Below are 102,828 nucleotides of genomic sequence, written 5' to 3' on the forward strand. Positions count from 1 at the left end.
CACTGCTGCAAATCTATCCTCTATGTCTTGCACATTGCTGAGAGTCACAGCCCTGGATAACAGGAGATGATTAATGGCCCTGCACACTTGCATGACAGTTTCCTGCAGTGGATTTTCCAATTCCAAAACGATTTCCCACTGACTGGTAGCAATCTGGTGTTGCAAGTTTCCCCAGTGTGATTGCCACTTACTTTTCCACTGTCAGTGAAGTTCTCATTTTTGTGTCCCTGTGCTGGAAGGCTTGGGTGAGCTTGGTGCACAGATCCAGGAATGTGGCCTTGTACATCTGAAAGTTCTGTAGCCACTGCTCATCATCCCAAACCTGTATTATGATTTGATCCCACCAATCGGTGCTCATTTCTCAAGCCCAGACGCAGTGCTCCACCATATGCAGCTGCTCTGCGAACACCACCAGAAACCTTGAATTAGTTCTCACTGTCCCACATCAGTCTGTCCTCCAAGAAGCTGTTATGTTCCCCACTGATGCAGTTCTTCTTATGGCTTGGCACATACCAGATGATCATGTGTCCTGTGCTTGCAATGTTTAGGACAATAGTGCAGAGCTGTGCAGGCTCCATGCTTCTGTCAGAAATAGTGGACTGAGAGGACTGCATGGGTATGTGGGCTTTTTAACAAAAGTGTGACAATTATGGGGTATAGATGACATTATGGAATGGAGACAGTTGCACTCTGGGAACCCGATCCCTTGCTCCCAGTCACCCCTGCACAACTTGCTTCTACCCCACCATGCCTTGCCAAAACTTCTCAAAACACACTGTGCTGGACGGTGGCAGGTTGCACACTGGGATTGGACACTCAATTTCAGACTTAAAAGTGGCCATTCTTCAACAAAAAAAACCTTCAAAAACAGACTTCAACAAGAAACTGCAGAACTGGAATTCATTTGCAAACTTGACACCATCAAATTAGGCCTGAATAAAGACTGGGATTGGCTGGGTCACTACAAGAAGTAATCTCCCATCAACTGTTGAGTATCAGCCATCCACGTTGATGGAATTGGCATCGTTAGCACTACAAAAAGTAATTTTTACTCTGACATTCACACCTTCTTGTCAACTATTGGGAATGAGACACATCCACCCTGATTGAATCATTGACCCCCCCCCCCACTTGGTAAGGCAACTCCCATCTTTTCTTGTGCTGTATATTTATGCCTGCCTACTGTAATTCTCACTCCATACATCTGAAGAAGTGGGTCACAGCCCACGAAAGCTTAAAGACTAACAAATTTATTAGAGCATAAGGTGCCAGAAGACTCCTCGTTGTTTTTACTGATGGGAATAAACACAGATCCAGTGATGGCCAAAGCCTTTACACAGCAAAGGGAAAAGGAGCCACTCCACAACCAGAGCCCTTTAATGAACAGAGGAACTGCACAGTGCATTCAAACTACCCTCACTGGGGCAGAAGAGGTTCAGCCCATGGAAACTGAAGACAGTGTTTGCTGTCCCATTTGCAATGCAGTGCTGACCCATTCACTACTGTAGGTGCCAAAGGAGGTGCTGAAGCAGAGCCTGCAGGGAAGAGGACAAGAGGGAAATCCCAGGGAGCAACTACTGTCATGCCCTTGAATTATTATATAAGGGTAAACACAGGCAAAACACAGACCATACGGAGAAGCATCCTGCCTTGGCCTCTAGTGGGGAATGGGATGGAGCTTGGCTTGTTCTACTTGTAAAGAGTAATCTTGAAAACAAAAGAACTTTGTAAACCCCTTAGTAACTGGTTCAGCATCTTTTCAGCTGTGCCTGGTGCTATGATCACCCTCAGCGGACAAAAGGGGAAGAAATAATTGAAATACTGCAGTGCAACTGTGGAACAAAACGAAAGCAAGGAGAGGAGGGGTGGTCAAAAGTGATTCACTAGCTGCTTGTTTGTGCTCACCCTTGCCTTCACCACAGAGCAATGGTGCTCATTTAACCCTTAAGCAGTCTGGGGACAGGACAGCAGTGGCACTGTCTTTTGCATTAGTTATTTCCTCTGTAATGAGTTTCTCACTCCATCAGCCAGTGTTTTCCTTTCACCAGGCCCAGCACACACTACCTATAGATTTCCAACAGATTGGGGCAGCTTCCAGAGACCCGGGTTAATGATATTTAGGGCTTGTCTATACTTAAAACACTGCAGTGGTGCAGCTGTGCTGCTGTAGCTCTTCAGTGAAGACACTAACTATGCTGATGGGAGGGGTTCTCCCATTAATGTAGGTAACCCACCTCCCTGAGAGACGGTAGCTAAGTCAAGAGGAGAATTCTCCCATCAACTTAGCGCTGACCATGCCGTATTTTTCACATCCCTGAGCGACGTAGTTACACCAACCTAATTTCCTAGTGTAGACCAGGCCTTATGTCATGCCCTCCTGACCTCTCCATGAACAGACGTGAAGCACTGCTGGCCACTCATCCTGCATGGTAGGGCCTGATCTCCCAGCAACACAGACAACACACACAAGTTAGAAAATAGATTTTATATTCTGTACAGCTGTAGAGAAGTCAAACAGGGATTGGAAAGAGGCTGGGTGTCAGGTCCCCGTCTCTACCTCCACCACCTCGGCTACAGCACCGAAACCCACACCCTCCTGGATGATGACCATGTCACTGGCGGAGCCTTCGTCCTGCATGATGATACATTTGTGCTCGTGCTCAGAGATCGTGATCTCAATAATGTCATTGTTCGTTTCCAGGTGCCCAGCAGGGGCTGCGCTGCCCAGCACCCTGCGCACCCCAGACTCAGGGGGGCTGCCTGGGGGCTGGTAAGTGGCAATGTAATGCCCATTGGCAGTTATCATAAGCTCTGCCTCATTTATTGGTGCTGGCATCTCCACTGACTGCACCATGAGCACTGTAGGCTCCTCAGTACCCGCCTCCTGAGGGACCTTCCTTTTGAGCCTCTTCCTTGCAGCCTTTGGCACGTCCATGCCCAGCAAGACCGCAGCCTCCACCAGCTTAATGGAGTCTCTGGCCCCCTTGTGGGTGACCTTGTGGCGCTTGAGGCTCTGCAGAAGGGTATAGCCCATGCCACAGACATCACACTTGTAAGGCATGTCCTCCAGGTGGGATTTCTGGTGCCGGCGCAGCTTGGTGGCCAGCGTGTATGCCTTGCCACACTGCTCACACTTGAAAGGGCGCTCGCCGGTATGGAGGCGCTCATGGGCCCGCAGCGTGTGGGGGTCCTTCAGCGCCTTGCCACATACCGTGCACAGGTGGGCCTCCCCAGTGTGGGAGATGAGGTGCCGCCGCAGCTCCGGCAGCTGGGGAAAGGCATCCCCACAGAAGCGACATTTGTAGGGCTTCTCGCCGGTGTGGAGCCGCAGGTGGCCACGCAGGTTGCCCTGCTGCCGGAAGTCCTTGCCACAGTAGGGGCAGATGTAGGGCTTCTCCCCAGTGTGCAGGCGCATGTGGTTGCGCAGGGAGCCAGGGTTGGCCAGGTAACGCTCACAGATGGCACACTTGCATACCTTGGGATTGGCTAGGTTGAGCTCCTTCATTAGGTGGATCTTCCTGTGGATGCGGAGGGAAGGCCGGCGGGCGAATGTCTTGCCGCACTCCTCGCAGGCAAAGGGCCGCTCACCCGTGTGCAGCACCTCATGCTCCCTCAGGTCCCGCTTAGTGCCATAGGCCTTGTCACACTGCTTGCACTGGAAGGGGCGCACACCCCGATGGAAGAGCACGTGGGCCTTGAAGCTCTCCTCAGAGCTGTAGCTCTTGCCACATTCAGTGCACAGGAAAGGCTTGTAGCCAGTGTGGGTGAACCTGTGTTTCTTGAGGTGGCAGAGCTGGAGGAAGGCCTTGCCGCACTCCCCACAGCGATACCTGCGCTCACCAGCCTCATCCCCATGTGGCAGGGACTTCTGCTGAGATACACCCAGGCTCCCAGAAGGCCCCTCCTCCAGTGCAATACTGACCTCCACTTCTGGGTACTTGTCCAGCTCATCAGGACCATCAGACAGGCCCTTCTTCCTTTGCTCCAGGGGCTCTAGTTTGGAATGGCCTTTGGAAACCTGCCCTACTTTCTTGCGTGTCTCTGCACCACCTCCCTCAGAAGTGCTTGGCCTCTTGGCCTCCTGCCCAGACACCCTAGCATTGCACTCCTGCAGGCACTGGCTGGTCAGTGCATGCACCTTGCGCGGCTTCCCAGCCAAGCGAGCGCTGAGTCGAACCCCATTTGGGGGAGACAACGGCAGATGGAACTTCCCACGACATGCCTCTTTTGGCTCCCCATCTGCTCTCTCGGCCTTGGGTTGGGGGTCCATCTCCTTGACTGAGTCTTCTTTGCATCTGCTGTTAGCCTTAGCTGCTGAGGTGCTCTCATGGTGCTGGTTCTCTTTCCTCTGCACCTTGGCATCCCCAGGCTCATGTCCAGGGGTCATGCTTTCCTCCTCCTTCCTGCTGTTGTCTTGCAGCCTGTGGGAACGTTTGGCTGGCTGCCTGCTGCCTTCGGCTCTAGTTTCATTCTCCATCAGCTTGGAGTTATCAGGATCCCCTGCACAGACACACAACAGGGGGAAAATCAACACTGGCTATTGGAAGACAACAGGCTTGTGCAGTCAGGAACAGAGAAAATGGAGGAAGTCAGAGACAGACACTCCACCCTACCCAGGAACATCAAGCATCTGGCTCCTAGATGCCTCTCTCCAAACAGGGGAGGAATTTTAACCCCAGCACATCCAGGCAGGACTTTGGGGAGCTGTATCATGGCTGGTAAAGCTAGGAACTGCAACATTCTCCATTGCCACTTCCTGAAGTGATGTAGGGTCAGGGCCCGAGTGTTGGCCATTGAGTCCCAGCTGCTAGTATGTTTTCTGGACTCCTCAAAAATGGATAGTTCTACACAGACACTAACCGCAAGGGGACATTCAGAGCAAGAGGAGGAGAATGCAGCTGGGATTAGAGCCATGAAGAGTCAGTTCTGTGTGGTATGTAGTTACAGCCACTTCAGAGACAGCAGCCCACCTCCCACCTGGGTATCTGACCAGCAACAAAACAGGCAAGACCCCATTACACCTCCAAAATGCTCACTATGGAGATAGGCTAAATATGCCACAACCAAGGCAGATTCTTCCTCTTCCCTGGTACACTAGACAGTATCCTCCTCCCCATATTACACGCTCCCCTTTTGAGAGAGTGGGGAAGGCAGGGCAGCATTACTTCCCCATTCCCAAGGGGAGGGGCCTACAACAATCCCTACAACAACGGTGTGGGAGGAATCTCTTATTGAATGTATAGGCCTCTCCAAATTCACGCCCCCAGGGGTTCACAATCCCTAAAGCCTGCCTTATTCTGGGACTGCACCAATGCTCCAAGCTCTGAAGACACTCTGGTTATGGGGTCCCCAAAATCATGTAGTGATCTTTGCCTAACAGCACTGTAGTCACAGCCTTTCCATAAGAGGAGAACAAAGTCTGCATGTCCTGTGAAAGGAACGTACCTGCAAAGGGCTCTGATGCATTCCCACATGGAGAGGCTCCTTCCCTTTGCACCACAGCCTCTGGAGTTGCTGTCTCTGTCACAGCTGCCACTGCCAGCTGCCCCTTTGGCTGCTTCTCATCAGGAACAGCTATCCCCTCTGATGCGCTCTGCAGCAGTCTCCCCTCCACTTGGGCAGGACCAGGTTGGGCCTCTGTAGGCCAGTACAGCAACTCAGTGCCTGCAGCAATAGGATGCCGCACTCGGATGTGGAGCCTTCCACTGATCCACACCAAAGCCACGTTTGCCTCATCCTCCCCCCGGCCTCGCTTCACCAAGCTGCAAGACACCAAGCTCAATGTCAGCACCCACTTGGGGCACATGGAGATCCTATTGCCTTCAATGGGAGCACCAAGCTCTGAACGGTCAAACTTTAGTCAACTGAGAAGAGTCCTCCTAGGAAATAAGCCCTTTAACTGCCTACAAGAGGCCCCCGATGTCTTAATAAGAATATGTTCTGAATTCTTGGGCTGCATGTAGCTACAAACTAGCTCCAGAATAAAGCTCTCTCTGACTCCTTAAAACACTCTTCACTATCCCAGGTCTCTGTGTCACTTTAGCTTTCCAGATGGGTCACTGGGAGGCCCTGTTACAAAAACGCTCTCTCCACACAGACAGCCAAGAATCCATCGTTCCCCTTACATACATAAGGAAAGAGTGAGATCACATTTACACAGCATCTTTTCATCCCAAAGAAGCCCTTATACAGCCAGGGAGCATTTCACCCACCCCTGAAATGCAGCCAACCGTGGGGTAGAACATGGAAAGCGGCACCTTCCAGCAATGAAACATTCAACTAGGGCACAGAACTGACAACTGAAAAATACCCAATGATGAGTTACCAACATCATATTCTGAAGCACCTGGGCTATTTTTTTGGAAGTTTGCCATCCATGTATTGGCCAAGCCTGACATTGCCTAGTGAGACCACCCCACAGTGTTACAGTGGCTACAGATCCTCCCTTTACACTTACAGTATGTCCCAAGGGGAACCCCCATGTTGTTCCATATACAGCTACTAACCTCCTCCAGCTAGGGCTCCTGTCACAAATGGATTCATCACTGCAGCAGCAGCCAGACTGACTTGTCTGAAAAGCAAAATGAATTCAGAATAGGCCTACAAGCCCAGCAGCTGCCCCTTAATAGGAGCTGGCTGATGCTCCTGGCACTTCCTGTAACCAATCTCTGTAGAGACTCAGGCACCCAGATCTCATAGTGATGGGCAGACAATAAGGACCTGAATAAAAGTGAGGCGTGACACCTAGTGTTGGGTGCTTGCAGACTCCCCCAGCCATACTGGAAATGCCGAGGCAAATGCTGCACATGGGAGCCAGGCACTGGGCAGCAGAGAACAAAGAGCTTCAGCCGACGGTTCACAGCTGGACATGTGGGTTCTTTAGCAGGGCAGCGCCGGGCTGGGCACCTGGGCTGAGACCTTAGTCTTTTCCCCTCCCCCTTGGACAAGGAGTCCTGCCCGCCCCCCTCAGCTGGTGCTACTGGCGCTGCTCCGGGGTTTGCCTGTCAGGCCCCCCAGCCCCACCGTACCTCCGAGGGCGCTGTCTCTGCGGCACAGTCCGGCTCCCGCTCCGCCCGGGGCCCGAGGAGCGCTCCCGGCGGCAGGGCTCTCCCCACGCACCAGACGCCCATGCCCGGTTCCTGGGCGAGGGAGGGCCCCAGGGCCAGTCCGGGAGGGAGGCTCCGCAGGGCTCCGCAGGACGCGCCAGGCTGCGCGGGCGGGTCTCGGATCCGCCCCGGGTGGCCGCGGACGGGGCGCTGCTCACGCCCTGCGGGGAGACAAGGGAGCGGCGGCGTTAGACGGGAGGCGCAGGGCCCAGGGCAGGGTCCCGCCGGGCGCTCACTCGCTCACTCGCAGCCCCCGCCCTCCCGGCCAGCGCCGGCCGCGCCACTCACCCAGGTGGCTCCGCTCCATGCCGGCCCGGGGCCGGAGCCTGCCGCTGCGTCCCCGCTCCCGGCTGCCCCCTTTGGGGCGGAACCATCCGCGGAGCCGGCGGCCGCGTCCGGACAACTTTCGCTCGGGACCCAGAAGGCGGCGGGGACCGGAAGTGGAGAATGGGGGCGGGCCGCCGTTTCCATGGAGAGAGGATTCCTCTTCCGGTTCGGAGGCGGATGTTTATGAGCAGGTTTGACAGGCGGGAACCTCCGGGAGCGGCCGACTGGTGAGGGGGGCGGAAGCGGCGGTCGCGGTGTCGGATGGGGGTCGGTGTCGCGGGAGCAGCTGAGGCGGGGGTCGGTATTGCGGGGGCGGGGCGGCGCCGGCCTGTGGGGAGTGCGGCCGTGGCCGCCCGGACTCCTGGGTTCTCCCCGTGGCTTGGCCCGGGAGCGCGCGGTCAGCGGGCAGTGCCGCGGGGTCGGGCCGGGGGGTTCTCGCTCCCCGCGCGGGGAGACGGGGGTCGGGGAGCTGACGCCGCAAAGCAGCCGGCGCGGGGCTGTCGATTGGCGGGTGCTTGTGTCTTGGAAGGGGCTTGGCTAAGGAGTCCGGGTTGGTTTTATTCCTTTCTGCTCGGGGAGAACCGGGCCGTGTGGGGGGCTTGGCAGGGCGGGTGTCCAACTGCGGAGCTGTCTGCTGTGCGCTGGGGTTGCACCCGGGTGGGTCCACCATTCTGGGCGGGAGCGAGGCCTTAGGCCTCTCAGTTTTCTTTTTAAAAATAAGGAAATTCCCAGACAAAAAGTTGTTCACGCTGCAAATAGAGATCTCCTAGTTTCCATTTCTAGTCTCAGGGTGTCGTTGTTATATTTAAAAAAAAAAAGTTAGGCAGGTTTGGCGGCAAGTGATCAACCCCAAGCAGAAACCACTCTTTGTAAACTTTGGATGGGGTGTACTCAAAATACTCACTGGCCACCACTTTTTTAGAGGGAGGAGACCAGAAAATGCTTTTTCTATCATCCCTTTAGCTACTCAGACATTGTGCCTTTCCCTGGCTTCCTTTGCACTTTCAAAGTTTAAGTGTCTAGGTGGCCTTACTAGAACACCCCCCCCCCACACACTTGAGGAAAGCTGCAAATAGGGTAGGGAAGAGCAGGGTTAGAGGCTAGCCCTATGGGTTTGTATTGGAAGAGGGTGGAGGGTGTATTGGAATGGGAGCAGAACTTGTTCAGATAACACAATCAGCACTTACAATGTTCAGGGCCCCAAGGCTGGCTAATGCCCAGGTTTACAGTGCTAAAGGGAATTGAAGGCCTTTTAATGGATCGTTTATGAACTCTTGGATTCAGGAGAGTTTCCTGAGGCTTAGGCAGTGATAGGCCAAAATCCACTATTTAACAGAGCCAGGATGCTCTGCTGAGGTGGTGGTGGTGATGATGATGATGGCGGGGCTGTCAATAGGTAGATTGGGGGGTGGGGAGTGCAGCCTGTGTCTTGGAAGGGGCACTTGGTTTAGGAGCCTGGGTTGGTTTTATTCCTTTGTGCTTGGGGAGAACTGAGCCGTGTATGGGGCTTGGCAGGCTGGTGAGTGCAGACCAGTGAGTCTAGAGGGCAGAAGAAGTTCTAAAACCTCAGTTTGATGGAGCAGGAGTCAGACGGCTGGGTAAGGGAGTTCAGGATTAAGGATGTGCTGGAGCTCTGTAAGGAGGAGACTGTTTCTGTGTGGGACAGAAGCAAAGATCAGGAACTGTAACGTGCTTCAGTTTTCCCCAAAGTATTTGTCAAAGATCCACATTCACAATTAACATTTGGGATACAAGATAGACTAGGGCACTAGGGAGACAACAGGAGATTAAGGGACCCTGTAAGGGAAATATCTCTTCTGGATCAGGCTCCCAGGAGGTCACTTTATATTGTTGTTCATACATATATGGGATTTGAAATCGGTGAAGATACACTGCCTTCTGCCTGCTGAATTTGGAACATAGACATTGTCATACTGAAGCAGACCCAAGGTCCATCTAGTCCAGTATTCTGTCTCCAATAGTGGCTAGTACCAAGTGCTTCAGATGCAAGTGTAAGAACTCTGCAGTAGGCAGATGTGGTACAATAGCCACCTGCCCCCCGCCTCATTAGGTCTCATCGTGAACTCTAATGGTTAGGTTTTTCTTACGTTGTTAAGCATGAGGTTTAATATCCTTTCCAACTTTTTGTTAGCATTTACAGTTAGAATTCCTGATATTCTTGTTTTTCATATAATGTCCATTCCCTTTTTGAATCTTGCTGTCTGAATCTTTAGTTTGGCTCAAGGTATCCAGGTGTGCAGAGGAGGCTGAGCTACAAGGGGATAGGCCAGAAGGAACTGGGTTTGTGGCTGGCAAGAAAGATATATTGCCTTTTCAATGTCACATGACTCCAGTTCCTCAGAAATTCAGCAAAACTTGTGTGGTGGGTGAGTCTGGAGGAAACAGATAAGCAGCTTGTGCTGGGACTCTGAGGGATAAACCTGAGCTCAGCTTTTCTGCTTCCTTCCTGGGTCTCTGCTAGGTTAGAGGGTCTCTGCTTGGTTGGTGTCTGTCAGAGTGATACCTCTGCAGGTGCAGTCAGCTGAGATGTTTGAGCTAACCGCTCCCAAACTTCGAGTTGGGGGTTGGGCTGGATATTATCACTGTGGGTTGGGCATCACGGACTCTGGAACTCATTCTTGCAGTGCCTGAGTTGGTTGGTTTCAAGGCATATCTGTTTTTCCAGACTCTTTCTGAGAGACTGAGCTAGTGCAGTGGTGAGTTATAAGTCCTGGTGTATTGAATGGGCTGTGAGGGTGATGTTGACACTGAACTGGGTTAAAAAAAATAAAATAAAAAAAACTGTGTATATTTGTATAAAAATTGCTAACATCTTTTCCCGCAGTAATGGGTTAGGGACCTTCTCTGACTTGTAAGGCAAAATAATTATGTGTGCAGCAGAGATTAAACTGGCAGGAGTTGCAGAGCAAGGACGGAGAAATAACTCAAAGGGCCCTAGAATTTTTATCCATATTGGGGCTGGCTGTTGCTGACTAATATGAGATGTGGTTGAGGAAGGGGAATTGCTTCTTTACTTGATGATGTATTTTTTCTTTAATATATTTAAATATATGTCAAAAGCAGTTGGTGTTGTAGATGAGCGTTCTTTGGTGTAGAGTATTGTATCGAAATAAATAATGCAGCTGGGAGAAAAATGACCAAGCCCCAGACTCAGTTGGAGGGGGAAGCCTGGGGTGCAAAAATATCTGAGAACCTGGTGGAGGAGGCGGCAAATGAGACACATTCATGATGCGATAGTGCTGCAAAAAAGCCAGTGTCAGTAAGAGGCTACGTATGCAGAGACTTCAGAGGAACAGAGAGAGGTTATTCCTTGGGGAGACCCCATGGGGATCTTGCATTAAGTTCTGGGCTCCTCAATCCCAGAGCCCTCCCATTCCAAAGCAAGGAGAGGGGTGGGGTGGGGCACACTGCTTTGGGAAGACCTCCCTTGGGGTACTGCACTCAGCGCTGGGTATCTCAGTATTGGAAGGGATCCTGAAAAGCATCTTAGAAATTCTCAGGGGCAAGAGGGACTAAATCACAAAGAGATGATGCAAGCTCAGTCTGCTATCCCTTGAATCTCCATGGCATGAGTTTCTCTGTCACGTGGAGCCTGAACCCACTCTCTGGACTTGGGGAGCTGTCTGCACGTGTAAGGGCTGGGAGGTTCCACCTCTGGACCAAAGGCTGGGGAGGGCTCTTCTTGGGTGGAAACATCAGCCGTCACGCAGGGCACTGAGGCCCTCTTTTACTGCAGAACTATAAGGAACCTAGAGACTGCTGCACTCTATGCCATGTGGTGCCAGCATTGGAGACCCCACCAGTGAGAGGAGCCTGCTAATGTGGAATCCATGTGATGTTGGCATTTAAACCAATAACTTGAGCCTGTGGCTCAGTGCTGCAAGCTGTTCCTGAAGCCAGGCTGTGGCACTTCCTATGGTGAGGACTAAGGGAACCCAGCTCCATGCTGCCCCTGGGCCAGCACCACCTCTGCCTGGTAGAATTCAGACTTAGTCCCTAAGATGTAGAGGACTCCTGTCAAAGGCTTCCCACTGATCTAGGGAGTGGCAACAGTTAAGACTGAACCCGAATTCCCTCCATTCCTATTGAAGTTGCTGTGAGTTAAGACAGCAGCTTGCAGAGATCTAGGGTCTGAGATGGGACCAGCTGAGGACAGTTTCCATGCAACCTCCAGGGTTATCAAACTTCACACCTGAGTGTCTGCTGGGTTATTGGGGAAATTATACGGTGCTAGGGATTCTATAATCAGACTAAATCACTGCAAATGCTGGCTGCAGTTGCTATAGAAACTGAATCTGTTGTTGCTAGGTGTGGAGAGCTGGTTGTCACTTGGCTACAGCTGCTGCATAGTTCCAGCATTAGGTCATGGTCCAGAGGAGCATAGTGTCCTGCTCCATGTCCCTACTGAGATCCAAGGGAAGGTCAGGCAGCTCTTCCAGCTCTCAGGAGGGGGCAGGGAACAGTTTTGCTTGGCTCTCTAGCTGACTGCAGATCTGTCAGGCCCTGCATAGTTTCTGATTTGCCTCGAAGATCCTCTGCCCATATATGTCTGTCTCTCTCTGGTTACAGGAATCTGACTTGACTTACAATAGCTCCCAGACATCAGGGAGCCAAGAACGAGTTAAAGACTGTTTCTGAGTTGCTGGGGAAGAGATAAAGAAGGGTCCATGCTCCCAACACCCCCTGCCAAAGGGAGGGGACAAACTCTCCAGGTTCTAACTAATGCCCTGGCAACATCCCCACCCCAAACCTGGCAATGGGTGTAGCCCCAAGTATGTGAGCAAGACTCTTTAGAGTTTGGAATGTCACCCTGGTCACACTAACTGTTCGTAGGCTTCTTGCACCCTTGTATCTCACAAGCAGCTGTAGGATCTCGGAATTCAAAGCATCAAGCTACTCCACCTTCCTGCACTCTAGGAAAAAGCCACCTTGAGTCTATAACCACAGCTTCCTTTGTTAGTTTTCAAGCAAAGTCATGTGTTCTGCTGCTGTTTAGTTCCCAGCCACTGCATTCTGGGCATTCACACACAAACAAGACTCTTTCCCATCCCAGAACCCGTCCTTCTACAGCCTGCACATGCCTGAGTTCCCCTCTGAACCACCCCCAGGATGTGTGCATACCTGTGAATGGCAGGTGCCTCACTGGCTGCAGCACTACAAAGCCGCCTCAGCCCCCACCCATGGTCTTAACAGTGGTGTCATTATTGGCCTTGTTTTGTTATAGCTCCCTTTGGGATGCAGCCTGCTGGCCGCAGAGTTCTCATCTTCATGGTGCTGCTAATATTAGTTCCTGAGAGCAGGATCTATACCTCGGTCCCATCCATCAGCTTCCTGCATATCACCAGGGCATCAGCATTAAACTCAATCAGCTGTTTCTTAGAGGGCTCCCTTAAGAAATGGGAACTTCCTGAAGATCTGCTGCTTTAGTTCAATTTTGGGGTCGCACACACGTTTTACCCCAGGTGAGATTGAGGAAAAACTCTCAGTAGCCGCGATTGAGTCTCATGCCCTGGAATCCAAACTCCCTAGCCTCCTCAGAATCGTGGCACAGCGTATGCAGTACTGCCTGCATCTGGTTATTGTGCTGTGGAAATAACATGAGGTGTATCCTAGCCTCTTGCCCTATGTGTTAGGATGGGAGAGAAGGGTTTTGCTGTGTGAGATGCTAAATGGAGAATGGTTGTGTGGGGGGAGAGGGGTTGGCGTTCTCCTTGCATTTTAGTCCAGTCAGTGAAATTTTGCTAGAGATGCCTCAAGCATCAGGATTTTGTTTCTAGTGCACTGAAGCACCCATATGTGCCAGTGCAGAGAGCTGTTAAGAGCCCCCTGACCCTCCCTGAGAGCTGGGGGACATGAAATCTGGGAAAGCTTCCAGAGCAGGGCCCTGCTGTGCAAGCAGCTCTACTGGGGCAGGGAGGGGCATTGTTGTGTGGAAATAATGGCTGATACAGTCAGTGTGTCAGGCAGGGACTGATATAGCCTGTCACCTTCCCTTGTATCTCAGTGTCTCTCCCAAATTGAGTACTCTGGGCGGGGAGAACAGTCAGGCCACAGCTGGACTCAGGGCAGAGACTCACTGGAAGGGTTAGCTAGGGCTCTTTCCCCCTCCCAACAGGAGGTAGAAGGGAAGGGTCTGCTGCTCAGGGTGCCCATGGCTGCAAGTAGAAGAGCTCTGTGGGTGGGATTTGGGGGAGAGAAAGTTTCTGGGTAGGGTAAAGTGTGAGCAGTCATTGGGGAAGTCAGGAGAAGGGATAGGAAGTCAGTGGATGCACCGAGTCTGGAGGGAAGGAAGGGAAGAGCCTCTGGATAGGCTGTGGGAGTGGAGTTCTGTGATCTGTATGTGTCTGACTTAAGAATCTCTGTAGTTTTCCTTTTAGGCTCTTCAGGCAAGCATCTGAGTTTGGGGGCCATTGCCATGGACCCGCTCTCGGAGTTGCAAGATGACCTGAACCTGGAGGACACCAACCAGTCCCTGAGCCAGCTCAAATTGGCTTCCTTAGATGATAAGAACTGGCCAGCAGATGAAGTGCCTGTTTTTCCCAAGTCAGGTGGGCATCCCTGCTGGGGCCAGCAGACTTTTGGGTGCAGGGCTGGTTTTGAGGCCAAGAAGTATTCCAGGACACCTTGTGCCTTGGCCTGTTGCAGGGAACTGTGACCCTCTCACACTCTAACTCAGTCCCATCTGGGATGCGAGGATTGGGAAATGGAGATGTGTGAATCATTTTGTGCCCGAAGCCCACAGTGCAGTACCTGGCTGGGCCCTTGCGGGCTCTGATGCCTAGAGAGAACAGGTGAGTTGGCCAGAGCATGCAGGGTAGGCAGCAGGGTATGTGCAGAAGCACCTGCGCTGTGAGCAGCCCTGACAGTGCCCTTGGCTCCTTTCCTCTCATACACGGGTGAATTTTCATGCTCAGGAGAGTCCTGAGCAGAAGTTGACTGACTAGACACTTTTCTGAGCTGTGGGGTTTGGGACACGCACAGCTGCCTTCCAAGGACAAGGCTGAGACTTGACAACACTTGCTTGTCCTGTGACCAAATCAGGATTTCAAAACAGGTGTTCAGGAAGGCCAGGCTAGTGCATTAACTTCTCCCCATGTCACTGAGCCTCTGGTTCTCATCCCTGTGTTTCCAGGCCCCTCCCTGAGCTGCTCAAGGTCCGTTTCTGCTTTCCTGCTAATTGCTGGTTTTCTGATTTTTTTTTGTATGCAGAGGACACTAACAGCTCCCCTGAGCCCATCACTCACCTGCGCTGGGATGATCCATACTACGATATTGCTAGGCACCAGATTGTGGAAGTAGCAGGTAATGACCCACTCTCCCCATTCCTTCCAGTGTTGCCTCTGCAGTGGGATCAGATGTGGGCTTGTGGAAAGGGGCTTGCCCTGTCCAACCACCAGTGGCAGACAACAGGGACAGGTGACATCTTGGGAGATGGGAGCCTCAAACCTTTGGGATATCTGTGGCAGTTCTTATTTTCCATTGTTCTCGGTTTGACTCATTCATTCCCAGATCTCACTGTCTCTGAAGTTATTAGAGTGAGGACTGGTCCCTTCTGCTGAGGTGCATTCATTGGAGCCTCACCATGACCCAAGGCATGCTGCAGCGCCTTCTAGCGGATCACACCAGAATTGCCACTTCCCCCTGGTTCTTCAGGGCAGTAACTAACATCTAAGTTGTCTGAGCAATCGGCACATTAACTGGTGGGGGACCATACAGTTTGCATAGTCAACGCTTGTGGCCTTGTTCCTATGCAACACCCTTTACTGTAGCTGGACTGTGCGGGCAGCCTTTGCTGGATGTGTCTGCTACCGGGAGCAGATGGGAAAGGGTTAACATTGTTGATACTTCAGTGATAATTAGGCTGCAGCACTAACATTCCTGATTCCCTCCCTGTTTCACAAACATCCTTTTAAATATATTAACTCTTGGAGCACTGCAAACAACCTTTGCCAGTTACAGCTGAGATCTCTGCGACTGGAGTTTTTGGAAGATGCAGGTCAAGATTTTGCTCTGGAACCATTTCCAGCTTGCCCAGCTCTCCTGCTGCCAGAAATCCTCCCCAGTCCCCCACAACTTGATTCTTCCACTTCTTCAGCTTGCATTATCCATGCACCCCTCCACTAGCTCTGCACCCTGGTTTGTGTTCTTACATGTGAAGAGAAATCGGGGGGGCGGGAGGGGTAAGAGGAGGGGAGGAAAGAAAAGAATCCCAGGCCTGAAGAATATCAGATCCCTTGGTGAAATGAAAGTTGCACTGGTATTATCCCCTTCTCTGGGTTGTTTGGGACATTTGGCTGGAGTCTGGCTGCTTTCTCCTCTTCAGTGATGCCACTCCAGCTTTTTGGAGATTCTCACTATTGTTGTGTGTCCCTAAAACAATGGCTTTTTTGAGGCTACGTTGTGTCTAGAGAGCCTTGGCTGCTCAGGATGAGTGGAAAAATTCAGTCCCTGGCCAAAGTGTCTCTGAGGGTATGTCTACACCAGAGGTTCTCAAACTGGGGGTCGGGACCCCTGAGGGGGTTGTGAGGTATTACATGGGGGGGTTGCAAGCTGTCAGCCTCCACCCCAAACCCCGCTTTGCATCCAGCATTTATAATGGTGTTAAATATAGTAAAAAGTGTTTTTAATTTATAAGGGGGGCGGTCACACTCAGAGGCTTGCTATGTGAAAGGGGTGACCAGTACAAAAGTTTGAGAACCACTGGTCTACACTGTGATAAAAGATCCACAGCACAGCCCCATTTGGCCTGGGTCAGTGACGTGGGCTCAGGCTGCGGGGTTATAAAATTTCAGTATAGATGTTCCGGCACAGGCTGGAGCCTATTCTCTGAGACCTTGCTAGGGAGGAGGGTCCCAGAGCCCAGACTACACCCCAATCTGCACTACAGTTCTATAGCCCCATAGCCTGAGCTCCACAAGCCCAAGTCAGCTGACGTGGGCCAGATGCGGCTATTTTATTGTAGTGTAGACATACCCTTAAATTCTTGACCATAGTGTACTGGTTTGCCAAATTCCTGATCCTGTTTCCAGGGTCTAAAATCCCCAGCATTACAGCAGTCCCTGATCACCACCCTGTTCTCAATAACGTTGTGGTTGGGTTGGAGGAGTGCAGGTTTGTGCCATTTAATGCTTCAGTGACAGAAGCGCAGATATTTGCTAAGGCGGAGCAGGCAGGTGTTTCTGAACACCAGGAATTGAAGATTTAAATGACACTCATTCACCTCAGACAAAGGCCACAGTGCTTAACGGAGTGTTAGATCAGAACCAACAAGAACCACGGAGTGATGGGCCCAAACCAAGGATATCCTCTGCTGTGTGTTGTGTGCTGCTATAATCTTCAGTGTTTCTGTAGAGCTTTTATCCCAAGGGATCCCAGTGTATTTTATAAACTGCATGAATAGGCATCACTGAAATCCAGCCAGCTCAGAGGCTGGGCACAGCAACTCTACATAACAGTGTAGGGTACAAAGTGAAAAATTCCATATCTTACTGAAATGGTAGGTGGGATTTCAGGAGGTTCTCATCTGGCAGGATGGCTGACTGGAATGTGTGCCTGGGCTGTGGAAGGAATCTCCTCCCGCACCATTGAGGTAATTATCTATCCATTGTAATTTCTAACTGCCCGGCCCTGTGATCTTTGTGTGGTTTGAAAGCCTTCCTCTGAAGCTTGTGCCAGTGACTGCTGTTGTAGTTGGGTTGCTGATGGCCTGCTACATTTGTCTAGTTCCTGTGTTCTGTGAACATCTCAAGTCCAACTTGGAGAGCATTGACCTGCCTTATTCTAGGCTGGTGATTTCCTCCCCCTGCAAATAGTCCTCTGCTTGCCACTCTTCCACCCAGCAACCATGTGCCCTAGGCATGCTCAGTGCCTGCCACTCAGCTTTGAATTCCATCAGCTGACATCTTGGAACTATATTGAGTAGATTCAGAGCTGATGTCTGAAGACCCATGAAATCCAGTGTGACACTGTTTGGATTCTCTGTGTCTGTAGGTTCCAGGAGGGAGACCACGGCAGTTGCAGAACCAGTCTATGAATGGAGGGAAGGCTAGTACTCAGTTCAAAGGGAGATGGCCTCAGTCCAGACAAACATCACTACACCCACCTGCATAGTTGGCACGAATTAGCTTGCTGTTGGCAATTTCAGTGGAGAGGCCCAAGACTGAATGTAGCATGGAAATGGGATTCCGTTTTGACCCCTAAAAGGGGGACAGGTCTCCTTAGGGCTGGGCTGAAGCACTATGGCAGCTGCTGGTGGGGGAAAGCTCACCCTGCTGTTGCCCAGGCTAAACTTGTTCTGAGAATGGAGGCTCTAGACCAGGCGTGGGCAAACTTTTTGGCCTGAGGGCCACATCTGGGTATGGAAATTGTATGACGGGACATGAATGCTCTCAGAATTGGCGATTGGAGTGCGAGTGGGGGTGAGGGCTCCGGCTGGGGGTGCGGACTCTGGAGTGGGGCCAGAAATGAGGAGTTTAGGGTGCGCAAGGGGGCTCCGGGCTAGGACAAGGGGTTGGGATGTGGGAGGGGTTGAGGGCTCCGGCTGGAGGTGCGGTCTCTGGGGTGGAGCCAGGGATGAGGGGTTTGGGGTGCAAGAGGGGGCTGGGGGTGGAGCAGAGGGGTTTGGAGTACAGGGGGGGGCTCTGGGCTGAGGCAAGGGGTTGGGGTGTGAGAGGGGGTATGGGTTCTGTGCTGGGGGTGCGGGTTCCAGGATGGGGCCAGAAATGAGGGGTTCAGGGTGTGGGAGGGGGCTCTGGATTGGGGCAGGAGGTTGGAGTGCGTGGGAGGGGGTTCTGGGCTGGGGCTGAGAGGTTTAGGGTGCAGGAGGGTGCTCCAGGTTGGGACTGAGGGGTTTGGAGGGCAGGAGGAGGAGCAGGGCTGGGGCAGAGGGTTGGGGGGTGGGAGGAGGTCAGGGAGCAGGCTCCAGGTGGCACTTACCTGAAGCAGCTCCTGGAAGCAGCGTCATGTCCCCCTTCCGTCTCCTATGTGGAGGTGCAGCGCCAGCCATGTGGCTCTGTGCACTGCCCCGTCTGCAGGTGCCGCCCCGCAGCTCCCATTGGCCGCAGTTCCTGGCCAAGAGGAGCTGTAGAGCTGGCACTTGGGCAGGGGCAGTGTGTGGAGCCCCCGGCTGCCCCTACATGTAGGAGCTGGAGGTGGGACATGCTGCTGCTTCCAGGAGCTGTGTGGAGCCATGGCATGCACGGAGTGGGACAAGCCTCCGATCCCACTCCCTAGCAGGAGCTTGAGGGCCAGATTAAAAGGTCTGATGGGCCAGATGCAGCCCGCAGGCCATAGTTTGCCCACCCTTGCTATAGATCACCAGAGATGTTAGTCTGGGACCCTTCACCAGCAACCAGTTTTTAAGAACTGATGACAACCCACCCCGGCAGTGGGGAGTTGGCAGGGCAGCTCCAATTAGCAAGTTAATGGAGATGTAGTCCAGAGGCTCCCTGACGTGTTCAGCTCCTGGCAGCAGGCCCTGCTGCTCAAAGGGGCTGCTTGAGTCACACTCTGGGCTCCGTGACAAGGCTGTTTGTTCAGCCTCTTAGTCAATTATTAATAAAGTAACTGAAACAATATTCAAAATGTCAAACCACAGCCTAGACCTTGGAATCACAGGGTCACATTCCCAGGACTGCAGTGGGACATGGTTAATCCAGCAGGGTCTGAACTGGTGCTGTGGGAGCAGGGCCCCTATTAATGGTGAAGAGCGCACGATGTCATTGCTGGAAAGAAGCACTAAGGGAGTTTCTTACAGACTAGGAAGAAACTGATTAGAAAATAGCCTTTGGCCACCCAAACCTGGAGAACTAACGCTGAGCTGCTTTTGGCTCACCAGACAAGCTGCTGATCTGCACTTAAGCCTTCTCCATGCAGTGACAGCTCACCATGGCCAGCCCCTGCTTCATTTCTCTTGTAATCATTACCAAATGGCTGAAGAGATAGAGGTTTTGCCCATCCTGCTGCTTCAATAGATTCTTCCTGTGGCTTTGCTCAGCCACCCATACCCTGTCCTGCACTTCAGGGCAGAGGGCATGTGGCTAATTCTGTCCACCTCTTCCTGAAGTGCATTCTGGGCCACTGTTCTGAGACATTTCAAGGAAATAGAAGCAGGAGGCTAGTTCTCATCCTCAGGCTGAGTTTATTGCATCCAGGGCTGTCAGGTGAGATTAGCGCAGCTTCTTGATGGAAGGATGCACAATGTTTGTACAACACAGCTTAATATTACAAAAACAATTGTGGCTACTCAAGTATTGGGACAATCATTATCTTGCTGGTACTAATTTGTGATCCCGGTTGTCCTCTGGACTCGCAAGGTGTCTGGGCCTTAAGAGGAAGGATTTGAACTCTTAAGAAGTGTGGAGTAGAACTGGTTGGAAAATAGTCTTTTGATAGTTGTTCTCCGCTGCTCCCCCTGGAAATTTTGGCTTTTCAGTGAAATCAAAAAACAAAATATTTTGATCCACAGTGGTTCCAAGTTGCTCCATGAGAGTTGTACTTGAGGGACAGTATGCTCCCATTCTCCTCTGTGAGTCAGGCTCTCTGTAAGGAATACGTCTTCTCTTATGATGCACCACTTCACCCTCCTTGATAAAGCAAGGGGGTGTGTTTGAGGAGTCCCTGGCTGTGGTGCATCATGGGAGGTGTAGCTCTGCTGGAGAGCCTAGTGCATAGAGAAGAATAAAGGCATAAGGCATCTGACTATGACTCCCATGAGGCACCGTGGCACCCTTTTGAATCAGAATATTTTAGATTTTGGCTAAATTATTTTGTTTTCTGGGTGTTTAATTTTTTTGATGAAACATTGATATTTTCCATGGAAAACAGACATATTTTGTGAAAAAAAAGTCTTCAAATTTTCTTTGTCAAACTTGTTGACAAAATATTCGACTAGGCCAAGGGTAGAGATCTCTGGTGCATCCTGTGTGCATTTCTTGTTTGTGGGTTCCTCTGCTTCTTGGCAGTGGAATTCCTGCTCTGTAGCAGTTAAACTCCTTAACCACTTTTGCAGAAACTCATGCAAAGGCTGTTCAGCACTTCAGCAACCACTTCTGCATTGTGAGATCTGGGAGAAACCACAACATGCAACATTTGGAGAAAAGCCTGCTAGCCCATGCTCTGAGGGCCTTGTTGGAACCACTCCAGACTCAGGCTCACCCCCTGGGCCTCCTCTCCAGAGATCTGTATTTTGTTAGTAACGTCTAAAAGATTTAATAGCCATTTCTGACACTTTGGGGGCAAAGCCAAACTGTGGCACAGTAATCCTGACCCCAAATCACAGACGAGAATGAATCACAGCAAACGTGGCTAATGGTTAGGGGCCATCAAGGAGGTGAGAGTAGGATCCAGAGAATGCACATCCCACTGGAATTTGGGGAAAGCAGAGAATCTTAGAGCTGCTATAAGGCAGTGAATTCCCACTTCCTCCTGGCTGGTGGGACTGCATTCCAGAGCCCAGGTAATGGTAAAGGAGACAAAGGAGCTGCCTTTACTCCTTTAGTGCCTGTCTCTCAAACCTGCAGCTGCGAGATGCATTGTAATCTCTGCTTTTCCCCCAAATAATTGGCTTCCCCCCACCTGGCACAGGGAAATTAGAACCCTGTATGTGATCTCCTGTGAATAATCTGTAGCCCCTGCCCAATCCCTGAAATTTGAGGCTTGTTTCTGTTTTTATGCATGAGAAGCAGTAGATTTCAAACACTGGTAGCTTATTGGGCTGCCCTGGCAAAACAGGCCTAGTGTTTGTGTATAGCACAGCCTGTTGCAGCAGTGGAGAGCTTCTGCAAAGGGAGAGGAATTCCAGTCCTCCTGCAGGCATGGCAAAAGGCAGAGCACCGAGTGTTGCTGCATCTTACTGTGTTATACTTTGATAACAGATCCAGGAGCGACATTGACTCTATCTGACTTTTGAACACATCTCTGAGTTCTTGTAACTGCCATTTCAAGGAGATACTAGAGCAAAGGCAGTGACTGTCTGCAGAGCTTGCACTGGAGCTGTGTGTCGCAATGGGTTGTGCCGGTGACAGGCGTGCTCAGCAGGGCCCCTGCGCTGCCTTCCCTCAGTGATAACACTGGTCCTTTCCCCTTTAGTGCAGTGTGTTATTTGGACAGGAATCCCTTCCTCTCTGCACTCAGTTGTATTTATCTGCTGGCTTTGACATTCCTTTGGAACACTGACATGGTGCAAAGTGATGAGCTGCCTCTGCAGCAGGGGCGGCTCCAGGCACCAGCGAAGGAAGCAGGTGCTTGGGGTGGCAAATGGAAAGGGGAGGCATGTCCAGGTGTTTAGCGGCAACTCGGCGGCAGGTCCCTCGGTCCCTCTCTTCCTCTTTGAGCTGCCGCAGAAGTGCCACCGAAGAGGAAGAGAAGGAGCGAAGGACTTGCCGTCGAATTGCCGCAGAAGAATGAAGTGGCACGATTGAGCTGCCGCCGAAGTGCTGCCGATTGGCTTTATCTTTTTTTTTTTTTTTTTGCTTTTTTTGCTTTTTTTGCTTTGCCACTCGGGGCGGCAAAAAAGCTGGAACCGGCCCTGCTCTGCAGAATTGATATTTGTGATGTGCCCAGGAAGGCCCGGTTCCTGTGGCATATGAGGCTGAGAGGATGGGGTGGCTTCTAAGGGTAGCTGTGTTCTTGCCAGCCCCCTAAAGCTGGCTTAGTATCCATGTTGGAGCCTGCCCTCTGAACAAGAGAGCTGGAAATGGGTGGGAGTGGCATGGGATCTTTCAGATGTACAGATCCCCATCTATTGGTAGGCAATAATATTAAGGGTTCCCCAAATATCATGGAAGCACCTGGAATATAATAGTCTCCATCCGCTGCTTTGTAAGTGAGATCTGGCTTATTGCAAAGTAAGCTCACTCTACTAATTATATCGATCCATATTGTAAGGCACATCCTCCATCCATCTCTAAGCCCCTCTCAGTCAGAGGTTTCTGACACTTTGAACAAGATGCACTTCACCCTAGTGTGTAGGGGAGTGTTGTTATCTCAGTTTTATGTATGGGGAAAGCGAAGTACATAGCAGGGAAGTGACTTGACTAAGGTTACACGCTGAGTCAGTGAAAGAACCAGGGAAAGGCGCAGGAGTAAGACCCAGGAGTTCTGACTCCCAGTCCTCTCCTTGAACCACTAGATGACATTGCTTTTCATAAGAACATAGGGGAAGGGAAAGAGAGAGACCCCTGATCTCTGCAGCAGAGCTGGTGAGTGTGAGTGAGAGAGATTGCCTGTACAGACTCTGGAATTCAGTTCTTAAGATTGTTCCTGTAAAGGGGCTTCAGACATGGCTTGTTGTAACTTTGTTTCTGTTCCTCCAGGGCAGGGTGCACTTGATGAGGCCCAGTCAGGTAGGTAGTGACTGGTTCTCATGTAATTGGCATTCGATGCTCTGGATCATGGTATTCCTTTAGCATGATTGTGGCCTGTAGCTGGGTTATCTCAGGGGAGCCCAAACTTTGCCTAGCCTAGGGCTGTGTTGGCGACTTACCAGAAGCGTGAAGGCTGCATGTAATGTGCACTAAACCAGGTAAATTGTAGCCACCCTCCTCCTCTTTAATGTGGAGGTGCATCCAGCTGGTACTGTCATCTCTGTGCACTGCACCTCCATGTTAGACATGGCAGAACTCCCTGAGCTGAGTTTAGCCTGCAGACTTCATGCTGGGCACCCTTGGGTTCTCAGGTGTTGGTGTGAGTTCTGTTCCTCCTCTTGGGTGGTGATGGTGTCTTTGGGCCAGGTTAGCTTGGATCCAGCTTCATTCTATTGTGGCATATGCTTCAGGCATCCACGCTGAGACTGCTTCCCTCCCTCTCATCCACTGTTGTAATCAGGAAATAGACTTGCTGTGCAGCTGGCACTCCGATTGGCCACTCTTTCATGAAATCCTTGAGGGGCAACTTTTCTTCCGCCAGCTGCTGGTGGGACATCATGTTACGGTGGTGTGTCCTCCACGCTAGCCTGATGCTGTGCTAGGTGGCTCAATGTGCTTGCTGAGGAAGGTGATTACATTTGTTAACATTCTCTGGAGTCCATCCCAAAATGTCAGGAGCTTGACTGTTCTAATGCCATTGGATTTATCAATGCAGTTGAGCTCTGTTCTGGTGCTAGGAATTCTTTCCATTATCTTTGAACTTTCCGCTGGCTAAGCCCTTCGCTCAGGCCCTGGAATTGCTGATAAATGCCACTGTTTTTCACAGAGACAAGATGGATGAGGTAATATCTTTTATTGGACCACCCTCTGTTGGTGAGAGAGATAAGCTTTTGAGCTTACAAAGAGCTTTTCGGTTAGTTCTTTCTGTGTGGGTGTTCCCCACTGCCTTATCTCTCTTCCTGTTCACCAGTCTGCCATGCCCTCGGCATATTCCTTCCATTTTACATTTTTTACCCTCTCCCTCTGCAATAGTTTAATAGTTTAAGTACAAAGAAAGCATTGCATGGATATGATCTATTTGTCCTTCATACTGGAGTCAGCTGGTTCCTAATGTAACCTTGAAAAACTGCATCTTGCCAACTTCAACTCCATCTCCCTAGCTTCCACAGATACCCTCTCTCAGTTCTCCCCAAAACCCATTAAGGATACAGGCTCTGGGCTCTTCATATGGCTTTCTAATTCTGGAAGTGCTCAGGTACCATGGTGATGGGTCTGGAAGAAATACCTAGATAAAGAGAGACTGTGTGCTAGGACACCTAGTAACTATGCCTGAAAATTGTAGGATTTGCTTCTTGTCTGCATGAAATGCTCAGTCTACTTCGGCATGAAGTGAAACTAAAATATGTCAGTGATATCTGACCCCTGCCCAGCTGTGTCACCAACTTGCCCTGAGCCTGAAATTACATTAAATAGAGTAGTTTGTTGCTGGCTTCTGCTCCAATAAAGGTACCAGCATGCAGTGCTCCAGGCTGATCAGGCAGTCTTGCGTTCTGGAGCTGTAGTCTCTGTAAACCTCAAGTGTGGCTGAGGGCCAGATCTTTGAGCTCTGTTACTTCGTATACTTGTTCCTGAATGTTGTATCTTTGGAGTATTTTGTAACATTGGCTCTTTGGTGGCAGACCCTGTCTAACTGCATTCTGATGATATTTAAGTACTAGGATATTTCCCACTTGAGATTTGCATAGAAATTGGATACCCAGCTGATTATTCTTAATCTCTGTATGAACAATCAGGGTTCCTGAACTGGTTCCTGTTAACTGTCCTAATCATGCAACAGATTCAAATCAGGGCATAGATCTCAAGTAGTCTGGGCAGTATTTCCCCAGGTGAAACACGCCTGGAAATGTTTAGGGAGTTTTGCAGACAGTTAAGCAAATAGTTCCCTTAATAGATTTATGGTTCCATTTAATGCAGAGTGGTCTTATTAGGATTATATTACAGCTCTGATACACCTTGTGCTTCTGACATAGCCAGCACATCTCAGGCTGTGATCTCAAACATTTGAATGGCAGCTCTCTAGAAAAAGCAAGGTATTGTGTTGACAGTTTAGAAGGTGTCATAATTCTTGTTTCCCCAGTGCCCCAGTTTGGTATTTGGAAGTGTATTGTGCTGCTGGAGGTGCTGCCCTATGGATGAGGGAGAAAACTGAGGTGCTGATCACTTGGTCCTTAAAAACACCATGTACTTTTCAGGGTGTTGACCTTGGGTCCTGCTCTAATTCTAGTTCGAGTAGTTATGTTGGGTCTCCCTAAATTCACACTAGTTTCAATCCTCAAGTGTGTTGAAAAATTAGAGAGGGCTCAGAGAAGAGCCACGAGAATGATTAAAGGATTAGAAAACCCACCGTACAGTGATAGACTCAAGAAATTAAATCTACTTAGCTTCAAAAAGAAAACATTAAGGGGTGATTTGATTAGTCTGTAAGTACCTACCTGGGGAACAAATATTTAATAGTGGTTTTTTCAATCTAGCAGAGAAGGTATAACACGATACAGTGGCTGGAAGCTGAAGCCAGACAAATTCAGACTGGAAATAATGTATAAAATTTTAACAGTGAGGGTAATTAACCAGTGGAACAGGTTACCAAGGGTCGTGGTGCTTCTTCATCACTGGCAATTTTGAAATCAAGATTAGATGTCTTTCTAAAAGCTCTGCTCTGGAAATTATTTTGGGGAAATTCTATGGTTTGAGTTATACAGGAGGTCACAATGATCACAGTGGTCCCTTCTGGCCTTGGAATCTATGAAATGAATATAGTACTATTCTTTGCATACCATTGTGCGTTGTTGCTATGTTCCACTCCAAAGGTAGCTGCACTTCAGTGTTGGATGAAGTGATTCCTTGTGTGTCTGGACATCTACGTGTGATGTTTGTTGTGTGCTTTGGACTCTGGGTGCCGTATAATCACTTATTGCTGGTTGTTTGCTAATTGAGTTATTGCTGAACATACCCCATTTGGGAGAGGAGGGGAACAAACGAACAGTGGCATCATTAGTTCAAGGTCCGTGGTTGTGCCTAGTGGGAGCAATAGCTGTTTGCACCGCAATTAAGTGGCTAAAATGTAGAGACTTAGAAATAAAATTAACCTTGCATTTTCAAAACCAAACAGTACAAGGAATGGAACATCTGTCTGAGATCTGTTGAAGAAACTTAGTTTTTGCTTTTTGTTTGGGTGCAGCAAAATTAAATACTTTATTATTTTTTTAGTAATTACAATGGAGGGAGAGAGTGCCATAGGACACAGGGTTTTGGACAGGTTTTTTAACTGGTAAACAATTACAGCAAGCCTTTATACCTTTTACAGACAATTTTTAACAATAATACAGACAGTAAAAAGCAACAACTACATTTTGTTTATACATAGCAAAAAGGCTTATTTTATTTGTTTTAATTTTAACAAAGCAAGCCTGCATTTTGGTTAGTGATTGCAAGGTTGTAATAACTTTGTACACAGTTTTTGTCCTGTTGCCTTGCACTATTTTTGCTTTTACAAGTCTTACGTTATTAAGGTTACAGTATGGCCTGACTTTTGCTAACTAACATGATCTGCTCTCTCCAAGGCAGAGAGGCCACCTGGAGGCAGTTTCCTCAGCTAGCCAAAAGCTTGTAGAATTGGCTGCAGTTGCTCATTTATAAATTGTAACCATTGATGATTCAAAGCCCCCTGAATGCTTGGGAGCTGGCTTTGCCTTGGCTGGAAAGACCAGTCTGTTCTGAGATGGAAATGGGATTTGAAGCAGTTTGTTTCAGGTGATTTATAAGTTAGCTGACTGAGCTCAGTACAGGGAAGCTAAGGAGAAGCCTTGGCACTGGTGGTATGTTTGGTCTCAGTATAGTTCTCCAACTGCCTTCCCTAATGCCCTTACACAATGTACTATCCTGATTTGGAAGGCAAATCTAGCCATGTTTCTGGAGCTCTCTGAGGGATTAGATGCTCCTTTCTATTTACTTTCTTCTGGCAAGTATCCAAGAGAATTTGCCTTCCTCTCGAAGGCTGGTCCAAGGACTGTACCTTGGTCCTGGATCCGTAGATTCTAAGGCCGGAAGGGACCATTGTGATCATCTCGTGTGACCTCCTGTATAACACAAGCTGCAGAACTGACAGCACCAGGCATTTTCACCAGGACTCTGTACCGATTGCAGTTACAGGCACTGCCTTCTGGGCCCTAAGCGTTGTCTTTCATGTTGCTCCAGTGGCAGGTGTTTTGGTACTGTAGTTTGATTTGCCCTTAAGGGCTATGTGCTTCAGCTGGTCCATGTCTAGTGGTTTGCCAGGCTCAGAAATCAGTTTCTCGAGGATCTCAGCGCAGAACTCTGCTGTGAATATTGCATCAGTGCAGAGCACTCACAACAAAGGCATGGACTTGGCCATGCTTGGGCTCCACTCCTGACTCCTGTTGCACAAACTAGCCTTGCCTGAAAGGCAGTTAAATGTGGACCATGCGGCTATTAATCTGGAAGGGTGGCCTGGAGAGAATGCAGTTCCCAACATATGGCGCCTTTCCACACTGCGTACTGGGACGTGGAATCTCTCTGTATTCTTATCTGGGCCCCCATCATCACAATGCCTGAGAGCATCACAAACAGAAACAGATTTATACTGCCAACACCCTGTGAAGTCAGAAAGTATCCCCATTGTACAGATGAGGAACTGAGGCACATAGAGGCTGAATGACCAGTCCACACTGGGAAGCTGTAATAGTGCCTTATCCACAAGCCCATGACTTTGCAGGCTACACTTCCATTTTCAGTATAAAGGCAGCTGCAATGTACCCGTTTATACGCAGTGGGTGTATGGCAAGCTGTCAAGAAGCTTCTTGGTTAGACAGAGTTTGGGCACCCATGGGATAATCTGTTTGATGTTGGTCTTGTGGCCTGGCTGTGGCTGTGTACAGTTGTTCCCAATGGTCTCTGCATCACCCTCTCCAGGTCTTGTGTATCTGCTGGGTACCATGTCCTCTCTCAGTGCCTTCTACCCCAGCATGTCACTGTTGTGTTCATGTGATGGTTGATCACCCCCACCTGGCCTGTACCCAGAGCTGTCCCCTAGTGCCTTAGTCTCCCTACCTTTTGTACAGGGACTGGTTTGTTTATGTGGGTGAACTCCACATTCTCTTGTATTGTCTGGTGAGTTACAATAAAATATCAGTGGACAGGGAAAATTAGAGTGAGAGACTGCAGAGGAAATCCGATCTCCCTGCCAGGACTGCGTGGATGGGGTTGAGGACTGCTGGCCCCTAAGAGGTAATGCTTTCTTGGGTGTTGTGGTCACAGCTCACACACATGCAGACCTGCGGCTGCTCTTGGCATCAACAAGCACTTGCCTCAAATGCAGACAGGCATTATTTCTGCAAACTTTGGAATTGCCCCTTGTTTGTTAGACATGATAACCTGCTTTGCTCTGTTTTGACTAAAGATCTCAGTTGCTGGGCGTTGATTGTAATAAAGGGGCAGTTGGGGTCCAAGATCCCAGTGCAGGGTTGTGAAGAGAAGTGGCTGCATGCCCGGTGGGAGGTGAGTTTAAATGCGGAACTGGAGAAATGAGGGGACACAGTGGTTGTGAATGATTCTGGGCAACTCTACAGTTTGAAATAGGGAAAAGTTTCTGCTTCTTCTCTATGCGGCAGCCTTTGTGGCATTGTTGGTTCTACTTAGAACAGTCTGTATTCCCCCTTCTCTCATTGGGCAGGGACACCCTGCATTGGCTTACCAGGAAACTGAGGCTCTCAGGACAAGGTTTGGTCTTCATTGTCCTTTAGGGAAGCTGTTCCCACCCCTTCTTGGGATTTGAAAATAAGCCACCCTGATGAAAATGGATGAGGGCTCCTTCATGCAGGTGATATATCTGTGCATGCTGCACTGAGGCTCTGTGTACCCACGTGCTTAGTGAATCAGTACAAAGGAGAAAAGCTCCAGATCAGATAGAGTGCAGTTCCCTCTGTCCCTTCACTCAAACTCTCTCCTCATCTCCCTACTAGAGCTTCATTCATGGGGCCACATTCTCTGTTGCAGAAGTCCACCGAAGTCATAAGAATTATGTCAGGTGAGAATTTGGCCCATGGTCTGTGAAACCACAGGAGAGGATCAGGGAGCATTTCCCTAGGGTGGAGTTCTTCTGGTGTGATGAGAGCTGTTCTTTGCTGGGCTTTGAGTTGGGTAGGGTTGTCCCCTTGCTAAGTTTGGTGGGATCACACTGGATGTGCCAGGTGATCTCTCCAGAACAGTTTTAGGGTATGTCTACTCAGCAACTAGACACCCATAGCTGGCGCATGCCAGCCGACTCGGGCTGGGACTGTTTCGTTTCCATTTAGACATCTGGGCTTGGGCTGGAGCCCAGGCTCTAGGGCTCTGCAAGATGAGAGGGTTATGGGTCAGCCATGGGTTTTTCTTTGTTGTGTAGACATACCCTTAGGCTGCATCAGGTGATGAAGCCAGTAAACAAGATTGTTCTGCAAAACACTTTCAGAGGCTCATGGTATGAATTCCTACTTCTCTAGGATAGGCTCTGGGGAGGAGTGGGGTGAGACCACCTGGTGCAGCCTGCCCCTCATCCCCTGGCTCTGCTCTGCTCCATCATGCCCAGAGCCAGCCTGCCCTTCATGCAGCTTTACCCTCTGCCTTAGGGTGTGGTCTGATTTCAGTGTGCATGCAGGAGAAAACTTCAATTGAAGCAAGAGCAAATATGCCAGGAGAGAAGCACATAGCCTGAGCCCGTGCTCTGAAGCCTCTGTGTTTGCGAGGGGAAGGTCTCCCCTCCACCAGGGGTACTCACATCTCTGTAGCAATGCATACAGCCATAGTGCCACAGGTGCCCAACTCTGGGCAGTCTCTGTTTCAGTGTCTCTATCTGAGGCCCCTGTGTGGGGAAGAGTTCCTGCATGCCTCAGGAGATCCGAGTGCCACATCCTGCCCTTCCCTGCTGGCTGTGTGGCATATACGCCACACTGGCTCCAGACGCCTTTCACATTACTTGCCCTTAGGGCCCTGGGTGCTCTCAGATCAGTGCCTTCCCCCACCTATGGACTAGGTGGGCTCTGCTAAGGCAAGCTGTGTTGGTTGCTGTGAAATCCCAGGCTTCTGCCCTGTGGTGGAGGGACACGGACTCCTGCTCCATTGCACATATGCTGCTGGGAGCCCAGTATTGTCCCTGAATCTCCCTGTGATCTCTGGCATTTCATTCCCAGGTGATGACAAGTATGGACGGAAAGTCATTTTGTTCAGTGCCTGCCGGATGCCTCCCAGCCATCAACTTGACCATGTGAAACTGCTGCAGTGAGTACTGCCTTGGGGGCCCACTGCTCCTGTGACAGCCTGGATCTGAGACAGTCCCTGAGCTTTGAGTCCTAGGGGGCAGATCTACAGGCAGCAGCTGCTTTGGCTGGATATGTGCACTCTGTTACAATCTCCAACTAGGTGGGGACTGCACCCCACACATCCAGCCAATCCCCAGCCAGAAATTGCCCTCCTATGTGCTCCTCTCCCAGGGCACAAGTGCCTCCGTTTCTGCAGTGCGGCAGAATTTTCCTTATGCCAACTGTGGCCAGTAGAGAGCAAGCTTATATACATGCCAATGCATGCTGCGAGCTCAGAAGTTCCTGTGTCTTCCCAGGTATCTTAAGTTCACGCTGGACCAGTATGTGGAGAGTGACTACACATTGGTGTATCTGCACCATGGCCTCACCAGTGAGAACAAGCCGTCCCTGAGCTGGCTGCGGGATGCCTACCGGGAATTTGACCGCAAGTGAGTAGGTGTGGCCAATGGGACAGGACTCCTGAGTTCTCTACTACAGTCTGACTCCCTGTGTGATCCTCTTTGGAGCTAAACATGTCCTAGGCAAGTCCTTTCCCCATCTGTAACTTGGGAATCATGATCCCTCCCACATCTCTACCTGCTGGGAGGTGGTGGGGATTAACTGATGTTTGTCAAATGCTATGAAGATAGAAAGTTCTGTAGACAGACAGAGTGAGGGGTACAAACCCCTCTTGCGGGAAGTTCTCCGGGTTAGCAGGGGGCTAGTAAAGATAAGAGTCAGTGCAAGTGTCCAGGCCACGTGGCAGCTTGTCCCCTCATGGGGCAGTGCCTCATCAGTGGAGTCGTGGGGTGGCAAAGAGCAGGGGTTGAGGTTGCTGGGTGGCTGAGGGCTAGGAAATGAGGGGAATGGGGTTAACATGGGGGGCCCCAAAAAGAGGCACATCGTGCTGAGGGTGTGGAGGGAGGGACTTAGAGCACCAGGGAGCCATTTGCGGGCTTCAGCTCATGGAGCTGCCCAGCTCCCCAGCCCAGGCAGAGCTCTCCCTCACTCGGCTTCCTTTGGCAGGTACAAGAAGAACATCAAAGCGCTGTACATCGTGCACCCAACAATGTTCATCAAGACTCTGCTGATTCTCTTCAAGCCTCTGATCAGGTAGGGGGCAGCAGAGGCTGGCTCAAGCTCCCTGGGTGCAGGGGGATGTGCAGCATTCCTCAGCAGGCCAGGAGGGGAGCACAGGCTCCTAGCTCCTCCTGTGCCTGCGCTGGTGACTCCTGCATTAACCTCTCGGGGGATATGCCTCCCATTATTCCTGAAAGATCCAGACAAAACAAGAGCCCCTCTGCTGGGGCCTGGGGAACTCAGCCCCTGCAAAGGCCACATGTCCCAGGCATTAGCGCCAGGACAGAAAGGAAGGAGGAGAATGAAACCCAGAGGGGCACTATGTTCAGTATGTCACCAGTGAAACCTCAGCTCCATGGGCCACAGTTGAGAAGAGGAGCGGTCTCCGGCCTGCTGCAGAGCCCAGGGAGGGGCAGTGCTGTGCTGTACAGAGCCCATCTTTGCCAGGCTTTGAGCCAGGCTGTGGAGGAGCCTTAGCATTGCCTCACTGAATATGTGGGTTGAGAGAGAGCTGTGTTGTGTGGTACCCCTACTGCTGAACCTGTCCTGCCTCCAGCACTGCCAAGGCTCCTCAATTCTGCTCCGCAGGCTCCATGATGTTCCAGCGCTTGGTCCCCCAGACAGCTCTGCTAAGGCCCGCTCACTCGTGCTCTCCTGCCCTAGGCTCCCCCCACCTCTGCTGATGTTAGTCACTCCAGGTCCCTCATGGAGCTGCTTGTCCTCTGTTTTGCAGTTTCAAGTTTGGACGGAAGATTTTTTATGCAAACTTCCTGAGTGAGCTGGAGGAGCATGTGAAGCTGGAGCAGCTGGGGATCCCAAGCCAGGTGCTAAAGTGAGAGCATGCGGCCTGCCTACCCCTTACCCACAGCTCCGTGAGAGGAGGGAAGATGCGGGGTGGGGAGACAGTGGCAAGGGAGAAGGAAGCAATGGGGAGGGGCCTTGTTTTGCTCCCAAGTGATGGTTCATCCGAGGTAGCAGTGCCAGGGTGCCTCAGAGAGGGGGCTCTTCCTAGCTCACCTTCCTGCCTGTCTCCAGCATCAGTGCCTGGCTCAGGCCCACTTGGCCCCTGTGCTGCCTCTGTCTCTTCTGCCTCTTGGTCTCCTGTCCGGCAAGTGACTTTGCCCCTGGGCATCTCTCTGCTGTCCCTGTCTGCTGCTGCCTGTGCAGCCACTTTGCTCAATAGCTCAGTGGGGCCTTCTCGCTTCAGCTCTCTGCTGTGGCCTCCCAAAGGTGCTTCAACAGCACCTCCAGCCTGTTTGGATCCCTGTGGCTTTACCACACACACACACTCACACTCACACTCACCCCTCGTCTTCCAACAAACTTGCCCTGACATCCTAGCTGCACGGTCCTTCGCCCTGTCTTTTCTCTGTCCATCCCAGCAAGCTCCTCTCTTTGTACAGATTTCCTCACTCCCCCACCCCGCGCTCCCTCTGCTCTGCTGGAGGCTGAGCCCTTTGGTCTTGCTGCCCCAGCACTCCTGAGCTGCCTGTCCTTGGAGTCAGCAAGTACTAGGCTAGAGCTGTCTGTGGGGCAGTTCCCAGTGGGTCAGCAGGGGATGGGTTGGTTGCATCCACAAGGCAGTGGAGTGGGTGGTGGCTGTGAGATGGCAGGCACTGGTTGGTGCTCCCTGTGTGAGGTGGGCTGGTTCCCTACCAATCTGTCTCTCTCACTGCAGATATGACGAGTACCTGAAATCACTGCAGAAACCCTCTCAAGTGCCCCAGAAGCCGACCCCACCACGCCCACCCCTGCCAAACCAGCAGTTTGGGGTCTCTCTGCAGCAGTGAGTATCTCGGAGTTGCGTTGCTTTGGCTGCTTTGGCTATTGTGTACAATACAATAGTGCAGCTGCAGAAATGGCCTCGAAATTGCCCATTTCTTGAAATTGCTGCAGAATCTGAGTTGTCATTTAGAAAAACTCCGTTCTCTAGCCCAGATCCTGAGCTACCCTCTGCCCACCTCAAATCCTGGCCTGCCTGATTTCTGGGCTGGTTCTTGGTGTAAACTAGGGGCGCTTCAGGGCTTCTCTACATGCTGACAGCTAACCCCCAAGGGGTTGTTTCAGTAACTGAGATTCACTAGGGTGCCAGAACACCCCAGCTACACGCCTGTGTGCGTGGGGCTAGGAGTGGGAAGGGCTGGAGTACAAGCCAGGATGGCACTTCTGTGTCATATGAGGATTCCTGGAGTTGGAAAATTCCTCAAGGGGCCAGCTGAAATGGCATTAGGCCTGTGTTGTTTTGCTGGAGTAGGGCAGAGGATCTGACCTTCAACTTTTTCCATAGCTTCGATGCTGTTTTAATAGAGGGATTCTCAGGGACATATCCCCTCCCATTCACCCTTGCCTCTGCTTCCCCACCCTTTCCTGGTCACATCACATCCCTGAGGTAGCTTCAGAATTACTGACATGGGAAAGTGACATGAGGAAAGTATTTTTTAATGTATTTTTAGCTTTTAATGCAATTTGGCCACTGGAAATGAGGGGGAACCAGCTCCATGTGCTCTGGCAGTTCTCCCTGAGGCAGTTTGGGAAGTGATTTTCTAGCCCTTCTGGCTGTAGTGAAAGCCTTCCAAACGTGAGCTCAGTGTAACCAGCGCAGTGACTGCTGGCTGAGCTTGCAGGCATCGTGAACCGATCTCTCAGAGAGGTGACTTGGCCCATTCTTTGCAATGGGGGGTTGACTCTGAAGCTAAACGATGGTGATGTACATATCAATATTAAGATGATCAGTAATGTGATATCTAACTGAACCAGCCGGCATTTGTCATTGTGGGATGTAATGGCAGGTGTTGGAGAGTAATTCACAGCAGCTAGCTGCTGTCTAGGTGGATTCCTGTACTTCCCTCCTCTACATTTAAACTCTCCTCTGTCCTTACCTAAAGTGGAGAAGGAAAAAGGAGTTGCATCCTGCAGAGCCACCTCAATTGTTTCCTGGCCCCTTCCCAGCAACCAAAGCCTCCAGCTTGGGCCCCTGATGCTGGTTGTAATGCAGTCACTGCTCCTTAACACAGACCAGCAGTAGGAGGCAGCATAACATACTTGTATTGTAGTATCAAAAATAAGAGAGATGCTGCCCTGGTTGGACTGGGCTGGGGAGAGGGAGTGGGAGCAGGCTGAGGGGCAGAGGGGACAGGATTGGGTTGGGAGAGGGATCCTGCAGAGGTCCCTGCTATGTACACATGTCAGATGTGATGAGTTGCATGTGGGGGAGAGGTAACTGGCAACCTCTAACCTTCTGTTCTCCCCACAGCCTAAGGGAGAAGAGCCCTGATCAGGCCTCCATCCCGCTGGTGGTCAGGGAAACCATTGCCTATCTGCGGGAGCATGGTGAGTGCATAAATGAAACCCTCAACCCAACCCAGTACCATGCAGGTGCCTCCCCTTCCTAATGCCAATCAGATCTTTATGAAACAGAGGGAAAATAACTGTAGAACAATTTGGAGCCTAAATACGAGTGATTGAGCCAAGAAGAGAGATTTTGCCATGCCCTCCTTCCTGCACAGTGTCTGCGTGTGACGTTCCCCTCTGGTGTTATCTGGACTGATGATCTGCTAGGTCACTGCAATCCTTGACCCTGGGAGCCATTCTTACCCTGCTCTGCTGTGAGAACCCCCACTCCTGGGCTGTTCAAGCCTCTGGCATGTAAGCTGCTCCTTGGATTGTGCAACTGACTGGCTAGCCAATATCTCCGGTCCCAGACACAACCCTAGGAACCTCCGTCTTGCAGTGCCCAGTTATGCTGGCTGGACGCTGCAAGCTTATATGAGTTTGTCAATTTAACAAAGAAATTGATATGTATCAGGCGTGTTATCCTAAGGGGAGCCTCTGACACACTTCAAACCAAACATACTGCTTCAGGTAGAATAAACAAACAAATGTATTAACTATAAAGATAGATTTTAAGTCAAAACATAAGCCAGATTTGGTCAAATGAAATAAAAGCAAAACGCATTCTAAGCTGATCTTAACACTTTCAGTGCCCTTATAAACTTAGATGCTTCTCACCACAGGCTGGCTGGTTGCCCTTCAGCCAAGCTCTCCCCTTTGATCAGCGCTTCAGTCACTTGTGTGGTGTCTGTAGATGTAGGTGGAAGAGAGAGAGGGAGCATGGCAAACGGTCTTTCCCTTTTATCATGTCCTTTCTTCCTTCTTGGCATTACCCCCCACCCCTTCCAAGTCAGGTGAGCATTACCTTGTCGCAGTTCCAAACTCACCAAAGGAAGGGGGATGACTCCCTTGAGAGTCTAACAGATTCTTTGTTGCTGCCTAGGCCAGTGTCCTTTGTTCCTGTGAGGTTGGGCTGGGTTTGTCCCATCCACGCCCTGATGAGCTGTGAACTGCCTCTCTGCTCTTGGGGAGTTTTTGCCTGGGCTTGCTTTAAGCCATGAGGATACATTTTCAGCCTCATAACTATATATATAACCTATAACATTACTGTAACAATTATTATAACATTACTATAACAACCATGCTCAGTGCATCATGAGCCTTCCAAAGACGCCTGACATGACAAACTTTGCATTGGATACCACACAATCATTTTACAAAGATGAACATGGGGGTGCTGTGTGTTCCCCTGAGGTGAGCATCACACTGGGCATGGGCTCTCTCCACAGCTGTGTGCGGAGGTTTCCTGTGCACATGGGAGAAGCTGGTGCTTTGACAGCCTTGCTGTGTGCTGTGGCTGGCTTGGAAGGGTCGGAGAGCTCCGGTGTGTGACAGGCCTGGTCTGAGCTTTCCCTTTCCTTCTGCTCTCTCTCCCCAGCTCTGACCAAAGAGGGGATTTTCCGGAGATCAGCTTCCACACAGATTGTCAAAGAGGTCCAACAAAAATACAACATGGGTAAGTGTCCCTCCTCGGGAGAACCTTGCACCGTGACCCTCCACTTCCCCCAACTCCCACCTCCGAGTTAGAGTTCTCTGGTCCTCACCAGTCCTGACGCTCAGCCTCTGCTCCTCTGCACTGTTCCTGTTCTGGGGCTCTGCGCTCATCAAGCTTCTTGCTCTGCACCCAGTGCTGGGGAATATGAGCTCCATCTAGCACTACACAGGAGTGTGTGCACAAGTACCTCTTTGGATCTAGGCTGGGATCCAACTAACTCATTCCACTATGATCTGAAAGCCTGTTTGAACGCTGCTCTCCGTCCTGCTGAGCAAGGGGAACTGAACTTTGTCCATAATCTGCCAGAGGAATTGTGTTTGAGCAGTGCAAAATGTGCACCCCCCATCCCTGTTTCAGGAGAGGCTCCCTGAGCAGGCTCCCAACCTGCTCCCTGAGGAGCCGCTTCTGTTTCCCAGGGCTGGGCATGCTAACTTCCCATTGCTGCCCTGTAGAGTGAGACCAAGACCAGAAAAGACCCCTGTTTGGAGTGATGAGTCTTGGGGACATTGGGCTGGAATTGGCAGAGCTGTTGCTTCTGTCTTCTGGGCAAGTAAGTTACCTGCATCTCAAGGGAGTCTGGCCCCATGCTCGTCCCCAGGGAGCTTCTGCTCCAGAGCTGGGCTTTGACACCATGCTCTGCTCTGCTGGTCTGGAGGGAGTCCTGCCCCTTGCCCCTCTCCCTTATGCAGTGTGCTCCTGCTCTGATAGATGGGCTCTGAGCCTGTGCCTGCTCTCTGTCCTCAGGGATACAGGTGGATTTCCAGCAATACGAGGACGTTCACCTCGCTGCCGTGATCCTCAAGACATTCCTGCGGGAGCTGCCAGAGCCCCTGCTCACCTTTAGCCTCTACAACCACGTTGTCAACTTCCAGAGTGAGTTGGGGGCAAGAGGGCGCAGGGATCTCCTGCAGGCTACCCCAGACACAGCTACGCCCCCGATCCCAGGCTGTGGCTCTGGTGCCTTTCCAAGTAATCCAGGCAGCATGGATGAGCCCCCTTTGCCAAGGGAGTCTGCATGGGATGGGGAGGAGAGGGAGTCCTGCTTGGGGTACCTGTGCATTGTGAGCTGGGCTCCTATCAGAGGAGCCTCCCAGTGTGAGTCAGGGTTGCCCTATTGCCTGGTGGGAGCTGGAGGTTCCCCCCCTTCATTGCCTGGTGGGAGCTAGGGTCTTGCTCACCTACTTACGTGCCCCGTGTGTTTCTCTTTCAGATGTGGAGGAGTCAAATCGCGTGGATGTTGTTCGCAAAACCCTCCAGACCCTGCCCGAGGAAAACTACCAAGTGCTCTGTTTCCTGATGGCCTTCCTGGCAGAGGTTTGTTGCTGCACTTGGCTCTGAGGGGGTCTCCTCTTAGCTCACTACACCAGGGCCCAGCTCCGTTACTGCCCATTCCCTCCCTTCCCAACACACATGCTGCCCAGCTGAGAGGGAGCGCGGCTTGGGCCAGGAAACCACCCTGCTTTATCCCTCCGTCCCCCTTCCCCAAGGGTTGGAACTGGTTCTGACTCGTCAGGCTCAGGTAGTTCCTCCCATTGGGGCGGGGGGCAGAGGGCAGGACAGCAGCTGAGATAGAGTGAAACTCCCTTTAGTGCAGGTAAAGACCAAGAAACAGGTGTGAACGGGATAGAAAATGAGCTCCAGATCCTGCCCTATTGACTTGCAGGGAGCTTCCCACTACTATGGAACTGCTCTACTGAGCCAGGTCTATCCACAGCAAAAGGGGCAAAGACACTCAGCCCCCGAATGCTTTGGGCATGTTGGAAGACAGCACCTCCAGGTCAAGGTGTCTCTGTGTGGCCTGGAGGAGGAGATGCCAGCTGGTGCAGAATGTGGCAGGGTGTCACTTGCCATCTCAAAAGCCCTGCAGGTGTTGGGCCCTGTATATCACTCACGCCATCCCTCCCTGACAGTTCCTGGGGGCCAGGGCGGGATCCTGGACTCTATTCCCTGCCTTCCCCACCCCTTCCAGGCCTATCCGTCCCCTCCAGCTTTTCCAGGGTAGGGGAGGGTTGGGATAATTTAGGGTCATGTCCACATTAATTTAGCTGATTATTTGGCGTGCGCTGGGAAACTGCTGTTCAGTTTGCACCTAACACCCCTCAGCAGAGGGTGGTTAGAGCATAGGCCTGGGCTCATTGCTGCTGGAACCCTTCTCCTGCTCTGCCTTTGTCATCGTCTGTATGGCAGCGCCTCCTAGAGAGCCAGGCTCAGGGCCCAGCGAGAGACGTCCCTGCTGTGGAGACAAGACAGACAGTGTGAGAAAGGAAGGACTGTCATCCCCATTCACTGATGGGGAACGGACACACAGAGACCAAGTGACTTGCTCAGGGTCCCACAGGGAGTCTGTGATAGAGCTGGGAATTGAACCCAGGTCCCCTGAGGCCCAGTCAAGTGTCTTCATTGCAAGCCTGCCTCTCTGTCCTGGAGGCCCTGTACTGCTTCATGTGCCTCAATTTGCCCCTCTAGGCTAGGCGCCTGAGCCCCCACCGTGCCGTTGTGAGGCACCAGGGAGGGCAGAGTGCTGATGCTGTTGTTGCTGCTCTGAGTCATTAGGGGTCCTCTCTCCCTCCCACGCAGGTCTCCACTCACAGTGACGTAAACAAGATGACGAACACCAACCTGGCCGTGGTTTTCGGCCCAAACCTGCTGTGGGATAAGGATGTAGCCATCACCCTCAAGGCCATCAACCCCATCAACACCTTTACCAAGTTCCTGCTGGACTACCAGGGGGAGGTGTTCCAGGACATGGAGGCCTGAGCCGGGGCCGTCCACACTAGCACACTGTGCCCACCTTCCCTCTCCCTCTTCCTATCTTGTTGGAACCATGGCCAGGAGCCTCCAGCACAGAGGGTCCATTGGAGCTGCTGAGCTGAGTGAGGGCTGTGGGAGTGAGTGAGCAGGCAACCATTTGCCAGAGGTGGGGGAGGGGAGCTGGTCTCCCCATTCCTGGGAGTGGAGTCTTGTCCCCATGGCCATTTTGTGCAGCTCATCCCTGGCCATGCTGCTCTACTGGGGGCCATTCCCTCCTTCCTTCCCCTCACAGGTTTCTTTCTGCCCTCCTCTCCTCCCCTCAGCAGCCCCTCTTCTGTGCAACTCCCCAAGATCCCAGCTCATTCCTCCTGCCTGCATCACCTGGGCAAGACTTGGCTCGAGTTGTGTGGCAGGAGGCTCCCTGTGCCAGCCCCTCCTCTCAGGAGCTGAGTGCAGTGTCCTGGCTCCCTGCCCCCACCCAGAGCACATCAGGTAAGCCTTGTGCATCAGGTGTTGTGAGGACAGCACCAGCTGCTCCTGGGCTAATACCAACCCTGCCCTTGGCTCGCAGCAGGTGTGTGAAGGAGAAACTAACTCTCCGGGGGCTGGGCCATTGGGCCCTGCCAGAGACTCTGTGACTGAGGGGAGTTGGCTTAGCCCCTCCCCTTGCTGACACTACTACCCCGGGGAGCTAGTAATGCCTCTCCAAGGGGCGCTAGCACCCACTGCAGGTGCTGTTCACCTTCAGTAACAGGGCTGTGGTGGGCATGGGGTGTATGGCGTGTGGTAGCCCATGACTACTCAGATCTGGTTCTAATGGTCCCCTAGGACCATTTGTCCCCGGCTCTTGGTGGAAGGGTTTCACTCCAGACATGGCCTCAGTGGACATGCGCTGCCTGGGGATGCGGGGTCCCCTTTGTAATGCTCTGTGATCAGTGCGCTTGTTGGAATCATGCCAGGGGCAAGTGCTCTGGTGGCACTTGACTCCCCACTGCCAAACCCCACAATTGAAACTTCCCTTCCTCCTGGCTGCAGCACAGGGACACTCCTGGGTCCCCTGTTTGTCTGCTGGCCAGCCCCTGACCCTGGTTGGTGAATGGAATTTTTTCCAGCAAAAATGTAAGTCAGAATGTAGCCTGAAGGGAAGGGCTTGCGCACTGAGGCCAAATGTTAGCCAGTGTGCGAGGCCTGGATCGCAGGAACCTGCCCAGGTATTGAGCTCTCATGTGCCAAAGCCACTAGGGCAGAACTGTGCCATGCAGCATTCCCCTAGCCTTTCAGGGGAGCTGCTTTGATGCACCCCTTATGTGCTAGGCGGCTAGGGAGGGAGCTGGCTCTCTACAGGCCAGGCTCAGGAACAGAGCAGGCCAGATCCCCTCCTGAGGCAGTTGCACTGCAGTCACTGCCTCAGGGTTGATTTTAGTGCGGGGGGGGGGATCCCCTCTGCCACATGTTAAAGTAACAGGGAGCTAGCGTTTCCTGGCCTTGGCCTGTGAGAGAGGAGCTTCCACGCTTGAGCGAGACTTTCCGTTTCTAGCCTCACTCCCCAAGACCCATAATTCTCGTGCCCTGCTCCCCCAGACCAGTCCTGGTCCCAGCTGCACCACAGCAGTGGGGAAACATTGGGACCAAGCAGAGCTCGTTTTATAAAGTGGCAGTTGATCTGCTTTTAATAGGATTTTAACCTGCCCTAGAAACTGACCAAAGGCTGATACCCTGATTTAAAAATATGACAAACTGCTGATGAGCATCAGCAGCAGGAAGGGGGTCTCCTCTGCGAGGCCCAGGAGCAGGGACCTAGAACTGTCAGGCCTGCAGTGCAGCCCAGGCCCAGTTCGGCAGCTCTAGCTATTGCCGATTGATTGACTGCTCTTGGGATGACCCACAAAAGGGTGAGATGGGCAAGTGGAGGAGCGGAGAATTCTGAGGAGGGCTGGAGAACAGGCTGTGCACAGCTTGGAGCCACCCATCCCACCCCGGCTACTGAGTGAATCTCTCTCTGGGAGGTGGAAGGGCCCATGGTGGGGAGGGACCAGGCCTGGAGCTGGACGTGCCGCTGTGTGAGTTGAATTTCTGGGACATGAATGCCCTTTGCTGTGAATAAGTCCATAGTGATGGTTTGGGTGGGTCACAGAGGGCTTCTAGTTCACCTTGACTTCTGCTAGATCCAGCATGGAGGATAGATCTGCCATGGAGGCTTCTTGGGAAAGCTGGAGGGATTCAGTGCTCCTATCGAGGTCAGGAGGGGGGCAGTGTAGGAAGAGCCCTACACTTGCCCCATGTTAGGCCATGCTTAGTGGGACATTCTGGAAAGGGGTGTTGTCTGCGTGATCCCATATCACAGCTTCTGTCTCCCCACTCTAAAGGGAGCATCCCCTCCTGCATGTATTTCAGAGTGAAGCTAAGCTGGGTTTGCTGATGTTATCTGGGCCACAGCTAAATGTTTCTTGACTTCGCTGTCCCCAGAGGAAAGGAAAAGCCTGCTGGCCTCCTTGGGAACAGCCAGAATCTTAAGGCCAATAGCCCAGAACAGAAATTCCTCATGGGCTGGGGCACAAGGACCTGGCTGCAGGCTCAGCTGCTGCTGCCTGCAGTGAGTTCCAGCTGGGAGCACTGAATCCTGATCTGCTCGGTGTTGGAAAAAAGCAGGGCTGGGCAGCCCGGGGCAGGGGCAGGCTGAGGGTGCACTTGGGGAAGGTATTTCCTTAGCCTCCCAGAGACACTTTAACAAAAAAAATTCTATGTAGTTAAAACTCCTGAGTTTATGGGCTTTCCTGAGTGTAACGGGACCTGCTGCAAATCCCTGTGTTAGGGGATAACCCTGCTCCTGGGGCAGAGCCCTGCATAGGCAAGGGAGTCGACTTGGAGAAAAGGTAGGCTCTTGGTACTGCACAGGCTGGGAATGGGCTCGCAAGGTCTTGGGAGCACTCCAGTGTAAATATTCCCATTCCTTTACCCACCCCCTACCTGGTCCCCCAGCGCTGCCAAGAGGCCTGGAACAGGCCCAGCAGTGCTGGCTACATTGTTTCTGCAATTTATGCTTTGGGATGCCTTTTATGAAGATACTACTCTTGTGGCTTGTGTGTGAAGCTGTGGCCTGGGCCTGACTGCAGCCCTTGGCTCCCCGTGGCAGGTGGGCAACCGAGTCCACATCTCTGCCAACTCAGGACTGAATTGCCTTCCTAGTCTATCTGCCTCCTTGGGTGTACGGCCTGAGGCAGAGCAGGGAGGGAGGCAGCATGCAGGTAGCTGGAGTGACTAGAGGACCAGCCTCGGCCCAAGAGACTAGGCTCTAGTCCTTGCTGCCTGTAAGAGGTGGTTGGTGGCAGGTTAGGGACCCATGGTTACTCTGTGTATTTGTCTCCCATGTGTCTTCCTCCTGGGTCCAGCCACCCAAGAGCCCCTTCCCCAGCGTGGCTTCCATATTAAATATTGGCCACAGTGGCCCTTTGAGGGTGACATGTTTTGTCTCCTCTTTGTGCCCTGCTCTGCAGCACCCAACTTCCCTCCTCCCCTCATTCCAGTGGTGTCTGAGCAGCCTGGCCCCACTCCACAACTGGCCCTAGCTATCAGCCCTCTGTCCGTCTCTTCTGGAACCAGAGCCTTTGGGTGATGCAGATGAGGGCAAGGTCAATTTGATGCCTTATGGTAATCCCTCTGCTGACTCAGCAGAGACCTCTGAGGGCCAGACTAGCCCCTGGTTGCTCTTTCAAGCAGTGGTGCTCTAGAGCAATTTACAGCTTTGCTTTTTGTTGCTGGTGTTTCCTGCCTTCTCTCCAGTTGATGTTCAGCAGGCCCAGGGCTGGGGTTTTTACTGTGACATTAATTCACATCCATGTTTATTTCCTTCTACACTGCACCAATCTTGTATTTCACAGTTTGCACTTTTTGTATTTCAATAAAAACCAAAACTCAGCCCCAGAGCATGGTGTATTTCTCTGAGCTACAGCCTCTGGGGCTGATCTACAAGAGAAAGCAGAATGGCTGGTTACTCACCCAGCTACAACTGAGTAGAGGGCAGAGCTGTGCATGGTACATCGTCCTTGTGCCTCTCCATGGAGTGTACGCACACTTACAGACAGCATCTCTTCCCAGACTCAATGGGGAGGAGCCATCTGCTAGGCCACTTGGTGTTAGATCCACCAAGAGGACTCTCACACTGCACTGCAACACCTAACTTTAGGCACCCTACTGCCCCCTGAAATCCCAAAGTCCAGGTTAGGCACCAGATTCCCTATGTTGTGCAGTGGGAGAGTTCAGTGCCTAAGAACAGGATTCACAAAAGCCAGAGGGCCGTGCAGAGAACTGCCTAAACTAGCCTGTAGGAATTATCCAGGAGACAGGTGGGGCTTCAAAAGGTAGTTCTGTGCCTTCCTCCACTTGGACCTCAAGGCTGGGCCCCCTTTCCTGGTGATAGAGCTAATCTGCCTTAAGCACTCTTACCCCAAAAAAGTGCTGCTGCAGCTTCACCACTGGCCCTCAGGCCCACTCCTTTTCTGGACAGGTACATCCCTCACACTGGAGAGGGCAGCTGATGGTGTGCCCCATGTTCACTTTGGATCCAGCCCTGAAAGGCTAGGACAGTAAGCTCGGTGCTTTTCACAGACATAGTTTGCTATAAGCACAGAGGCTCCAGGGCCTGCCCCCATTTCAGGCTGGTTGAGGGGCTGCCCCTCCAGGCAATGCTGGAAGACAGAAGTGGCAACCGCACAGGAATCTTAATGACTGTCATGAGGGGTTGATTACTAACTACGCACACTAAATTCTTCCCTTACCCCTAAAGAACTAGACCAGAATAACTGAGCACATGGACAGGGTGCTTCTACCACCTGTGTGGCTACTCTTGTGCTCCAGTGCTTAGTAACCAACCCCCCAAGCTGATCATTATGATTTCAGAGGGAAGGATCTTTGCTCCTGAGCTGGCAGGTCAGACAGGAGGTAGGACAGCAGCAAATTTATTAAAGCTAATGTTAAAATTATATAATATACAAGTTAAGAAAAAAAGAGTGTCTGTGCATAGTGCTTAGCTTATCCAAAGTTTGGTTTAAAAGTCAGAAGATACAGATAGTGCATAATCTGAAACAATCCAGATTTAGGTGAATAAATTAGCAATACAGTTTAGATATTAACATCCAAATAGTGGGGTACACTCATGAAAAGTTATCCAGAGAGTTGGTTGTAGAAAGCAAATATAGCAATCAGTGTAGATTATCCCTCAGTAAATACAGGCCAGCGGAGAAGTATTTCGTTACTCTCCCATTTTGCTTCTCAGTAGCGCTCCAGCTCCTTTCTCCTGGTACTGCTGATGTCTGGTGATGTGTTCCCTCAAGCACCTGCGGGCATCTGACATTACTACATTAATTCCCCACGCCAGAGCAAGGGGAAGAATCTTCTTAACAGCCCTCTTTGCTGAGATGTTTGAAGGGAGTGAGATTCTGCACAGGGTAGGAACCGAGTACCTGGGAGGGTTTGGGGTCAGGGACATGCAGCTGAAGTCCGGTGAATGGGTACCTGAGGTTGTTGTCTGTGCTTCTTCACCCTCTGCTGCTTGAGCTGCCCTGGCCAGCCTATAGAAGCAGCTGTGTAGACAGGTAGTGCATTGGCCAGGCTTGGGGACATAATACAAAGGCACCTTTCTTGTAGGTGGCAACTCTGGCCTCCAGGCTGGATCTCAGGGCCAGCAGCAGTGAAGCAGGGCATGATGTAGAGCAGACACCTGACCTGTAAGGGAAGGGGGAGATGGGGGCTGAAGCAGTGTCACCTTCCCAACACGAGTGAGATGGCCACAAGGCTGATGCTATTATCCAGGGGACCTTTGGCTTATGCCCACTCAGTCCTCTCCCCTCGCACGCTGCACAGGACAGAAAACCCCAGCCTTGGCCCTCCATCGTGGATGCAAACTCACAGTTGGCTGATACATGGGAGCTCATGATGAGCCTCTTGAAGGGCCATAGGAATACAGCTCTTGTAAGGACTCTGAGCAGAACCCACCCTCCACACTCCTTGCACCTGCAGAAGGGGCCTGACCCGCAGAGAGCCCTGTTCCACACCCAAAGTCCTACAGCTCTACTGCCCCCAGGAGCACTCACACCTGCTACACTTGTCAAGGCTGCTGAAGGGGTTGTACCCCTGGTGTTTCCATTATGTAGAAGGCAACTGTCCCATCAGTGAGATTCAGCCCCCCGCAAACTGGCTTCTCCCAGAAGGGCTCCATGTAGGGCCAGCTACACACTATGCACTAGCACAGCCTCTTGGAGGTGAGGCCCCAGTTCTTGTGAGCTGGCCTGGCAGCAAGACAGCACCATGTCATGCTCTTGTTACATTGCAGCCTGTCAATTGGAACACGACTTCCTGGCCTGCTGGGCCCCTGTTCAGGTCACTGGGTCTCCTGGGCAGAGCATGACAAACACTTACTACAGTACTGTGTAAGGGCCCCCTCCTCTTCGTTGGCCCTTACAAACAGCCATAGACAGTCTGTGCCCTGAAGAGCTTGCAATCAAAATACACCAGCCAGTGGGGGAGGGGTAGAACACAAGCAGAGTGAGCAATATGATAGTAATGAACAGCACACTCTATCCATGACTAGTTTGTGGGGTTTTTGGTGTGTGCGTGGGGGGGTGGGAATTGAGGAAATCAGCCTAACTTGAAAGGGATGGTGACAAGGCTCAAGTCAGATGTAGTGTGAATTTAAGGCGAAGAGACTGAGGGATTGGGTGGGGGGGTTGGAACAAACAGCCCCTCAGCATGAGGCAGGCAGGCAGGCAGGCAAAGTCCAGTCAGAACTGTAGAAAGTTCTGGGAATGTTCAAAGTTTCCTGCTGTGGCTGCTTCTGCCCCTACTAGCTGGAGGCTCCTCTTTGCAGCCCACATTGGTGGGGAGGCAGCAGCACCACCTAGAGCCCATTGCCTCCCTCTGGGGGTCTCTGTACCAGGGGAAGCCCTGTAGGTTTCATCACATTGTGTGGTTGTAATCGATTGGGCTGGGGCTCGACCCTCCTGGGGCAGGAGGGGAGCCACACCGACTCCTTACGCGTCCGCTGTTACAGTGGCCTGTGCAGCAGCAAACAGTACAAGGAGCTCAGGCCCTGGGGCGCAAGGGCTGAGCAGCAAACAGTAGTTATATAGGCCCAGGTCCCTAGACCAGAGCAGTGGGTGAGGGGGAAAACTGCCACCCCCGAGTGGGGTGGCTGGGGGGACACAGGCCCACCCACTCCACTGTGTCCCAGCCTGGGGCCCTAGCAGCAGCGTGGATCCGCTGCTGGTCAGTGGGGTCCTGACCGCAACACACTGACATTGGTACCTCTGTGTCTGCAGCCTGACGGGTCGGCTACCCCCAGGCTACTTCCACTTTCCCCCTCAGGGCCTACCTCGTCGGTTGCACCGGGTCCAGGCCAGTCAATCAGCATAGGCTCCTCTCGGCCAGGGCTTGGTGGCAGATCCGGCAGCTCCTCAGGGAAGTCTGGCCAGGCGTGCTCAGGCGGCTCCTCCAGGTAACAGCAGGGCTGGGGAGGCTCCGACGGCTCCTCCTCATAGTGGGCACAGGGGAGTTCCGGCAGCTCCTCCCAGTACCGGGCCCAGGGAAGCTCCGGTGGCTCCTCTTCGTAGCAGGCACAGGGAAGCTCCGGCCAATCAGGACAGCTGCCTCGGGCCCTGGAGGGTTCCCAGTCAGGAGCTCCCAACAGCACATCTGCTCCCTGCAGTGGCTGGGCCCTGACTGAGCTCTGGTGGCCGGCTTTTCTACTTCCTGTCCCGCCCCTTGACTTCCAGGGGGCGGGGACAGGTGGTGGTGGCTCCGCCCACTTGGGTTTCTGCAAGGGCGCTCCCTCTGCTGGGCAGGAGGGGAGCCACACTGACTCACTACAGTGGTGCTTGAGCAGAACAGGAGAGAATCTGCCCAAAGCACTGAATGGGGCCTCACGTTTTTCAAATACCATTTGGGCTCCTGGCCATTCCTGCAGGTGGTGCACCTCCACATTTCTTTGGGGATATGTTGGTTATTGGGGCACTAGCTGGGCTAGGACCTTGACAGCAGAGATACCCACGTAGGGGCTGTTAGCACCAAACAGTGTGCTGATGAACCTTGTATTTCAACCTGTGCTTGTCAGACTCCCAGCAGGGAGAAACATGAGCTTTCTCCCCCTGGTATGCCTATGGAGCAATCTCCACAGCGGTGTAGAACAACACGCTCAAGGCTATTCTGTTTGGCACACCATGAATGCAATTGCCAGCTTTGCTCTGATGGCAGGATCTGTGGTGCTGGTGGTGATAGAGGAAGCAGGCTAAATGCAGCTGGATTTTCTACTCCCAGCTGAAACTTGAAGTACTGCCAGTCAAGCTTTTGTTTATGGAGAAGTCACAGCTAGAGAAGCAAGATAACATCTTTGTGCCTATACCCAGCCTGGGAATTCATTATTCAAGTTTAAGCATGCCGCTACGAGGGCTTTATAAGAGTTAGGGCCTCTCTTCTAAGCAGCCCTTTGTCCTCTTCTAGCTCTAGATTTCTGTTCACCTATTCTACCCTGAGTTGTGCAACATGGGATGAAGCTGGCACCAGGACAATGTTTCTGTTCACGCTGGCTGAATGAACAGTGCAGTCTGCACAAGACAGGATGCTGTGTCATTGCACAAACAAGGAACCAAGGAACAGCATCCAATACATGATCCACAAAAATTATCTGCGGATATCCACAGATATCCATGGATTTGCAGGGCTCTACACTGGGGGCCAGGGTGAGGCTCCGAGGCATTCCCACCCCCCAACCTTGGTCAGGGAGAGCCGAGTGGGCAGCTGTGGGGAGCCCACATGGAGTCACGGATCCTCCACCTGCCCTCGGCTGGGTGAGGAGCCTGGGGGGTGGGGACACAGTCAGGGGCTGCTTTCAGACACACCCCCACCCCTGCGAGCAGGTGGAGGATCTGCGTGGCTCCCTGGCTGGGCTCCACACTGGCCTGGCTTGGGGTGGGGGAGGGAGGGAAGGGGGACCTATAGAGTTGCCTGGGGTGGGCTGCTTGGGCCAGTTGGCCAGGGCAGGTGGAGGGTCCACCACGGCTCCCCAGCCAGCTCTTACCGTGGCTGGGCTGCGGCTCCAAGCCGCCCCTCTCCCTGGTTGGAGCTGAGCTGTCAAGAGCTGCACTGACAGCTGTGAGGAGCCGTGGTGGACCCTCCACCTGCCCTGGGCATGGGGCCCAAGCAACCCCCGGCCCCGTGTCCCGGCCTCCCAGGCCTCCTGCCCAGGGCAGGTGGAGGATCCGTGCCGGTTCCTCTAAGCTGCCCCCCAGGCTCTTACATCCGCGCTGCTAACCCCAGAAATGATCCACGGATATAAAGCAGATACCCATGGATTTGCAGGGCTCTATCCATAACTTTCCTCATTGCAGCCCATTACACATTCCAAAATAGCGGCTTGTAGGCATTAACCCTGCTCCTTCCTGCAGCTGTACCGACCGCTGCAGGTAAAATCTGGCTGTTGGAAGGGAAAGCCATAAAGGTGAGAATGTCCCGGCATCGGAACCTGCAGAGTAATTCACAGAAGAATTGGATCAGCATGGCAAACAGGTCAGAGTTGCTTACATAAAAGATTTATTGGAAATTCTTTGAATACATGAAGTGCCTTGGAGACTATTTCCAAAACAATGCAATTTAGTACCCTGCACCCAAAGCATTTGTAGGTCATCCGCTAGGTACAAGCTGCCTTGACATAGTACAGGCTTGAGCAGATGGCTATTAAAATTATGACAATATTCATCATTAAACAAATTCTACAGCAGGCCACAGCATCAGTAGCTAGGTCCCTCTTGCAGAACTGCTTTGGGCCAATCATTTCTAATGCATTGATTAGACAGAGCTGAGCGCCTAGATTTTGGAATGGAGGTGTCAAAACTCTCAGGATTGCCCAGGAATAAGCACATCTCTCATCCCAAGAGAAACCCTTTATTGCTGTGGCTATCCAGCTATACCCTATCAACCCAGGTGGGCAGATTTCCACTGGGTAGCATTAAACAAACATGGTTGCTACACAGAAGTTCTGCCTTGTGAGATGCAGGAGCTGCAATCTTGTAAAAGTCACATGAAAATGACTGAGCACAGACACTAGGCCCTGGAGGCTTTCCAGACAGAAACAGGAATGATGGCTTGCCTTCTGTGGATACCACAGCAGTTCAGCGTGAAGAAGAGGAGGAACTACAGAGTCAATGCTGCCTAGGGAAAGATCACCACCAGGAAGGTCTATTCTATTCTTCCTAGCAGGCACAATGCATGCCAGTAGTTTACTAACCTCTACAAATAACTTGACAGGAGAGCTCACCCAGGCATAGCCTGCAAGTTAAAGGTCAGAGTGCCAGAGTATGTCCACATGCAACTTACTACAAGACTCGGGAGAATGACCAACTGATTGGGGATGGAGGGGAAAATCACGAGATCTGGGTTATATTGCTGACTCTGCCATTTACTCACTGTGTGACCTTGGACAAATCACCTGACCCCATGTCTAGTTTCCACAGCTGTACTGTGGAGATGCAGCTTACTTACCTCCTCATAGGCAGGTTGTAGGGAGTATTCGTCAAGTGCTTTGAAGCCCCCTAAGTCAGTGTTATTAATTGACAGGGATAGTGGGATTTTCAGCTCCAGCATTTCCAATTACACTTCACTGGGAGGCCTTTTAGCACTGGTGCAGACAAGTGAAGAGATTGGATTACTCCTTGCAAAACAAGGATTGATTCTTTTGATATGGGAGTTAGTTGGATTGGGTGGGTGGCCTGGGAGAGGGGAGTTTGCTGCTTCAAGTAGTTATAATACCCCTACCTGGTGCTTTAGAGCATAAACTAAAACACTGCCACTGATCATGCACAGCAAACACCGGTCAACTTAAGGGCTGGGAAAGCAAAAGAACATATTACCATATTGGGAATCAGTTCAGGTCCTGAGCTCAATTCCTTGCTCTTGCAGCAGCACAGGGCGGAGGGCGGCAGAGGCCACGGGGTAACCCAAGGCCTAGTGTCATTCGCTAACAACCCTCCTTTTCAACCTCAGGAATTGTGCTGAGCTCTGGAGAAAGCCACATCCAGCCTTTTTTGAACAGAAGCTAGTTACTCCACCAGTAGTAAGGAAACTAGCAAGGATCCTCAGAGTACAGAGAACTCCCACCACTCTATAGAAATATCATCCGTGGATAGCAAGGGGGACTTGCAGAAGTCTCTTCAGTTACTCAGCCCAGTTACAGGTGGCTGAAGGGTGGAGAAAGTTGCACAAGCCCTACTCTGAGTTCCTGCTTAGTGCCATTACACAGCTTCTCCCTTCCTCACGTGAGACAAAAGGATACACAACAACCAGATCAAACACAGAGCACTGCCAGCCACTCATTACTTCATGGCTCGCTCATTACAAAAATAAACTTTTAGCTAATCATAAGCCAGCTGATTAAAAAGAGTACCATCAACTTTCCAAAAGTGTGCTTCTGTGAACAAGCTACCTCTGGAATGGCTGAGGAACAGAACAAGTCCATTTCCCAAGCCTATCAGAATGGCGCTCTTCACAAAGTCCCTGCCACTCTGCTGCACCAACACATGCGTGTTCTTATATCAATGCCCAGCCTGGGTGTCATGGAAGAAAGTCCCCAGAACAGAACACTGTATTAGAGTAAATAAGTGTCTCTGAAAATAAATATCTTGGATTTTCCCTACCAAAGGCAGACTATTGTCATGGGACAGAGCTCCATGGCACAACAGCTGTCTGCAGTGACAGGACAGAATGACCTGCACTTGTATGTGAAAACATAACTTTTTTTAATATAGGTTTCTTTAAAAGCAATAAATATTTCCTGTTTCTTATATATTAACCATAAAGCAGCAAGGTTTGCAGGGAAAAGGGACTAAGACTCCTAGTTACATAACCCTGGAGAAATAGCATTCCTATTTATATTTACAACTGCATTTCAAGAGCCGCGACTACAAATTTAACATACTCCCAAGGTGCCACTTGCAGGTGCACCAGTACAATCACATTCTGGGACCTTAGCATTGTGGTTTTCATACACTCAAGAAAATGTGGCTTCTGTAGTTGTACATCTGTGATTCGGGCAGACAGGCCCAGCACAAGGCACCAGAGAGAAAGTCTGTGCAAAGCCCCAGTTCCTTGGGAGCAGACAGTGAAGACATCTATAGGTGTCGCACAGTACAGTGCATGAGGTGGAAGTCTGCCTCATCCCCTTGTGCTCTGCAGTCCATGCACTCACTGAAGACAGGATGAAATGCCCCATTTCTAAGAGCTGAGGTCCTGCACTCAAGCCAGCTGAGTCTGCCACTGCACAGATCCTTTGTTCTGAGCCAAGGCTGTCTATACTCCAGTGCAATTGCAGACGCAGGGAAAAGATGGTCTGTGCCCCAGAAGCTACATCTTGAGGAATTGTGATGCAAGAGGCTTTGCAGGGAGCATTTCTGGCAGCTTTCCATAAAACCCCTCCATACACAGAACGAAGACTGAAGGGGAACTGGGTTACTAACAACAAAGCTTGATTTCTTTTGTCCCTATTGTAGTGTCATAGATAAGTACTCAAATGCCAGTAGGAAATGGGGTCCAAAACTATCCCGGGGCCTGGCTGAGGGGAGACTGACAGCTGAATCTGTACCCAGTACTGAGGAGGTGATCTGACAAAGCCCACAAGATACGGGGGGGAAAAACTGGACACAAAAGGGAGAGTGGCAGACAGACATTATGGTCTTCCTCCTCCAAGTGCTCCAGAAGGACACTGCTGCTGCAATAAGAAAACAGCTTTACTGCAAAGTCTCTACAAAGGCATCAAACTCTTTGACGTTTTTCTCATGGACTGCCAGCTTCTCCGGTAACGAGTCCTGTGAAGGCAAAGAAAAACTCAGATCAGGACTCACTCACAGAAGGTACATCAGCCTAAGGGAAGCTATAAAACAGTGGAAACGTATATGGTAAACTCTGGCCAAAGGTCTCTGCTCTGATTTGTGCTCTTCCTCCTCATACATGAACCACTCCTAGCAGAAGCAGGATATCAGACAGGATCCAGCACGTGAACCTGAGAAGGGCCGTTTGCCCAGTTTGTTTTTTCTACAGAAGCAGCAGGTGTGCCATACCCAGGACTGTAGCAATTCTTGCACAGCTGCAGCACAATTACTTTGTCAAACTGCGTGAATAAAGTCACTCAGTTGTTAGCATTAAGCATTATGGTTTTCCCAGGTAACACCATGTTACAAAGTTGATGGGCCTGATACTGCATTCTCTCTGCAGAGGCAGCATTCAGTTCTTAGATTTGGGTTCACCTAGAGATTTGAACTATGGCACATTTGCCCCTTCAGGTAACAGGCAGCGGCACTCAGCTGGGAGATTAAACAGATGTTTCAAAGCTGCCACAGAGACTCAGTCATTTAATGGGAGGGTGAAGTAAAGGACTCGCTCACAAATGTAGCATGTGCAGTAAAAAAAGTGGCACATTTCAGGTTACTCCAATTTTAGGCTCCAGGCTAATAGGTCTCACACACCAGATAGGATGGGACAGGGCTGGAATTAAGGCAGTATGTTTTCTCCCCAGAACCTTAGAGCAGTGTTTCCCAAAGTGTGGTACGCGTACCCCTGGTGGTATGTGAAAGGGTTTCAAGGGGTACGCGGCCCATTCACCCTGGCTGGCAAGGGGCCGGCAGCGGGCTGAGCCGGGCCAGCAGCCGGGACCCTGGGTGGCAAGGGGCTGGCAGTGGCCTGAGCGGGGCCGGCGGACAGAACCCCAGACCCGTGGCGGGCTGAGTGGCTCAGCCTGCTGCCGGTCTGGGGTTCCGTCTGCCGGCTCCTGCCAGCCGGGTCCTGGCCGCAGGCCCCGCTCAACCACAGGCCCCACTCAGGCAGCAGGGTGGCAAGGGGCCGGCAGTGGCTTGACTGGGGCCTCTTCCCCCACCCCCAAATTTATCTTCATTAGAGAAGGGGTACGCCAGTAAGACAAATGTCTCAAAAAGGGGTACGCAAGTGTTGTAGGTTTGGGAAACACTGCCTTAGAGGATGGGTTATGCTCTTTTCCCAGTCCTTATCAAACTGTCCAAGAAGAGACCTGTCCTCCCAAATCACTCCTTTGCTGTGACTGGTCCTAGTTCGTATGGCCTTGAGCTTAGCAGATGCAGGAATGAGAGGGGAAGTACAAGACTATTACAGTAGGGAATAGTCTTGGACAGTGGAAGAGTCCTGCAGCTGCAATGGCTTCTGGGAAGAGGATACCTGATGCAGCACACGGATACTGTCCCACTCACATGTAGCACAAACCAACAACTCATCTAATATTCTCCATGGCAGCTGTACACATGCACTGAGAAGGAATCAGACTGAAAAGATCTCACATCTGGTTCCTTCCAAAGGTTTCAGGTTCCGAGATGTACAGGCATGTTCAGCAGATTGACAAGGGACCCCTCTGGTAGGTGCCTCTGCTCTCTTATGGGATGTTGGCTTGTTCAGGGAGCTAGGAGGAGGAGAGCATTGTGAGAACGTATGTCCCACACACACCAAAATCCCGTTTTCCCATACCAGATCCTCTGCCATGGACTGAGCCCCAATGTCAATGGAGAGGCTGCTGAGCTGAGGCGGGTTCTGAAACTCGCGGTAGAACGTCCCCAAGTCCATTGGGAGAATGTCATCTTTTGAGAATGCTGGTTTCTAGAATTAAAGATACAAACATTAATCCCCATTTAGAGAGTTCTGTCAGATTTCCCCCTTCGCTCTAGTCACAGACAGAAGGCACCATCGGCTACCAGCAAACAACTCAACATTACAGCAATAAATCTAAGACAAATAATTGAACAGCGGCATATCCCTTGCCATGACCAGAATTAGTCTTTCCCTGATGACTTCATGAGCACCTAAAGCAGAATATTTCCCTACAATCTGTCTCTGCTTTAGGCATATGGGACACAGGGAAAACCCAAAAACCTGAACCCAGGCCATGGTGGATAAAAGGAGGAGGAAATAATTTCCCAAGTTGTGGGTTTACGAATGTCAATGTCTTTACCATTTTAAAGGATGCCCAGAGACCCTGTCCTTGATATGGGAGCACAATGAGCCCTTGTTTGGAGAAATTCATCTATTTTAATTCAGCATCACACCAACAGCTGCAGCCCACCCCAGATACAGGGGCTCTGTGAAAGTGCTAGCCTGGGCTGATAAAGTACTGCATGGACTTACAAAGTCAACCATGACAAAGTCATCATGTGTGTTCCCGGTGCTGCTGCCACTGGAGCCCTCTGAGTGCAAGCTGCCCTGTAGAGGAGACTCAACATCTGGGGAGTCAGGAGGATTCACCTGCCCAAGAAACCAGAATCCATCAGTTTCAGATCCTGTCACTGAGCCCATCTGTGTGTTGTGCCAGCATGGGAAGAAGCACAATGACAGTTACAAGGGCATGCAGACTGTAAGCACAGACTAGCAGGGGCTCTAAACCTGTAGTTGTTTCCATCTCTGGAAAGCCCAGACTCAGGCATAGAGGATGTTATTAGAAACCAAACTGATGCAAGTAGCTAGTTCTTTGGTCAGAAGTGCCTGCAAAGCTAAGGCCACGAAGGACACATCTGTATTGCATGATTCAAACTTGACATGCAAGATGGCTCAGGGGGGTGGTGGTGGGGTTCTTACCATGGGGTCATTATCCTCCAGCTCAACATTCTTGGGAGCAAACATGGCGAAAGGAATGTCCAAGCTGGCCATGGTCACCTGGAGAGATTCAATGGGTAGAACCTCAACACTTCAGTCAGATTCTCTGCATATGCAGTATGCCCCATCCCATTGCAAGGCTGTATGTCAGGATCTGAAACTGCCCCACCAAAGTCACACTGGCAACTTGACTGGAACCCAAGGGCTACACTTCGAGGGCATAACGTCGGAGAGACTGCAGCCAACATCCCCTTTAATACACAGGTGTAGCCCGCAGAGCCTACAGGGCCCAGCGTACAGTAAAGCACCACATACAGAGACCTTGCTAAAGTCTGGCCTCCTGTTTCCTCTGGCTGCCCTGGTGATGCAGTGCCTGGCCCCCACTGTCCAGCAATGGAAAAGAGGAACAGTGGCATGAGGAAAAGTGCATCATGAGTCCACCTCAGAACAATCACTGCAAGTTACCTGATTAATGGGTTTGTTGACAAAGGCCCCCACCTTCCGGACAAAGATGGTCTCCAAGAGATCGTGTGGGGAGCCACTCTTCCCTTCGCTGCTGTTTGATACGGTTTCTGTGTCCTCACTGGGGGAGAAGGGTTGATGGCTCATTGCACATAAATAAATTTAGACAAAACCACATTCTTTTGTCAAGATCCCCCTGTTTTTTTATGTCTTCTCCTAGTGCTGGGAGGAAGGAGAGGGAGAAGCATCTCTGTTCTTGTTAGACAGTCTTCCCCTTCAGCCATCAGTATGCAATAGAGCAGTGGTCTCCAACCTTTTTATGCCCAAGATCACTGTTTGAATTTAAAGGCAACCCAAGATCTACCCTGCCCCTTCCCCGAGGCCCTGCCCCTTCCCCAAAGACCCACCCCACTCACTCCATCCTCCCTCTCTCTGTCATTCGCTCTCCCCCACCCTCACTCACTTTCTCTGGGCTGGGGTAGGGGGTTGCAGTTTGGGCTGGGCTGTGGGCTCTGGGCTGGGGCTGAGGGGTTCACAGTGTGGGAGGGGGCTCTGGGCTGAGCCTGGGGCAGGGGATGGGGTGCAGGAGGGGGGTGAGGGATGCAAGCTCTGGGAGGGAGTTGGGGTGCAGGAGGAGGCTCTGGGCTGGGGCAGGGGGTTGGGGTGCAGGAGGGGGTACAGGGTGCTGGCTCTGAGAGGGGGTCAGGGCTGGGGCAGGGGGTTGGGGTGCAGGAGGGGGTACAGGGTGCTGGCTCTGGGAGGGGGCTCAGGGCTCAGGTAGAGTGTTGGGGTGCAGGAGGGGGTACAGGGTGCTGGCTCTGAGAGGGGGGTCAGGGCTGGGGCAGGGGGTTGGGGTGCAGGAGGGGGTACAGGGTGCTGGCTCTGGGAGGGGGGTCAGGGCTGGGGCAGGGGGTTGGGGCGCAGGAGGGGATACAGGGTGCTGGCTCTGGGAGGGGGGTCAGGGCTCAGGTAGAGTGTTGAGGTGCAGGAGGGGGTATGGGGTGCTGGATCCAGGAGGGGCTCAGGGCTTGGATGTGGCCTCCCACCAGGCAGCACATACCTCCGGCGGCTCTTGGTTGGCAGCGCAGCGAGACTAAGGCAGGCTCCCTGCTTACCCTGGCCCCACGCCACTCCTGGAAATGGCCAATGTGCCTCTGCGGCCCGTGGGAGGGGTGGGCGGCACATGGCTCCATGCAGCTCCCCGTTCCCAGCCAATGGGAGCTATGGGGGCGGTGCTTGCAGGCAGGAGCAGCATGCGGAGGGAGACCCCTGCCCTCCATGCTCCAAGCGGCTGCGGGGCACACTGGCCGCTTCCAGGAGTGGTGTGGGGCCTGGACAGCCCTGCTGGACCACCGGAGATCACAATTGACTGGGAAATCCTCTAGGATCGACCAGTCGATGGCGATGGACCAGTTGGTGACCACTGCAATAGAGACTGCAAGGCTGTGGAGCAGCTTTCTGCTTGGCTCTGCGAGGGAACCACCCCCATCAGTAGGGCAGAAAACCTCAGCCAGTCCTGAGGAAAGGCTGTTCAGAAGAGCTGTGTGGGAAATGGCAAGGAAGCTCGAGCAGCTCTTGCCAATCACTATCACTCTTTCAGGAACACAGAATTCTTGGATATCTTCCCTGTCAGGAGACAGGGTCGGGAATCTGAACCCCATGCTCCTTCCCAGGCCCCATGGAGCCAGAGTAGTCCAATATCACAGCAGCCAGTGCTAATCTGGTTAATTTTCACTGGGTGGCTACTAATTATAGTCTCAAAACCTGATTTTCAGAAGTATTCAGCAGCTCTAAGGATCTGGTCCTCAGTCGTCTGGCAGGCGTTAGCCATTTGATAACGACTGGTTAGTCAAGGAGCACAGGCCAGTGCATTAGTGCTACTATAACATAAATAGGAGTTTTTTATTGAGTAGAAAACCTAGTTGGTTAAGATGTTTTCTATGGCAATTGTCCCATAGCCACGAGACAAGATGGAACCACAGGGGACAAAGAGATCTGGAAAAACAAACAGGAAGCTCTAACTGGCTGAGAGGGAGGTTAGGATTTCAGGCAATTTGGAGTTTAAAGTTGCATTGTTTCCTGTTAGACAAGGAGTCTTGCCCCCAAGGTTTCTTGATATAACAGGTAAATAGCTGTTTTCTATTACTGATGCTTTACGACAATTCAAATGAAGCCTTTTTGGGAGGGTAAAATTACTGTTGAAGCCACCTCAACTTGCTGTTCATGGATCAGACAAATGAGCCAGAAGTAGTGTTTTGGTATTGAAATGACACAAGACCTTTGTTTGAGGCGTTCTTCAGCTTCTCTGTTCTCAGACTGAGAGCTCCCGGCTTTTTTAAGGCAGAGCAGCCACTATAGTGTTATTGATAAATTTAAAAGAACTGCCCTGCAAATGCTTAAAAGAAAAGTCAGTTTTAAATTTGATTCAACTTTATACAGTCACAGATGAACGATTAGAAGTGCTGCACCTACCTACTGGAGGGAGTAGCTGCTGAGTAGAGGGCTCCATCCAAAGGGGTGCACGTTACCAACCTCTCGTGGTCAGCCTGAGTGCCATGTGCTGGCTGGCTAGGAACTGGGGGCACCCCACCCTCCTTCCCTGGAACAATCAACTAAGGTGGAAAGGAACGATCAGGTTAGCAATCTCAAGACTGATACAGCAACACACTACAGCACTAGAGTGGATTATCTCATGCTGGGAATAAGTTCTTTTTGGCTCGCCATGGATATGCTCTGACTACACTCCTGCTAGAACATAACAGTAACTTTCTGACAGGGAGCAAGAGAGGGGAAGTCGTGTGGGAGGGGACTTTCCCAATGAGAGAATTCATATATCACTTCCTTCCTAATTCTCTCTGATGCAGATTCAGTGCCATTTCTCCAGACTTGTCCCTGGCCTTACCTTGTTCTCAGTGCAATGTCTCCATTCTACGCAGTGGAAAACACCTTGATTAAAGTCCCACTTCAGGTGATTCCAAGAGCATAGTAGAGCTACTTCCTGGCTTATTTGCTAGCACCATGTTTTTTAAATTACTTTAGATCCTTTGCAGCCTTGACCTAGCTGCATACAGAGGCATGCAATGGTTTTAAGGGATGTCTTAGCTGTGTGATGCTTAGTGGCTGCGGTGCAAGCCACATTCATTCTTCCAACCTCTAAGAGTACCTGATGAGGATGTGCAGCATTCAAACCACCAGCAAAGATTACTGGATACCCCATGTCAGCTGATCCAACTCCCAGGGCAGCAGGCTGATAGGAAAGACGAGAGCTGGAAAGCTAAGAAACAAGAGAAAAAATACAAAGAGGGGCAAAGAGAGAGGAGAGAGAAAGGGGAGAGGGAAAGCCCCCACAGTCTGAATAGTTATCAGCATCACTGGAGAAAGAACAGGAGATGTCACTGGGGCACAGTACATGCATGGCTCTAGGCTAGCAAAGTGCCTCAAAGATTTATATGGGAACTAACGCCAAAGGTTTGATTTAATTTATATATTTTAAAACAAATCAGCCTTGTAACAGAAAGAGGATAAAGGTGTGGCCTTAAAACAAGCCTGGTTTGAGTGGGAGAGATAATGTAGGGAAAGCCTGCATGACAGCTCTTGCATCACATACCGGGGAAAGGACCAGTGCAACCACTTCAAAACTCATTGAAAAGCCCATATAAACACTGGCATTTTAAATCCACTTCCTCAGCAGGGATTCAAACTCTCAGCATACTTACTGCAAACACAGGGAGATGTAGCAGGAATGAAGGACACCCCGCACCTAATCAAAGGAAACAAACCTCGGCCATAGGACACACAGGCCCTCAATCTTGCTAGCTAAAAAGAAAACCAGCAAGCGAAGCCCCATAAGATTTCCTCCCAGTATCCCAAATCCAACCAGAAGGATGAGCATCAGGAAATGCTCCCCATCTTCAGCCACCTCTTCTCAATCTCTTGATCCTAATTAGAAACACAGCTAGTGGGATCAATAGGAATCCCATTTGTTCTTCTGACCTCAGAAGCAGCACTCTGTTAGGAGCCATGTATCATATGACATCCTCAATTGAGACAAGGTGGGTGAGGTAATATCTTTTATTGGACCAATTTCTGTTGGTAAAAGATACACAAGCTTTCAAGCTTAAACAGAGCTCTTCTTCAGGTCTGGGAAAGGTTCTCTGTGTCACAGCTAAATACAAGGTGGAAGAGATTGTTTAGCATAAGTAATTAACACATATTCTAAGGGAATATTTCAGGAGAAGTGGCTTGCTAACTCCATGTAGTCACAGGATGAAAAGGAGAGGGAAGTGGGTTACAGATTGTTGTAATAAGCCATTAAAAAAAACCAACCCACTGGATTTAAGACCATGATTTTTAGAGTCTAGCAAAGTTATGAATTTAAGCTCCCAGGCTCGTCTTTTGAAGGTTCTCTTTGAGGACGAGGATGAGAGGTCAGATATAGAGCGATCAGTTTGTGAAAAGTGTGCACCCACCCATGATAGGGTATTTTTGTCTTCTATCCTTTTCCTATATGAGTTCATCTGAGAGCATAGCGATTGCCTGGTTTCACCCATGTAGTTTTTATTGGGGCATTTAATGCAGTGGATGAGATGTATCACATATTGTGATAGGCATGTGCAGGACCTGTGGATTTTGAAAGGTGTGTTGTAGAGGGTGTTGATCATTGTAGCAGTGGAGAAATGTCTGCCAGTTTTGCATCTGTTATGGCAGGGTCTGGTGCTGCTTTGAGTTGGTGGATCCTAGTATCTGGGAAGCTTGCTTCAGATAGCGAGGTTGGGAGGTTGTTTGAAGGCCAGAAGAGGGGGCTGGGGAGTTTTCTTTCAGGAGGTGGTCCCCATCAAGTATGGGTTGTAATTGTTTAATGATACCCCATATTGGTTCCAGTGTGGGGTGGTAGGTGACAACTAGAGGTGCGTGGTCGGAGGTCCCCCCCCCGCCCCATATTGAAGCAGGTTCTCTTAGGGTATTTGGGTGGCTCGTTCCATGATGCGATCTATTTTTCTGGTGGAGTGTCCTTATTTGGTGAAGGTGTATATCCTGGACTTTCTTCTCAGAGCATATTCTGTGGTATCTGAGGGCCTGGCTGTAAATAACAGATTTCTTGGTGTGTTTGGGGTGGTTACTGGATCTGTGAAGGTAAGTAGGGTGATCCAGGAGTTTCTTGTATATAGTTGTCTGTTGAAATCCATTACTGAAGCTAATCGTGGTGTCCAGAAAGTTGATGCTGGTGTGGGAGTGTTCTAGAGAGAGTTTGATAGATGGGTGGTGGTTGTAGAAATTGTGGTGGAAATCTATGACGGGTGGATCTGACACATGCCTATCAAATCTGGTGCACTAAATGCCCTAATAACTGTGGAGTTGAAAACAGACACTCACTACACTCTTATCATTTTTCTGTGTGAATTCAGTTAAAAGACAAAAAACACCATATCACTCATGGATGAACACTTTTCACAAAACGGTCACAAGACCCGACCCCCGGGACATGAAGGGTTCTTCCACTGGTGTAGGTGCTCCACCTCCATCAACCTGGAACTGTCTACACTGGGGGTAACTCAGCTTAATTGCATCACTCAGGGATGTGGATTTTTCACACCACAGGAGATGTAGCTAATGCCGATATAAGTTCCCAGTGTAGACCAGCCCTCAGTACCTTTCCCAGAGCTGAAGAGGAGCCACAAGAAGTAGCTTGAAAGCTTGTCTCTCTCACCTACAGAAGTTGGTTCAATAAAAGATATTACCTCACACACCCAGGGACCAACATGGATATAACACTGAATCCCCAAGTAAGTCAGTACTCTGAGTGCTGACATTTTTGAGGTGGGGGCCTGACAATTTAAGGCTGCCCACGGATATCAGGCTGGGCTCCTTCTAGAGTCTGGGTTAAGCTGGATGGAGTGGTCTCTTCTCACAAACCAGACTGGCCCAGTCTCAAGAACTCTTATTTTGCTAGGAGTATCATCTGATGCTACTCTGACTTTCATAGGGCTTTCTGCTCCCCAGAGAGTCCCCAATCCCTCAGGGAACTCTAGGGGCCATTCCCCATTGAACTGGACCAACATTCTCTTTATTTAAAAAGTCCCTCAACTCATGCAGACATTCCTTCCCATCACTACACTGTGATTTACTGTGAGTTAAGACAGCCAGTCCCTCTTCACCAGACACTGTCAACTTGAAATTCAATTCATTTTAAAAAGTGGAGTTAAAAGTAACCTCAGCTCTGCACCTGCCACTCAGACCCCCCTCCAGCACTGTGTGTGATTTTATAATAAAATGTTCCTATTCTATAAAAATGATTCTCTCCCCTGTTGCTCTGTGAAAGATCCAGACCTACAGGAGAAACCTACCTGACTAGTCAGGGGAGACATAGAAACTGACCACACAAAGTGCTGTGAGAAGCACAAAATAAACAAACAAGAATAGAGAATAGACATTTTTCTAGTCCTCTTAGGTGTTGCTTGTAATAACCAGAGATCAAACGTTTTCAGAGTAGTGGGATTTTTTCAAGTTAACAGTGTCTCAACTTTAACACTGTTGGAACAAGTGCCACGTTACAGGAGGTACAGGTTCCAGAGCCAGAGGCTGCTCACGAGAGAACAGTTCAAGCACTATCCACTGATGCCTGTTGTGTCATATGGGTAACAGATGATGGTCTCTAACTTCCTGCAAATCGGAACACGTGAGTAACAAGCAAACATCCTGACTGGGGAAGAGAACTAGGGAGTTAGGACCTAAATACCTTTTAGGACCTGAGCCCTAGACAACCACAGGTGAAATCCTGTCTCCATTGAAGCTAGTGGCCAACCTTCCATTGACTTCAGAGGGTCAGGATTTTACCCCAGATGTTTACATTGAAATGTTTCAAAGCACACTGTCAAGATGGGGCATTCAATTCATTTTTGCCCTCCAAGACCCTCTAAGACCTTTGCCACCCCTTCCCTTTTCTTTACTCCCTGCCAACTCCTCAAGAAGAGCTGCATAAAGCTCCTCTATAGCCTGTCAATAAGAAGCCTTGTGTCCTTGAGGTGGTCCCTGGCATCACAGGAAGTATGCTGGGCCTCCCTCCCTGCAGAGGTGAAAAATGCTGCTTCTTTCCCAAGCCCCTGCCAGCCAACAAACCACTGTGCACTTTGATAAATTAATTTCTTCTACCCACTGCAGTCAAGATCCCTTGAAACCTTGACAAGACACCCTCCCCCCTTGACCTCTCAAATTGCATGCACTGGTTGCTTCCTATAGGGCTGCTGCTCAGTGCTACGCAGCAAGTGGTTTTTAGTTTAAAGAGCACCGGTTTGAACAAACAAAAAAACCTTGCTATAGAAAGAATCACAGACATTGCAAACAGATCTAACCAGAATAAAAAGCCAATCCCATTTTGGGCTGACCAGCTTCTTCAGCATAAGGCAGCATCAAACAGATTTATTTCTCAATGTAAACTCAGGATAGTCAAACTTGTACCTTCCTACATTTTTAAAGTACTATCAGGCCATAGATACTGTATGCTATTGTGAACTCACTTGATGTGAAAAGGCCAGTCCCATCATAGGGACCTTCAAGGTGTCCATCAGCACAGGAGGAGGGGTCTGAAAATGTGCCTTAGTGATAGTAAAAACACACTGTGCACATACACAGACACACAAAGGAAAACAAGGAAGGAAGAAAGAGAAAAGGACTTGAGAGAAGAACTGAAAAGAGTTGGATGAACTGAACACTAGTGAGAAGCATCTATGGCCAGAGCAGTCAGACAGTTTTATGTATGGTAAAATTCTCAGTACGGCCAGAAATTCATTTAATTTGTAAAGGCGTCAGTCTTGCAGTGAACCACTCCCCATCACAACTCCAGAGAGAATTAGACATAAAGCAACTGCCAAAATCTCCATTGCACAGCTTACTCGGACTGCTAGCCAGTTCATGAAGGCTATGCTGAAGGGTTCTTAGGAACAGCTGAGACTGATTTTGATTTGAACACATACAAGTTGTCTATATTTTGATAGTCTCCCCTTCAGATGTAGCTAGCGTTCCAAAACTGTAAATTCTGATGGGCAGGGAACATGTCTTTGTGTGTGCCTGTGCAGCACTCAGCCCAATGGGGCCATGATCCAGGCTGATGCCTCTGGGCACTACCATGATCCAAATCATTTTTATACCAGAACACAGTAATTGGAGCAGGGCCATAAGTGGAAACTGGCAATTTGTGGCATTAAAAATTGTCTAGCAGAGGGTGCCTGATGTGAGAGGGGTGGACCATCCATGGGAATCCCTTGTCCCTCCCACTGCACCAGCTTCCTGGCAGCACAGTTCCATTGGAATCACATTAGCGGGTACAATCCCTGAACACTTTGGTGTCCTCCACGGAAAATACAATGCAGGGTAGTCTGCATCTTTTCTGGTAAGCTCTGCAGGGCTAACAGGGGGAGGATGTATTCCGCCAATCTTGTGTTTACTCCCCCCACTACATAGATCCCTGGATAGGCCTATCTGAGGTTCAGCAGCAAAGAGAGTGGCTGAGCCTCCCTTCCACTCAGTAGGAACGTGGAATGCAGCTTTGGAGGGGGACACAGTCTGTATGTACAGGGTCCAGTGCACAAACAGGTCTCAGTACATGATCTGGACTTTTAGGTGTTTATAAACACACCTCTACCTCGATATAACGCTGTCCTTGGGAGCCAAAAAATCTTACCGCGTTATAGGTGAAACCGTGTTATATTGAACTTGCTTTGATCCACTGGAGTGTGCAGCCCCACCCCCCGGAGCACTGCTTTACCGCGTTATATCCAAATTTGTGTTATATCGGGTGGCATTATATCGAGATAGCGGTGTATATAAAGATGGTTTGTCTTTTTTCAATGTATGTTGTCCCCTTATAGTGCCTTTTAAAATGCTGCCTTTGGCCAGAAAGGTTGACAATTGCTTTACATCTGATCATACTCTGTATGTATATTATAAACCATGGAGCAGTGGTACCCAAGGCTGCTGTTAGTCACCAATCCTCAAAGCACTGATGGTTTCGTACAGCTTTTCTTCCGAGATTAGAAAGCTTCATGCCCTCCGAAAAGACACCCGGTGGCAATTTATTTAGCACCACTGTTACTATTATGTAACTAACTCTGGCTATGAGCGATTGACACAGGGACCAGTAAAAAATGTGTCATGAACATTAATATGTATGAACACCATTTATTGAAAGGCAGAGAGCATGGGGCTAAGCCTCAAACAAGTCTCTTGTGTTGCTCATCTAACAACCAACAGCTTTACTCTCTCAGACTTCCCATGAGCACTCCCTGGCTGATTCAACATTGTTGGGTGAACCGGTCATCAAAATATCAGTGAGGGACAAGAGAGGCCTCCTGAGATGGATTTATTACTAGATTTTCAAATTCAATACATTTACTAATAGCTTATCAGATTGATCACCTTGAGGCAATAAGTGACCCCAAAGCAAACTCATTCACATGAGAAAAACATTCTCAAACTGCATTTCACTTTGGTCCATAGCAACACAGACACAAAAAAAAAATGGACTAGGGATCTTAAAGTTCACCAGAGCTACTTAATTTTGCAGACAATTAGACTGAAGGTTCTTGAACTTCTAAAGCTACAGGAGAACAGATAATCTGACCAAGCTTTACTTAGAGAGCTATAGAAATTACAGACAGGAAAAAAAAAAAGTGAAACTGGTTGAAAAAGGGGGAAGACTGCTAGAAATTTTGAAGTTGTTTCCATTTTGTAGGGTTCAAAATGGACCCATTTTCAGTTTTTTGCATTGTTTCCAGAGATATTTTAAATGAAAAAATTTATGCAAATGTTTCCATTTATTGAAAACTGTGTTTGCAGTAAGAAAATGCAGATTTAAATAAACAAAAATGGATACATTTTTAAAAGGTTTCAGAAAATTGTAAAAAAAATGTTTAATAGACATTTTTTCATGTAAAAGCAGCATTTTTTATGAGCAGTTTAAAATTGATGAAATGAGTGGAAAATTTCAACCAGCTCTAGCAAAGACCTACTAGGTCCCATATAATTCACCCCAAGGATCAATGCAGAACTGTTCCCCATCAGGTACTTGCTAGTGTTTGTCCAGTCTAGTTTTAGATGCTCCAAGGGCTTTCACCCCTTTCCTAGACTAGTTCCATGGCCTAGGACACTGAAAAGTAGGGTAAGTGTTCTCCTGATATTCCTGAGTTTCCCCATACAATTCCAGGCTATTACACCTAGTTATACTGCCTGGCCTTATCTGAATTCATTCGTCTCTTTATAGTGTTTATCCCCTGGACATATCTGTAGACTGCTGTGTGCCTCTTCAATCATTGCTTAGCCCAGCTATGCGATTTAGTTTCTGAATCTTTCCTCATAAATCAGTCCCTTCTGTCCCCTGGAGTCTTGCTGGAATTAGCATCCACCTGGGTTTTACAAAGAGAGGAGCAAAGTCTGGGCAATACATACATACATACATACATACATATATATATATATATGTGTGTGTATGTAAACAAATTTTAATTGCAGAGACTGAACACACAGCATACTACTGTTAGACTGTAAACCTGCTACATCAGAGGACATATGCTGAGCTGCACTAAAGGGAATTAATTGTTCAACTTGCCTTTGGGACTGAAGGAGCTCATTTTCTCCTACCTGGGATGGAGGGGAGGTGGAGAAAGAGGTAGTGCACACTTCCTGGGAGTCTTCCACTGATGGGTATGCTGCTCCATTGTCCTCACCAGCCGTTCTAGAGCAGCAAGAAGAGAGAAATTTCACGATAGGAATATTCCATAAGACAAAAAGAAATCATGAAAAGTATTCATAGATTCCAAGGCCAGAAGGGATCATTGTGATCATCTAGTCTATTGAGTGAGACTCAGATGCTGCAGGAGGACAGAGTATTTGGGTGGAGTTGAAAGAAGAATTATGAAGGGGCTCTGATTGGCAGGCTGAAGAGAACACTGTCAGGAGTTTAAGTCCTTCAGGCTCTGAACTTTCCAGAGGTTCTCCCTGAAGAAGGAAGAGGTGCTTCCTCCTCCATCTGGTTTCTTTTTCCAAGAGAAAAGGTTTCGATATACTGACCAACAGAACCAGCTTTGGTGTTGGCAGAAGCCCTGGGACCAATACCAAATATTATGCCATTGCTTTTGATTAGATCATCTTCACAGGAATTTTAGAGAAGGCAAACTTCATGCACTTATTTCCTCTATTCTTACTTACATATGTACCCTACTGCTGATGGAAAAGCTCAACCCTCTGGGCTTTCCGACACTGATATGCACCTATGCGAATTCCTATAGATGCACGCTTCCATGACACCAGGTTCTGTACCAAGTGTCTTGCATGATAATGGATACACTTTCCATTCAGTACAATATGCAATCAGATAACTCCATCACTGACACAAAGGAGATTGCACCCTGACTGCTAAACGATCTAGAATGCTACAGCAAGGAGTTAGGATCATTGAGAATACTCTGAGGCTAGCTGCACTAAAACCTCTAAACCAGAGGGGGAAATGCTGCCTTTCCTCACATGCTCCATTTCTAATAAGAGTGACACTGATCCTACAGTCCTCCTCTATGCCCAGTCAGCAGGTGCTAGAGAAGGCTCTGTACTTGGGCATAAGAATGCCTTCATTTATAGCCCATGACCACACTCTCTGTTTCCTCACCTGTAATTGCAGGGGTGCATGGGCGAGGAGCTGGGGTAGGGACGGTCCACAAAGTGATCAATGATAATCCCCATGATAGGTGGGGTCCTCTCAAACTGCCTGTAACGCAACAAGCAAATGGTGTTATTGATAAGACTGGCTTCCCCTCTCTACTGTGTCCCCACTCATTCCCAAAGAGTCCCTTGTATCTATTAATGGGGACCAGAGCATCGCCACAATTCAACCCTGCAACTCCAAGCATGAACCAGTGGTGTTCTGGCATCTGGCTCAGGGCTACCCAAATACTCCCCCTCTGCAAGACTTGAGGATCCAGGAAGATGTTTAATGTGAGAATACCTAAGCTGGAATGAGGAACTGTGAGGAAGAGATTTAAGGGCTCAGGGAACGAGAAGCTTAATGTTTTCTTGGAAGATGCTTTTTGGGCTGACCATGTTTCCTCACCTGGTTGAAATGAAGGCCAGGTTGATTCTGTAGGCACAAGACAGTGTGATGGTGCCCAATGGGGTACCCACTGTCCCAACACGGACTGTCTGGAAACCTAAAGGGATAGAATAGTGGTTATCAGTTTTACTAGCTACTTATGATGGACATAAAGGTTGATTATTTCTATTCCATACACCCAATCTGGATTATATGTTCCTAAACTCTGTTTCATTAATCCCTCCATTCTGAGCTCTGAACAAAAACAGGAAGGGAAAACAGCAGCAATACATTGTCTTGTGGTATCTGTCTTACTGCCACCTTCGCCTGCTGCACTGCCTGAAATTCCAGTCCTGACCCCACACATAGCTTTGCTGATGCTATTCAGAAAAGAGGGGCATCACCTACTGCTATTCCAGTCCTAAACCGTACAGTTGCTCCTCAGTTCTAGACTAATAGAGTAGAAGTGACCATCATTGTGAATGCTGTCAAAGTTCTAAGGGTAGGCCTCTCTGGACAAGGGTTATGTCTTGACTCAGTAGAGGGCTTCTCATGCTAGGGGGAAGGGTTACCAAGGGTAGGGGTCCCCGGGCTATGGTTAGGCCTGTGGTCATTAGGGATCCATGGCCAGGTTGCTAAGAGCCCAGCTTCCCAGGCAGGAGTTAGGGTTTCTAAGGGTTGGCCTCTCCAGACTAGGTTTAGGCCTGGGTTCAGTGGGGCTCTCTGGCCTAGGGTTAGGATTACTCAGGGTTTGGATCCACAGAGTAGGATTATGCCTGGGGTCAGTAGGGCTCTCTGGGCTAGGATTACTCAGAGTAGGCATGTTGGGGCTAGTGTTATGCCTGGGGCCAGTAAGGCACTCCAGGTTGGTGTTACTGAGGTAGTGGGCCCTGGGCTAGGGTGACCAGGTGTCCAGTTTTCAACCAGAACACCAAGTTGAAAAAGGACCCTGGCAGCTCTGGTCAGCACCACCAACTGGACTGTTAGAAATCCAATTGGCGGTGCTGCGGAGCTAAGGCAGGTTAGTCCCTACCTGTCCTGGCTGGCACCGTGTTGCGCCCCGGAAGTGGCCAGCAGGTTTGGCTCTTGGTGGGGGGGAGGTGGGAGTGAGAACCACGACACACAGCTCCACATGCTGCCCCCTGCCCGGCTCCGCACTCTGCGGGCGAGAGCAGCGCACGGAGCCTCCTAGCACCCCCACCTAGGAGCCGGACCTGCTGGTTGTTTGCTGCTTCCAGGGTGTGCACAGCACAGTGCCAGCATAGGCATGAGAAGTAGGGGTGCAGGTGTTGCTTCCCACGCTTATGCCCTGCTCCCGGCCCTCTGCCCCTGCCAACCCCTCACCTCACCAGTGCCACTGGGTGCCAGGACAGGCAGGCAGCCTGCCTTAGCCCCGCTGCTGTGACGCTGACTGGGAGCCGCCCGAGGTAACCCTGTGCCCCAACCCCCTGCCTGGAGCCCCCCACAACCCAGAGCCCCCTCCCTCACCCTGAACCCCTGATTTCTGGCCGACCCCAGAGCCCTCACCCCCTCCCACACTCCCAACCCTTTGCCCCAGCCCAGTGAAAGTGAGCAAGGGTGGGGGGGGAGAGCGAGCCACTGAGGGGCGTGGCCTTGGGGAAGGGGTGTGGCCTCAAGGGAGGGGCAGGGCTTGGGTGTTCAGTTTTGTGGGATTAGAAAGTTGGCAACACTATCCTGGGCTATCACTAGGCTTGGAGCTTGTCGGGCTCCTCTGACCAGGGTTAGGATTACTAAGGGTAGGGCTCCCTGGGCTAGAATTAGGCCTGCAGTCAGCAGGGCTTCCTGAGCTAGAGTTAGGATTGCCGAAGGTAGTGGTCTCCAGGCTATGGTTAAGGTTACTACGGGAGGCATCTCAGGACTACAGTTACGCCTGGGTTTAGTGGGCCTTCTTGAGCTAGGGTTAGGGTTACTAAGGGTTGGCTTCACCAGGCTAGGGCAATGCCTGGGGTCAGTAGGGCTCTCTGGCCTAGGTTAGACTACCAAAAGATAGGATCCCAGGCTATCAATAGGCTTGGGACCGGTAGGGCTCCACCGACCAGGGTTAGGGTTATTAAGGGTAGACTTCTCTGGCCTACATTTAGGCCTGGGAACAGTAGGGCTCTCCATCCTATGGTTAGAGTTACTAAGGGCAAGGATCTATGGGCTAGGGTTATACCTGGGATCAGTAGCGCTCCCCAGGCTGGGGTTTGGGTTACTAAGGGTAGGGATTCCTGGGGTAGGATTAGTCCTGTGGTCAGTAGGGATCTTCAGGCTAGCATTTGGGTTACTAAGCGGAGGCCTCTCCAGGCCAGGGTTGTGCCAAGAGTCAGCAGGTCTCCCCTGAGTAAGGTTAGGGTTACCAAAGAGAAGTCCCTGGGTGAGGATAAGGATTACTAAGGGTAGGCCTCACTGGGCCAGGTTTAGACCTGGGGTCAGTAGAGCTTCCCAGGTGAGGGGAGGGATCCCTGGTCTAAGTTTAGACTTTTAGTTAATAGGATTCCTTGGGCTCAGGTTAGGGATAGGTAGCGCTGCCAGGGCTAGGGTTTGGGTTACCCAGGGTAGCCCTCTCCAGGCTAGGTTTAGGTCTGGCACCAGGAGGGCTTCCTGGACTAGCATTACAGTTACTAAGGGCAGGGATCCCCAGGCTAGGATTAGTCTTGTGGCCAGTAGATATCCTCAAGCTAAGGTTAGGGTTACTAAGGGTTGGCCTCCCTGTGCTAGCATAGTGGGGCAGCAGGGCTCCCCGGGCTTTGTTGGAGGTACCAAGGTTAGGGGTGCCCATCCTATGGGTAGGCCTAGGGCTGGTATGGTTTCCCCAGCCAGGGTTATGGTTACTAAGGGTAGGGTCCCCGAGCTAGGGTTAGGGTTCCTAAGGGTAGGGATCCCTGGGCTAGGAGGAGTCCTGTGGCCAGTAAGAATCCTCAAGCCAGGGTTCAGGTTATGAAGGTTAGGCCTGTCCAGCCTAGGGTTATGCCTAGTCAGTACGTCTCTCCAGACTAGGGTAGGCCTCTCTAGCCTAGGTTTACCGCCTAGGGCTTTCCAGCCTAGAATTGGCGTTACTCAGGCTAAGGTTAGTGTTACTAGCGCATAGCTGTCATTTTGTAACATCCATTACAGGTAAAGCACAACATAAATTACTTGTGAACTGCAGTCCTGGTCTCCTTATAACACTAGGATACTATTACAACATCTGACAATTTGGAAGAGATCCATCAGCTAGTTTATATCCATTGCACAACCATACCTTCTCCCAAGCCGCTCAGCTGCACTTCCCCAAAGTATATCCTATGGGGGAAAGAAGAGAGACAAAATCTATCCGGAGGCATAAAACTAAATACATTTATGGTTTTAATAAGGAGCATAAGGAGTGGAAGGATCAGAGCCATCTTTCCTCTTTAGAAGGTGGTACATTGCACTTGGCAAATTATGCTAGGACTGGCTAGAAAGCCTACTCCCAAAGAGTCTGCCAGCCAAATGGCTAATTCCATCCCATCAGGGGAACACATACAGTATTGTCTGAGGAAGGAAAAGGAAAGGACAGCAGCAACATCCATTGTAAGCTGGGATAGGATCTGATCAGAAAGGAAAGAACAGACATTTAGACACATCAGAACCCACGTCCTATTAAAAACAGGATTTCTTTTTTTAAAAATCCTACCACCTGGCTCAGTGACAGGTCTACAGATCCATGCAAGAGTGAGACTCAGAAATGACTTGGGATTCCAGGCAAGGGGAGCTGCCTATTCCGAGTCCTAGTATTGGTGCTTATCTTGCTACATACAGGACACTAACTGGATGTGATGGAGTGTTCACATCACACAAAGCCTGAAGAGGTTAAGGTAGCTCAAAAGGGACCAATTAACCTTACTGGCTGCACCTGAGGGAGAGTCAGGCTTGACTGATAAGCACTAATTGAAGATGAAGCCCAGCTGTGCTGGAGCAGGCTGGGCTTGTAAAAAGTCAGGAAGTTGAGATAAGAGGACTAGGTGAGCTGACCAGCCTGCCCGGAGGTTGGAACTGGGCTGAGTGCTGCGATCTGGCAGAAGACTGTGAGCCTGAGCCGCAGGAGCAGTCTGGATGGTGGCGGGCTGTGGCTGGTGCTGGTCCTTGGCTGAAAGGAAGCTGAACGTTGAAACTGACAATGGAAGCAGGGGGAGAAAAAGATAAAATTTCCTTGGACTATGAAAGAGAAGCAGCGGGGGACAAAGAATGGTCTCAGAACAGGGGGAAAAGAAGTCTTGATATATCAGGATTTGAAGAAGGAATGCACAGAAATGAAAAACAAAACACAGGATAAAAGTCAACATTTCATAATTGTCAAACCAGTGAGGAGATGTGAAGATAAGATGTGTGAACCCCCTGAAAATGGAATGGATAAAGAAGAGTGGTGGTGACATACAAAGAGCTAAAAGAATGCCGTGGGGGGAGATCTATTGATAGACTGTACACACCAGGAGCAAGCTGAAAAACTTCTGGAATCTGTAAGCTTAGGGAAAATGAAAGTTACTTGTCAATTGCCTGAATTCCTGACATAAGCAAGAGGGGTTATGTATGGAATAAGGTTAGGCTTCTCTGAGGATATCAAAAAGAGTACAGGTGAAGATAAACTATTGTTTGTTAAACAGCTACTTAGGAGAGAGGAAGAAAACTGGCCATCTACAGAGGGATCAAGAAGCATAACACGGTATCGATATTTAAGGGTTAAACCATATATTCCCTCCCCCGTCTTCTGCCATGAGGTGCTATAATTGCCACATAGTAAAACTTTTGACAGCCATTTCTAAGGGAACAACGAGGTACAGTAAATGTGAAGGAAATCACTCAAATGACAACTGTGTCAAAGGAACAGAACCTAAATGCAACAATTGCGGGGGAAAGCACAGTGCAGAACATAAGATGTTCAGTAGCAGAACAAGTTAGAGAAATACAAAAAATTAAAATAATTCAAAAAGTATCATATGCTGAGGCCATGAAAAGATACCCAAATGCAGAAAATAGAAAAAGAAAAATACTCAAGTGAGAGAAAAGATATATAGGTGCAGCAGAACACACCTCTAGTCAGGGAGGAAAATGAGAGAGGAATGGGAGATTATGTATTGCTTGTAGGTAAAGGGATGTTTATAACATTCGTTACAGAAGTAATTAACTGCATCTTGCTGTGGGGGAGGGAAGCTGAAAAGATTAAAGTCATAGCAAAAGCAGTAGAAAAAATATCTAAAGATAAACAACCTCTTGATTGACTGCATTCATGTCACTTTAAATGAAGGCAATAATACAATCTAAACAACCTGGTTTCAATGATCCTTAGTTGGAATGCACATAGTCCATGGAATATTAAACAAGAATGTAAGAGCCATCTTTGAAATGGGAAAAAAGCCTGATGTAACATGTGTGCAAGAAATATGGGCAATAAGTAAACTTGTGTTCAATTTACCAGAATATGATATACTCTGGAGCGATCAAGAGGCTATCAGAGGAGGAGGAATAGCTCAGTGGTTTGAGCATTGGCCTGCTAAACCCATGGTTGAGAGTTCAATCCTTGAGGGGGCCACTTAGGGATCTGGGGCAAAAATCAGTACTTGGTCTTGCTAGTGAAGGCAGGGGGCTGGACTCAATGACCTTTCAAGGTCCCTTCCAGTTTTAGGAGATAAGTATATCTCCAATTATTATTTATATTTATAAAAGAGGGACTTAATTACATCAAAATGGATATGCAGAAACTAAGGTTTGAATATAATGCTACTGAGATTCCCATGCAGAACAGAAACCGTTAAATACAGATTTATAATCTTTATACAGTAAAACCTCAAAGATATGAACACCAGAGTTACAGACTGACCAGTCAACCGACACCATGTGAAACTGGAAGTAACCAATTATGTAGGAGCAGAGGGCTTTTTTTTTTTTTTAAATCAAGTACTGTACTGTGCCTGTATTTCATCTTAAAGGTAGGCACATCTGGGCTACCTGTCCCCACCTTACACCTACGCCTGGGGAGAAAGCAGATCAGAAGCATTGCTGAGGTCAGCACACACACATGCACACACAGGCTGACTAGGTTGCTCAGCTGCTGCTGAGTCCTGGCTTTGAGTGTCAGCTGCTGGATCTGGAGCCCAAACGGCACTTTGTTCAGAGTTACAAACATTACAGTTACAGACAAACTCCATTCCCAAGGTATCCATAACTGAGGTTCTACTGTAATCCAAATAAACAATTTTAGAATTAGAAAAAATAGTCAATGTCAAACATTCATAATTTGCAGAGACTGATAGTCATACTGAGCTATGTGGAAATAAGAAAATTGATCTAAAATAGTAAACGCTTAGAACAATTTGATATGCATAACCTGGTAATATTGTATATAGGAACACCTACTTAATTTAATTGATGGATCCTTTTCAGTTTGGGATTTGGGAACCACAGCAAATAATCATATTAAATGCAGCTGGGAAATTCATGAAGACGACCAAATGGAAAGTGCTCACTTTCTTATGCTTATTGAGTACCAAAGCCAAGGAAATGTAGAAAAACACAAAGTTCCTAGCTGGAATTTTCAAAAAGCTCATTGAGGCCTTTTTAAGATATAAAAGTGATGAATATTTATGTAGTAACTGTGCAAGTGACAACTTAGGAGAATTCCATAACATAATAAAAGGAATTACAGTAGCAGCTGATCTGGCCATCTACAAAACATGAAATTGCCTACAACTCGGAAATCTGGTTCCCTGGTGTAATGAAGATTGCAAATTAGCAATCAAGGAAAGAAATAAAGTAGACAAGCAAGCAAAACACAATGAACAGTAAAGACTTAATGAATTATAAAAGATGTAAGGTAGCACAAAGGATTATCAAAAAGACAAAAAATTGGAAAAAAATTTCTACAGGAAATGGTACAAAGATTCTAAGCTTTAAAAATATATATAAGCAAATTGAATGCATAGAATTCAAAGTAAAAATAAACGTATACCTGGTCTTATTGTAAACAATGAAATTGAGGTCTCCAATTTAGGAAAGGCAGACATTTTAGCAAAAGACTTCCAAAAGGTCAGTAGTGATATGAATCAAAGCAACAAGTTTTGTGAGAAGAAAGATTTATTGAGAAAAAACAGTGACCAATTAAATGGCTGGAGAGAATATACTAATGATGTGTTAAACAAAAATTTAAAAATGCAGGAGCTTGTTGCAGCCATTAGAAAAAGGAAAAGTGCAGCTACAGGTAAAGATAATATACGTAATGAAATGCTCCAGCACTGGTTAGAAGGGAGTTTAAAGATTTTATTGTGTTATATAATAACATATAGGACAAAGGACTGGGGCCAATAACATGGAAACAAACATTGGTAATACCAGTTAAAAAAAACAGGCAAGGTTCATACAAAACCTGATGCTTATGGGCCTACTGCCCTCATACCATGTGTGGGAAAAATCATGGAAAAATGATTAATTTAAGGCTAGTGGAATACTTGGAGAAAATTATATTATAACTGAGATACAAAGTGGTTTCAGCAAAGGAAGATGTACAGTTGATCATATAGTGAGACTAGAACTGGAGGTACAAAAAAGCATAAGGACCAAGAACTCTATGATAAGTCTTTCTGGACTTCGAAAAAGCATAAGATATGCTATGAAGGGAAGGCCTCCTTTATAAAAATAACCAAAATAGGAATTAACAAAAGAGGATATATTGGTGGATAAAGGACTTTTTAAGGGACAGAACTACACAAGTGAAAGTGGGAACAGCTTTAACCAAAACCTACAAGCTTACAAATGGAATTCCACAAGGAGTATTATTAGCCTTTGTTTTCCATTATGATAAGCGACCTCCTGGAAAGTGTGCAGATGGGGGTGAGTATTTTCCTTTTCGCAGACGACTGCGCTATATGAACTAAGCATAAAAGACTTGAAGTAGCCGTGGAAAAGAAAAATGAGGCACTCCAGAGAATTTCCAAGTGCGGAAATTACTGGAGATTTAAATTCTCACATACAAAAACTAAGGAAATGTGTTTACCTGGAAGAAAATTAAGGAAGACTGGGACTTATTTCTTTATGGTGAAAAAATTCAGATCAAAAGTTTGTTCCTAGGAATTGTGCTTGATAAAAAGTTAACTTGGAAAGATCACATAGATAACATCATACGGAAATGTACAAGTAGGATGAACTTACTTAAAAGCGTAGCTGGAAATAAATGGGGTGCGGATAAGAAGGTATTGATCATGTATAGTGGAGCATTGATAAGACCAGTTTTAGACAACAGATGCCAAGCTTTTGGTTCAGCCTCAAAAACAACTTTTGGACACCTGGAACTGCTCCCAGCCCAAGCTCTGCGATTGGCATGTGGTGCAATGATTACCTCAGTGTGTACGCCACAACTAACCTCTTAAGAAGGACCTATAAATTGAAGGATAAAACTATTAGATCTAACCTTTTGAGCAAAGGTAAAAGGGAATCATGAAAATAGAAGTACGAGGATTGCCGGGAGCTAAGTAGACAAAGTTACATGAATTGCCACAGATTTCCCCACACTATCAGGGTAAAAATGGGTAAAGGAGATATGTAAAAAAGAAAAATTGAGAGAACTAAAAAATTTTTAATCATGGGAAATCAAATTACAGCTGCAGTTATTCCCCATTTGTGGATTTGGAATTGTATGTAAAAAAAACAAAACTAAGAGAAGAAAAGACTCCACACATTATGACTAATCAAATTTCTGAATTTATTTATAAAAAATGAGGCCAGCTTTGCCAAGTCTATGCAGACAGATCTAACGATGACAGCATGGGTAGAGTGGAAACAGCCTTCTGTATTCCTAGTCTTGGACTCCACAAATCTAAAATGCCATCAAACTATGGGACCATACTAACAGCTGAACTAATGGGCATAATGTTGGCACTGAGCTGGGTAGGAGATGCGTGACCAGCTACAGCTGCAATTTTATCTGATTCCTTGTCAGGCATTATGACAATCAGAACAGGGACTTTGGAAAGTAGAAAATGACAAGTGAAATAATGTTCCTAACTATGGAAACAATGCAAGCAGGTGTCTGTGTAACAATAGCATGGATTCTGATGCACATCAGAATACCTGGAAATGAGATGGCTGACAAAGGGATATGAGATGGCTGACAAAGATGGATATTAAGATACCCTTAAGTAGAGGAGAATTTAAAAAGTGTGATTGTGAAGAAGCTTGGAAATGAATGGCAAAAACTATGGGTCAAGGAAACAAAGGGACAAAGGTTTTATGACATATACTCAAAAAATTGAAGATAATACTATATGCCACATTTATCATAACGTGAAGTAGTAATTTTTAGTGTTAGCAGGTCATTGTGCGTTAAATAATAAGTTAATCTGATTAAAAAGACAAAGATGAGCTGTATAATATGCACAAAACCAAAGAAACTGTTCATCATGTTCTATGGGATTCTGGGCAAAAGTCTATGGAAAGAAAGTTTTTTCATAAAATGAATGGAGAAAGTGGTGGTCATAGCCTTGTAGGATGAAGCTGCTATGCCAAAAAAAAAAAAAAGACAAAGAAGGGGGTTGCAGGGAGAGAGTCTTCAGTTGCTCTCTGGGCACAGGGAATTGGGTAGGAGGAAACCTACGGGGGGGAGAAAAAGCCCTGGGATCCCATCCTGTCCCTGATGGAAGGGATTTACCTACAGGAGTTGTAGGCAAGAGAGCCTGTGGAAGGCAGAGTAAGAAGAAGCCCAGGAAAAGAGCAATCAGGGCTGAGACTGTGTCCAGGGGTCAGCAACCTTTCAGAAGTGGTGTGCCGTGTCTTCATTTATTCACTCTGATTTAAGGTTGTGTGTGCCAGTCATACATTTTAACGTTTTTAGAAGGTCTCTTTCTATAATATATAACTAAACTATTGTTGTATGTAAAGTAAATAAGGTTTTTAAAGTGTTTAAGAAGCTTCATTTAAAATTAAATTAAAATGCAGAGCCCTCCAGACCGGTGGCCAGGACCTGGGCAGTGTGAGTGCCACTGAAAATCAGCTCGTGTGCCGCCTTCGGCACCCGTGCCATAGGTTGCCTACCCCTGGCGTAGAACTTGGCTACCCTGATTATAGGGTCCTTGGGCTGAAACCTAGAGTAGCAGGCAGGCCCAAGTTCCCCTACCAGCCACTGGGAAGTGGCACAGTACTGGTGAAGGTGGCATCTGGACAGTTGGTCCAGCGAGATGCTGATACACCAGAAGGGAAAAACTATATAGTGACCTGGCCAGAGGGTTGAGTCATGAAGAGAGAAGAGAGCACCCTGAGTTGCTGGAAAGTGAAAAGGACCACAGGGTGAGCAGGTGGCAGAAGGGGGCACTAGACCAGACTAGAGTTTATCCCCGGACCCAGCCACAAGGAGGCACCCTCAACGGTGAGTGAACCCTGTTACACTCTCTTACCTGCACATTAAAGAAACAAGCAACGTGGGCAAGAACAGAGCAAAGATGGGAATTTTGTTAAACCTCACAACTTCTGTGCCAATCATGATAACCAACCTGTGACTTTGCAGTAGCTTCAATTCACCACCCCAATGCTCTATACAACCACTTCCTGAGGTCAAAAAGAATGGGATTAGGCCAGCAACCATCCTACCTTAAGCTGTGAGCCCATCAGATCTCACAAGCTAAGTAGGGCTGAGCCTGATCAGTATTTGGGTGAGAGACCTACAGGAAAATCCTAGGAAGTGGCACGGAGGATTTAAGAAGTGACCTCTTCCAGAACTAGCTTTTTAAACTGTGTTCTGTATAAACGTACTTGAGTGTCCAATCTGCGCATGCATTTATTGTGATTCTATATAAGACTTGGGTAATTGTTTTTGCCAAAATGACCAGTTATGCAACTAACTATTCAACTGCATTTACAATTATTGTGTGCATAAGTCACATATACAATTACACACACTTTTCCAAACAATTTAAAATCTGTTCTCCAGCATCCCAGGGTGGGTTGGCGAGCTGCAGCTGGAGGTGCTGTCCTGCAAATCAGATACAACACTGAAGTCCTGATCATTAGGGATCATTATCTATCTTTTGGCAATTTTTGCATGGGTTTCAGATATTGGCTTTGGTTTTCTGGCCAAATTCCAACTAAGTAGTTGTATTTTGTGGGCCTAAAAGTCTCCTGCTGTTTCAGTTCAGACACAGAATATCAGTCTACATTACCTGTACAGTATTACATATTCATGGCCCTGTTTCCTTGAAAGTCTGTAGGCTGGAGTCACCCTGGTTATAGCAAGCAAGGACTTCAGCAGCAGAGACAGCCTATTGTACACAGTGTAGGAAACTTTGATTTCTTTGTCACACCTAGAGAGCACATAGAAGCAGTTAGTCCAGTGTTTCCAGCCAAGCAATACAAATTTACACCAAAAAGGGGGTTGGGCCAGTAATCTAATACTTGCTTTAGAGTAAAAGACAGACCTGAAATAAAGCATCAGGATGGTAATCTGTATCTGGGCTAGCAGGCCAAGACTCCTATTCCAGTTCAAGACAAATAGTAAATAGTGATTCTGTAGAACTCACTGCTGCAGAAGGCATAGGGCTTTGTACTAGAGAGGGTAACTTTAGCATGATTAACATTTGTAGTTCCTGGGTAACTGAATCTCATGCTTGAGGGCACACAATGATTGCCACAAGGGACCAAGGTAGAATTAATTTCTAATCCTCTTCTCTGACACAGTAAACAGCAGGAGAGGTGCATTGTGCATGGGGGAGGGGCTTGTCTCTGAAGCATCAGGAGTGGTTTGTCTGACTTGAAAGACCAATGATCTAATGTGGTCAGGCAAATCTTACATTCCTTTGTTACTTCTCAGTTTTGGAGAGGCTGGGAGAAACATCTTTCTGTTAGGGATGGTCTTGCAGTTAATGCCCTGGACTGGGATTTAGGATATGTGGGTTCTATTCCCACTCTGCCCTGAACTTCCTATGTGACTTTCAGGAAGTCAGTTTTGGGGGAGGGATAGCTCAGTGGTTTGAGCACTGGCCTGCTAAACTCAGGGTTGTAAGCTCAATCCTTGAGGGGGCCACTTAGGGATCTGGGGCAAAATCAGTACTTGGTCCTGCTAGTGAAGGCAGGGGGCTGGACTTGATGACCTTTCAGGGTTCCTTACAGTTCTATGAGATAGGTATAGCTCCATAATACAAAAAGCAAAAGCTATGAAAAAGCAGATGACAGTGTTTCCCTTTAACTTAACTGATGGAAAGTACAAAAGCAGGGCTGAATGCCAACTTTGCCTCCAAATTCCTTAACACACAGATCTTGAGAATCTGTCAGGTACATAATACTGGGATCCTGAAGGGCTTATTACAAATCTCACTGCACTTGAGAAGAGAATATTTTGTCTTTTTTCTCATTCTCCATGGTCTCTCCATTCCCACCAGGTTGCTGCTCACAGTGATGTACGTCAGGGTGCATGCCAGACAGCACAGGACACTGCAGCAGAGCTTGTCAGCTCCAACTGCTGGTTAAATGCCCCTCATATGAACCTGTCGGGCAGATCAGAAGGTGTTCCCTCGGCAATGTCTTGGAATGCTGTTGAGCTCTTCCCCATAGCTTTTTCAGTTGCAGGCCAGGTCCCCTGTGTGCTCAATCATTCAGCCAGCCAGGAAAAACTTGCTCATTTGATTAAAAAGACAAAATCAAAAACAAAACCGAGGAACACACACTTACTTCTCATTCATTTCTAGACACCAGATTTCCAGCTCCATGGAATCTCCCTGCATCAGAGAAAGTATCAGGAACATAGCTCATTTAAAACAAACAAGCTCTTTCACATCTCATTAAAAATCAGTTACAGCAATGTAGCTCTAAGGCAGTGGTTCTCAACCTGCAGCCCAATCAGCACAGAGCTGCAGCCTATGTGACATCCTCAGGGCCATACAGGTAGTATTGGATGTGGCCCACAACAGTAAATAGGTTTAGAACCACTGTTCTAAGGGAATGTATTTTTCCTGACTCTTGATTCTTTGTAAACAGATGGTTATTATTTCCTCATTACATGCATGTGCTAACAAGGGCAGGACCCAAAGATGTCTCACTGTGGGACAAGGGAGCCTCATAAAAAGGAGGATGGAGGCTGTACTCAGGACATGCTTACATCAGAATGGGTTAGCTCCCAAGGTGAGCTAATAAGCTGATTTTGCAGCTCTCCCAATCCTAAGTGTTGGGCCTCACCAATTTGCAGTGAGATTTCCCTTTCATTGTAAAATATGTTAATCTTCAGTGGCATACTAGCACACTGCAGGACTAGAGAGATTTTTACATGGCCTTGGGCAAGAGAATAAGAGTTTAGGCAGGTAATTTAAGGGGCAAGTCAGCAAATGATGATGTATCTTGGCTGGGTTCTTACCTCAGAGGTTTTGAGAGAGATCTCCACACACATTGACCGTCCAACAGCAGGTAGCTGTCCTGCCAGGGCTTTCTTTGCTTCATGAGTTACCTCTGGTATATCTTTGATTGCCAAGTTGAACTGCAAAATGAAAGAACTTATTTTATTTTTCAGATTCCTTTAGAAAACCTGTCCAGTGGCACACTGCAGACAGACTCAAGTTAGAGCAACCTGCTACACAACAGATTAAAGAGGTGACCACTGCAACAGTTACAGAACAGACTATTGGGGGTGAATACATATTTAAGCCTGACAGAAGCCTTCTGTGAATTTTAAGAGTCTAGTCTGATAACATTTAACACCGTAAGCATGAGTAGAACTGTGCATGTGTAAGAAATTGCAGAGCAATCATGTCTGTGAGAAAACAAAAATAAAGTAACTAAAGCTAGAAAAGACTCATTTGAACCAACACTAAACCTGTACTGACAGGGAAGAAGAGTTAACATGGAAATGAAAGACTAATATGTATGCATAAGAAAAGATAACAAAAAGTTATACATAAGTTTGTGTAATACAGGAAGGTTGAACCTGTACTGGCCGATGCTGGAGGCGATTGTGATGATATTGTCCTGATGAGCTTCCCACTTGTAAGTAACTGATCAGCATGTGCTGAGTGTTTTGCCTTGATAAAGATTTGTTATACCCATCTGCTGAGTAAGTGAATCTCATTCCGATGTTCTGGCGAGCTAGTCAGTTTGTAGATTGGGCTAACAGCCAATATCCCAGAGACTGAGACCTAAGGATATTGAAGGGCTTAAGGTGTTTTTAAGGGACAGTGGAGTCGCTGCAGAGATATGTAGACAAGACATGGTGGGGGTCCCCTTAAGGAGATGGATATCCTCGCAAGTCAGAATCTGCTTGAAGTGGGGGCTAACGTGCTTGAAAGCAACCTTTTCAGCAACAAAAAGGGTTGCTGAGAAAAGGGTAAAAGGCACAGTTCAGGGTGAGATAGTGATCGCCAGAGCTTTTGTGAAACAAAATGAATCACAAACTGGAATTCAGAAAATATAAAACTCAAGTTAAAGAAACGCAGAAGGGTGAAACACAAGAACTGATAGACAAGGTCACAGAGCTATGAACTTTGACTGAGAACGCTCAGGAATGTGAGTCTCTTAAGGAGCAGAATGGTGTTCTTCAACCACAGCTAGAAGCAGTGCAATTGGGGATTACAGAACTGACAGGTGCTTTTAATCAGACAATGAAACTTTTGGAAAGAGGAAGCATTAATGTGCACAGTGTTGTACTGTCTAAAGAGGCTCCACGTCCTTATAATCCACTTTTTCCTTCCTTGAGCAGTCTGGACTCTAAGATGCCCTTATGGTGCCTGTTCCAGTGGAGCCTATAATCATGTCCACAGTCCAAAACAATCAAGGTGGTATCTGTTCAGAGATGAGGGTTAAAAACCTTTCACCAGAGGAGATATCAGCCATACTGAAAGAAATAGGCCCTTACTCCAGAAGCACAGGCATAGAGGAAGTGTTGAAGTGGCTTCTGAAAACTAGAGAGCAGGTTGAATTTTGTGATCTGACTATAGGGGATGGGAGAGAATTTTACAAAAGGGAGTTGGCTCTGGGGTTTGGCTGCATATTCAACAGGGCTAGAGAGGCCGGATACAGTGGCAGTTCCTGTGTGCAGAGCTTATCTGAGTTTTATTCTGGTCTGATGCAGCAATCACCACTGTTTTTGCTGTTAAGCAGAAACCCTAATGAGCCCCCTAACGAACATGAAGAGTGACTTTTTTTGCTTGTTCTCTGGTCATGAATAATCCATTTTGTGATGATTGAGACTACCCACAACTTGTTATAGATGGGCCACTTCCAGAGGTTAGAGGGGCAGTTAAAATGGTGTTTGAGAGGGGTTGAACTAATGTTCAGGTTGAAAAAGCAGAATGTGCTTTTCACCACATCCTGAGGGGTAAAAATAAAGACCCAGTCGATGAGGCTAAAGCATACAGGATTGAAAGGGGCCAGGAACCCAATTCCGAGGGTAGAACAGAAACCCCTGGGTATGGTAGAGTGTGTGGCAGAGGGAAAGGAGGTGGTTGTGAGCACCCATGGATTCCCTGTTATGAAGAAGAGAGGTGCAATGAGGAACTGGAGGAGGAGATGTGGAGGCTTCAAGAGGTGTCCTAGGGAACAGGGAGCGGTCTGCTGGCTGGAACTGCTTCGTCCAACCCCCAATAGGGATACTGAGCCTCCTCTCACTCATCCAGGATCCTTACCCACTTTACCTTGGATGAGTAGGAATGCCCCAATGTATTATCAGTTATAGGAGACATCCATAATAAACATGCTTTGCTTGATAGTGGAGAATCTGTCTCTAACATCTAGAATTCAGGCGGGTATGGAACACAATAGTGTATTACCATGACTGGAGCAACAGGACAAGAAGCCACTTGCTGGCTTACTAAACCCTTAGATGTCACGGTAGCTCACACCTTTGTGGCCCATGATTCTTAGGAAACTGCAGTCACAGCTACAAAATGTGCTAAACTAAAATATGAGTACAAAAGGCAGAGACAGAAACTTAAAGTTACAGAATACATTGGCTGAAAACATTTCACTCTGGGCAAAAAGGTAAAAAGTTTACAATCCCAGAATTTAGTCACCAGTGAGGCCTTGGGAAATGTCCTACTTCATAATGAAAAACTGAAGTTGAGTGATTTAAGGGAAAGCAATGTGAAGTTAAAAGGAGTTTTTCACAACTTCAAGAACACTGCAGAGCTAGGAAGGGACTAAATAATTGGGGGGTAATGCAAGTGTTAAATGTTTAAGTGTTAAAGAGAATATTGATTTTTTTTAAAAGTGTGTGGGGGGGAATACTTCGTACACGCTAAGAAAAAAAATGAACAACACAGCAGCTAACAGTCTGTCAGGACAGTTTAAGTATAGCAGCAGAGGTACAGATATCCAAGACTCAGAAAAGGATAAAGAAATCAAAGCAACAGTAAAACAGAATATTGCTAAAATACAGCAGTTAGAGGCCAGGCCAAAAAAAAAAAAAAAGTCTCACCTGTGAAAAATGTATTCAAAACTGAAATATGAAAATTAAATGTGAGCTGCTTCATTTAGGGGAAGCCCAGTGAAAAATGAAAAGTTATTTTTATGGCCAAACTTCTGGCAAAGAGTATGAAGTGGGAGATCAGGTACTTCTGCAATATCTCTCAGATAAAAAGCCCTTTCCAAAAGCCAGTTGGGAGGATTGCTACTATGAAACGGACAAGGATAGAGCATCAGTATATCTAGTTCAGGTAAAAGATTAGAAAGGGGTGGTAAACTGATGGTAGGTTGCATGCTATGCAGCTGAAACCATACAGGGGAAAGGACAGAAGTGAATCTACTGATGTAAAAAGAGAGAAGTGAGAATATGTGTTTTCTCTCCCAGGTGTTGGTCACCATGGGAGGCATAATGTGCATTGCATTGGGGTCCACTGAATTTGTGATTCAGCAGAACAAAATGGTGACAGTGTATGGGGGGGGGGCGGGTCACCCTAGCCCAGTGGTCCCAAACTTTAACAACCCTCAAACCCCTTTCACAATAATGTCTAGTCTCGCGAACCCCCTCCTAAAAATGAATATTTCCATGGATTTTCTCCCTTACCTCAGCATAAATTATAAAAGCAGTGATCTTGGAAACATAAAATTTGTTTTTATAACATGCTTATTGCACACTATTATCTATCATGACAGTATTTTTATTACATTATGAAAACGGCAACACTCTTCCAAGATCTCACTTTTGTAGCTTGTATCGCTTTTGATTAAGCCTGTTGTATGACAAGGCTCCTATCAGAAAAAAAGGGTGCGGGGGCAAAGCTCCCATGCACCCTGGGCCCTACGGGGCACTGCTGGAAAAGAGGGGGGGCAAGGAAAAAAGGGGAGGAACCCATGGGGGGGTGCACTGACGTGGGGGAAGCACGTGACCCTCGTTGCCCCCCCGTACTTGCCCCTCTAGCTCTTATGTTTCATCAAGGAGTATCAGATGTGAAACAGCATGAAGAAGCCAACTCAAAGAGTTCCTCCTACACAAGCATTCAGGTCTTGAGCAGTCCAGGCAAACAAACAAAGCTTACACTTGTTCTTCATAATAATTTAAAAACAACACTAGCAGCCTATGTAATTTTAAAAAGAAGCAAAACATATCCACCTCCCTTTTTATTTCGTAAAAGGAGTCTTGAAGTTTAAATCTCCTCAGTGTGATAGATATGTTTGCTTTGATCTGCTTAGCTCTTGGAAGTCCCCAAGAGCTCCGGGCTGCTGGCTCCATGCTTCCTGAGAACCCCCTGTAACATTTCGTGAACATCCCAGTTTGGGAACCACTGCCCTAGCCCTATGGTTGCTGGGTAATCATCCAGGAAAGCCTAGTGTTCTGATACAGATTGCAGAACAGCCAACGTGGAGGATCCTGCTGCACAAACAACTCTCAGGAGCAGGGACTTGGACGTGAGCTAGGTGGGGACAGTGTGTTTAAATGGGATGGTAATGGCTAATCTAAAAATTCATGGCATGCAGTTAACACATACAAGAAATATTAGTTACTTTACCAGCTCATCGAACTACCGCCCAGGAGTCTAACATGCCAGACCTTCTCTCTGAACGGGATTAAGGATGGTCAAAGTAACACTACCACTCCTGAACATAGTGGAGTAACAATGCCTCCTACTCCAGAATTTAAGCAAGATGATGTACCATCCACAGAAAAAGAAGCAGAACCTGACAATGGATTACTGATAAATTGTGACCATCAGACTACGTATAGTAATGTATAGTACCAAATGATACCTGTAGTATTGAATTTAACCCATTTTACTTTACCACAGGAGATCTGTCATGCAAAATATATGCACTTCTATATGTGAATGATAGCAAAAGCACTGCAAAATTTCAGACAGTCAATGGATGGGGTGGAACTGGAGGAAATTTGGTGGCATGAGATGTGAAAGAGTCAGGGGAAGAGAGACAGAAACAGTAATAGGAGTTGGGAACATCAGCATGGAATCATATGGATATCACAAGTATTGTGGGAAGAAAATGAGAGTTCAATTACAAAACCTTTTAAAGTGAAAAATAACAGAATGAGGATCTAGGAAGGATTTAAAGGATGTTCAGGATGTTAGAACAACAGGATAGGTGTTTAGGGAAGTGGAAGTAGCAATCAATTAAATGGAAAAATTACAAACCATCTTAATGTATCAAATGTTCATAGTATGGCAGCTTCCTAATACAGGAGCTACAGGGAGGACTAAAGGAAATTCAATGGGAGTGGGAGATGCTAGTTCATAAAAATAAGATGCTGGAACAATGGACAAAAGTAAAACAAGTATATTGGTGTAGGGTTAGGCACTACTCAAGAATTTATTATGCTGAGAAAAGATACAAGCTCGATGAAACATGGATCCTTCCTATGGTACTAGCAGTACCAGCAGCCACAGGACTAAGCGAGGCATTGAGAGTATATAGTGTCCAGTCCATAGGTATGTTGGAACCAACCATGAGAGGTTACATCTTAAAGGAATATGTCACGTCCTCAGATATTGGTAAGGATGTGTGGGGGAGACTGGAAATTCCCAGATACCTCATGTTGTTCCAAAAGGCCTGGCACTTGGTTATATCATTGTGATGTACTGCATTGCTGGCATGTGGGTTCACCTTGGATGAAAAAACCTGAAATTGTACAGTACAGCTGAGGCAATGGGGACAAGATCAAGCAAAGGTTGCAAAGGCTGGAGAAGGTAAATATTGTGTAGCCATATGGGTCGGACACTTCCAATATGGGACACAAACATGTTATGACTGGCCAATGTTTTGCTTAGTTCCAAAAAGAGTTGCCCACATAGGGGACAAGATAATTTTTCCAGTTCCCCAGCATGAGATCCACAATATACCAGCTGATGCCACCCTACACACTGTGGTACAGCTAAGCAGAGTCATATCACTGCATTTAAATATGCAGGCCTTAATGAGGAGACACCCAGAACATTTATTGACCTTCAGACAATACAGTCAAAATATTCAGAGCGATACAGATACATTGGGCAATGCTCCATGGTGGGAATTAGCATACAATACCAGGAAACATTCATAGATATGAATGACATCAATGGAGTTTGTAATTGTCAAGCCATACTAGTAGTGAAGTTAATTGCATTGATTTAGAAGGTTAGGAGCTTGGTTAGGCAGTTGGGAAAGAGAAGAGAGCTATATGAAATACAAGCATCGATGAAGCCTTAGAAAGGATTCTGTGGCTTCACGGTCGGGAGTGTTGGGGGCAAAGTAACTGATTACCACTTGCTGAGTGTTGCACCTTCAAAAGGATTTGTAAGACCCAGCTGCTGAGTAAGTGAATCACAGTCCAACATAGGCAAATCCCAGATTGGCTTACATTTATTATTTACTAATAAAACATTTGTTTTGGCTCTAATGAGATTCTTGTACATTGGGTACTAAGGCAAAACATACCCCTCTGTCCTCACTTAGTTCTTGTATGCACCCATGGAGAATCCAGAAGCCCCCCATTACCCTTAAATACCTCACCTCTTATCAGGGCCTCAAACTTCTGAATGAAGAGGTAAAGACCCTCCTTCAGAACTTAGATATGAGTCTTGGTCATCTGGCAGAAGTGACTGGTGAGAATCACAAACCTCTCCTCAGCCCGGGAAGAGGCCAGGGTGGCACTGTACATGCCCAGATATAAAATCAACACACTGTACAGTACAGAAAAGCATTCCCCATATTATCAGATTGATAAAGTAGATGAGAGAGATATGGGATTGCTATAAGTAACATGATTTTACCCAGTCAGAGCCTGTTGGGGAGGATGATGATCGAGTACAGATTTTCTCTCCAAGTCGGGCCTGGACAATCACTTGTACAGTCTGAAAGAGAAAGCCAAAAATTGCTGATTTCTAGAGCACTCCAGGGCCCTCAGCCTGCATTGTGTGCCAATTCAGGGCAGCTGGACACCACTTAAATGGCCTCACTTTTGGAAAAGGATTAAGCAGAGATTAGAATTTAGGATCAGTGGGGTTTGCTAATCTCCTTCCACTATAGTCACCTAAGGTGTTACTTATAACAGCAGCGGGTAAACGTGTTTTGGACAGAAGCATGCTTTTAAGTTGACCATGTCCCTGTAACAATAATAAGGAATCACTGAAGCCATTTCATAATCAGTGGTTGTAGCATTTGAATCAATTCTATCAAAAACTATGGAACTTCACCCTGGAGCTGGAGATACATAAAGAGGTAACCTGGGTCTATCGGTTGATGCGTTTATAGCACATCCATCACTGCAGTATCTACCTACCTAAACAGAATAGGGAACTACTTAGAGCTAGGGGGTTTCAATTTTTAGTTACCTGTGAACATGTGACAAAATTATAATAGCAAAATACTTTGAGTACTATATAAGAACCTAGATGGACAGAAAGAGAAGATCAGGACTCAGCAGGAAATACTACTTAAGTGAACGAAGACTTAAACTTGTCCAGGCTGCTTGATGAAATCACAACTAGTCAATTTCACAGGGGAAAGTGGCACAGAGCTAACAAGGGCATTCTGGTCCCACAATTGGGCTTTACAGCAGGACAATTTTGCTGAAAAACAGCCCTTTCCTGGCAAATAAATGTATAAAACAGAAATCTTCTATCTATATTTACCTTTAGTTCTTCTCAGTTTGGTTATTAACAGATATAAAAGCCTATGACTCTATCCATGGGGAGCTGTGGTTTAACTTCAGTATAAATGAAGGTGAATTCAGAGGAGAGGGTTCCTACCAATGTCCCAATAACAAGAAACACAAATTACCTTCAGAGCAAAAAATTTGATGAACTTGTCCAGGTCCTTCCTGTCCTGGGAGTTGAGATCGGTGTCCATTGCACATGAAAATCTGAAACATATAACAAACCTGGAAATAAAACTTTCGCACACCCTTCTACTTTGATCTTGGGATTTGGAGCAGCTGCTTCAAAACTTTGGGCCACATGATAGGGTATATAAACCCCACACTGGAAAGGAAGGGGTTATGGAGCTGCTTGGGGCCCAGGTGGTCCCACCCCACTGCTCTTGCAAAGTCTGCCCAGGCTGGAGGAGGAGCTTAAAAAGAGAAGTAGAGTAGCTCACTTGCAAGTAGATAGTAGAAGTGAGCTGATCCACATTTGTGGTCTTGGGAAGCAGCACCACAGGTGCTCTTGCTGCCTGAAGCCTGGCTATGGTGGCCTGACCAAGCCTGCAAAGAGGGGATGGGAGATTCTGAAGGTCTGAAATTGTATCTTTACTCTGTGGGAAGAGAGGGGAGGTATGAAGTGATCCAGGGAGGCAGCTGTATAGCACCTCAGGGTGCAGCACTTAGCTGCCCACCTTTGGGCCTTGGACTGGAGGCTGGTGGTGGGGGTGGTCTCCCTTACCAACCCCTAGAGAGGGACAACTGCAGGAGTCTATCCTTTGGTGGGGAATCTAGCTGGGGGAAGATCCTGAAGATAGTCCAGACCCTTCTATGAGACCCTGACTCAGGGGGAAGGCCTCAATCCCTCACTTGATCCTGAAAGCCTCTCTGTTACTGGGATCTTTATATATACTCTGAAAGGGGTAGACTTGAAAGACTGACCCCGGCTGGAGGGCTGAATCTTTGAGAGGCCAGACCATCACAGGGTGGAGCAGCAGTGGAAAAGGGGAATGCCTGGGAAGAACTCAACCTGCCACACCCCTACTCAACCACCAAGCTGCACTGGCGGTAAGTGTTCCCCTTCAACAGGCTATTAGAGACCAACATAAGAAGTCATAAGCATCAAGGCCACTGCCTGCCAGAGGTCTGACATACCGGACTTGTGGGGGTTAAAATCATGTGACTAACAGATGCGGTCAATACAAAGAGAACTAGGAAGAAAAGGAATGCAAAGGAGGGTTAAAATTAGAATAGTTACAAGCCCTTTTTGATTTTTCAGACAGATTACTGAAGAAAACGTTCCTGCTCCTATATAGAGGATGATCAATTGTGATAGGCTGGATTTCAGATCACAGGCCACTTAAGCTGTTGAAATTCGTAGCACTGAAGTAACAAACCAGGCCTGTTGGCACTAGGATCCTGAAGGTCTCAGCTCCATTATTAGCAGGTACTGATGTCATACATAATACGTAATAGCAGCTCTGCCTTTGGAGAAAATGGAGTCTGGATATACTACTAGCCCCTTGCTTAGGCTGACACTGAACATGGCTTCCATCGCTTTATTAATAATGTTCTCTAGGCTGCAGGTTTAGTTACTAACTGTAGGATATATTTTACCAAATAGAGGCGAGAACCCCATAAGTCCCAAGTTTCCTTATGTGATGGGCTGTACAAATGCCACACCAGAGAGGAAGAGGTTTTAAAAACTGCTTTGGGCTTAGAACTCTGAAAAAGTGCAAAGTATGACTGCTGTAAAATATACTTGCATTTCTGAAGCTCCTCTTATCCAGAAAGAACTTATCATACAAATATTTATGGACCACCTTGCTATCCACTGAAATGCAGCCACTGCTGGGGTGGGAAGCATGGGCAGTTTAAGAGCACACAGAAACACTGCACAAAAATTTAGCACCAGAAGAATATTATCTGATTGAAACTACCTGGGGGGAAAGAATGTCATAACACAAATTAAAGTTTGATTAGGGCACAGAGGATAACCATCCTGCTCACACAGGAAGTGCTGTATGATCTTAATAACCAAAAGTGGCCAGAACCTTCATCTTACATCTCATCTGAATAATGACAGTAAGCATGTAGTTTAGTTAGTGCTCTGCAAACACCATTTGAAAAGAGGCCACTCCAGCAGTACAGTACTACACTGCCCTATGTTGGGGCAGCAGGTCAGCACTGACTTAATATAAGCCTACCTTGCAATTTAGATTGTAGTTGTAGTGTGGGTAGGCATACCTGTGCAAGGTTAAAAGTAGCTAGAACAGGCAATATTAGCACTGAAGACATTGTAGCATGGACCCCAGTGTGGGCTAGGAACTTGACTATGTACCCAGGGTCCCCAGCAGTCATGTAATCAGGCATAGCCCACACCGAAGCCCATGCCACATCTTCACTGCCATTGTTACCTGTGTGAACTAGATTAAAGCTAGCATGGGTATGCCTACTGCAGTACAGCTACAGACCTTACTCTGTAGTGTAGAACTGTCTACTGAATGATCAGAGAGGAAAAGGAAGGTCTTATTTGTATTCATATTGCTCCTCGAGCCTGGCACTGTTCTTATAATACTTAATGATCTTATATGAAAACAATTGGTGTAAATCAGTTAGCTTTAACTAGAGAGAAGTGACCTATCCTGTCAGAAGTCACTAACTCCACTACCAGAAGAACTAGACTCCCCTATCCCCTCTGATCCAGTCAAGCTGGGCGTGGAACCCAGTCCCTGTAGTGCAAGGGAGGATGTGAAAGGAAACCTGGCTTCTGAGCCCAATCCTTTCTGGCCCTTAGACATGAAATTGATATAGGAATCAATGATTACCAAAGCCATGTCCCCATGTGCAGAGCTCTCTTGTTCTGGTAGGAACTGGGAGTGCTTCAGAAACACCACAAAAAGCCCCTGGGAGAGGGAACAGGAATGCTCAGCATAACTCAAGAGTGACCTCTCTGGCCAATTAAAGAGCATGTAAACTGGCTCTGAGTAAGAAGTCTTTGCTCAGCAAGAAGGATGGTGACACTCAGATTATCAAGATGAGAAGCACCTTTATAAATAACCAAGAGAAAGTAGACAGATTGGTCTTGAAGGCAGAGTGAAATGAGGGGCTCTTCTGAAATACTTCTGAGGTGGGAAGTACCCCTGTCTGATAGCTCTCAAAATACATAAAGAACCCCTACTGGAGAGGGAGGGAACCTTCTGATGCTAGAATGCGTGCACCATTCCTGATGCAGTGTGTGCTGCTGCTACAACAGCAATGTGACCCTGGCCTTAGAACACGTTGTGATTTTTGACATGCAAAATTTTCCTAAAGAACACAAGTGAGAGAAAGGAAATGGCAATTTTTAATACTTTATAGCTCAGCTAAATCTGAATAGAATCTCATGGGATAAAGACACTTCTGTAGCCAGAGGGAATTTCCCCTGCCAAATATCAAAGATCTACTGGAAACAATGAGCTTCTAGAAAAAGGTGCCAATAATCCTTTTTAACAGAAAGCGCTGGGTAACCTAACACAGGAATCACTAACAGCTCCCCTATATTACATGGGTGTTTGAAAACTGAATGTTAATCTGTTTATTCTCTTGTTTTCCTAACCTGAGACTCAGTCTCAAATATCATCTTCTGAGGATGGTTAAGAGCAAAGTAGAGACCAATTCCTTTGCTCAGTTTGGGTTGAGGTGTAGTGTCATTGTTACCTGTGAAAGGACAGAACTGACAGTTATATATGGAACCTGCTAAACCCAGCTGCCAACAATAGTAACAGTGTGTGTGGGTCACTTCACTGTGTGATCATCTCAAAATCTAGCCACTAGAGAGAGTCAGGCCATGCCTACACTGAGAAAGAACCTAAACAGATATGATTATTCTGCCTGTGTAGACACACTTATTCCAGTAGAAGAGGGTCTTTTTTGGTTTAGCTTGGGAAGTGCTTTAAGCTAAACTGAAAACAAAAAAACAAAAAACAAACAACAAAAAAATCCACCCTTATACCTGAATAAGTGTCCACATAGGATTTATGCCAGTATAACTAGAACGATATAGCCGGTAAAACTTTCTGTAAACAAAGCTGTAAGTCCCAGCAACACAGCATCTATACGGTATGCAGATATGTTATCCATGAATATGTGATCATGTTTGGTCACTCAACTTCTTTTCAGTGCTCTATTAACTGAAAGAGGAGAGCACGTCTCTGAATTTTTCTTAGTAGTGAATCAGCAGCTGCATTGACCTGCATAGCCAGGGATTCATGGCTCAGAGCTGGCTGAATTGGAGCCTCTTAAAATATTCAGTTTTTCAGATATAAAGTCCAACTGTGCTCTAAACTTTTCTGCAAACTCTTCACTTTATTTTTCCAATGACAAACTTCTTTAAAACAAACTCATTTGTGCAACTTGCACTTAGATTATGCCCCACAGCAAATATTTGGATTACTAGGTTAAAATAGAGAGATATTTCAGCATTAAACAGCCCCCCGCCCCACCAGCACTGATTGTTAGCTGAATTTAATTAGCTCCTATCCAATTTCACATTTTCTGAAATGATCTGTTGTAGTTTCACACATTTTCATTCTGTTCCACACAACAATAATTTATGTCTATCTAGCTCCCCACATCTAATCTAAATCAGCTCCCTTGACTTCTGCTACTTTTTAGTTCATCCTGCCTGAGGTATGTAAGGGGCTCTAGTAATAAAAACTGCCATATGCCTTTATGACACCATGTAAATAAAGCACTTCCTTGTTTTTACTATTTTACAGTTATTAGTTTCAAAAAGGATACTATCAAATTACCGATAGCCTCTTGCTCCAGCAGATGCCCCTTTTCATTTACCTTAATAATAAGCAGTAAAACCTCACAGAAAGAATCCTAATTAAGATTCCAAGTTAGTCACAATGTGTGTGTGTCACTCACAAAACACTTGAAAAGCCATTCCTCCTTTACTTACTTGCCAAGTACTGAGTGCAGGATCCTGTTCTCTTGGCAACAGTTGATGTCACCAGCACCTAAAGTGGAGCAAGGAGCATAGGACAATGCTCCATGTTAGGGGATTATAACTTCAGGGGAAACATTGATTCCAGAACATGGGTCCTGGCAAGTCTAAAGCATGTCATTTGATGATTAGCATGTCTCCATGTATGTATGGGAGCACCTGACCATTAGCTCATGCCTGCTGAGGCTTTGTTATACAAAGATGAGTAACTCTGTTCCATTTCTAAAATGAATTTCCCTGCTGGTAAAAAGTGCCAGAGAGACAGCGCTAGAGACTGAAGTCATCTGTTTAGTCACAGAAGTTATCTTACTTCCTCACACTGGCTACCACCAAAGTGCATAACCGGACCTGAAGGGAACCCCTCTAAAAGTGGAAAGGAAGGCTAGCTCCACCATGCCCTTTCAGTTCTTAACCACTTTTGTTCAAATGCCCACAAGGCCTCCCAGTTAAGTGCCTATTATGATAGGTTTTGCAATTGGGACAGCTATTGTGCTAGGAGTGAGACCACCAATTAACTTCACTAAGGCTACTGAACAGCCAACAGATAGTAGTACCTTTTGGTACTACTGACCTGAGTCACACTTGAATCAGAGACCTACAAGTGAAAGGTTCCGGATTCGATTACAAACCCCCAAAGCCAGGTAGTCCCCTGCCAATCAAGTACCTTAGGCCAGGACTACACTATAGACTTATATCGGTGTAACTACATTGCTCAGGGTTGTGAAAAATCTACACCTCTGAGCGATGTAGTTATACCAACCTAACCCCCAGTGTAGACAATGATATGTTGGTGGCAGAGCTTCTCACGGAGGTGGATTAACTACATAGACAGGAGAAGCTCTGCCATCAGCATAGGAGTATCTTCACTTAAGTGCTGGATCGGTCCAGCTGCACCAATGCATCATTTTAAGTGTATATCTGCCCTTATTGTCCTTTAACCCAATATGTGCAGCAATGATATAACTGGTGTTTATACCATATGCTTTTACCTGTGAATGGCTTGTCTGCCCCTCTTTCCAATATCCACGTTCATGCAGTTGTGGTAATTCAAGTCTTTTTCTCCTTGCCTCCAAACAATGGATGTCAAAAGCAGGTGTTCAAAGGACAAGCTCCACGCCCTGCTTCTCTAGCTAAAGCCATGCCCTTTCTAATGAGGAGGGCACTAATGAGATGGATAGAGTTAAAACAATATTAAGACCTACCCAATAGTTTGACATCTAAACACTTTTTCATATATATGTCAGAGTTGCCTAAACTCTGTTCGACCAAGAGCCATGCTGGCAACCTGACAAGAGCCTGACTGCTGCACCCAATGTTTGTGATAGAACAGACTGCAGCAGCCTTCCCACAGAAACTATACAGTAAGTCCCAGCATACCATGCTATACTTTGATTTGAGCAGCCTGGTTGCATGTGGATACCTGTAGTCTGTGTGTAAGGTGGCTGCATGTTAATGTAGAAGGGGTGACCACAGGGAGCACTGTTGAACTGCATGGGTAACATTTTGCAGAATGAAGTCTCATTTATGGTTGAGGCTCATATAAAGAAAGTAAACAGAAAAGGAGTTTTAAAGCCTGGTGTATGATGAGAATTACTCTAGCTGAATGGGTAAGAAATAAAAGGTAGGTAGGCCTCTTTACAAACTCTTAGCCTGCACTGTCCTACAACTGGAACTCAGTTTGGCTCTCCAGCATTTACACTTGCAATACCACTATTCAAGTTTGTTACACTACGTGACTAGTTGACATCTTAAAGGCATACAGAAGAGGCAAAAAGAGTTATCACTGCAGAAAAGGAGCCCACGTAAAAGCCCTGAACTATTATAGTTATATAGACATGCCCCAATAAGTTGATCCCCCAGATCTCTGAGCATATGTCTACACCAGGGGTGGGCAAACTATGGCTCACGGGACCGTCCTGCCTGGCCCACAAGCTCCTGGCCCCTCCCCTGCTGTCCCCCCTTGCCTGCAGCCTCAGCTCGCTCGCTCTGCCACCGGTGCAATGCTCTGGGTGGCGGTGGCAGTGAGGTCCGGCTGCAGCCGGGCGGCGTGACTGTAGCGCCGCCAGCCACCGGTGCTCCAGGCAGCACATTACGGGGGCGGGGCGCGGGGGGGGGGGGGAGGGGGGCTGTTGGATAGAGGGCAGGGGGATTCGGGGTGGTGGTCATGAGGCGGGGGTGTGGATGATGGTCGGGGGAGAAACAGGGGGTTGAATGAGGGCAGGAGTCCTGGGGGGCAGTGAGGAAGATGGGGGGGCTAGATGGGGTGGCAGGGGGCAGTCAGGGGAAGGGGTTCTGGGGGCAGTCATGGGACAGGGAAAAGAGGTGGTTGGTTGGGGTAGGGGTCCCAGGGGAGCCATCAGGAATGAGAGGAGGGGTTGGATGGGGCAGCGAGGGTCTCGAGGTAGTCAGGAGACAGGAAGCGGGGGTATGCGGATGGGGTCCCAGAGGGGCTGTCAGGGAACAGGGAGGGGGGGTTGATGGGGCAGGAGTCCCAGGAGGGGGAGCAGATAGGAGGTGGGGGCTGGGCCATAACCCCCTCCCCTAACCTGCCCTCCATACAATTTACAGAACCCAATGCAGCCCTCAGGCCAAAAAGTTTGCCCAACCCACCTGCTCTTCACGGAATTAAACTTCCTCAGCTGGCCCATATCACCTGACTCAGGATCACCCTACTAAGGGGCTGTTTGACTGCAGTGTCGACATTCAGACTCTAGCAAGTTAATCATTCAAGTAAACAAAAAGCATCTGACAGTTTCTCCACGTTTCGATAAATCTTTTCAGCTGCCACTGAGTTAACAAACTTACCAAAAACGTCACTTCTGGAGTGACCAAGCATAAGTCTCTCCCCCAAACAGCACACATTTTAAGCATGTTAATAAGCAACTGAAAAGAGATTTAAGAATGGAAGTGCTATCTCATACCACAATTATAGTGTTGCTGTCTCAAGGCTAGACTATTGATTTAGATCAGTTAGGGCTTTATTCTAAAATCTTTATGTTCTGAAGTCTTTTCATCACTTTAAATTGTAAGTACATAAAGATGTATCTGTAAAATTATTTTCAACACAGGAAGACTCACTTATAACACTATGTAATAAAGAAAATTCTGAATCAAAATCTTCATGAGCTGAAGGAGACCTTGTTCTCCCTCCATCCCCATCCAAGAGTTAGTCTGAGATCCCACACCGCTGCTGCAGTACATGGAATGCCAAGCTCAGAATAGACAGACACCCCAGTCAGAAATGCCACACGGACTAGGTGCAGTGGCAGTGTGGGCCACGGGCTCTACTTTTTGTACTTTCCTGCATTCGCACCATACCTGCAGGGAGGAGGCAGAGGTGATTGCTCTGGGTCTCATGCCGAGGGACCGGGGCTGAGTGAGCCTAGTCTCTCTTCATGGCCAAACCCATCTAGACCTCTGGGATCTTCACTGGTCTTCTCGTTGGGCCAGGGGACTAGGTGGCAGCTCAGTTTTAGGATCTCCTCCGTTCTCAGCCAGTGGAATGTTCTGAGCTGGCAGGGTTTGGTCCCAGTCTCGGTGCCCAGCCCAAGGTCTCAGGGTTCAGCTCTAGGTACGGGGCTCCAGAAGTCTCCTCCTAGCCGGACCCGTGAAATCTTCGGCCCGATCTCACTGCAGCGCGGGTGCTCTCACTGCCCGTGAGCAGAGCCAGGCTCAGGGCCCGGCCCGGGGAGGGGCTCAATCCGGGGGGCTCCTGGTCCCAGCTCCCGGCGGGAGAGCGGGTCCCTCAGCCTTTCAGCGCCGGGTGCCTGTGGGCCGATACCCGCCCGGCGAGGGGTCCCCGGCTCTCGGGCCCAGCCGTGCCCAGGGGAACTCGGGGCTCCACACGCCCGAGGCTCTGGGGTCTCAGAGCCCTGGGGCCCCGCCGTCCGGGCCCGGGGGTCCCCGGTGTCCGCGCCCCGGGCTGGGGGGTGTCCTGGTCTCCTACGGCCCCGGGCTCCCCCTCGCCGCAGCCGCCGCCATCGCCGCTGTTTGTTTTCATCCGCTCCGGCCGGGGGAGGGGCGCAGCCTGCGCATCCGCCGCGGCACTTTCCGCACGAAGCCGGGACAGCCCCTCCCCGCTCCCCACTGGGTAGGGGTGCTGCGGCCGGTGCTGGTAGGTGCGGGGGCCGCGGCCTGGGAGGATCCGGGTCGGGAGTGAGGGGAGCCCGGCTTCGTGGGGAATCTGCTGCTGGGAACGGGCAGCCCCCGCGCTGTGCGGGGCGGCGGGACTCGCGGGAGAGGATCCGGGCTCGGGCTCCTGACAGAGCCGGGCGGGGGGACACCGCCCCCTGCAGCGCGGGGTAAATCCGGGGCCAGGGCGGGGGTGGGTGGCAGTGCTGGGGGGGGGTCCGCCCCCTACTCTTAGCCCAGCTGAGGCGGGTTCTTCCCCCACTAACAATCCCCCGGCCCGTCCCTGCCCTCCCCATCTCCCCCGGACCGCCTCCGGTTCTCCCCTCCCCTCCCACCCCCTCATCCCCCCCCTGCCCTCCCCATCTCCCCTGGCCCCCCACTGGCTCTTCCCTCCCCATCTCCTCCCCCGCCCTCTCCCTGCCCTCTCCTTCCAGTTCTCCCCACCCCTCCTACCCCCTCATCCCCCAGCCCTCTCCCTGCCCTCCCTCCGGCCCTCCCCATCTCCCCTGCCCCTTTCCCTGCCCTCCCCAGGCCCTCTCCCTGTCCTCCCCATCTTCCCCGTCCCCCTCTGGCTTTCCCCTCCGCACTTCGCCCCCACCCCGTCCCTCTCCGGCTCTCTCCACCTACCCTGCCCCCTTCCAGCCCTCTCCCCTCTCGATCTGCCCCGGCCCCCTCCGGCTCTCCCTCCCCATCTTCCCCCAGCCCTCTCCCTGCCCTCTTCACCTACCCCACCCCGTTCCGGTTCTCCCCTCCTCTCCACCCCTGATCCCCCAGCCCTCTCCTTGCCCTCCCCCTCTCCCCTGCCCTCCTCCGGCCCTCCCCATCTCCCCTGCCCTCCCCATCTCCCTCTTCATCCCCCAGCCCTCTCCCTGCCCTCCCCATCTACCTCCTCATTCACCAGCCCTCTGTATTTTATCCATCCACCAATCCCCTGGTAACATGAGGGGCCTCTGGAGGCAGCTGTTAGAGGGATTAACTACACCACAAGGGCATCCATATCAGGGGACCTGGTTCTAACACATTAGTTGCCTAACTGTTAAAACCACAGTTTTGTCTTATAACATAGATGGGACCCTATCTATGGCACTGAACTGTGTCATGCTCTTGGACAGAGTTAAACTGTAGCATGTTTTGGAAACATGGTTAAAATAAATTCGGTTCCAGCTACACTAAAAGACAGTCATGTTTTACACTAATATGGATATTATTATAGTTGAGCCCTGACTGGAATCATGCTTCAGGAGAGTAAAGCAATCACTAACTGACTAAAACCAGGAAGAAACTTCCTTAGTAGGTGGTAGTGTTTAGTTCTCCATTATGGGAGGCTTAACATAGTTCTCTGAACCATCTGAAACTGGCCAGATAGGATAGCAGACTAGATGGACTATTGGTCTTAGTGGGTCTGTCTGGCAATTCCCATGTTCCAAGATGGAGAGAGGAAAGGAGAAAACTATCTCCTGTCCTTTGCCCCATCAACAGTGGAGGATGGACTCGTTCTGTTGCTTCTGCTGCTTCTGCATGCAGTAAGTCCACAGGAGTGTGTGTGGTGCACTGGATTTCTCATCTGCCTCAGCACTACCAGAGGACCTTTAACTTCCATGTTGGTCTCTGGCTAGTGGATATGTTTTAAAGCCCGGGATATATATGATAGAATATCAACTACATTTGCCATTGGTCTCTTTGGAAATCCTGGTGCTATCCAACAGTGAAGTTCATCTTGCTGCCCATGTGTCATATACATAAATCTATTTGCATTTATTTAGCATTTAATGTTCCCACTGTAGGCTGTAGCTTCTGATGTGATCCAGCATAGTCAAAGGGGACTTCCACACACACCCATAGGATCACACTCTGAGACCTGTGACTTTGAATTTGAAGGGCAGGTTTTATTTCTCCCAAGTCTCTGGTGATAGCAGCTCTTGGATTTTGTTCTAAAAATCCACATAAACTGCATGCCTGATACAGCCAGTTTAGGTTATGCACAAGTAAACTAGCTCAGAAAGAAACAACAAACTCATCCAACTTGTATAACTAGTTCAGTGACAGAGCAGAAATAAGGTAGTTGCCTTTGGATTATGTAGTTTCAGATTGCTAGTCTGAATATGGCCTAACTTGGTAGTGACTGAAAATTGCACTATGTATGTGAGATTAGTTTGTTGTGATTTTAACAACTTTCCACTAAGAATTTGACAGCAAATACTGCCATTACTTGCCCCATTTTTGGCATTTGCAGCAGAAGACCCGAGGCAATTGAACTCCCTTTTCATTCCTGCAGAAAGTCCCTTCTGTTAAGGGTTGAGACACTAAGGAAGCTCACACTGCTGTTGCACACATACTGTGGACTGACTGTTTCAATTTCCTGGGCATCTTTCATCTGCCACTTTAATTTACCCCAACATTTAAAAAAACACCATTTTTTATTTTTTTAAAACAAAGAGATTATCTTTACTAATTTCTCTGAGGTGTGTGTTTCTTACTCTGCTGTTATGTAACCTGTGTAGAATGAAGAGGGCAATAGGGATGAAAGGCTGAACTTCTTTAACTGAGTTCTGAGTCTTCATCCAATTCACTTCTATGCAGGTGACAGCACTGGGAAAAGATCTGCAGCAAGAACTGCTTCAAGAACTCACCCAGGCTTTGGCTATGGCTGTTCCTATAGCGATTCTTGATTGTGACCTCTTGCTCTATGGACGAGGACACCGGACACTAGATCGCTTCAAGCTGGAGGATGTCACCGATGAGTACCTGGTGTCCATGTATGGCTTCCCCCGACAATTCATTTACTATCTAGTGGATCTGCTGGGAGCCAGCCTCTCTCGCCCTACACAGCGGTCCAGAGCCATCAGTCCAGAGACACAGATTCTGGCAGCATTAGGATTCTACACTTCTGGCTCCTTCCAGACTCGCATGGGGGATGCCATTGGCATCAGCCAGGCCTCTATGAGCCGCTGTGTTGCCAATGTCACTGAAGCACTGGTGGAGAGAGCCTCACAATTCATTCATTTTCCAGAGGATGAAGCCTCTGTGCAGAGTCTGAAGGATGACTTCTATGGGCTGGCAGGGATGCCTGGAGTGCTAGGGGTGATTGACTGCACCCACGTGGCAATCAAAGCACCCAATGCCGAGGACCTATCCTATGCGAATCGAAAGGGTCTGCATTCTTTAAACTGCTTAATGGTGTGTGATGCTAGAGGAGCACTGCTGAGTGCAGAGACGCACTGGCCAGGCAGCCTGCAGGACTGCACTGTGCTGCAGCAGGCAGCTCTTAATAGCCAATTTGAAGCTGGATTGCACAAAGATGGCTGGCTACTTGGTAAGTTAATTCCAGTTGTTGTCTCCTCTAAGAGTCTGTTGCACTTCGGCTGCTTTTTTATTGACTCAAAGGCAGCAAAACAGACTACTGGCATGAAAATCCCTGACATATTTGCTTTTTTAATACAACCAAATTGGCTTCATATAAGTCATTCTTCGTCCCACTGGCAAATAAGACATTAATTATTTCTAACTTGTCTTACAAAATCTATATAAATGCGCATCTACCCAAATGTAAATACCAGATAAATACCGTATGCATCCTACGAAGTGGGTATTCACCCTCGAAAGCTCATGCTCCAATACGTCTATTAGTCTATAAGGTGCCACAGGACTCTTTGCTGCCTTTACCAGATAAGTGATTTAGGATCATGTTCCATGGAAAATGTATGTGAGGGAGGGTTTAAAATGTGGTTCTACTCAGACAGTAACTTTGTAAAAATGTCCCCCTGGGGTTCCATTGTTATCACCTCTCTGACTCTAAACCAACTCTAAACCAGTAAGAAGTTTACAAATGAAAATACTTTTTCTAACTGCAGTCATGTGACCTCAATCCTAGGATCTGAGAGTCAAGGTGGGCTCTTCTTGGCTCACATAGGACTGGAAGAGCAGTGATTTCCTGCTCTGCGTTTCATACAATATGATTACTGAGGTTGTATACATGCACTCTTCTGCTTTGTCCTTGTTCTCATTACCCTCTTTTTTTCTAGACTGAATTGCACAAACCCTGTATTCTACATTTGGGCCTGGTCCAAATGTCTGAATTTCATTGCCTATGTGTATTAATTGGACTCTCCTAAAACTCCCTTCCCACACTTTTACAGAATTTAGTCTTGTGAAATGGAATATTTTGATTTTTCTCCTTGTTGGTCTCATTTGCAAATCTAATTAAATCTTACCTGGATTCTCCCATATTCTGTGTTAATAGTCAATTAAGTCAGTCTGTACCTATGGTGCAAGGAAACTGGCTATAAACAGGTGTCCAAATTTAGTCTCCCCCCGCGGAGGATAAAGAGCAGAAATCTTTGCTGTTGCTACTGGTTTGTGAGCTCTCTCATTTTTAACTTTGATAGGTGACAGCTCCTTTTTTCTCCGCACATGGCTGATGACCCCTCTGCATATCCCTGAGACCACCGCAGAATACCGTTATAACATGGCACATTCTGCCACTCACAGTGTCATTGAACAGACATTCAGGACCATTCGATCCCGGTTCCGTTGCCTGGATGGATCCAAAGGCACCCTGCAGTATTCTCCAGAGAAGTCCAGCCACATCATTCTGGCCTGCTGTGTGCTCCATAACATCTCTCTTGAACATGGGCTAGATGTGTGGTCTTCCCCAGCAACAGGACAGATGGAGCAACCAGAGGAGGAATACGAGCAAATGGAATCGCTGGACTCTGAAGCCTGTCGTATCCGCCGAGAGCTTTTGCTTACTCATTTTAGCTAATAAAGTGAGGGATGGAGACCTTTACAGATGTACTTGAGGAAAATATGGGAGCAAATACACTCTCACATTCTTTTAAGTTAGTAAAGGGAAAAACTAAGATAGGCATGGGAGCTGGGGAAGAAAGGGAAATACTTGTAACAAATTAACTCTGTTTAGGGGATATTTTCCATCTGCCAGACTCTTGATTTCTTTGTAAATGTTGTTTTGAGCCCTGAATTCTCAATACCTAATGTGTGCAGACCCCACCTTGTCTAGAGGACAGTTAGGCAGAGACAATAATGTGGGATCGTTTCCCAATAAAATCACTTCCAATCGTCTGACATTTTTGAAAAGTCTGTCAATATTATAAAAAATAACACAAGAATTACAAATCTATCATTTTGTGAGTATTACAGTGGCCTGTAGCATCAATCATAAATCAGTTTAAAACAAATTTTTCAAACCCTTTTAAGGTAAATTTCCAGTTGGGCACCTACCCAGCCTCTGCTTGTGCATATGCAAAAGTACATATACACTTACATGTGTCTGTATTTTACAGATGCAAACACTTGCTAAATATCCTTGCTAACCACCTGTGCACATCTTTTTATTATTCTGACACCAGTGCACACACAAGTGCTAAAATTTGTATTTACAAAACCCATTGGTCCCAGATTTTTTAAGGGCATATGAAGGTGTTTGCAGGTGCCCGAGAGGGCAAAAGGGAGAAATTAGGCCATAACTGGCTGCATCAGCTACTTGGTGTGTCTAAGTCTTGTTTCCACTGAACAGACACTAGCATTATCACAGTTGCCTATGGCAAGGCCCCCTTCTTGGTTGTCCTAGCAGAGAT

General features: G+C 48.5%; 5 protein-coding genes and 1 long non-coding RNA gene across 17 annotated transcripts; 3 read left to right on the top strand and 3 right to left on the bottom strand.

The window, feature by feature from the left end:
- Positions 1-2,466: 2,466 nt before the first annotated feature.
- ZNF408 (zinc finger protein 408) lies at positions 2,467-7,530 on the bottom strand. The gene is made up of 5 exons (XM_039534795.1): positions 7,395-7,530; positions 7,029-7,267; positions 6,507-6,571; positions 5,446-5,762; positions 2,467-4,500 (listed from the first exon to the last, which is right to left on the bottom strand). Exons 1-5 carry the CDS (start codon positions 7,411-7,413, stop codon positions 2,540-2,542), a joined length of 2,601 nt encoding a protein of 866 aa, XP_039390729.1. The 5' UTR covers positions 7,414-7,530; the 3' UTR covers positions 2,467-2,539.
- Positions 7,531-7,545: 15 nt separating this feature from the next.
- On the top strand, positions 7,546-42,803 carry ARHGAP1 (Rho GTPase activating protein 1). 3 transcript variants are annotated; one of them, XM_039534796.1, is made up of 13 exons: positions 7,546-7,660; positions 13,820-14,002; positions 14,664-14,756; positions 30,064-30,151; positions 30,489-30,620; positions 31,198-31,284; positions 31,985-32,083; positions 32,930-33,037; positions 34,505-34,581; positions 36,020-36,097; positions 36,881-37,009; positions 37,347-37,450; positions 38,714-42,802. In XM_039534796.1, the coding sequence occupies exons 2-13, from the start codon at positions 13,870-13,872 to the stop codon at positions 38,891-38,893; spliced, it is 1,308 nt and encodes a 435-aa protein (XP_039390730.1). In that variant the 5' UTR covers positions 7,546-7,660; positions 13,820-13,869; the 3' UTR covers positions 38,894-42,802. The 3 variants fall into 3 exon arrangements, with proteins under 3 accessions (XP_039390730.1, XP_039390732.1, XP_039390731.1); XM_039534798.1 differs by lacking the exon at positions 7,546-7,660 and adding an exon at positions 7,964-7,983 and having other exon boundaries at positions 38,714-42,803; XM_039534797.1 differs by lacking the exon at positions 7,546-7,660 and adding an exon at positions 11,203-11,372 and having other exon boundaries at positions 38,714-42,803.
- LOC120403568 lies at positions 26,311-30,048 on the top strand. The gene is made up of 3 exons (XR_005597596.1): positions 26,311-28,123; positions 28,569-28,615; positions 28,858-30,048. It is a non-coding gene; the product is annotated as an uncharacterized LOC120403568 (long non-coding RNA).
- Positions 42,804-43,871: 1,068 nt separating the features above from the next.
- LOC120403945 lies at positions 43,872-49,516 on the bottom strand. Its single transcript, XM_039535974.1, has 3 exons — positions 49,415-49,516; positions 46,254-46,589; positions 43,872-44,608 (listed from the first exon to the last, which is right to left on the bottom strand). Exons 1-3 carry the CDS (start codon positions 49,514-49,516, stop codon positions 44,363-44,365), a joined length of 684 nt encoding a protein of 227 aa, XP_039391908.1. The 3' UTR covers positions 43,872-44,362.
- On the bottom strand, positions 48,444-97,246 carry ATG13 (autophagy related 13). 9 transcript variants are annotated; one of them, XM_039535320.1, is made up of 19 exons: positions 96,422-97,246; positions 93,059-93,116; positions 88,254-88,335; positions 87,245-87,325; positions 80,413-80,532; positions 79,734-79,780; positions 78,230-78,370; positions 70,312-70,352; positions 67,089-67,185; positions 66,648-66,746; positions 65,627-65,720; positions 62,509-62,607; positions 58,158-58,268; positions 57,467-57,606; positions 54,998-55,115; positions 54,515-54,592; positions 54,068-54,184; positions 53,414-53,542; positions 48,444-51,732 (listed from the first exon to the last, which is right to left on the bottom strand). In XM_039535320.1, the coding sequence occupies exons 3-19, from the start codon at positions 88,320-88,322 to the stop codon at positions 51,655-51,657; spliced, it is 1,659 nt and encodes a 552-aa protein (XP_039391254.1). In that variant the 5' UTR covers positions 88,323-88,335; positions 93,059-93,116; positions 96,422-97,246; the 3' UTR covers positions 48,444-51,654. The 9 variants fall into 9 exon arrangements, with proteins under 9 accessions (XP_039391254.1, XP_039391253.1, XP_039391251.1 ...); XM_039535319.1 differs by lacking the exon at positions 96,422-97,246 and adding an exon at positions 94,093-94,230; XM_039535317.1 differs by lacking the exon at positions 93,059-93,116.
- HARBI1 (harbinger transposase derived 1) lies at positions 97,121-102,313 on the top strand. Of its 2 annotated transcripts, none has more exons than XM_039535327.1 (3): positions 97,121-97,217; positions 99,815-100,547; positions 101,620-102,313. In XM_039535327.1, the coding sequence occupies exons 2-3, from the start codon at positions 99,878-99,880 to the stop codon at positions 101,994-101,996; spliced, it is 1,047 nt and encodes a 348-aa protein (XP_039391261.1). In that variant the 5' UTR covers positions 97,121-97,217; positions 99,815-99,877; the 3' UTR covers positions 101,997-102,313. The 2 variants fall into 2 exon arrangements, with proteins under 2 accessions (XP_039391261.1, XP_039391263.1); XM_039535329.1 differs by lacking the exon at positions 97,121-97,217 and adding an exon at positions 97,269-97,404.
- The last annotated feature ends 515 nt before the right edge of the window (positions 102,314-102,828 follow it).

The sequence above is a fragment of the Mauremys reevesii genome, linkage group 4, assembly GCF_016161935.1.
Source record: "Mauremys reevesii isolate NIE-2019 linkage group 4, ASM1616193v1, whole genome shotgun sequence".
NCBI lineage: Eukaryota > Metazoa > Chordata > Testudines > Geoemydidae > Mauremys > Mauremys reevesii.

Coding starts and splice junctions, on each gene's coding strand:
- ZNF408 (XM_039534795.1), bottom strand. Junction 6,572..7,028: donor CAGAGACAGCGCCCTCGGAG/GTACGGTGGGGC, acceptor TTTGCTTTTCAG/ACAAGTCAGTCTGGCTGCTG. Junction 5,763..6,506: donor AGGAGCCCTAGCTGGAGGAG/GTTAGTAGCTGT, acceptor GGTGTCTTGCAG/CTTGGTGAAGCGAGGCCGGG.
- ATG13 (XM_039535317.1), bottom strand. CDS start 88,322: ATGGACACCGATCTCAACTCCCAGGACAGGAAGGACCTGGACAAGTTC. Junction 78,371..79,733: donor TGTCTAGAAATGAATGAGAA/GTAAGTGTGTGT, acceptor TGTGCTCTCTAG/GTGTGACAAAGAAATCAAAG. Junction 53,543..54,067: donor ACTTTGTCATGGTTGACTTT/GTAAGTCCATGC, acceptor CTTTAATTCTAG/AAACCAGCATTCTCAAAAGA.
- LOC120403945 (XM_039535974.1), bottom strand. CDS start 49,516: ATGCTGGAGCTGAAAATCCCACTATCCCTGTCAATTAATAACACTGAC. Junction 46,590..49,414: donor TACAACCTGCCTATGAGGAG/GTAAGTAAGCTG, acceptor GTCAGGGCCCAG/CCACTGCAGGGAGCAGATGT. Junction 44,609..46,253: donor GACCCGGTGCAACCGACGAG/GTAGGCCCTGAG, acceptor CTTCCCTTACAG/GTCAGGTGTCTGCTCTACAT.
- HARBI1 (XM_039535327.1), top strand. CDS start 99,878: ATGGCTGTTCCTATAGCGATTCTTGATTGTGACCTCTTGCTCTATGGA. Junction 100,548..101,619: donor CAAAGATGGCTGGCTACTTG/GTAAGTTAATTC, acceptor TAACTTTGATAG/GTGACAGCTCCTTTTTTCTC.
- ARHGAP1 (XM_039534796.1), top strand. CDS start 13,870: ATGGACCCGCTCTCGGAGTTGCAAGATGACCTGAACCTGGAGGACACC. Junction 37,010..37,346: donor CCACGTTGTCAACTTCCAGA/GTGAGTTGGGGG, acceptor TTTCTCTTTCAG/ATGTGGAGGAGTCAAATCGC. Junction 37,451..38,713: donor TGATGGCCTTCCTGGCAGAG/GTTTGTTGCTGC, acceptor CCTCCCACGCAG/GTCTCCACTCACAGTGACGT.